Consider the following 144,179-nt stretch of genomic DNA (forward strand, 5'->3'; position numbering starts at 1 on the left):
GCAGTTATTCAATCCCGTAGATTAAAAATCGAATAATATAGAACTTATTAGATTGAAGTCTAATTCATTGGATTGAATATTTGTAACATATTAGAATTTAATCTAATTCGATAGAAGTGTTTCTTTTTTATATGTCCCTGATTGCAATCGATTAGAACTATATAGAATAATTGTTCAATCTGATGACATTATGGTAAGGCATTAGAGAACATGCTCACCGTTCTCAATTTTGGCACAAATTATACATAATGGGAAAAACCATTGTGAATCTAGGGGAGAGAATATTTCGAGGGGCAACGGTTTTTTGTATAATAATAATGTATATTTCATATTATGTTTGATAATGTACCAATTCTTGGTTCATTATTTTCAAAAGAGCATTGTCGGAGAAAGTCTATATTTTTATAGACCTTTTGAAATTGAAGTTTTTTTAAAGTTTTAGTGTAGTCACCAGAGGGGGTTCCCATACGCCCAGTTCTTTTTTTTCTACCTTACATTTTTGTAATCCTGAAGGTGTCTAGTATTTTGATGTTCCCCAAATTAAATATTGTTCCATGGGGTTTATTTGGCGGCCATCTTGGATTCCGACAAAATTCAATTAAATTGACATAACTTTTGAACTAGACATCATAGGAAGACAAATGACCCCATTTTTCGGGATAATGTGAACATGAGCAATCAATTAAAAGGGTTATTTTTATGATTTTAACATGTTGGATACATTAAAATGCAAACTATTACTAAAAATAATATCTTCATGGCATGCTCGCCTGTAATAGGAGCTCTTTTTTTTTGGTACATTGAGAAGGATATTTTTTGTTATTGATTTATTTACTATTTTCTCTTCTAGGTGCATGACTTACCTTAGTATTAGCTAGAAGTGGTGTTGGTTACTAAAAATCGTAGCATAGTTATAATCAATCAGTCAATCAACAGGAAGATGATGTTTTCTGTTTTGCGGCACTATGGTATCCCAGAGAGCATCGTAAAGGCAATACGTGTACTGTATACAAATTCGCAAAGTGCCGTATTGGTAGATGGCAACATCTCGGATCCCTTCCTAGTGACTACTGGAGTATTGCAGGGGATGTTCTAGCCCCATTCCTATTCATTGTTCTCATCGACTATTTGATGACGATGGCTACCGAGGGGACTGACAGTGGTGTTGAAACACACCCGCGTCGCTCCAGGCGTTATCCTGCCAAGGTTTTGAACGACTTGGATTTCGCTGACGATATTGCCCTACTTGAATCTTCCATCCCGCGGAACAGCGGCGGCAGCAGAAAGCCTGGGTCTCGTCATCAGTGTTCCCAAAACTGAGTACATGACCATCAACTGCAATCCTCAGCCACCACTCCAAGTATACGGAGAACCCATCAAGTATGTCACTGATTTCAAATATCTTGGTTCCATGATGGGCTCTAGCACCAGTGACCTCTCCCGACGGAAGGCGCTTGCTTGGTATGCATTGTGGAAACTGGAGCACCTGTGGAGAAGTCCAACAATCACTGTTGCAACAAAAGTCAAGCTGTTTCACACCACGTGTGTTACAGTATTGCTCTATGGCTGCGAGTCCTGGGTGATATCTACTGACATGGAAAATAAGATCAACGCTTTTGGTACATCATGTTACAGGATAATGCTGAACATCAAGCGCACTGACCATGTTAGTAATGAAAGGGTCTATACCATCACCAACACAGTGCCTCTTATCAACTCTGTCAGATCACGACAACTACAATTCCTGGGACATATCCTGAGGATGCAGGAAGATGAACCATGCAGAAGATATGCTCTCTACACCCCATTACATGGTAAAAGAAGACATGGAAGGCAAAGAACATCCTACTTGTCTTATGTGCAAAAACTGTTGGGGGATTTTGACAACTTTCTACTGCCAGATGCCATTGCCACTTTGGCTTCAGATTGTAGTACATGGAGAAACTTTGTAGTCGCCTGCTTCGCAGCCGAAATGAAATGAGTTATAGTGAAGTGGTGGATAATCATGCCAAAAACGCAAGGGTGATAAAGGTACTGAGTCAGACTCACTGCAGAAACGTCCTCCTGTAAATTGTATTGGTAAATTGGTATTGAGCCAGTAGCGTAGCCAGCGGGGGCAGGGGGGGCAGAGTGCCCCCTGACAAAAAAGGAAAGAAAAAGGGCCCCTCTGACAAAAAATAAAAGAGAAAATCAGGAGGGCAAAGGAAAAGAGAAGGGGCAAGGGGCCCTTTTCTACCGAAATTCAGCCCAAAAATACAAAAATTTTGCCCGCTACGCGCGCATATTGTAAAGATAAAGCCCGTTCCATCCTGATAATGGGAGAAAATAGTGTAAAATACCACATTTTTGCGCGCTATGCGCGCACATCGTCCCAATAAAGCCTTTTGTCTCTACGTATTGTATGATGTAACTGTAATTTTTTCGTCTGTGCCCCAAAATTTTTATTTTGCCCACCCCCCCTGACCAAAATAGCTGGCTACGCCACTGTATTGAGCATCTAGATTTTACGGCGCTCAGTAAAGTAAACTGGCTCAGCTACATGACATTCGCGACAAAAGACACGTTGAACCTCATGATTCACCCTATCGCATGGATGGTGTCTGTAATCACATTCCGGAGAGTCTTGCTTGCTGATTTAGAAACAATTGGATATAATCGAGGCTGCTACCAAAACTTTACTAAAAATCAATATCGCTGTAGTACAGCAACTAATGAAGCTTCAATATCACAATCCTCTCGTAACCGTAAATCACAATTATCAACTGTCATGCGACTGTTCCCTTCAGAATGTATCTTTTGTGAAAGACTGGAAATGAAGTGTCTGGAAAGACTGAGAGATGCATCAAATTCCCAGTATTCAAGGACAAAGACGGAGCATTTAAAGAGCCTACTTGGAAACAGATTGAGCCTCGGGCACAAGAACTATGACTACATCGTCTACATAGCATGGTGCAAGGTGAGGACCTGTTTGCAAGAGACGCAAATTTCCACTATTCCTGTCGCAATTCATTCAACACGAAGTACACAACTTACCTGCGTGATGAAGTCAAAGCGACAAGCCGTGCCATTGAAACATCTGCAGACATTCACTGCTGTCCTTGATTTCATTCAAGACCGAGTTGTTGGGCAGAAGGAGGTTGTTTTACTTATATCGCACATAAAAAATCACATACTGCTCTGCACTAGCATCCAGCACCACTACAGAAGCAAACAACTCATGGTGGCATCCTCTGACCGCTTTAGAAGCTCCTTGATAGTCGAGTATTCAGGGAAGGGGTGATGGATAGGGGTAAAATAGTCGATAGTTGACTTTCTTTGGAGTTTCACAACGGTAGCTGAGCTGAAGCCACCAAACCCTGGGACAGGTTGCTTATCCCAACTGCTTCCACAGATGTGAACAGGATCAGGAGCCATGATCTCGGGTGTATATACCTTTAGGGAGCACACCTTGCTCCGTGCGTAAAGAGGGAGAATCCGATCCTGGTTAGTAGTGGTATCAAATCCGGGTTTCACGTCTTGTATCATTAGAGACCTTGCGAAATGAAGTTACTTTAACTTTAACTTTAACGTCTAGAGGATTATAGAGGATTATGTATTCAAAACCACCTTAGTAAATTCATTTCGCAAGGTCTCTATTATCTCAAAGGTGCTGTTCACCACGTTTGAGCCATGGATATTCGTCATTGTTTTGTTTAGATTGTCCCATTCGAGATAAAACACGTCGTTTCCCTCGATGGTAATGATCTGCGGAGTAAGGGATGTGGAAAGCTCATCAAGAGTCTTGGCCAGCACTGTCTCTAGTTCCAAGGCGAAGTTACATGTCTCCCGAGGCTCAATCTATTTCCAATTTGGCTCCTTAAATGCTCCGTCTTTGTCCTTGAATACTGGGAATTTGATGCATCTCTCAGTCTTTCCAGACAATTTCATTTCCAGTCTTTCACAAAGATACATTCTGGAGGGAACAGTCGCATGGCAGTTGTGATTTACGGTTACGAGAAGATTGTGATGTTGAAGCTTCATTAGTTGCTGCACTACACCTCAAACGATCTTGATTTTTAGTAAAGTTTTGGTAGCAGCCTCGATGATAAATCTACACCAGCAAAACTCTCCGGAATGTGATTACAGACATCATCCATGCGACAGGGTGAATCATGAGATTCAATGAGTCTTTTGTCAAGTATGTCAAGTAGCTGAGTCAGCTTGTCTTACTTTACTGAGCGGTGTAGATGCTCAATACCACTCACATGTAAAATACAATTTACAGGAGGACGTTTCTGCAGTGAGTCTGACTCAGTACCTTTATCACCCTTGCGTTTGGCATGATTATCCACCACTTCACTATAACTATTCTACGATTTTTTGTTCACGATCACCAGTTCTAGCTAATACTAAGGTAAGTAATGCACCTAGAAGAGAAACTAGTAAATAAATCAATAACATAAAAATGTCCTTCTCAGTGTACCAAAAAGAGCTCCTATTACACGCGAGTATGCCATGAAGATATTATTTTTAGTAATAGTTTGCATTTTAATGTATCCAACATGTTTAAATCATGAAAATAACCCTTTTGATTGATTGCTCATGTCCACATTATCCCGAAAATTGGGGTAATTTGTTTTCCTATGATGTCTAGTTCAAAAGTTATTTCAATTTAATTGAATTTTGTCGGAATCCAAGATGGCCGCCAAATGAACCCCATGGGACAATATTTAATTTTGGGAACATCAAAATTCATTTACCAGACACCTTCAGGATTACAAAAATGTAAGTTAGAAAAAAAGCACTGGGTGTATGGGAACCCCCTCTGGTGACTAGAGTATTTGTTATGGATGACCCCCCCCCGGGTCATTAACGCAAACGCAACTATTACGTCTGAACACAAAATGTGCGTGAAAGGCATGGTCAAGCGTTGGGTGTGGCTTGTGCAAGATATTGATATTTATATTGCGAAGATCACACGAAGACCAAATCAAATGTGCCACAGACGACAAACATCTGATTTTTTCTTTCTTTTACTGTCACATTGTGAAGTGCCAAATAGTGGAAGTGTTACCTCAATACAAAATATTTCTACGTGATGACGGATGTTTATTTTCGTTAAATACGTTGTATATATTTTCACTCAAAAGGGTACGTGATTCCGCTTGATTTATTGGGCACCAATTGGACCGCTTATATCTTACTGTATAAATACTGCGGTTTTCCGATCTTTTCCGATCTTGATTGGAAAAGGTCTATAGACTTTGTTTGTTATCTTTTATATTTTGACGTAATTGCAATTTATCCTATCGTTGATAATTTACGGGGTCTGAGCCTAGGCTTAAGCCGTGATGACAATGCCCCCAATATGATGGTCTTGATAGACATTAAAAATTGCACGTGCATCAGAAGGAAGTGTAAAGTGTTGATCAAAAATCTGCCGCCGGAATTAGTTGTCTAATTATCGAATTTCCGTCTGTCAATCAAAAACAAGAGTTAATATCGGTTATCGCCCTTGACTAATGTGAAGCCCTTAAAGCGTCTGTTTGATAGAATGTTGCGCTAATACGATACTCCTGGTGAATATAGATCAATCCCAACGGATCACCCTATAATCGGGGAGATAAAGATCAAGAATGATCACTAGGCAAGTGATTAATCATGTTAGCGGCTATATCTTAAATCTGAATTTGGATACATGGTGTATATCGAATACGGTATTACTTTATAATAGGCTATTTCGAACTTTTTAGCCGAGATCTTCAAATAAGGGGCTAAATAAGAGAATTCATACATAAACAAAATTATTTTGTAAGTACCCCAATATTGTTTAAACGTTGCTCTTAATTATTTTGCTGTCTTGCACGGGTTCTTTATAGCTTCTTATACAAAAACAACGTAACTAATTCCAAAGGTTCATTTCTCAAAGTCTGTTTGAAATAATTGTTGTTGCGTATATTTAGAGAAGCGGAGGGAAATTAAAGCAGGGAGGAAGAAAGAACGAAGACGACGTCTACGGTTGCTTGCCATGGTTCGGTTGAGAACCACCGACCGTTCGGTTACCACTTGCAAGACCGGGAGTAGCACGCTATGCAATTTACCTGACCCGGCCAGTGGCTTCCGTTGGATAATTTTATTTATCATGTTTATTATGTACGCACGGATGATTGCGCAATAGACTGATAGAATCACGTGGGACGCTTGCGCATTGCTGTCGTTTTGGAGTTTGTATTTGTATATCTAAACATACAAGGTAAACCTTTGAAATTGGGTACCATTACAGGGTGACCAAAAAAAAAAAATACCAGGAGAATAAATCTGAGCACAAGTCGAGAAATAGGTATTGGAATCCAAAAATGAGTAGCTCATTTTATTTGATTCGAATGAATGGCTACGAAGAGATGAGCGATTCCATAATACTCGCACCAGTACAATTCATTCCAAGTTTGAACAACAGGCGGTTTTTTTATTATTATTTTATTTTATTTCATATTCGCTATCTAAATTATTTTATAATCCGTGTTGTGTTATTCATGCTTTCGCTGAAGGTGGGCAACCTGAATATAACCTTTTGCCATATGGAAAGGTTTCTATACAAAAACGAGTCTCTTATAAACATCTACGCACAGTTTCCACCTCGATCATACACCTGAGCACACATTTTCGTCCAAGAGCTCTCAAGCAAGCAGTTAATTGTCTCCACACAGTCTTCGATTACACTACACGATTGAGTGCACAGTATCGTAAGAGCTGTGGAGCTTCTAGCTGGAAAATGGGCCTCTGGGATTGGTTTTAGTCGAAACCTCAAGTGTTCCCTACATCCAATCAGATTTTTTTTAATATCAAACGAAAGCTAACACTTCCCCCTAAAACACTTTTCGTCAATATGTCAACAGATAACGCAATTCAATGTTATTGCAAGGCGAATGTGGTAAATATGTTGAAAACTACCTTTTTGACCAAAATGTAGGTTTTAAAAGTCAAAACCTCAAGTGTTTTGTAAAATATTTTTAAAATTATATGTCATTAAATGAAAAAGCACACTTATATATATTGTTCATATACTAGCGTCATTAGAATAAGCAATAGCCATAATCAGAGCATTCCAATCGAATCGAAAACTACAGTGCTGGCCAAAAGTGTAAGGACGGTTTGGGTTATGTAAATAAGCCCCCACTCACCCGGTCAACTTGATGTTGATCCACTTTTTTGGTCACGCGGACCTAGCGGCACCCAACATTGATTGGTGGGAAATAGGAGAGGATGCTACATTTCATCACGTTACAAGTTTCGATAATATGGCCTTAATAAAGTGTACGTTTTCCATAAGTGTCCCAACACATTTTGGCCAGCATTGTATATAGGTTCCAAAGGACCCCAAATGGTTTCCAGTAGACATTATGCACATTATACATTTACCGGAACTCATTTTTGCGTATTGATATAGTGTAACGTTTAATCTGAATGAATCTGAAAGATTTTTAAAAGCACACTAGCCAAGATCAAGGTTTTTGCTGCAATATAAACGGCAACCTTTCTCATTTGTTTGAAAATGTCTTCGTCGTGACGTCATATATTTAAGTCAGTCAAGAAGGACAAGTGCGTTAAGGGCAGGTGCAAAATTGGGCTGTTCCATTGTAAATCCATACACCCTTTATGGCAGACCTGTCCTTAATCTTCCACACGGGGAGTGTGAATGTCAAATAGGATTACTTGAACGCGTGAAACAAGTGTCAGGTTGTTTGTTACATACCCTTTCATGTCAGAAAAAATCACAGCACACCTGTCCTCCTCTTAAGCTACTTACATATCCTTAAGACAAAATCGTCGCGACATATAAATCCATTCCCGTAGTCACTGAGTGGTTGCAGGGGTGGTTGTATGTGTGTCTATTATTAAACATTAAAAATTAATCATGTAATTTTATAATTATGCATGATTATTCCGCTAATAATTTAATCTATCTTAAGTGTGTCAAAACCAACACCTCTAGATTTTAGTATTACTTGTAAATCCAGGATATTTCTGTTTAACAAGTTTATCGTCGTCCTTTCGTTGATTGTACACACATTTGGTTGTCAAAATACTATACAGATATAGGTATCACTCCATATTTTTTTTGCAGTTTACACATTATTATGTTTTGATGAATGCAAGTGTGTGAGAATATTGGATCCAAAACATAATAATGATAAAATTGGATTCTTTACGCCCAATGCTTATTGGTCTCGCTATGAGTTTTAAAATATTGGACTCGACTACGTCTCGTCCAATATTTTAAAAGTCCAATATTTTAAAACTCATAGCTCGATTTTAATTTAATAACATCAAAATAAGTAATAAACCCCTCTGGACAATATCGTAATCTGTATTATTTATATCATCGCCGTTGTCATCATCATCCTCAGTTTTAAGGTGTTTTGCAAAAGGATGTCATTAAAAATAAAACAAGATAAATGATGGCATTTATACAGCGCCATTTACATGTTCAACCACAGCACGTGTATCAAAGCGCTTTACGTTTATTCCACTGTCGTTAGAATATGTCAGCTGCCATACAATGCCTAAGGCATGCTAATACTGTTTGGTGGCTCTCATGGACAATATTCATAACAGCTCCCCATTTCGCCCCTGGGTAGAGAGAGGCAAGTAAAGTAAAGCGCCATGCCCAAGTGCACAACACGATGGCACCGACGCGACGGGGCTCGAACCCGCAATCTACCGATTGCGAGGCAGAGCCCGTACCGCTGCGCCACCGTGGTGATAATCCTCTTTGATTCTGTCATATTTCGGGCATACACAAGAAACAGAACAAAAACGAAACGGATTTGGCACGTTAATTAATGAACTTAACACATTAACGCCATTACTATACGGAGTTGACAACTAATAAGTTTTTCTCACATGTCGTAAAGCGCAAAAAGTGTGAAAAGAGCATTATGCAACTCTTTCGGCCCTAATTTGGTAAAACGACCTAACTCGATATAGACTTTTATGCCTAATTAGGACTGTACTGGAAAAAGTTTTAAAGCCTTCATGCTATTTCTTTTTTCCAAGTGTCCAGCTTATTATTGTGTTCCTAAAGTTCAATGTTTTCGCAAAAGCAGGTCTAAATATTTTTCAGCAGAGCCTTAATTAGGTAAAACTTCTATCTTCGAGTTAGGTTGTTTTACCAAATTAGGGCCGCTTTTGTTTTTAACGCACTCTTTAAGAGCATACTATTGCAATAGATCGGACGTGAATCAAATCATTTGTTATGTAGCCTTATGATAGAATGTGTCAACAATTCTAAACAAAAATACATCTACAAGGTGTCCAATACCATGAATGTATACATTGCGAGACATTATCATGCGGCATACTGATAAAACGGTGTTTAAAAGTTTAAACAACCCTGTTTAACGGGTGCACGTTTAAGTTAAAACAATCATTCGCTTTAACATGTTTAAAATAGTTTTTTTAAGAATAACAAACAAACTTTTTATTTAATTACTTCTAAACAGTTGCTGTTTAGTTCAACTGTTAATCAGAACCGTTAGGTTGTATATATTGTAGTCATACTATACAAACAATTATTATTTAAATGCCCGATGATACAAACGTACCAATTTGAATGATTTTCAAGTTGAAAGAATAATGTATCTTCTTCCACCCATTAGAAAGATACAACACTGTATATGGGTCCAATTAACCATCCTAATCTTTGTGTCAGCAAGTTGTGTAGTTATATAGTTTTAGGCCCCAAATCACGTTCAGCCAAAATGTTATTAATTATGGGTCAAAAACAATTTTAAAAAATGGCCAATCTCTAATGCTCTGCGTGCTAGCCATGCGCTTCAATGGAAAAAGTTTAAGTTTTGACATATTTTCTCAAAATATCAAGAACTATCTTAAGAACTACTGGATCAATACTAGGCTTGTTTGTACTCATTTTAATGCATTTTTCATGCTGATTCCAAATATGGTCATGAAAATTTACATTTCTGAAATTTTTGAATTTTTGAATTTGTTTTCTTAACCCCGTTAAGAGAGTTAAGCTTCTCTAGATGTTAGTGGTAATCCAGGTGGTAATAGGATAAGAACAAAGATGATAGATGTCATTAACGACACTAGGATCAACAAATTGCTCATTTATCAGGGGCACAGTTCTTTAACCCCAATACATTTGTACATTGATTGAATGACCTTTGAAAATTTGGGTATTAAAACTCATACTCTGCAACTTGAGGTCAAATTTTGCACTATGATTGTTAAATTGAGGTTATTGAACTACGCCATTTGGGATGAGAGCATTGTGGTCCATAGTGAGATGGTAAATGCCAGCAGATGATGCTGGTTGAATGATTATTGCGATAAATGAGATGTTTGACTTGTTTGGTGCGAGTGGCTTGTTGACCAGGTCACTTGTAGGTAGCAAAATATGCAGGTGAACAACAATATTATTCTTAAACACTTGAGAATGTTCCTGCAATCTTATTGGTTCTTACTCAGCTTTACCCGTGTGATATGACACGATATGCGTGTGCGTCGACGCGATACGCGTACTCGCTATTAGGACCAATCGGAGTTGGCGTAAAACAACTCGGCTTCGCCTCGTTGTTTTACTTAAAATAATGATGTCGCCCGTGTTATATGAGACGATAGATGCACTCCAGCGGCTAAAAACAATACCTTTATTCTCTAAGTATAAACTGCTACACAGCAAAAAAGAACGGTACTTTTTTCAGGTGTATATTTACTGGGGTAAGAAATTGTGCACGTTTTTACCCCAAATTTAGTAAACTGTAAAATATTGCGCTTACACGTCATGTGGTAAAACCGTTGGCTAAATATTACCCCTGCAACAGGTACTATTTTCATCGGCTTTGGCGATAATACGCGGAAATTGGGCAAATAATACGCGGGAATCGGATAAACCTACGCCAATGAGTGAACAGTACAGTAGCACGATGGCCGATCCTGAGGTTCTTGCGTTTCTGGTCTTGTGAAAGTTTCCACATCTTATCCCAGTTTGACAACCCTGGATAACACAAGAAAGTCTTTTATGGCGTATTTCTGCCATTTATAACACCAGGACGAGTTGATACAGGGGTTAACATTAACCTACTCTTCGCGAACATTGTCCCACTGCGTGATACATGTCCATGTGCACATGGAATAACTCTAAAGGCAGAAAGATTGTATATATAATTTAGAAACTGAAATGTGACTTTGCCAGAGGTTTAGCGTGTATAAAGGCCAACATAATTAAAGAAATGTGAGTAATCATTGATCAGTTCCAGTCTTCAACATTTATGTAGCCTACCTATCAAATAAAAATAATTTTATTGAGTTTAGTCGTACTTTTATTGTGGTCTATAAAGACAATTACTTTTGTATCTGACTCAAATGATATCAGATGATATATTACATACTTGGTAATTATTGCTATAGTAAATCAAGATAAATGTAAGATGTCAGACTGTGACATCTGACAAACCTCCATTCATTATTTACATCTACAAAATTACATCGTCTCAAAGAAAAAATCCCAGTAAACTAATATTCTGCCGATTAAAAAAAAACTTTGAGTAACTTTAAGGGTAGACTAGGTATTGTTGGTCGAAGCAGCCAAAAATCGATTTTCTTTATCTAAATCAATATATTTTTTGAAAAATAACACTTTGATCTTTTGCAAAAATCCATTTTACAAATCATATAGTTTGAAAACTTGCTTGCTTTATTGTTATTGATGAGTTATATACGTTTACAAAAGTGTTGTTGTTTCAGTCCTCTTTACAACATATCTCAAGAACCACATGTCCTATAAAAGTATGTCTGCGATATTTGAATTCTTCTACACATTTGCGATGAAATGATCAATGCAATTTTTGCCAAAGCTCACCACCATTTGCAAGATGCTGTGAACTACAAAATCGCAACAGTTTAAAATAGTTGCTTAAAGGCACATTCAGTGATCCCAACGAAACTGATTGAGATTATATTGTAAGAGTGCCCGATGCAAAATATTCCCTGAAATTTATTCATAGAATATGATAATGAGTTTTATGTGAGTGTTTGTTTTAATGATATAATACAAGTGGTTTCTTTTCTTTCAGAAACATTTAGGTATACATTATGAATGTACTATAAACAGGTGTAGGTCTATACCTACATTTCATCACAATGATCACATGACAAATCCATGTTACTTAGCAAGCAAGCCGATGTTCAAATCCAGGAAATCAACGGATTGGACTTGTCATCATAGGACAAGACAATAATCAAAGACATTCGCGACTTTACTATAAGCTACAAAATCTTAAAAGCCAAACTTTAATATACAGGTGACCTAATTCGTGTTCGGCTGTTATGCTGTGATTCCCTTGGCTTTTAGGTCGTGTGTAAGGACAATTTACTGAGGATTTTGTCTTTCAAACTGGGACTGGTTTAAAGTAAAACCTTCTTTTCCTGTTTGTTTTAAGGATGTTATTGTTATTGTTGTTGTTATTATTATTGTTGTTATTGTTATAATGTGTTTTTATACAAAACGTTATACGTTCTTACCAAAACCAAAACCAAAACCCGAAATATAATCCGTTTAACAATTAAAACCTTTTAAAATCGTTTTGTGTTTGCTGGATACCCCGTTTAGCATTGACTGAAAAACATGACAAAATGAGGTCCAAATGTTGACAATTTTTGGTGGTCACAAATTGTAAGTTGACACATTTTGTTGTCATAGTTTTGACGCCATTTTTTAGTTTTTAGTTGGTGCTTATTTAATCCCATCGTTGTTAGAGTGTATTTATATATATTATTGATAGCTGTATTAATACATGCAGTATACAGGGTGTTCCAATTAAATAAAAACTGAACTATAATTGCCCCCTGTTTTGACATCGTTTAAAGACCGTAATCAACTCTTTATTTTTATCTATGCAGGGTGTTTCTGACATATTGGTTCCGTAGTGATTAGGCCAAATAAAAAAATAAACATATTTCCCGTCCCCTCCCGCTTCCTTTTTTGAGGTTTCTTCAATGTTATTTTTATTTTTTGAAAATCAGTTATAACTTATCAAAAAATATGTTTAGGAATTAGAGATGCTTTCTATAGCCTTGCTAATAATACAAGAAACACTTTTATAAGGTTTTGTGATAGTTAGAGGGGGCCTATCTCTCAGAACAAGAAATAAAACAGCTTGATAAAAAGAGGCCTCCTCCTTTTTACAGGCATTATTGTATACGCTAAAACAGCTCTAATTATGGGTATTCACACCGGATTTGCGATAAAAAATTAAAAATAAAAAGCCCCCTCTTCCTCCTTTTTTTCAAAAACCCGGACGTGAAACATGTTTTTTTTATTTTACTTGGCCTTACCATAATTACTTACTTGGAGGGATTGAAAGGAAACCAAGAAACACAAATTATCGAGTTTTAAAAATAGTATCCTTTTTAAATAATTGAATTTACTAAGTTTCTAGTACAGCGATTTCCACAAATTCCTGATACTTATTTGTGTACATGCAGATGATTTGTGACAGGGAAAACTGTCTCACGACCATGACGTTGTTGTTAGTTAATTTAAGGTTAGCAACTATCTTAAACTGTTGCGATTTGGTAGTTCACAGCATCCTGCGAATGGTAGTGAGCTTTGGCAAAATTTACACATTTGATCATTTCATAGCGACTGTGTAGAAGAATTCAAATATCATTATCTTTTGTAGGCCCTGTGATTCTTGAGTTGTAAAGAGGGCTGGAACAACAACACTTTTGTAAAACATACATAACGCATTAACAATAATAAATCAAGCCAGTGTTCAAAGTATATGATTTGTAGAATGAACTTTTGCAAAACATCAAAGTGTTATTTTTCAATAATATATTGATTTTGATGAAGAAAATCGACGCTGGTGATATAGAATGGTTGGAGCATACATGGGAAGTAAATATATGCCTTTGATATAACATTTACATGTCCATGTCCAACTGATGATATCAGTGATGCCTACCGAACATGGAAGCAATGGAAGCGTATGGTAAATAAATGTTGGTATTTATACAGCGCCTTTCACATGTGAACATGTATACCAAAGCGCTTTACATTAATTCCGCCGTCGTTAGAATATGTCAGCTGCCATACAATGCCCAAGGCATGCTCATACCTTTGGGCGGCGCTCAATGGACAGTATTCATACCAGCTCCCATTTCACACCTGGGTGGAGAGGAGTAATCGAGATAAAGTGCCTTACTCAAGGGCACAACACGATGGCGTCGCCGGGGCTCGAACCCGCAACCTTCCGATTATAAGTCGTAGCCCGTTCCGCTCGGTCACTAAACTATACCTTAACATGATTAGGACCTACTAAAAATCAAACATCAGTTTCCGAGAACACAATTTGAGAATGGTGGCATTCTTTAATGACATTTCTTTAAAAAGTTTATAATGATTAAAATAAGTCACAAAACAATGCAATCTATTCAGATATTATTCATTCATCCTTGTAATATTGTCTGATAAGTTTCAACCCGGTATCCTTAAAGCAACAATAACGTATGACCACAAGCACACCTTTCCTTTCTAGAGTTGTTCACGTGACATTATTATTTTTTATTTGTCTCCTATATTTTGTTCATGTTATAGAGAGTACATAATATTATGTCGTGAAAAGTGAATTAGCACTAACATAGATTTTTTTTTTAAATCTACATGTAACCCCTTGGTGGGGGGGGGGGACACTCCGTAGTATCGGATCATGCGGGCTTATCCTATGTGCTCGTTGCTTTATATATTCAACACTTTTTAGTATTATTTTAATATTTGGCTGAGGAGTAGCAGACATGATTCCTCCTTTTAAATAAAACCCCCCAATCAGGAGTCTGTCTGATAATCTAATGAAGCCTTTGAGATACTTTGAAAGGCAGGTTATTAGACAAGACATTGGTACATCCTAATAAAATTACTTAAGAACCCACAGCTGATTTTATGGGTATTATACCTGAGTACATAGTTATGTCGCATGCCAGTAGGCGACGATATTAACCCAATGAATTGTGGGTATACTTCAGCACTGGATGAAACAAAACACCTAATTAATTTAGTGTTAAGTCACTCGTTGCAGGCGACAGGATTGAAGATGGAACTTTGAGAATCTAAACACGATCCTATGATCATGATTAAATGGGCAGGAGAAGTAGTTAAAGTATTTAGAGCAAAGGTCAATAAAATTTAATTCAACATTTAAAGTACATTTTCAAAGAAATAATAAAGTCAACAGTTATTCTGAGATAATGAAAAGAGACAGTTAATTAACTTTTCATATGATGTTTTCTATCTTAGATTGAGGCCTAACATTAAAATAACGTGTTTCCAAATTTTAAGTTGTTATACTCCAGCGATTTTATGAGAAGGGCAACAATGCCACATGGTTACATGCCACTAATAGGCCAGGCCTGGGCGATACATGGAAATACGAGTAAACTATTTGTTTGCATGGCATCTGAAAAGACTGCATTAAAATCGCTGAAATTGATCAAGTTATATAGCCAACAAAGTACTTTTTATGGTTTGATGCTTCAAAATGGTATATTCTCTCTCATTATATGACATTTTTGTTGTAATAGTACCAAAATTCATACGCACGGCTCCGGTTTTTATTCGCCCTACCATATTGTAACTTTCAGCTTCGAGGGCGCACTGCCATTTTAAGGTGTTTACGGTTCAGTGCGTTAAAACAAGAAAAGTCTCAGGTCAACCTATGTTGAGCTTTGATCATTTGGCATCTAAACCATCATATAGTTTCACCTGATATTAGTGGCATTTAACTGTGAGAGTTCTGAATATGAGAAAATTCCACCCGAAATTAGCCATTTTCCCATTGAAACCCGTGTAATACATAATTAGTGGTATTTAACCACATATGTAAATACACTTCCGGTGTGGTTACCACAAAATAACTACGTTTTTGTGCACAACGTTTTAAATAATGAAAAATATCTCGAGTGTTAAATTTCACTGGGGTAATGACAAAAATATTCTTCTGAAACCAAAATCTTAGTTTTTAATAAGAAAAATGGGGGACGAGGCTGTCGATTGGATCAAGGACCTTTAACGTCTTCGAAAATAAGTTCATTTTATACTTTTTTAGCAAGTCAGTTCTCAAGTGAAAAGAATAATTACATTTTTATAATAAATTTAGAAGCGTTATAACAAAAATTAAATTAAACTTGTCAACGCAGATCAGCGACTTGTCTGACATATTTAGTTTGACAAAACTATAATTGAATAGCTGTGTATTTGAACTCTGGGTAATCATGTTAATTGATATATGAGGAAGTCCCTAACGTTTAATTAATAATAAGCGTAATTAATGGTAATCATACTAGTGCGCTAGATTCTCCTATTAAAGTAAACAACGTTTGCTTTAATAAAGCTTGTTGGGCCTAGAGCGATTGTTTTTGTGTTTCATTCAGCTACAGTAAGAGGATGTAGAAATTATTCGGTCATGTGCCAAATCCTAGTAAGGCCCAATGAATGCATGTATTTAGTCTATCCGCATTTTATGAGAACAGCGCCATGACTCATTGCACGGGTCTAGCAACTCACTGCAGAATTTTGCGCGCACCTATCATCATCATTATTCAAGTTGAAGCCACAAGAAGAGCTTCGTTTCTTCGTCACACCTAGGTGGAACTATTGTTATGTTATCAAACTTGGAACAATTGGTATTTGACAGCTAAACTATTCGAATCAAAGGTATTATTCTTGATCTCTGCAACAATGAAGATGAAACATCCATTGTCGCCAATTGTTGTCGTGCTTGGACTCTGGATTTACGTAGCTGTGGTTCAAGCAGTTGAATTTGCTGAGCATCCTTCTTCTGCTTCTGGTATTGAAGGAGCTACGATTACACTTCATTGTGGAGTCAATACCGAATTTCGACCAGGAGTACACCGGATTTATTGGGCATTCTACGCCACACCAGGTGCTCACACATTCCTCAGCGTAGATCGGAGTATATATTCGTCTATATCCGCAAGTAAACGGACTAGGTATTCAATTGGAGGTGGAATTGGTCCAACACAAATAGATTTCGATTTGATAATTTCTAACGCCCAACAGGAAGATAATGGTATGTACGAATGTATTTTATACGACCCGTTTACAGGACAACGTGTGAGCACTCCAGAATCGGCTAAAGTCGTTGTTATACCTCCGAAAGCACCAAATAGAGGTCCAATATGCTCCATATTACCTCTGACTCCAAGACCAGGAGTGTTAGCAACATTTACATGCTACACACACGGAGGATTACCTCGTCCAAAGCTTACATGGAGAAAAGAAAATGCCATCATGACATCTGTTCTCAATTCAACGGAAGACGCAGGACTTGAAATTATACAACTGAAGCGGTATATCACTAATTGGGATAACAATGTTACCTATACATGTACTGCAGAACACCCTGCAATGTCTGAGAACAGAAACTGCACAATTAAGCCTTTTGAGGTGCCTGTCAGAGTGAAAGTTACGCCATTGCAATTTGTAAACGTGGGACAAAAGGCGGAGTTCCATTGCAGCGCTACCGCTATACCAGCAATTAATCGTTATAAATGGCTTATAGGGCGTGGAGACAAAATTGATCGAATTACTAAATCAGAAGGAAGGTATTACTTATCAAGTTCTGGGAATTTTCTTAGAATTAACGATGTCACTGAACAAGATGACGACTTACCGGTTCGATGTGTAGCAAGAAATGCGCTAGATTTAAAAGGAATAGGTGAAGGTGTGCTGAAAGTTATTACGCCAAGACCAACCGCAAATGTTGGTTTGAATCCAACTGCTGACACGATAACGACGCTGGGTCCTAAACCAGGTACTGAAGGTCGAAATGGTGTTAATTTTATTCCAGGTAATGGAAAACCAGACATCGGAAGAGGTGGAGGTCCAGCAGTTAGGGAAGATGGCGTGATATTTGAACGCTTACCAGAACGACCTTTTCGTCCAAAACCTTCAACTTCGTTTGGAATTTTTACCGATAACCCTAATGGACGACCTACTATGAAACAAAGAGCATATGATAAACCTCAGGTGACCAACCAAATGCACAATAACGATCTTGAGAGAGCGCTTGCCCCATCTGGACTCAACATGACATTTCTTATTGGAGGAGCCACGGGGTCACTTCTAATAGTACTTATAGTATTTCTTGCTTTAGCCTTGGTTGCACGGAGATCAAATACTTCAAAGTCAGCGGCTGTAAAGTCTGCACGTAAAGCTAGCTTGAGATATTCTACAGGAACTCTGTCAAAGTCAGACATTTTTGTGCTCCCTGTGCCTTCTTCAGAGGATGAAGAAAAAGACGCTACGAAACCTGTCAGCACGGATGGAATCAAAACTGTTAGACTTATCTCATTGGAGAAAGCAGCCACATTGGACAAAGGCAAATCACATTCGTCTTCTCAGGATTTAATGTCACAACTTAAAGGCACCTTACGAAGTAGAAGTGCTTACATGAGCTTCTATGAAAATGAAGCCCTAACTAAGACATGTGGAAGATTAAGCAGTAACTCAAGTGACTTATCTGAAGGCGAAATACCACGTTGTGATTCTGCGTTTTGTGATGATTATAAGCCGGGATTAAGTGGTAGCGAAAATGCATTAGATGATTGCGCAGACGCTAGATTTTTCAAGAATAAGAAAACCGATGTGTCTAAATCTGCTGGCAATTTAGTGTATGTTGAATTGGACTTTAGTAGAGCTAAAGACACGAGCAAGGTGCATTATGGAGACGATAAAACGCATTATGCCGAGATTCGTTTGTCAAGGAATCTGGCGTTATGAGAAGTTACGCTTCATTTGGGAATAAAGCGAGGCGACAACTCTCTATTCCGAAGGTTCCCTAGTCCAAAGACTCCATAGTCCGATGGTTCGCTAGTCCGAACACGTAATTTACCATTCGCTAGTCCGAATTCTTAAAACGGTTCCATTGTCCGAATATAGAATAAGGCTCGCTAACCCTAATCCTAACCCTATCCCTAAACCCTAACCCTGACCCTAACTCTTATTCTATAATACTTAATTTGGTTTTCGGACTACTAGCGACCTTCGGACTAGAGAACCTTCGGACTAGCGACCCTTTGGGCTAGAACAAAAGTCACGCAAAGTGATCTGTATCTAAAATCAGACCGAAATACTTAAAGGTTCATTAGGTTAAGTGTATTTGCAGACCATGACATAATAATATATCATGTATAATAGTCTTGAATCTTTTTCAAAGAATTAATGGACGTAACACGGATAGATGATTAGATCATGTAGCGACGCCTTTTGATATTATATTATGATTACACTTTGTCCATGTTAAAGGAATTCCCTTTTGTCATGGTTAATTAATAAGAACCTTTAGTAAAAAGGAGGTTGGTCATTTTCATTTTTGGATTATCTAACGGGGTCGTCTGTATGAACTTAGATAATCAGTTCAGTTCAATTCTCTCCAAATGCAGAGATTTTATTTACATCACGAAACAGGCCCTTTAACATGTTTACCTTGCAATACATAATTTTAAAGGCTTAAAACCAAAAACACATTATGTCCATTTGTATTCTCAATTACATGTTACTTATTTCGGTAACAAATGGACGGTTAATTCTGCCCTCCATAATAAATGCAAGTGACTTTGGGGTATATGCATGGTCACCTAAACAGTTAGATGCAAGCACAGATCCTGGAACTGTGATGCAAGTGACCATGCATATGCCCCAAAGTCACTTGCATTTATTATGGAGGGCAGAATTAACCGTCCATTTACGGCCGAAATGAGTAACATGAACACAAATGGACACTGTGGTTCGGGGTTTAAACCTATAATTTACTAAATTACTCGTGAACAGCGTGATAAAAGTGATATAGATCTATTTTAGGAGGTTAAAAATTACACGGATAATCAATTAAAAATAATAATTAGGAATTCGGAAACTTCGAAACATAACAGTTCATAACCTGATATTTGGAAAGTCGTTTGCAATTGACAATTTGATATGAAGGCTGATTTTATTTACGTGTTTTAATTCTTTAAAGTATCAAGTATGGTAGCATTAATCAGAATCTGGTATGAGTTAGTCATTTTCTTTAGGTTCAAATTAAAGCATATCCCCAGCACTATAATTTAATTTCAATAGTAAGCTGTTTACGAGCGAACGGATTAAACAATGGACTTTGAAATTAATGAAACCATTTTGTTATAGGTCATAGTTTTTTTTTTTTTTTAATTTTATTATTATTATTTTTTTTTATGTTGTAGAGTCTTAAATTTAAATGATCTGAAGCCGCGACAAAGTGGTCAATCTAAAGATCATTGTGTAACTCCATGAATATCATTATAAAGACTCATATAGTAGACCTAAGACAAAAGGGAAAAACTTCGAAATGTAGATAGGCCAAAACAAAAATATTGTTGTGTTGCCTTCAAGTGGAAAAATGGGAAATTTGGGTAGGACGGTCGGATTATTATATTTTTTATATATTTTTTTTTTAACCTTCAGTTTTTAAAAATCCCCTCAAATATAAAATAATGCTTGTTCAATTAGGGGACATTTGTCAATTTTGACTTCTGGATATCTGTTAGACAACAATTAAAGACTAGTCTTACAATAAAATATTAATTTTAAGTGAAAAACATTGAGTTTTTGAACAAATCTGTAAAAATCATCATTAAAAAAAAATAAGAAAATTGCGACCCTGATTTTTCAGGATTTATGGTAGGACGGTTGAGGGCAACACAACAATATTTTTTTGGCCTTATTATTGGTACCTCACGATAGCTACTTGAGTTGGTATAGGCCCGTTTAATTTGAAAAACTCCAATTTCAAAAACTATATCTAAATCAAACACTTTTAAAATTGGGTTTTGTCTACAAGTCAAACGGAATTGAGCACAAGTGTTGTCCCAGTTCAGGAATAATATTAAATCAAGTATTAGTTGTGCCCTATTGTCGTGGTATGACAGTATTGTTTTTAATATAGTTATAAGCCAGTGCATTAAGATTCGTGGATGATCAGTGATAATATGTATGTACAGAATTTCACAGAAAAAGGGCCCTGACGATGTAATGTTATTTTCAAAAGTGATTTAAACAATCATGTAAGAATGTGAAATCTTTCAGCTAATGTGTTAAAAAATAGAGTTAATTTGATACAACAGTTTTAAAGATAATGATCTCGAATGCAAAATGGTGCGTGCGTGTGCGTGCATCAATTTTTTCTATTTTTAACAGAAATACGTACATAATAATTTGAATCATACATGACATTTTTGATCCATTATTTGTATGTATCATAGTTTCTGAGTTATTTGAGTCAAACATAGAGAACAATAACATATTTTTCTCAAGAACCAAAATGGGACAAATTGAGCCACACACTTTTAAGGCTCTCCGGCAACCATTTTTATATCCGAGATCACATCTAAAAATCTATGTTATCACATGCTCTCCGTTTTTAAGGCAAAATATGTTGCTTTCACATTATATAAACAATAAATAATTGTTGAAAATACACATTTTTCAATTTAGCTTTCAACATAAAAATTCTCACATTTCTCCTTGCATTTGATCATCTTCTACTCTTCCCTAGAAAAAGCATTATAATACCAAATCTACACACCATGGAATTTACCATATCACGTCCAAGCTCACATTGGGCGCCCCATTCCTTAAAATTAAAGGAATTTTTATTCGGGGACACACTGTACATGCTGTAATTCATTAGTCAAGTAGCCAAGTATAATTGTTGTTGACCCTTACGGGCCGTACTGTAATGTTCTTATCATATGCGGCTAAAATTATAATTTAAAACAAGACTTAATTAATCAAGTCCAAAAATAATTAGGCCTATATAAACTTGGGAGTCCAGGTTCAAATTTATTTTGATAGCTTTGTTTTATGTTTCTTCCGTTATGTTATGCAACACTACTTCACATGGTTACTAATTTAATAAAAAGACGGATGTTCTTCACTGTCAAAGGTGCTACTGTATTGTCTATCTATGATCAGCTGTTAGGGATGGGTGTGTTGCCAAAATGATTAATATAATTAAGGTTCAACAACATGTAGCTTACGTTCGGGTCAATGATAATGGAAAATTGTACGGTCATTTTGTCCTAAATCTTTGGTGATTTTAGAAACCAGAAAAGTTGCACTTTCTAAGTTTAAAAATTGAATAATCTATTTTAAGGGTATATACGATGTATTGTTGGTCGAAGCAGAAAAAATTGTAGTTCATAGCATCTTGCGAATGGTAGTGAGCTTTAGCAAAAAATTGCATTGCTCAATTCATAGCGAGCGTGTAGAAGAATTCAAATATCACAGATATACTTTTGTAGGTCCTGTGGTTCTTGAGTTATGTTGTAAAGAGGGCTGAAACAACAACACTTTTATAAAACGTACATAACTCATTAACAACAATAAATTAAGCAAGTTTTCAATGTATATGATTTGTAGAATGAAATTTTACAAAACACCAAAGTCTTATTTTTCAACAATATATTGATTCAGATAATGAAAATCGACCAACAATACCTCGTATACCCGTAAGCATTGTTTTATATCTCGTCATGGCAGTTATTCACTTCATTTGGAGATCAGTATTATTCATCAAGGCATTTCAAGTCTTTTGTTTTTCCAAATGTGCATTGATTAAAAGGTACTACACAGCAAAAAATAAAAGCTCAATATTGAGTAAAATATTACTCATCACGATAGTAAAAAGGGAGCTAGTCGAATTTTGAGTAATTTTTACTCAGCTTCGGTTGATTAATTGTTTACTCAGCACATGTTGATTAAACTTTACTCAATATTGAGTAGCTCCTTTTTACTCAAAGATGAGAGTAAAATTTACTCTTTCACTTGGAGTAATATTTGCTCAACTTTTGTTGAGTAAAATTTACTCAATATTGAGTAGCTCCTTTTTTACTCAAAGATGAGAGTAAATTTTACTCATTGACTATGGAGTAATATTTGCTCAACGTTTGTTGATTAAATTTTACCCAATATTGAGTAGCTCCCTTTTTTGCTCTGAAACAAGGAAACATTTACTCGTTTAACCTTGAGTAAAGGTTTACGCAAGTGTTGATTAAAACGATTACTCATTATTTGAGTAAAACTTAAGTGAAAAGATTTGCAAAATGATGAATAGTAAAGTGTTACTCAACATTTTGAGCAACATGAAACGTATTTTACTCAACAAATATTAAGCAAAAACACTTTCGAGTTGTATTGAGGCTCCATCTGCAGCTGGAACAAAGCAGTATTTTAAACTAAAAGAATGAAAAGAATACAAAATTAAATATAATATTCTGCATTTTTCCTGGTTTTATTTTCAAAATAGGTATCAAATAAATCACAATATAGCATGTCTATTGTCTCATTACCCAATGTGAGCAAACATAGAATAGAAGCCGGTCACCTCTCCCAAAACTTTTGATGTAAAAAGTCATTTGAAAATTAATGTTATAGATGCTGAGTGTTTTAAATGGGACAGAAATTAAGTCTTCACTTCATTATGTTTTAACACTCAAGAATTGTCTAATGTTACCAGGTTCTTTAGTAGCTGATATAGTGTCCAGGAACTGCCAAATAGCAGTGATCAGCCTGTACTGGATATATATGCTAAGTCATTGTATGTGAAGGATTTGGTATATCTTGTCCACAAGTTCTACAACTTTCATCACTGTTGCGCATTGAAAAAGCTTGCCTATCCATTTATATAAAAACACAGTTCTGGATTCAACTTGCTTCACAAGTATATAAATGGCAGCGTGCGTCCAGTAAAGTTGGCGAGGAACCAGTCCAAAGCTGTGCCTTCCTGAAACATGTAAAATAAAAGAAAATGTAATAAAGGACATTAATTTCATGGATTGGGACTATTCAGGTGAAATAAAGCTGCCTTAAAATAGAAAATCCACCACCTTTTCATTGTATCAACCATAAATCAAAATTTGTTTGGTACTCGAAAGTGATGAAGCAGATGGAAGGTTTAAAACACAAATAACTAAATTTATGCATGTCTTATTTTTAAACTGTCTATAATTGGTCAGATGGTATATAACCAAAAATGAAAACTCTTGCTGAAATTCTTGAAATATTAAAGCAAATATGACATATTTACATGTAATTTACATTGTAATCACCCATTGCATTGGCATTTCTACTTTCATGCGATTTTGCAAATATTTAAAATATCTTTATAATTATTATATTATTATTCCTGTGATAGCGGGCAATGCTATTTTCAAGGGGACACAAACTTTAGGAGACAAGAATTTACAGAAATGGTAAACAAGATAATTATAAGATTCGCGGTTGATTATTCAAAGTTCACGATAGCCAACACCTGTCGGTGAGGATAAGGGGTTATATAGGGGTTTTCCCTTGGCATTTGAGGTTTCATGAACTACACATTCAATGAACTACATGTATTCTGAAATGCACAAAGAAATTGGCAAGTTAAATGCAACATTATTGATAGAAATTTACCTGTTGACTGACGTTCGTGCATCTTTCTTCAATACCTTTCCTGGAAAGAGGTAGGGCAGCACAAAAATCCCAAAGTCACATCTGATCTGTAAGTAAAATATAGATCAATATTATAAATGCACTGAAAAAGAAAACTGCCTATGGAAAAAAATTTCAAGTGATATTTTGCAATGGTTTCACTCTCCTACTACATATCGCTGCAAAAAAAGTTATGTGGCACGAGTCAACATCAGGATCAGGGACGTAGCAAGAGCTTTGGGGCATATGGACAAGGAGTAGTGTGAGGCCTTCTAAACATCTCCTTTATCAGCCCTGATCCCTATCCACTTCATTTTCGCTTTTGCTCGGGGCCCATGGACTTTGTCCACCCTATCCGCTTGCTACATGTACGCCCCTGGTCCCCGGGCCTGGTCCACACTATCAGCGTATGTACTTCGAGGTTGCTCAGACTAGTACATTAGTTACGATCGCAAATACACAGCTAGCATGGTGAGCCGATGACAATTTACTGATAAGCTTAACTAACTTAAAAACCTGTCTATATCCGGTTCAAATCATACAATAAGATTTCTAAATTGTGTAACAGGTATATGGACATAAAGTTATGAATAATAGTACCTTCAAACATTGGTTGTACTGCTGACAAACTCCATTCCACCAGCAGACACTGCACCCGCATCCCGGCTCCGCTTTTATACGCCATGATGACATGAATTTTAATACGTCGTCGAATTAAACTTACTCCGCGTGTTGAATTTACTACGCGATTTGAGTAAAATACAATGTGGCGATTAAAATATTTTACTTCTTTCCATTGACCATTTTTTTACTCTGGCAAAGAGTTGTGTCAAATATCGTCTTTTACTCGTTGATGAGTAAATAATTGGTCTATTTTTTAATCAACATACTTTAGTCGGTAGCACTTTACTCCTTATTTTTTGCTGTGTATGACATATTCGATTAGACATCGTTTAAAACATGCAATGGCCTCACATTGTGATTAGAGGCTACTTGAATTAAATTTTAATACAATGGAAAGTACGTGTTACTGTAAATTGCGATAAATTAAATCAAACTGAATTAGACAGTATCAATTTAAACATTCAACACATCAAATCCAATCAAACACATTGAAAGTAAAACATTCACCGAACTAATTCATTTATAATTCATTTTCTATTTGTTTATTAACTCGTATTTGGCATGAATTTTGATTTTGATTTAGTGGTTAATTATAGCCAATACCGTACAGTAAACAAAGATGCACGATTAATATTTTTGTTAAGGGTCAATTTCTAGAAGCTCGATTAGCCAAGACGACGCAGACTATGAAGCATATATTATACTTTCTTTTTCCTTGATAAACATAAAGTATTACATAGGCCTACAAGCGGTATTTGGCATGGATTTTGATTTGGAATTAATGGATTATAGCCAAATACTGTACAGTAAACAAAGATATAAGCACGATTAATATTATTGTTAAGGGTCAATTTCTAGAAGCTCGATTAGCCAAGACTACGCAGACTATGAAGCATATATTATACTTTATTTTTCCTTGATAAACATAAAGTATTACATAGGCCTACAAGCGGTCATGTATTTAATATATTTGCTCATGGTTTTAAGGCCTAAATACTCATGAAAACAAAGAAAAATAACACCATTTGTAGTGTTGGTCTACTGTATTTATTGTACGAAACCTTGTCATTAGCCGAGCTTCAAGAAAGCGGCCCATAATGTCCACTCTGTCACGTGATTGGTAGATTATCTAATTTAAGCCAGCCAGGATGCATAATATTAATTACAATTTCCATATTATCCTTGACATATTATTGGCAATTAGAAACTTATAAACTTATAAACTTAGAAACAATAAAAGTCGCGCCATTTTGTTTTGGCGACAATGATAACATGATAACAGCCAACCTTCTTCTTACATTTGAACAATTTGATTACTGAGAATTTGAAATAGATGTATTTCTATATCTTGAAATGACATTTTTAGAGACTTAGAAATCAACCAATGAGATGAGGCGTAGAAGCATACCGTCCGGCGTGCCGCATGCATCGTGCATAATTTGGCGGCCCAGTTAAATGTCATAATTTTGGCGGCCCAGTTAAAGTTTATTTATTTATATAATATTTATACAAGTTTAATAATATCTGTAAGGTACAATAATATCTTGTTGACTTGTGAATTATTCGCATCGAATACTATATGAATCATGTGAATCATAAATCTGTCCTTGAAGAAAAACAACAAAAAGAAGAAAATATGTGCTACATGTTAACTCGAACTGAACTCTAAGAGGAAACTACGATAGTGGATGTTCCCCTTTTTTCCCCTTTCATCTTGATATTCATACCGTAAATACTCGATAGTAAGCAATATGTGCTAACTATCGAGCGTTTTGAAAACATGCAAACATGACGAGCCCCATCCACAAAAGTGTAAAGGGTTTTGAGCAAATCATCGATTCACATATACGAACCAGTAAACCAGCAAAATATGTGTCTCAACCTCATTAGCTCAGTTAGTATAGCGCCGGACTTTGGTACAACTTCGTGTTTTCAAAAACGCTCGATAGTAAGCACATATGCTAACTATCGAGTTTTTACGGAATATGAGTATGTACATTATTGTAAAGGTAGACTAACAATTTGATATGTATACATTTTGTTGGCACTTATGTCAAATTATTATTAAAACAGTAGGGCCTAATTGTAAAAACTGGATCATTTAAGAAATAATCTGTAATTATACAACCTGTGTAGCAGAAATATGTAACTTTGAGGTTATACGAGGTATTGTTGGTCGAAGCAGCCAAAAAAAATCGATTTTCATTATCTGAATCAATATATTATTGAAAAATAAAACTTTGGTGTTTTGCAAAAGTTCATTCTACAAATCATATACTTTAAAAAACTTGCTTAATTTATTGTTGTTAATGAGTTATGTACGTTTTATAAAAGTGTTGTTTTTTCATCCCTCTTTACAACATAACTCAAGAACCACAGGACCTACAAAAGTATATCTGTGATATCTGTGATATTTGAATTCTTCTACACGCTCGCTATGAATTAAGCAATGCAATTTTTGCTAAAGCTCACTACCATAACTACTTTTTATTTACTGCTTCGACCAACCCTTAATCGTATACCCTTAATTCTGTCAATTCTCGTAACATTTATACAGCAAAGATTGTTTTGGGCGGCGCGGATATATATAATATTGGTTTTTGGAAGCCATGTAAAAAGAGACCCACTTACTACGGTTACATAGAGAATCATCTTCTTGTATTTTGTCCTATAGCATGTATATATTGTAATTAATGACTAGAACCCGAGGGCATTTTGTACAAATCTCAGCCTTAAATCGGATGTTGTTGTCTAGTCCCGCTAGTTTTGTGATCTAAAGTGATATTAAAATGGTGTATATTTTGTTATATAAAACGTCAATATATGTGTGTGAATGTTCTTTATTTTTTTAGTATTATGTGTACCTTCAGGAAGATATATCCCGTGTTAATGTGAAGATAATCAAGAACAAAAGTATAAAATAAATAAATAAAAATCCCTAATCAATATGACAAAAGCAAACACATTTTTACATAAAGTAATATTATAGTCATATTATAATAATTGTTGTTAGAAAATGAAAGATGTTACTGTAAAATACAGCACTGTGCTTTTTTTTTAATCAAAATATTATCCTGTTTAGCCAAATGAAACATAGCTATATAATAATCCTTAATTGGAACTAAAGCAAATTTTAATACATTTCCGGAAAGTAACTGGAATGCGTTTTTATGGTGTTTTTCGTATGCTGTGACAATCAAGGATTTGAACAAAGACTAATTTCCGGTTTTTCATTTCATTTTTGCAAAACACAATTATTAAAACGAACGTTCATTTTAATAATTGTGTTTTGAAAATGAAACTAAAAATGTGTTTGAATGGCTCGACTTGTATACAAGTTCGTGAATTTTGTGATTGGAATTGTAAGAAAATATTCAAAATGCATGTTTTTTTATTGATGATTTGGGCAAAATAGGATCACTTTTTATAATAATAATAATAATAATAATAATAATAATAATAATAATAATAATAATAATAATAATAATAATAATAATAACAATAATAAAAATAACACTAACACTAATAATGATATAATAATAATAAAGAGTGCTGTAATTTTTCTGAAATCGGGAGTATAGTTTCTAATCGCGTTTAATTAGTAAATCCACATTATGCACCTTACAGAAACACGGTTCGTTTTTGATATAACATTATTCATAGGCTTGGTTAATTCCATTCTTTGGCAAAGGTACGATTGATAAAAAAAAAAATGATATAGTTAACTAATTTGACACCTCGTTATTTCAAATGTGACCCCTAGCCTCTATCTGCTTACAAAATGTATGTCAAAGCATATGCCTATATTTTATTAATCCCTGTAGATAGAAGAGTGGAACATGGACCTCGACACCATTGTCCCATTTGCAAAAGTTGATGTTGACCCTTCACGCCCCCCCCTCCCTTCTTCACCCGGTCCACGTTACGCCTGACCCCTGGTCCACGTGGTTATGTTAACGATGGTTACACTAGTTTGTCAAAAAATCCAAAACCACTGGTGAATTTGAACATAGACCCTAGGGTATGTGCTTTGTAGCTTTACCAATATCCAAACTGCGCAAAATACTAGACTTGTTCATTTCTTGCGCGTGTCCAGGCATTCAGATGGGAAGCCATTGATCATTCAATATGATTATAATTATAGCCCAGTTACAGTTCCTAACTAAACAATAATAAATAATTTCCTCTATTGTTAAAAGGCTAAACTGACAAACTTAGTTAGGGGAAGGGTGTATAAGGTTATATTTAACGGTTCAGGGAGTATGTGACATCCGTTGAATGCTAACCAAATAATACACTCTAATTTTGTACTGTTCATTTTTTTTAAATAAAATCCCTACACATTTTTTTTAAATAGAATCCCTACTCATTTTACATGTTTCTTCCCATAACTATTCGTTTTGATGAGATATTAACTGTTCGTTTTGATTAGGTATATTATCATTTTGTTCAGTTCAGTTTAGTTCATTTCAGTTTCAGTTCAGTTCAGTTTCAGTTCAGTTTCAGTTCAGTTCAGTTCAGTTTCAGTTCAGTTCAGTTTGAACCGACAATCTTATAGTTTCCGTTTTATTTTAACAAGTAACTATACCATTCAACTTGACAAGATCTCAAATTCATTATTTGACAAGATTATTCCTTTCATTTTGACAAGATAAACTATTTTAATTTTGAAAAGATACTATTCATTTTTTCTTTTCCATGTTATAAGATTCCCCGTAAGATTCATTTTGAAGAGAAACCTGTTATGTCCCCATAGTTTCCCTTATCAAATTTGACAAGTTTACATTCAACAAATGAGTAGATCGTTTTAAGAGTGTACAGCAAAATATTTGAATGATTTACTTATTATGAATCATTTACAAAACCACATAACATAAAACATTTGGGTATACTTTTGTAAGTTGAGTTTTTACACGTGTTTGAATGATCATTATAACATTTTAATGCCGATGAATGATTGTTAGGGAAACAACAAGTTATATAACATAAGTATGTTTTCTTCCGCGAGAAACTTATAATGGCATGTTTCTTCTATTTTTAGCAATTAGGATACCCTGGGGATGTTAAATGTCACAAGAAAGTATATAAACATTTGAAATTAGTATCATATGACATTGATAAGCTGCAGCATTCATTTTAATTTATTCACTGAACCATAAATTTTTTTTTTGAATGTGTGACACCTAAATCAGGAAAAGTTTACATTTAATTTAATTTAATTATGCTTCTTTTTGATTAAATTACTCATTTAAAGGGGAAAAAGTTGTCAAACACAAATTGAAGCATAAAAAGGCTATGTAGAAAAATGCAACTTTTTTTTGGCTACATTTTTCAATGAATATGATAAAAAGTAGCAACAAAAACCCGCTCACTTGATGCATAACTAATCAGTCTATGTTACTTACTTTAGGGGACTTACTTTTTGGAACCGTTTATAAGCCCATAACTGAATGAAAACTGATATGATAGCGATCCCGATGAAAACACCCTTTATACAAAAACGTCCATGAATATATATAAACTGAGCTCAAAAAGAAACTTATAATTTTTCACATAGTCATATCTTAAAATCATGTTCATCAAAATGAACCAAAATTACACACATGTTTACTTCAATACTCTACTCTAAACACATGTCAGTAATCATGCAGTTATCCAACTGACACAACAGCGAAATGCAATGACATGGAGACATGGAACAGCTTCCTGGACCACATTCACAGCGCAATAATTTGCAGTAGCAGAATGCAGTACCATGTCATCATCTGTGAAAGTGGTCCAGGAAGCTGTTCCGTGTCAGTGCTTTTTGCTGCTGTGTCAGTTGGACAACTGCTTGGTTACTGACATGTGTTTTGAATAAAGTATTGAAGTAATCCTGTGTGTAATTTTGGTTCATTTTGATTGACAGGACTTAAAGATATGACCTTGTGATTCACAAGTTGTGAAAAATCATAAGTTTCTTTTTGAGCTCAGTTTATATATAAAAAAACACGTTTTGGCCTTCATAAAAAAATGGAACATTAAGCTTGCAAACATAGATCTAGAGGTACACTAGTTCACTTTATGTATGTTCACTGATAATTTCACCCTTTTGTCTTTTTTCTTGGCCCGTATTTCCAACAATTGGCCAAATATAAAAGTAGTGGGTCCTACTGGTAAATTTTTACATTACCTCATAATTTGGTAATTAAGTGAAATTTCCCCCGGAAGCAATACATTGCCAAAACTATATAATAGTTACTTAATTATGTAACATTTCAATCAAATTAAATTAAATTCAACATAATTAATTTGGTAATAGTTTCGAGGTAAATTTTACTTAATTATTTATGCCGTTCTATACTTAAATAACATTATGTAAAAGTACACAATTATATGTGTGTAGCTAATATAATGTTTTACAGTGGCGTACCGTGGCTGCTCCTGGTGGCTGAAGAAAATTCAATTTTGCCGCCCCTTGCTTAACAGCCCAAAAAGGTTTGAAAAAGTGAAAAAAAAAAAAAAAAGGATTATAGGCGCTGGCGACCTAAAACCGACAGATTTTTTATACTTTTTCACATTTTTTCTTTACTAATTTTTTTTTTTTTTGCCGCCCCTTCTTCTTCCCGCCGCCCCTTCGTTTTGGCCCCCCCACCCCCCCCCCCCAAAAAAAATACGCGCATGTTTTATTTCGCAAAACAGGATAATATTTTTTTTTATTCCATAATATTAGTGATGTATTACTAAGTATTCTGGAATTGGAATAGTCATTAAAGCCATAATTTAGAAAAGAGTTTGGTAACATTTTTTTCGAACCTGATTGTTTGGCATAGGCCTAAATGCAGCTGAAATGTCATGTCCCAACTTATACCTGCTTAGTCATGTTAGTGTTTTAAAGCAACAGAACAAGTTTGAATTAAAGTCAAAATTATGACTTTAAATCTCAAATAGAACAACGCAGTTAAGCGGTAATTTTACCTCATTGGGTTATTCCATTTAAAATCCACACTCCACCTGTGGAAGATTTAGCTGAAGTTTGCCACAGAGGGAGTATCAATTTTGAATAGAATAGACAATTAGCTAAATACTCTATTGTGGAAGATAATATGTAAAGCATAAATCCAGGGGGAGTATGGCCCGGGGGAGTATGGGTTTCAAAATAACTAACTCTGACCAATTACATTTGAAAAACATACCGTATTCCCTCTGTGGAAGATATATTCAAAATATTGCACAGGGGCATAGTGTGGATTTCAACTGGAATAGCCCATAGTTTTGTTTTAAATGATCAGAAATCTCTCCGGACAGGGATTGTTATTGATATTTTATATAACCAATCAAAATTTGACTGAAATCGGCTTCAACCTCTAAATACAGAACTGGATCTTGATCCTTTGTACAAAATCAGGCAGAACCGTGACTGTTTAGAGCTCAACAATTTACATGTAGGCGTACATTATCATGATTATGAGGCCTAGTTGGTAATTTTCCTATACTTTCGCAGTACCGAGCCCGTGCTTCCATATCCAAATCATACCAGGTCATCATAATAGAGATGTTTTCAACTTCCAGCAGGGTTTGTTTTGCGACATAGCTCGGCTAAGAAGTGTATAATAATTTATGCGGTGTCATAAATAAATCTGTTTATAACCATGGACGTCAATCTGGAATTAACCGCTAAGACCCGTATCAGCCATAACACAATTTAGCCCATCCCGGGAAGGAACTATAGTTACTTCGTCATAGCTATATAGGCTAACATGCGGATACCCGGATGTGACACCGATATGTCCGTCAACTTTTTTGATTCATCCTGAGACTGTGAGACAAGTACCAGTCTCATATTAAATAAATTGAATAACAAATTCAACGTTAATAATATACATGATATAACGGGCATTTTATAGAGTATAAGACTAAAGTGCTTAAAAACAAGAATCAACTGGCTCAGTAAGGATCTTCACTTACGAGGATCAGCCACGAGGATTCTGGATTCTCTCTACCTAAAAATTACGAATTTAATTATTTTTCACAATAAATGAACAACGCACAATTCGTCAAACTTTCCTTTTAAGAGAAAATCGGTAAATGTCTCATTTAAGACAGACCACCACGATTATGCTAATTAGGGTCAGGGGTTATTTACTAACACTAACCCTTACCATAACCATAGCCATAACCCTAACCATAACCATAACTCTAACCTTAACCCCTAACCCTAACCCCAGTAAGATCATAATTAGCATATCGTGCTGGTTTGTCTTAAATGAGACATCTACCGATAAATTGAGAAAATGGGCCCATTGTATGTAATTTGGGCGTATTTTGTTTCAGCCAAACCGATCAATATAAACAGACATGTGACTGGGCACCTAAAAAATATATTCCAGCAAATGCACTCCAAAAATATGGCACGTGCCCGTTTACAATGAAGCAAGGAGAACTTCCCGGTCCCGGACACAAGTGTTCAGTCTGTTACAAGAAATAATCCCCTACCAATATTTCATACAGAGATTACTGTATGTTACAAAATTGAGATCCACGTGACACGTGACAGGTGTAAATTCACCTGTATCGGCTATAACTTCCTTCACATTTAACCTAGCTTTGTGATTTTGGCGTCTGGTCATAGGTTTTGGGGGTCAAAAATACATTTAAACTACAGTAAGCCAAAAGATTAGGGTACCAGTTATGTTTACCCCTGTATATCGTAAACAAAGACAGATATGTCATAATTGGAACCAGCAGCCAATATCTGCATCTTTTAGCACGAATTTAAGACCTCATTTGTTGATATTGTTCAAGGAATAAAGATATGACGATCCAAAAACCCAAGGAAGATGCCAATTTAAAAGTTGCAGTTTGCTTCATTGTGTGCCCTATTGATTTGCACACAATGCGTTCACGAAGAAGAGAACCAGCGCCGTGCTTCCATTGATTAACACGTTAAAACTAACGTGGGTGCTTTCATTGATTAGAACACAAAAGTGCAACTTTTGATTTCGTTTCTTTATTAGGTCTTAGACCACCGTTTCTTTAATTCTCAGCCAATTTCAACAAATGAGGTCTTAAATCAGAGCTTAAGAGTCCAGGTATTAGCTGCTTGTTTTAATTTGACACATGTTTCTTTATTTAGGATATACAAGGGTGTACACAACTGGTACTTTAATTTTTTGGCTTACTGTATTTCGAAGGTCACGCAGGGATCACATTAGGGTCAATCCAAGATATGGCTGCCAATATGGCCGTCATTTCATGGTTATATTTAAAACCATCCCCAAATCCTTATAGTGGTCGTTTTGGTGTGTCATCTTTGGTATCGCATAGTGCAGTTATACTGCACAGCAAACATGATTCGACTTTTGCAGTACTTAAATCTGGTTAACAGGAAACAATTCCAGCAAAATCAATCGATAAAGTCTAGTCTATCCTCCACATTGAATTGTGCACTGCACTTATGCCCAAATACGGCACTTGCCAATCAATAATCACCCACTTGAAATCCACTGGCTCGCTGCACTGACCAAAGTTATGGACTGATATGGGAGCTGTTTTTGCTGTTATCTGTCATTTACATATCAGGGAGGTACGAACATTTGCAGATGCCCCACATACTCAGTTTTTAGCCTACATGTAATGTATACATTATTCTTGATTGACATAAAGTACAAAAAATATCCGTCAAGTGGTTAAGCTTTAATGCCCTTCGGAAGAGAGCGGTCCACAAGTGAGTGATAGTCACTAAAAGTTGCATTCGATTTACACAGGGAATGCCGTGCCCTACTTGTTAAAACACCAAATTGTTGATGAGATATACTGTTCATTTTGATATAGGTATAGCCTATTTATCACTTTGAACAGACAATCTCATAGTTTCCGTTTTATTTTAACAAGTAACTATTCCAATTGACATTGAAGATCTCAAATTCAATATTTGACAAGATTATCCCTTTCATTTTGAGAAGATTATGTTACATTCCCCTCTGACAAGACATACTATTCAAATTTGATTTTTTTGGTCAAGACAAATTATATACTTTAATTTTGATAAGTTGGGTCATTTTTGACGAGATGCTATTCATTTTTTTAATTTTCCATGATATCCGATTCATTTTGAAGAGATATCCGATTCATTTTGAAGTAAAATCTGTTATGTCCCCATAGTTTCCCTTATCAAATTTGACAAGTTTACATTCAACAATGAGTAGATCGTTTTAAGAGTGTACTACGAAATATTTGAATGATTCACTTATTATGAATCATTTACAAAACCACATAACATAAAACATTTGGGTATGCTTTTGTAAGTTGAGTTTTTACACGTGCTTGAATGATCATTATAACAATTTAATGCCGATGAATGATTGTTAGGTAAACTTTGAACTTTCCGGACACAAGTGTTCACTCTGTTACATGGAATAATCCCCTACCAATATTTCAGACAGAGATTACTGTATGTTATGAAATTGAGATCCACGTGACACGTGACAGGTGTTAATTCACCTGTATCGGCTATAACTTCCTTCACATTCAACCTAGCTTTGTGATTTTGTCTAGTCATAGGTTTTGGGGGGTCATGAAGGTATATATTTAGAAGGTCACGTAGGGATCACATTATGGTAAATCCAAGATATGGCTGCCAATATGGCCGTCAATTCATGGTTTTATTTGTAACCATCGTCACATTTTACTTATGGTGGTAATTTTGGTGTGTCATCTTTGGTGTCGAATAGTACAGTTATACTGCACAGCAAACATGATCCGACTTTTGCAGTACTTAAATCTGGTTAACAGGAAACAATTCCAGCAAAATCAATCGATAAAGTCTAGTCTATCCTCCACATTGAATTGTGCACTGCACTTATGCCCAAATATGGCACTTGCCCATCAATAATCACCCACTTGATCACCCTGGCTCGCTGCACTGACCAAAGTTATGGACAGATATGGGAGCTGTTTTTGCTGTTATCTGTCATTTACATATCAGGGAGGTACGAACATTTGCAGATGCCCCACATACTCAGTTTTTAGCCTACAAGTAATGTATACATTATTCTTGATTGACATAAAGTACAAAAAATATCCGTCAAGTGGTTAAGCTTTAATGCCATTCGGAAGAGAGCGGTCTACAAGTGAGTGATAGTCACTAAAAGTTGCATTCGATTTACACAGGGAATTTTGCAGGCCATGCCGTGCCCTACTTTCTGAAACACCAAAGTGCGAATATTTCCAAATATCTAAATTAGCTAAACATTTAGGACATGTTACAAAACTATATTTCCTAGAATTGCAGAGAGTACAAGAAATATTGGCCGGTTATTTTTCACACAGTGACGTTAACTAGGAAATGGTACCACGTTCCATCTGATATAGTTACGTTATTGATACAAAACTATGTCGAGGATATTTAGGCATTGGCGTTACGCTATCTCAAGAGGTGGGCAAAACTGCCAAGATGTGCAAAACCACTCATCCTGTATAGGAAGTGTATGAAGTTGTGAAGTACCACATCATATAATATATATGTGCAGTAGACCATCATCACAATCTGTGCACGATCACAGAAAATAGATGCACACCCCTTATAGAGGAGTTCGGATTTCCGGACTCTTTGTCCAGAATATTTCTTTCATTGAAAAGTTACTCCTCTATATATATATATAGGGGGTGTGCACTTATTTTCTGAAATAGCAAAATCGCGCATAAGTGTTTGAAATCTATCTGGTTAGGTGTCAGGGGTTCAGTTATATCCAGACAATAGTCATTAACTCATTAATATACAGACAATACACATTATATGCACCTGTGTAGTGCATTAAATTAACGTTCAAACTATTAGGCTTCTTAATTAATGCAATAAATAACAGATTCAATTTACTGATCCCAGTTTCCATCCTCGTATAACTAAATAAGACATCGCAGCACCTTATACTCTTTATGTCATATGAATCACTGATTTTTCACTGCTGTTTTATATTATTAAAAATTGATTCTAGAATTAAGTATAAATTAACTCTTATTCGCGTGGAAATCCATTCTTTTCTCCGGGCTCTAATCAAAAATTGATTATACATTTTGTTTTTCAGGGTGACATTTTAGCGGCCAAAGGGTGGATCTCTCATATGACACTTAATTTTGTAAGAGCAACCGCACGATAGCTATGGGTCTCATCCAGTGATACCTGAATAACTACTTTTGACCACGTTAATGCACTTTGGCGTCATGCAGTAAATAGGCACTCCCAAATTTGGGGAGTTCTGCATGGCTATTCATCGGTCACAGATGTCAAAATTGCCTTAGATGATTAGAAAGTCGTTATTTTAATCTAAATATCAAGTTAGACCTCAACATAACGTTTTTGGGTGCTAAAAGTAACACCGGTTGGCATACAAGGGTGTTGTTTTTCACACTTTTAGTGTTATTGATTAATAGACCTCCCAGGTGTCACAAATGACACCAAGAGTGTAAAAATGACACCCAAACGTGTTAAAAATACAATCCCTGGGTGCATGGAGGGTGGGATGAGGGTGTTGGGGTGGAGGCTGGGGTGTGTGTGGGGATGGAGGGGTATAGCCCCCTTTGTACCATACCTCTGTGGTTTTACTGTCTAGTACCACTCTCTAGAGTGGAGTCAAAACCCATGTACCACTCCCATGTTCCACTTCAGACTTAACAAGTCACATGGGAGATCACTTGTCCCACCCTCTAGTATAAACTTTAAAAATAAACAGACCCACCCAAAGAGTGGTCCTACTCCAGACATAACATGTGACATGGGATACTACTTGTACCATCCTCATAACAGGTGTATCCAGAGAGTGGTCTTTTTTTTCAATTAAAATTTCCCAGTACCTTCATGTGGGTGTATACTTTTAGGACATAACCATGACCTCAGTATGTTTGTAAACATAGATTACTTGGCTACAGTTTTGTCCTTGTAAAGTGCTCCTTTTTGCCATGTCTCACTCTGCGCTGGTACAAGTAACTTATTCCACTCGTGGCCTGAAGGCCACTCGTGGAATAACTAATACTAATAAGACGAAGATTAGAAGAATCGTTTTAATTACCAACGCTTATGATCCCGTTTAAGTGGTGTAAGGTATGTATGTAAACCAGGCAATAACCAATAGAAGTAAACTTTATGGACACGCGTTAACCTGACCACAAAATGGTGGGTTTGGGAGGGGGGCGCATGTGCGGTGTTGATGAGTGGTGGGTGTGGTGGTACGGTGTCAATAAATACGTTATTATCAATGGAGTATTTCGTGATTCTAACATCCTATTTTTTATGTCATGTTTCAGTAGATACCCACGAAAAAATTTCAGTTGTTTCCAATTTTACGTTTGCGAGTTATGCGTGATTAGAATGGTGTATTACACGGGCTTATCTGGTCACTATTTTGTGATTTCGTTCTTTGAACTGAACATAAAGTCTTTTTGCACATCGTTATATTTGTTTGTTAAAGAAAATAGCAGGAAGAGTCTGTGGGTCAAGAAATTCCCCTTTAAGGCTTAGTGGCTTTAAAAGTTCAGTAAGCTTTGTTAATCTTTTCGCCTTAAAGTGTGAGAGTGGATTTAAGGGTGTTATAGCAGTGGTGCCAGTAGCACGAATAGAGATATTTACTAACATCATTTACAAATTTACCGACGATTCCCGCTAAGTTAAAAGTTAAATTCATTAATCCATTGGTGATGAAGGTGTTTAAACTGTGATATATTTGTCGCTGAAGATTATGTCAATTATGTAATAATTATTTTTAAATCCCCTGCCCAGCACGGTGTGAGCTATTTTCAGGCTGTTGATGATCACATACGAATTACGATAACATGAAGATATGTGTATCAACTCTGGTCAATAGAGGCCGGTCGACTGCATATCCGTCAGTACACGCTTTTCAATACGGAATAAATGCTAACCTCATCGTGACATCATCCAAGCAGCAAAGTTCATTTCCCATTGAAAAAACGTGTATTGACGGCTATGCAGTTGACCGTTCTGATAAGACGGTTGTAGGAAATTCAATATTAGTGTTTTGGTATAATATCGAAATCATACGGACTAATATGAAACCGCAATCAGATCTATGGTTACCAAAAGTATGGCAGGACACATAATGTGCTATTTATTTGTTTATATAATTACTTGTTTATTTATAAATCAATTGATAAATTTAATTGTTTAATTTATTCATTCGTTCGTTCGTTCATTCATTCATTCATTCATTCATTCATTCATTCATTCATTCACTCATTCATTCATTCATTCATTCATTCGTTCGTTCGTTCATTCATTCATTCGTTTATCCTATCATCTGTTCGTTCCTTCATTTATTTAGCAATTACGATTTTAATGGGGCTAATTAGGTATTCATGCGGCCATATCTCGGGCCCTCATGATCCGATTCCCACCAAATTTGGACTGTGGATGTTTTTCATCATGTTCTACTGAAATATGGTCATTAAAATGCTGAAATGCAAAAAAGAAAATTTTATGACGTCACACTCAGTACTCTATAATATTGAAATCATACGGACTAATATGAAACCGCAATCAGATCTATGGTTACCAAAAGTATGGCAGGACACATAATGTGCTATTTATTTTTTTATATAATTACTTGTTTATTTTTAAATTAATTGATAAATTTAATTATTTGATTTATTCATTCATTCATTCATTCCTTCCTTCGTTCATTCATTCATTCATTCATTCGTTCATTCGTTCGTTCGTTCGTTCGTTCGTTCATTCATTCATTCATTCATTCATTCATTCATTCATTCGTTTATCCTTTCATCTATCCATTCATTCATTTATTTAGTAATTCATTCATTCATTTATTCATTCATTTATTCATTCATTCATTCATTCATTCTTATCATTCATATATTCATTCGTTCATTCATTCATTCATTCATTCATTCATTCATTCATTCATTCATTCATCTATTTATTTATTTTATTCGTTTTTTTAAATAATTTTTTGTCGTTGTTGTTAAACACAAATATGATAAATGATGTTTTGTAAACATTGGTAAAGAGTCATCAATAATTGGTCCTTCCTATAATCGTCTCTGTAACAAAACAGAAAAATTTAGGAGGTTTTATTGAGCTGGTGTTTCAAAAATTGTTAAATCAATTTAGGAATTACAAAACATTCCTTTGCATAACTTGATATTCATTTTATTGATTTAAAAAAAAATAAAAAACCTGTGAATAGGGGAATCTTTTTGCTACCCTACCAAAGTTACCCATGCTCAAAATCCTTTTGTCAAACATAATCACATTGTACAAAAATGATGCTTTAAAAAAACTTGCACCTTTCAACATCCCATACATGTAATGTACAAAATATTCTCGATATCAATGTTATGAATGATTTAATTGTTTTGTTTTGCTTCACCTTTCTGTCTCTGATTCCTTAATCACCCATATGCGACCATTTTGAAGTGTAAAATAATGATTAGTTGAAGCTAATTTTGACATAATTGAGGTTTTCATTGAAGTTTTTTTTTAATCAGCAGTTGTTTCAAAATGATAAAATCAATAGGAAGGGGAAATTACTTTGGGAGGGTAACAAAATGATTCTTCTATTCACAGCTTTTTGAATTTTTCAAATCAACAAAATGAATGTCAAGTTATGCAAAGAAATGTTTTGTAACGCCTAAATTGATTTTACCATTTTTGAAACACTGGCGCAATAAAACCTTCTAGCAAAACCCCGTACATGTCAATGAATCATTGTCTTATACTGCAAGATGATTGCATGGGAATGGGTTATCGTATACATAAAAATTAAGGAAAACAAAAACACCATTAAATCAATCCTCGTATAGGATGTTGATAAGTGCAACTTTTTCTGAAAGCATCATTTGGAAAATGTGAATATTTTAACCAAAAAAAAAAAGTTCTTGGAAATGGGACAACTTTGGAAGGGTAGCAAAATGATTCTTCTAATCACAGCTTTTTGAATTTTTCAAATCAACAATATGTACGTAATTTACGGGGGAGTTATTTCTTTTGAACCCCACATTGCTAAGAAAGAACCTATTTGTAGGATCTTTCTCGAAAGGCCCCAATGTTTGAGGACCTGCCCGTAAAGAGACCACAATTTTGAACACCCCCAGAAATACCCATCGCCCCCCCCCCCCCCCCCCTTCGTTTCCCACAATTCACCCTAATTTAAGTATTAATTTGAGTAAGGTTGGGACTCACTATATATATATATATATATATATAATTCAAAAGAAACTTCCACACGTTTGTTCTTGCCTTGAGTCACTTGAGAAGTCTGTTGCCGAGACAGGGTGTATAATGCCAGTATCATGTTATTTTGAAAGAACGGTGAAATATTGAACACGTGTTTTCTTCTTCTTCTTCTTTTCTTCAACCGAGCAAAGATTACATTAAACTCCAAAAATATTAGTGGTATAAATAACACATACGAGGTTCATAAAAAAAACTTACCTGAAATCCGACCAAGATGTGCTACATTTCATGCCTCATTCATGTTAATGTTATCTTCACCAGACTTTGTCTTCTGAGCCCTATAAACATGATCCAGTAATGAGAATTTCGTAGGTTTTTTTGAACTCATTGTATTGGAAAGATATCAAAGTAAATCGTGTCACGTGAATAAATAAATGGTTCATTAAATATTAATTTGCATACTTAATAATGCATAATGATAACAAGTTTTCAATGTATGCCCAGCAAACACAGAACCTTTTTGACATTATTCGCAAGAGGATAGAAAATAATTGTTAGAAACGTAAATGTAGGGTTCTATAAAGGAAAGGGTATGAAACGTTTTCATAACATTCAAAAGACTTTTTTGAAAGCTTACTGCAAAATATTCAAGGCTCATTAATATGTAGTTGTAGCCAACATGATGCTCAGTGTTGCCTACTTTTGTTTAATTATGTTTGCCTTGAAACCTGGTCATTAGGGCACGGTGGCTCGGTGGTTACGGCCTTGGACTCGTAATCTGAGAGCTTGCTCGACGTGCGTGAGTTCGATACCCCATCCCACCACCGTGTTGCGCCCTTGGGCAAGGCGCTTTGCCTCACTTGCCTCACCCCACCCAGGTGTGATGGGAAGCTGTTAGGGGTAGTCATAGTCGTTGTACTGGTGAACCCTGCGCCACTTGTAGGCTGCAAACGTGGTTCCGACATATTCTAATGACGGCGGAATAAATGTAAAGCGCGTTGAAGCTGTTTACGGCATAAAGCGCTATATAAATATCTACATTTTTTATTTAAAGTGTTTCAAGTGTTTTCTAATGTATTATATTGTCAAGCCGCCCTCTTGAGTGTTAATTTATAGCATAAATACTAATTAATTATGCAAATATGCGTTGATTACACCTAAAATTATCCATAAGAATGCTGTTTTCTTACCCGCGACGATCCTTCTGACACTTCTTGCGGTACTCGATCAGACTTATACTCATTACCATGAGTATAACAGCAGCAAGCGCAACACCACCTCCGATAAGAATTTTCTTTCCGATCACTTCAAAACAAAATGCGATGTCAAATTAACAGCGAGTAACAGTAGATCTTACCAAAACCGTCCATACACTCTAATTTTTCTGATTAAAGTGATGTTTAAACAATGCTAAGCTAAAATAAACTCCTGACTAACATATTTTTAAAAGCTTTGAAATTGGTCACTGTTTAAAGAATAAAGCAATTCATGTACCTTTAGCTCATTATTACAAGCTTAAAACCCCCACTAGTTTAACTCTTTAACAGCACTAGTTAAAAGCTTGTTTATTTAATTTATTTTATTACATTGTTTAAAAATAGTGTGAAGTTTTATTCTAAACTGTTTAATTCCCTCCAAATGCATGAAACAAAAATGATAATCAAATGAGACCTGAACATTTCCTTCAATGGATACTGAACACTTGGAAATAGGATTTTACTGCAACTGTCCGATTTTGGGTTACGTTTACTTAAATGTATGCTGCGGCAGCAATATTGGGACCATTGGCAAAACAAAAAAAGGCGTCATAATGCACGGAAATAGATTCTGCTTCGACTACATATCCCAAATTCGGCATGCAATTAAAGCAATAATGTGTGATTTGCATAAATAATAGTTTCCTATTTAAATGTTTGTTTTCACTGATCACATTATCCCCTTTTAATTTCGAGCCAAGCAAACGAGGTATAACGAAGAAAATTGCGATTTCATTGCCTACAATGCGTGTACTATGTTCGCAGCTCGAAACATGTAATATTGCACGGAGCATCGCGCTCGACGTGTGTACACATAAGCTGACATCCACGGGAGATGTTAGCAAGCAGTCGATCGATGAACTCTGAATAAAACCGGGTCGACCCGGTTTTAATATGAAAAGTTAAAGTTTACTGTTATTAAAGCATTTCAGGCTTAGCCTTTTACGTGGTATTGTAGTACACCACTGGGCATTATAATTATGCGAAAAGTAGAAATCCGAGTAAAATTGAGGGCGTCGCTGTGAAGCAAATCACACATTATGGCTTTAACTGTTTTGGAATAATGGTCATTCATCAAGGGGGGGGGGTCACACTTACCTATGTGTAGGTGTTTACATAAATGCATACTATTGAATGCAGGTTATGACAATTAATTTCTCTAGAAAAGACCAAAATTATATAATAATAAATATTATAAAGAAAACAAAAAAATATTGAGATGGAGATAATATACATATATAAAAAAAAATACAGTGATTTATAGTGCGTTACGCAGAGGCATAACCCCTAGACGTTGATCCACAAGCCTCAGCACACTTTACAGGTTTTTGCTGACCACTACAGCCCCAAATCATTCCATAAACCATTAAACAACAAATCATGGACTTTGCTGCTTCAAGAGCGCACACCCTAGACATTCCACAAATAACCTTCACAACCAGGATCAGCTCCCCGAGTTTCGTACAGGTTACAATGAGACAAATTAGCAGTGAGTTCCTTGTCCAGGGGAATTTCAAGCTAACTCAATTTTTCCACGAGAGCGTACTAGGCACCGCCAGGGTACGAACCCGCAACCTCTCACACCATAGTCGAACGCCTTATCGCTTGAGCTAACTTGACTAATATGAAAGTGACCCGGCACTGTTTGCAGCAGAACATGCATAATTGGTTCATTCAGGTGTGCAAAAGTTTAATCATTCATTTATTCGATTGCCAACACGTATAAACTTTCATGCTGGAATCCATTCATGTGAAATGGAGTCGGTAACACCGTATTTGACTATAAAAAGGCCGGGTAATGAAAATCAGGACATCGACTTCGCATGGCAGAAGAATTTTTGGACCTGATATTTCTGAAGTGTGCAGAAAATGATCCAATTACGTGAATTAAGTAACAAAGTACCAAATTGGAATAACTCAAAACAATAAGTACCAGTAACTTAATTTGAACGAGTTACATCAACTTACATGTTGAGTTACAATAACTCAACTAATTGGTTCTTATTTTTCTAAGTTCCCTGAACTTGAATTCAGAAGTTGGCATTACTTAAAAAGTTGACGCAACGACCTACATCAACTTTTTAAGTAATGCCAACAAAGTTGATTAGTTGACGGAACTTTTTGAGATTTTTCAGCATTTTTTAAGTTCGGATAACTAAAATGAATTTTGTTTTGGCAACTTTTACACTATTTTTGAGTTGTTTAAACTTACTCCTTTTGAATTGCGTCAACAAGGCGAACAAGTCATGCCTATGAGTGTAGAGAAAGTTAGGGTTCCGGCTAGAGTTAGGATAGAGTGGGGCCATACAGGAGTGCTGTAGAGGCCCATAGACAACGTGTACACAAAGACTAGGTTTTATTTTACACGTAGCTTTACGTGCACCTTACAAATGCCTAGCCTAAGCATTATGGGAGGATTTCTAATTGAACTTGACTTTTCATAATAATAACCTAGCCCTAAAAATGATTTCTAACAGATTTCTTTAATCATGCGTTAAACGTATTGAAGGTATGCAGCCTACCAAAACAAGGAACACAATGCACTTATCATTTCACTAGTAATTATTTTCTACATGACTTAACTTAACCCTAAACCGTACCAGGTACTACAAAATACTACTTGATATAAGCGCTGTTCGTGCGTGCATCCCACGTGGTGTGATGACGCAATCGCCCTAAGTGATATAGGCACGGTTTCGCTGCCCGGCGAAGCCCAACACCCGTGGCTAAGTGTCGCCGACCCAGTGCTAGGCATGCGAGGGGTCCCAAATTCGAATCCCACCCAGAGCAAACAACTTCTTTCTTTGATTTCTGTCTTTATCCCTTCCTTCTTTCCCTTCCGTCGCCAAAAAGCCTATAGCAACGTTTGTACAGTATTTTTGTGGGATCTGAGAGGACATCAGACATATCGAATACGCGGAATGTCCTTATGATATCAAATAATTTTTTATCGTTTGATTCGCGATATAATACTAATCACCTTCTATTAATATAACCATACACATACTATATAGAAATAAGGATATTAAAATTTAACTTTTCTTAAACTCAATTACAAATGTCAAAAACAATTTATGATAATTTCCAATTTTAAATCATCGTATCTTTACTTTGTAATATTTTCTTCTTAAACATTGTGCTTGTTGAAATATGAGGTTATCCGTTTAATTGAGTTGTATCATGCATCAACTAAATCGTATTTATGCTGACACTTACATGTCTTGGAGTTATATATAAACATCTCAAAAAAGTAACTAACCCCCCTTAAATAATGACCATTATTCAAAAACGGGCGATTGTATTACAAATCTGGAAGCAAGATTTGAAAGTTGCAGTAAATTGTATTGATTTTGTATTCAGCATAATGGAAGGAAATCTGCAACTTTCAAATCTGGACCTCACTACATTAAATTAACCGGTGTTTTATTGTTTTCTGGGCTATCGTATCAAATGAGGTGTCAAAATGTGCAGAACTTAATTATGCTTCCAACGCATTTTACAGATTTGTAATACAATCGCCCGTTTTTTAATAATGGCCATTATTTAAGGGGGGTTAGTTACTTTTTTGAGATGTTTATTATATTCATAATTGATCTGCCTTCTAAACCCTTTAAAATGTTGAAAACGCTTTGCTTTGTCTCGTTTCAAGACACCGATTTCTATTAGGTGTCTTTTCATATTGTGAGTCTTTTCAATATAATGCAATTAGGAAGCACACGTAAATACCCGACAGGTAGATGGTGTGAACAAGATGTTAATCTCAACAGAACTTTCGTGACAACTTATTATGACAATTATTGACCATTAAGGGGGTACTACACCCCTGCCCAATTTTGTGCCTATTTTCGCATTTTTCTCAGAAATTATAGCGCATTGGTGACAAGTAAGATATGTATATTATAGGGGCAAGGACTACAACTACTGTACTGAAAATTCAGCCACTCAAAGCAAGTAGTTATTGATTTATTGATCAAATATTGGTTTTCCCTCATTTTTGACTGTAACTCCACAACTGTTGTCAGTGCTGAAATAAAATTTACAGTGCAGTAGTTGTAGTCCTTGCCCCTATAATATACATATCTTACTCGTCCCCAATGCGCTGTAATTTTTGAGAAAAATGCAAAAATAGGCACAAAATTAGGCATGGGTGTAGTACCCCCTTAAGGTGTTAAACCTATCCGATTAAAGTGTCACTGCATTGCTTAAACAGTTCCATAACTTACACGACGCTTACTAATTCTTATACTATTTTAAGGTACTACTGCAAATCTCGATAAGCACCTTCGATTATGGGACTAAATTATTGCGCAGTTAATGTTTGATCGTGATAATTATATCTTTCACACGATCTAATTCACCCTCGATCATGAGCTTCCGAGTTCAAGTTACGGTCGCGTTGTTTCTAATGACACGAATGTTGTTTACCTTTACAGTCGTGTTGGCTTTTTCTTGGACATTGGGCCGTTTACCTTAAAGACACCCTCCTGATATTTCCCTGGCCTGATGGCAAGGCGCCTGTCTCAAGGCTCGCTGTTTCGATAATAAGGTTTCGCAGTAGTGTGTCTCATCTGAAGTTGAGAATAATGCAATGTTAAATTTCGCAGTGGCAGATTATAATCAGTGCGTTTACATGGTTGCGTCGCCAGCGTATGGATAAATCGCCCTTCTACGCGGGATTAGGTTAGCGCACGCAAATTGAATCTGGCTCTCTGAAATCCAACGTGGCGTTACTTTAAACTTTAGTCGAAACAGACTATAATTAAAGACAGAGATAAAAAGAATTTATTGCGTCTGATGTCACTGTCAATTACTATCCTTGATTGGCTAACACAGGTTAATAGCGCGTAAAAGGAAGCCCGATTTATCTGGTGCTGATCGGAGAAAAGGAATAGCAGCAAATGGCGACAAATTACGTACTTTTACAAGGCAAAACGCAGCTTTTCTAGGCATTGTTGACATGGTGCCTTCGCCTTTGCCTTTGCCTTCCTACTATAAAGACCTAACTTTTGAAATGGTTTGCATGTTTGAAGGCGCAAAATTAAAAATAATACGCTCGGTTATACCGCCGCGTTCAGCAAGTCATCATCACGACACTTGTAAACAAACCAAATTCGAGTTGACAGATGACGTCAGACGCGGTAAATTCTATTTATCTCTGTCTTTAATTATATATTTGGAAACTGATGTCTTATATATTTTTGATTAGAGTTTTCAGGTACAAGAGCAATGAGTCAACGATGATGTGCAGTTATCAACAGAATTAAGGTAGCAGTTGTGCTCAATCCTGTATATCCCAAATAAAGACAAATGTGTCAAAATTACGGGCAAAATTAAAAGAAGCAGCCGATGTCTTTAGCTCTAATTTAAGACGTTTTGTTGAAATTGGTTGAGAATTAAAGAAACGGTGATCCAAAACTTAAACGGTGATCCAAAACTTAATGAAGATACGAAATAAAAAGATGCACTTTTGTGTTCTAATCAATGAAAGCACGATGCTAGATTGAACGTGCTCATCAATGAAAGCATGGCTAGTTATCTTGTTAGCGAACGTTTTGTGTACAAATCAATAGTGCAATGTGGCAAACTGCAACTTTCTAATTTGCATCTTCCTTGGGTTTTTAGATCGTCGTGTCTTTATTTCTTGAACAATCAACGAATGAGGTCTTAAGTTCGAGCTAAAAGATGCAGCTATTGGCTGTTGGTTCCAATTATGACATGTCTGCCTTTGTTTAGGATATATACATGGGTGAACGTAACTGGTACCTTAATTACTTGGCTTACTATGTATATACGCACTTTAGTGCGTGGATAGAAAACTGGCATGTACAATCTGAGGCGAGTGAAGAATACCTTCGAACACAAGTCTTGATATTAAAGGGGCATTTCGTGATCCACAGCCTCATCCCCCACTTTTCCCAAAAAAGTTGAGATTTTTACACCACTGGATACCTCTGGCTACATAATGTTTATGTACCAAATATTCTTGCAGATTAATTCGTTTAGCAAAAATATCGCCAAATTTGAATTTCGTTCTGGTGCACCGGAACGAAATTACAACACATTGTCTATGGAGCAGTGTAATACACATAATCATGCGTAACTCGCAAACGCAAAATCGGAATCCACTGAAATTTTGGAAATAAGCTTTTTTCGTGGATATCTACAGAAAAATGTCATAAAAAGAGGATGCTAGGATTACGAAATCCTCCTTTAAAACGCTGTTTTAATGGGTTTTTTTGGGTTTTTTTTTTGTTCTTTGGGTTTCTTTATGTATTTTGTTTCATACTATTATTATAATTAGGCAGTGTGAAAAAACCGTATGTTTGATTTAATTAATAAATCAATTAGGTTATATTGCACTGGCAGCATCCTTTTTCTGTTCATGAGGTAAAGTATCGTCATTCTAAATTAAGTCTTTATATAGCAATACGCGTAATCACTCCTCTGCCAAAACAGTGTTTACAAAGTGAAGGCAGGAATGTGTTTAGAAACGTTATGTTTAGAATATGATGTTTAGCTTCTAAACATGTGTTTAGAAAAGTGTTTAATTTCTAAACATTGTTTTTGTGCAGTGTACTCATGTTACGCAGGCTTCTCTAAAGTGCTAAAGTAGCAGCGTCATTTCTCTGCTTCAAATGAACTTTGACCGGTAGGATTAGCCCTGTGTAATGACGTCACTTTACACAGGTACGTTTGCGATGTCACCACTTTCTTGTATACGAGGTAAACTTCTGTGTTCCTTACTTATTACAATTTACAATATAAAACGTTCGGTAACCACGGTAACAAAACTATATTTTTCCGTAGGGCAGACAATTAGTACCACCTGAAAGCGGCCCCTTGTCATGCTAAGCTACCTGTCACTCATTAAGGGTGTTTTGAACGGAACTTATCTCGGTAAAAAATAACACCTGGAAGTGGCACCTTATTTTGCCAGGATTAACTCTATGTCTTAACTAACCTTTAGTGACCGACGTAATTAAAGTCTATTCGATAATTAGGTATAATGATTTTGGTATACAGTAAGCCAAATAATTAAGGTACCAGTTATGTTCACCCCTTGTATATCCTAAACAAAGACAGATATGTCATAATTTGAACCAGCAGCCAATAGCTACATCTTTTAGCTCGAATTTAAGACCTCATTTGTTGAAATTGTTCAAGAAATAAACACACGACGATCCAAAACCTCAAGGCAGATGCCAATTTAAAAGTTGCAGTTTGCCCCATATGCAGATGCCCTTTTGATTTGTACACAACGCACGTTCGTGAAAAAGCGAAGCGCGCCGTGCTTCCATTGATTAGCACGTTAAAACTAGCGTCGTGCTTTCATTGATTAGAACACAAAAGTGCAACTTTTGATTTCGTTTCTTCATTAGGTTTTAGATCACTGTATCTCTAATTCTCAACCAATTTCAACAAATAAGGTCTTAAATCAGAGCTAAAGAGTACAGGTATTGGCTGCTTGTTTTAATCTTACATATTTGTCTTTATTTAGGATATACAGGGGTGAACACAACTGGTACCTTAATTTGTTGGCTTACTGTAGTTCAAGATATCGATGGACGACCTCAATAATACCTAATTTACCAATTCACTGTCACTCATCTAACATTGTCTAATTATGAAAAATACATTAACACATCAAATACAGTAACGAAACCATTTCATTACAAGTTTTAACTTTTAAGTTATATACATCAATATTGACACTGATAGCAACAAAAAACCAAAATTCGTTTTGCACATGTTGATGCCTTATTAGTCGTCAAAAAAAAAATGCAGATTCAAAAGTTGCCCCTAAAACCATTTAAAAAAGGTTGATTTTGTTGCAAGAGTCCCTGGTCATTACTGGACACCCCGGGTTATTCCTGACCTTGACCTGTAATGGTAGTGACTTTTAGTGCACCTTTTGCGTCTGCATCCTTTATTTTATTTATTTTATTTTTTTGTTTTGTTGTTATTATTTTCTGCATGGAAACAAATTTGGAGCTATCCAGACAGAACAGGTATAATTGTATATGTACGTATCAAAATCAAATTTGCAGTATCGTAAAACCTATATATAACAACCGAAATTGTCGACAGTTTCCTTTTAGTAAGGCCCTTTTTGAAGTGTAAGATATTTGCCTGTCAATAGGCCTCCCTTTTGAAGTCGAATATGATAAATATACCCGATGACCTACCCGATGACCCAATTACTTGTAGTATTTGCTTCGGCTACCCAATGTTCCCTCTGTTTTACAATTTTATACACATAATTTATGCAGAAACTTTCCAATTCTTTAGGTTTCACCAACTTTGTATCGTAATTTTGAGCAAAGCTAGAAAAAAAAACTTAATTTTTTTTTAATTTCTTTCCTATGACTGGGTTTTAAATGTTGCACAAGAACTGTTTTATTAATATTTTTTGCAAATGTCATGAATGATGGTGATATTCAATACCTGTCATAAAATGATGTATTGGAAATACATTTTAAATAATCACAACATTCCATGGGCGCGGCTTTTTCTTGGACACCCAATTTGTACATTCGTATCAGAAACTTATTCTGTCGCCAATAGGTGCTGCGTCCACTATACTTTAAGATTTTTTTCACCCCCTCCACATGTCAAAAAGAAATCTACGCCACTGACATAGACACCGTGACACCTTTTTAAGGAATCGTGGAGACGAAGGTATTTATTTTCTATTGAATTAAATCACATTATAATACTATAAACTTTAGGTATGGGCATGGGTATTAATTAATAAAACTCGATTTCCACACTTGAATATAAGAGAATCTATTAAGTTTAAACTGATTTAGTTAAAGTTGAATCCATTGAGCTACCTAGATGTCACACCGGCTTCTATATAAAAAAAAGGATACACTTAATTACCTTTTTGCATAATGGCTTTATGTTATTATTCCTAAATTAGCAATACTTAAGATTTTATTGCTATTAAAGACGAGATTGAATTGGCTATTCCAGTTTAAACCCCAAACCCCCTTATGGGAGACATTACCTTGATCTCTCACAATGATTGTGAATGTCAAATGAGATTACCTGAAATGGGTGACTCCATTTGAAACCTACATACCCTTTGTAGGATATGTGGGTTTATGGATTTCAACTGGAATAGCCCATTTTGTCTTCGCACAGGTCTTGTGACAGTGTTATGGATGAAACGTGTTGTCTATCAGTCAATGAATCTCCTGATGTTTCATTTAAGCTGCATTTATACTCCATCGCTGAGCGACGAGCGATTAGGTTTTGACCAATGAGGTAGCACGCTCTTCTCAGCGCAACAGTATTAAAGCGTGCTACCACGCTGATTAAAAAACATTGTCGCTCAGCGACTGATTGTAAAAGCTTTAATGTCGTTCTTAGGAATTCCCAGGTAAAGTTTCCTAGAATTTTGAAAATAGATTTTACATGGAGTAACTAATATTAATGGATACCATTACAGCACACCGTAATATAATTCTGCATGCAGGAGGCGCCGCACAAGCACAAGGACGATATTTTCATTCATCGAAATGTACGCTTATGATTAGCTCGTATAGGCGAATATTATTAGGTTTTTGTTCATGCCCGTCCGTAGTAAATTCACAATAGCTCACGTTAGTCAAGCAATACGCAACTCGCGGTCCGCGTAGATGGCGTTTGTATGCAGTTCTATATCAATCCACGCCGATTAAAGACCCATTCAGTGATCCCAGCGCAAGTGTAAAAAAAAAAATTGCTTATAAATTGCCTAAAAGTGAAGGATAAGTCATTCAAATTGTCATTTGGTATTTTTAAAATGACAAATTTGGCAAAAAACGAAAAAAAAAAAAAAAAAAAAAACACGAAGAAAACAGCAGTACAGTTGAAGCGGCTTTCGGCTGAATCACTCGCAGGCTATGTTAGCACATCTATGACAATGACAAAGGTAGGCTGAATTTTGATGATTTTTACGATTGTCCCGATGAGTAAATCACTGAATGGGATCAGAGTATAGCTGACGGGGATTGAATATTAAAAGACCTCCAAACTGTGGAAACCCTTCCACACAATCAACCTACAATCCAGAAAAAAATTGTTAGACTAAACAATGGAAATGCGTGCCCTATTAAAATGGGAGAGGCGAGTGAAACATGCATGCAATATATGTGAAGTACAGACTCCCCCATATATCTCACCCTACCCCACTCCCCATCTTTCAATGTTGGAGGGTCTGACGGACCTGTTGACAACATGGCTTGGTCCAACATTGAATTGGGGGAGCAGGGGGAAGAGATATACCATAAGACAGGCAAAGTGTGCCAACCTTTTTTTCCTGGATTGTAGGTGTTAACACTCTTATTCAACAAGTAACACTATTTATAATATTAGCCGTTAAATATTAACAAGTAATATTATAGTACATTTGCGGCACAGTGTTATCACATTGTCATTTATTTATAATGGGATTATCATATTAAGTCATTTTGTGTACAAAACGGTGATAAAAAATTATATATAGGCCATTTTGATCATTATTATTAGGCCTGCTTGAAATTGATTTCATAAAACTATGCAAATCGCCCTGTATACCTTCATTTAAAACTTCATTTAATGACAGATTCCGATTTTATCAAAGGGTTCTTGCTTTTGTCTCTGTCACGTGTCTACTTCATTAATAGTAGGCTGCATCTAAAGTCTGCACAAAAATTAACGCAGCTGTTATAAATCCACCTATATTTTCTGAACTAATAATTGTTTTCACAATATTTCAACATAAAGGGATACCCAATTTGTCCAATTTTGTTCAATATTAACAACACAGAAGTGTTATGAAAGCAAAATATCCGAATCAAAATGTTGCAGCAATTTGTATTGATTAAGGTCAACGCGAAGATAATGGTGGTTTGTACGTGCCACTATGCTTGTGTAATAACATTAATCGTTGTAAACTGCAACTTTGAAATTTACTTTTAAAGCACTCGATAGGAACGACATTTAAGCAAATGGGTTATCAAAATGCGCGTAAATAAACCATCCTTCTTTCTATGTTAAAATATTGTGAAAACAATTATTAGTGCTGACGCTTTTTTGTTTCTTGAAATTATTCATCAGGGCTGTTCATGGTAAACTGATATTTGTAATTTCATACAACTAGTCCAAATATTTCCACTTACTTGCAGACGTCATCAATTGGGAGGAGGCTAGAATCGTAGGCAAAGAGACTAGATATAAGAGATGGATCAATGAGGCGATCACCATCAGAAAGCGGGGGGGAAACCATGAACAGAGACGAGGGGCAATACAACTTGAGTCACGTCTTTGACGATGTGATAACTGAAGAAAAACCAACTGGCAACTTGGTTGCTAAGCAGCAAAAATAATCTGCTGTACACTGATCGTCACTGCCACAATAGCATCGATAAAGGAAACTGAGTTTCCGAAACGTCTGCAAGTGGAAATATTTGGACTAGTTGTATGAAATTACAAATATCAGTGCTGAAGCTATATGCGTGTTTCTAACAGCTGCGTTACTTTTTGTGCAGACTTTATATGCTTGTACCAAAAATCTGAATTTTAATAATAGTAATTGTAAGCCACTCTTTCAGCAACTGGCAACCAAACTGATTCTCTAAGCCAAGGTGCTGATGGACACACTGTATTGCATACGAATATAGCTAAAAAAACACTATTGGAGGTGGGCAGTGATTGAAACAAAGAGAGAAACTATTTTCTTGCATGGCATCTGAGAAATGTGCTTAAAAGTCACAGAAAAATACCAAGCTGTATAGCCAAAAATGTGACCTGTACATTGATTTTCTCACCAAGCCGATGTGCTCCTATCTAGTCCCAAAAAAAGGAGGGCGCACTGTAAAATTGTGGTCGTTACACTTCAGTGATTTAAAACAAAGAAGGCTCAAGTCATCGTATGTTTAACCTTTGGTAATTTCGGAGACTCGGCATTTTACTCTTAATTGATAATAATGTCTTTTAACTCTGTGAGGTCCATGTATGAAATGACCTTTTTTTATTGAAAACTATCTTTAGAATTTTAGCGGCATTGGTATTGTACCTTTAATTCGAAACATCTCGCCCTTTAACCCAGTATTAAGATGACATGATTTTAATTACTCGGGCGATCATTATACATTATTACCATCATTAACATTAATTTATCGTCAATGAGGTATTGGCTTTGCAATGCTGAGATCCATTGTATTTGTGAAACAGATCTGTTACCTGCTTAAGGGCTGGGGTATGAACGTTTGGACAGTATTTATTTTGGGACATTAGAGCACATCAGACATATCGAATTGCATTCTGAATACGAAGAATGTCATTCTGATATCAAATAATTTTGAATTTTGAAATTCGCAATTTAATACACATTTTATGGCAAATCATTAAAATTGATATTTTTGATATTTAACAGTACTTGAAGTAAACTTTATAAATCTGATGATTTATACTTAAAGTGTATGTAGGTGGGTTGAAAAGCCGACGATCAATTGAAAATGTTGACCTTTCGTATTGAAGATATGGATTTTTTTCCCAAAACACCAAAAAAATTAGGTCTTTTTGGGAAAAAATCCATATCTTCAATATGAAAGGTCAAAATTTTCAATTGACCGTCGGCTTTTCCTCCCTGCTACATATACTTTAAGAATATATCATTAGATTTATATAATTTACTTCGAGGACTGTTATATATCAAAAATTCGAAAAATATCCAATTTTTATAATTTGTCATAAAATTTGTATTATATTGTGATTTTCAAAAAATGAAAATTATTTGATATCAGAAAGACATGCTTCGTATTCAGAATACAATTCGATAGGTCTGAGGTGCTCTCATGTGCCACAAAAAATACTATCGAAACGCAATAAACGCTCATTTTAGATCCCTTAAAGAACCTACATTGAGGGGGTTAAACCGCTAAGTGATACGGTGTAAATAGGCATAAATTATTATGCTCAATGGCACATAGGCCTATAGTGTACCTGACATTACCTGACCTAGATCTCTACAGGAATAGTTGAATAACCGTTACACTAAAAGTACGGAAGTAGTTAAGGAAGTAATACTAATTAATGGCAGGTCCATACTTACTAATCACCCTGGCATAATTTAGTATTTTTTGTCAAAGCAGCTAGGCCCTACTTATGGAAGGCCATAAATAATTGTTAATTTGATAATATTTTAACTGTATTCATTATTAGGGGCGAATACCGTAATATTTCTTTGAAATAAGTCACAGAAGACATACACCAATTTTATATAGTTGATAGTTTCCAGCACAACAAAATCAACTAAACTTTTATTTTCGATGTGTGTTGCATTTTATTGTTTTTATTTCCCGTTTTCAAAGTCGCACAACTTTACCTTACAGGTCCATTCAGTGTTTCCAGTGTAAGTGTAGCAAAATTAAACTTGTTTATAAATTGCCTAAATCAAATTGTCATTAGGTATTTTGGAAATGACAAATTTGGCAAAAAAACAAGAAAATTGCAGCATTGATAAAGTTGAAGCCAATTCAAAAACATGTAGTTAATTTCTTTACAACTTAAAAGTAGAGAAATCTTATAAAGTGTCTACTATTGTCTTAAAATACACGGCATTCGGCTTAACCAATAGCAGGCTACGACAGCACATCAATGACAGTAATAAATATACCAAAACCTGAATATTGATGCTTTTTACTATCATCCCGATGAGCAAATCACTGAACGGACTTTTAATATCAGCTTATTCAACAGGCCCGACCCAATCACCAACGTCAACAGCAGAAGACGAAGGAGCATTTAGGCGTATGGTCTAGTTTTTCGTTTTTACAATAATGATTAATATAATACTACAATTATAATAATATCGAGATATTTTCTATAGTGTCGCTAGCGAATAAAAAGCGAATTTTGACCCACTGACCTATTGTTTACTAAAAAAAAAAAAAAGGAATACGCATGTAATGTGCTCAAAAACAAATAAACTAAATTCATAATTATTTAAATAATATAATAAATATATAATACTTGGCGTAGTCTGGTACCTTTACACAGAAAAAATAAATCTTAATTACTTAACATACTTGATTGGTTTAGTATATGCTATCAATTTTAAATACTACAAATTAAACATATCTGCTAATTTGCCTGACCATCATACGGTTGAGCACAATTACTCTATTAACTTAAACGCTTGGAGAATATGGGTAGCTGCAGTTTGATATCACATTAGTTAAACGACTCGCGATAATAATGGCAATAATCTCCCTTAAAATGGGAGAGGTGGGTGGGAAATAAATTGTTCATCGCGATTGCTGGTCAACAAATGCACTGACAAAATCCGCGATCTGAGTGACCTAGCGCCGCAGAAAGGACCGTTCTCATTAGCCGAAAACGATGCCAATCCTCCTGCCTTGGAAACTCCCGGGAGATAACGAAATGACAAAGCACGACCCGGGAGTCTCCACATGGGGTCAAAAGTGTTGTCTAACTGTTTTACGTCAGAAAATGTTATTAGAATGATCGAGGAATTCTTGTTTGAATTGGATTTGGTACGATTTGAAGCGCTAGGAAGCTTCAAACGGGTAACACGTTCCACTCACCGGAATTGAATGGCGGTCAGCGTGTGTCATTGATAGGTATGAGCCATCTCTGACCGCGGTTAATTCAATTTGATCAACCTTATGCGTGGCTGATGCACAGTATACTGTATATGATGCAGCAACTTGGGCGATGAAAGAAACCTTGTTCTACGGACCTTTCAACCAGGGTCGATGCTTTTTTTTAAATCTGTTTATAAATTCCAATTTTTAAGCTGGCCGGCGTTGTAATATTTTGCCTCAAACAGCTTATTTAAAAAAAAACAATTCTAAAACAGAAAACGAAAAATCTGAGTTGCTCGGGCCCGGAGACATTTTTTATTGTCTTTTTTTATATTTTTTTTTATCATACCACAACTAACACCATTTCCAAATACTCCACAGTCCACATGTTCACATCATTGTTTTTGCTTTAAGTTAATTGTGCTTAATATCATGGCCACAGAAATTACCGGGGAATTTCTTTTATTGATGTATTTACTACAACTACTTCATTGTGCTACTACTAACACTGTAATACAATTTATTTTCCATTTGTAATATAGTGGTTTAGGTAAAATGATAAATATACTTTATTTCTATTTGAAAATGTTGACATCACCGCACAATTTAATTAAGATTCTATTGGAATATTAGGGGTGATGCAATACTCTGTGTACTCCGAGATGATTTTTTTGGCAGCTCAAAGGGGAGACGGAGAAGGTTTTGTCACAGAGTTACATTGGGCACCTTTTCGATCTGACATCTTAAAAAGGCATTAAACAGTCAGAAAATGTTCAGACAAACAAATGTCTTGCTCTTTGAACTCGCATCATGCGGCAGGACAATATTATTTAAGATAATAATTATTAATTCAAATTTGAGATGGCGTACTCTTGTGAAGACCACAGCAGCGCTATAGAGCGCCACCTAACACGAAGAGAGAATTATACATTTGGATTTAAAAAAATTGTATATGTGGATATTTTTGGCACGTCGAAAGGGGCATACCATTTCGAGAATTCACCACTATGCAGGTACACACTATTACACAGAGTTTGAAATATACATTTGTTATTATTTATTATTAATGTAACCAAGCAAAGTAAATTTAAACTCATTAAACACAAACATAATTGAGATATTTACCTCAATATTTCGACATGTGCAACACACGTCCTCATCAGGAGAGTAAGGTATTCAACTCCATCAGTTCATCATTGGAGTCCTCCTCATGAGGATGTGTGTTGTACACATCGAAATATTGAGGTAAATATCTCAATATATATTTGTGTTGAATGAGAGTTTCAATTTACTTTGCTTGTTTATCTACAAACACGTATGAGCATACACAGTGACATAATTATTATTTTAACTATCTGAGTGCCAGTTTTAATTATCACTGTTAAGTAATTAAGTAACTATCTCTTAGCTTTTAATTGTCACTTTTTATGAAGCTCGGTTTAATTTTTAATTTTCGATTTGCTGAAGGAGAAGTTGTTTATGCAACAGGAGCACTTCATGCTCAAGTTTAATTTTTTTCATCTCTTCTTTCGCCTTTTCTATTTCTAGCAGCAGTAGTTTGCGCTGAAGGGTATCTGTGCTGGCTTGAGTCAGGTTGGCGTTGACTGCTGGGCAGTGGGTTTGGCAAAATTCTTCAAGATCATCCACTGTTGATGGTAGTAATGAATTGGACATCCAGGTCTGTTCGCTAACAACCGCGTCATCGGCTTGCTTTCCTGCTGTTAATACACAATTTAAATTAGTATCATTAACATCAATAGCAACAACAAGAATAAAAAACAAGGGAAAAAACACAAGGTCATATGCACCGCCCGTAATCATGGTAATACAAAGTAATATTTAATAGGTAATAGGTCATGCAATGCATAAGGAAGTTAAAGCAATAATGTGTGATTTGCATAAAGAATAGATTCTTATTTAAATGTTTGTTTTCACTGATCACATTATCCCCTTTTAATTTCGAGCCAAACAAATGAGGTCTAACGAAGAAATTGCGATTTCATTCCAACGCCTACAATGCGTGTACTACGCTCGCCGATATCGTATTACATGTAACTGCACGGAGAATCACGCTCGACGTGTGTACATACAAGCTGACATCCACGGTACATGTTAGCAAGCACTCGATCGTTGAACTCTGAATAAAACCGGGTAGTTAAAGTTAAATTTTACTATTATTAAAGTACTTCAGGCTTAGTCTTTTACGTGGTATTTTAGTACACCACTGGGCATTATAATTATGCAAAAAGTAGAAAATTCAGGGCGTCGATGTGAAGCAAATCACACATTATGGCTTTAAATTGGTAAGCTTACGTAATTTGTCAATTACACCATCATTCCCTACTTGGATAACTTCCTGGTTGGCAGGTTTGTCTTGTACCACTGACGAAGTATTGGTTGGAAGATTGGCTGGAGCAGAGGCAGGTGCAGGGTGTACAGTGACACTGATGTAATCGGTACCATTTGAATTATCTCCCCGCACCACAACTTGAAAGTTGTATTCACCAGCTGTTAACTGTATTTTATAGATGTAAACGATGTATTAATCATTTACCTAACCAACATTTGTGCTTAATTAACCCCATGAGAACTACCTGCCGATTGGCCAAAATGAAGTTTTCATTATCAATTGGCCCAATCAGCAACATTGTTAGAATAATTTCACCACGCTTCTCCTCGGCAACCGCTGGAGGCGCATCGTATTGTGAAATGTGATTCGACCGAATTGTGCTTGCTTCCCTGTTTGTGTGGTATCTCTGTAAACTCACTTTTTACTGTTCTTTCAACTACTGATTGTTTATGTGCGTTGGGGTGTTCGGGTGTGTGTTTGAATTAACTTTGTGCATCTTCTTCTTCTTCTTCTCCTTCTTCTTTTATGTTATGGACAAAATAGACAACTTGCCTTAGACAACTGTAATCTCTGCTCATGTCTTCCAGATATCACGGGAGGTGAGTTTTCGTCATAATTATCAAACGTAGAAGTGGGTAAGAGGACCCATTCAAATGAATAGGGTTCTCCTCCAGTTTGGGTGGCTGGTATAACATCTGCAAACAGGCTCACGCTATCCTCTTCTGGTAAGAATAGGTCTTTGTTTTCTCCTGTATTAACGTTGACTGTTGACATAATGCAGGCAGAACAAATTTAACGCTCGAGTTTATTGGTATTTCAAAAAAAAAAAAAAAAAAAAAAACATTCAGAGCTTTGTCAAGAATCACTGAACCGATACTAGGCTTGTTTGGTAAGTCTTGATATTGGCTTGCAAAAATGTTGTTACTTCAGTTGGTGAATAACTACCCAGAAGTACAACAACGTAGGTTCCAGTACTTTTTTTTTAAAGGTTGATTTATTTTATTTTTATACAATACATCCTGGCAAACCATAAGACGAACCTTTAAACTTACGAGGTCTATCAAGTACATTATCCTCAATCACCACTTCTTCCGTCTCCTCTATCGCCACTTCTTCCGTCTCCTCTATCGCCACTTCTTCCGTCTCATCTATCGCCACTTCTTCCGTCTCCTCTAACGCCACTTCTTCTGCCTCAGGTTCTTGGTATACATCTGGCTGTGCATTAATCCGAGATGGAGCAGGGTGCACAGTGACATTGATGTAAGCGGTACCAACTGAGTGGTCTCCACGTACCTCGATTTTTAAATTGTATTCACCTGCTGTTAACTGTAAATAGATAATTAAAACACTGATATTTAATCGATACAAGCACTGACTCTTATAGTACTACTGAAAAATAATATGTACTGAATTTATAACGTATATCACTAGTAAAAATTTACAATGAGAATTCGTTCAAAAGCGATGTGAATTGGACACAATTATGAGAATTGAAAACCCTGTGGGACTGACCGGAGCATGCTATACTGAGGCCAGAAAAATATTGTGTGCTCGCCCTCCACCGACCGACCCAAAATTGGCCAACATCAGGGTCACCTGTTTTCATTTTTTGTTTTGTTTTTAGATTTTTCAATGCTAAATTTGGTCAACAACATTTTGTTAAGAGCTGGGGTATGGGCGAACTTAAAGTACGGGTAACTGAAGAGGAAAAGCCACGGAAAACCCCAAATCACAGTAGCAGGTAGCAACTGGGCCGCCGAGTTTATTTTAAATTTTGGGACGTGTTTTTGTAAATTTAATATTTCTGCTGATATTTCAAAAAATGACTTGCCACAGACAAATCTTTGGGCACATACTTTATATATGTTTGAATGCAGTTTGGCGTGTACAATACGTTTTAAGCTTACCGTGAAATTAACGCTGATATATGGACATGTTCTTTTTAAAATTTATGTCTAATCATCGGCTTTTGCAGGCTACAGAATGCAGAATGGCTCATAATAGATGTCGTATTCGTCTATGTGGATCTCTTGACGATATAATTACTTTGAAATCATTGTGACAAAATTGAAATTTTCGTCTAGAAACAGGGTTCATAGCTGACTTCGAACAGCTGTAGTCTTCGTTGCCGTATCAATATCTCATAAAAAGAGCAAGACTATAGCGAGTGTGTTTATATTTCCCGCATGAAAGCTTGCAACTACGTCTATATTATACTGCTTTTGGATACGTTTGTTGAACATTATTTTGATTTATATTAAGGATATACCAAACTGTTATCAAACCAGTGTTCTGATTGGCACTTACATGAGGTATCTCTTTGTATAATGCCCCGCTATTCAGCAAGCCGACCAATGCCCGGTTGATTGGGTACTGTGATCTGTTGTGAAGCATACAGTTTACGACTGAGTTGTTTAGGGCGTGGTCAATACATTATCCTACAGGGAACACAGTAATGTGACAATGGAGTGAAAAACCCATTTTTGATTAGGCGCTGATATTAAAAGCACAACCCCTTTGCGTGCATAGCAGAAAAATTTTGTAACTAAAATACTAACTGCATTCGGCATTATACATTTATTTATTTATGTCTATTTATTTATTTACTGACTTATTTATTTATTTGGTAGATTAGTAGAATTCTAGCTCATTATAAATGTCCAAGTGTAACAACATTATGTGCTGCGATCAAGCATTAATCAATCGAAACTCGGATATATCAAATTTTCAGTTTCTTATAGAATAAGTAAAAAGCATTTGCAAAGCTGCATTTTGCAGAAAATCCCATTGAAATTGAACAACCAGTTCCAAAGAGTTTCCAAAACACCAGGCCTCAGGAAACGAAAGGAAATATTGCGTTTGTTTGGATATATCTCATAATCAATATTTCCGAGTTCTGACTGATTTTGCTTGATCGCATCACATATAAATTATACCTTAGACATCTGTAACATTATCCCATGGTTTCCAACCATCTGAGGGTGTGTTGCGTTAACCATAAACCTGCTGCTTGGTAATATTTCCCAATTATACATATAGGCTTTACCTCCAGGTTGAATGGGTGGTTTGACAACTGCTAACAGGTTCACACTATTCTCATCGGGAAGCTGCATTTCTTTGTTGTCTCCTAAAGTAACACTGACTGCTTGAATAAGTTAAAATGGAGTATTATAATAAAATCAGAATATGCCATCTATTAGTTAGACCTGTTTCTAGTGAACAATTGTGCAAGCTACCGGGTGTCCCAAAAAAGGTTACATGTAGATTTTTTTAAATAAAAAGTTTTATCCTTTTCATGACATAATATATGTACACTCTACTATTTTGGTACCCCTGAGAATGTCAAATTCACAACCTACGTACTTAGCCCGCATTCCCAGGCATTCCTGACCATGCTCTTTACGTGGCATAATGCAACACGAGGTTCATTATATCACCGTCACCACCACCGTGCATTTGACGGGGCACTTGAATAGGCACAGCCATAACATGGCAGATGCAGTATTTTGTTTACACTTAAAACTTGTTCAGTTTTATTTCAAGAGTTCATTTCACTATGTTGATGACAGCTAGGAGATACAGCGTGCAGAACTGCTTTTACCAATAAGACTGTACTGTTAAATATCAGAAACATAAATTTTTAATCATTTGCCATAAAATGTGTATTACATTGCGAATTTCAAAAAATCAAAATTATTTGATATCAGAAGGAAATTGTCTTCGTATTCAGAATGCAATTCGATATGTCTGATGTGCTCTAATGTCCCACAATAAATACTGTCCAAATGTTCATACCCCATCCCTTAAGTTAAATGCAAAATAAGAATTTATGTTATATTATATAATAAATAGAACATGTCAACTTACGTGGTTCATAGAGTTCACTATTTTCCGTTGGTGCAACAGCATCCTGGTTTTGGGGTTCCTCCGCCTGTACTTCTGATGCTGTATTGGTATAAGGCGGAGCAGTGTCCACAGGTGTAGTCGGTACCATAATAATGACAATGGAATCAGTATTACTAATATTTATTAGTATGTCATGTTTCTAGTTAGCTCTTAATCAGAGCACTCATGATACGATATAAGTGACATGATCAAGGGGAATGAGTCACATGTCAGCAATTCCGATTAGAAGTATTTTACATCATTTTCTGGCCGTTAATGAATGCTGCATTTTGTTGAAGACCCCATCAAAATCGGACATCTGGTTACCGAATTATGAGCAATTTATCAATGGCTGAAAACAATATAATATACTGTTTTTTGCCAATATCTCAAAAACAATATCAGCGACATCCGACTCATTCCTCTTTATCATGTCACTTAAGTCTAATGACTTGGGAACAAACCCTCTGATCACCTCACCTCCTCTCACCTAGGCTGTTTCAGCCTCTGTAGTATGAAGCCCTCTTCAACAATCAAGAATCCTCTGATCACTGAATATCAATGAAGTCCTGAGAATTCGCCTTCACTAGGCTGAGCGAAAGTCCAGAAAAAGCTGGTTTTAGTCCAGGTAGCTCCAGGCTAGTCCATATTAGTCCAGGTTAGTCCAGAGAGGATTGATTTACAACCCAGGTTAGTCCAGACTCTTGAAAATGAGTACAGACTGATCCATAAAAGTCCAGGTTAACCCAGGAAAGTCCAGGTTAGTCCAGAGAAGACAAGATTTGGCAGACACAAGCTGCTCATCATGTCTGGGCCCAGCTACTCCCTTTGTTATGCAAGTCATAAAATGTTGACCCATGAGATAATACTATTGATTGGTATTGATTGGCTATGTGATCATCATGGCTAGATTCTTTTCTCAAACTGTTACTTTCATATCATGTGTATGTGTTTGTTTTATGTTTGTTTGTCCTTTCTAAAGTAATAAACATAAAACGTTGTAGACTTCATTCGCAAAAGGTTAGAAAATGTTTCTAAAAAACGTTTAAATGTCAGGTTACATAAAGGGCATATAAAGGGTACAAAATTAAGTATTAACAAAATAGTTGGCAAAATGTTTGCAAAAAAATATTTTACAATAACATTTCTAAAACATTTTAAAAATATTGTTGTAGTGTGTTTTCATAAAAAATGTCTTAAAACGTTTTCTTGACCTTTATATAACCCGACATTTAATGTTATTAAAATGTTTTAATCTTAACCAAAACCAAAAATATAACCTGTTTAAGGGCTGGGGTATGAACGTTTGGGCAGTATTTATTTTGGGACATCAGAGCACATCAGACATATTGAATTGCATTCTGAATACGAAGAATGTCATTCTGATATCAAATAATTTTGATTTTTGAAATTCGCAATTTAATACACATTTTATGGCAAATCATTAAAATTGATATTTTGATATTTAACAGTACTTGAAGTAAACTTTATAAATCTGATGATTTATACTTAAAGTGTATGTAGGTGGGATGAAAAGCCGACGATCAATTGAAAATTTTGACCTTTCGTATTGAAGATATGGATTTTTTTCCCAAAACACCAAAAAAATTAGGTCTTTTGGGAAAAAATCCATATCTTCAATATGAAAGGTCAAAATTTTCAATTGACCGTCGGCTTTTCCTCCCTGCTACATACACTTTAAGAATATATCATTAGATTTATATAATTTACTTCGAGGACTGTTATATATCAAAATTTTAAAAATATCAAATTTTTATAATTTGTCATAAAATTTGTATTATATTGTGATTTTCAAAAATGAAAATTATTTGATATCAGAAAGACATGCTTCGTATTCAGAATGCAATTCGATAGGTCCGAGGTGCTCTCATGTCCCACAAAAATACTGTCGAAACGCAATAAACGCTCATTTTAGATCCCTTAAAACGTTTTAAAAACGTTTTTGTGCTTGCTGGGTCCCTACTTTGGTATTGGTTTGGAAGATTTCTTGCTCATTATAAATGTGTGTATAGGCCTACAATTATGGGATGAGTAAAAGTTGGAATAAATCATGAGAATCTATTTTTTTTATAAAACATTGATATAGATATGTACAGAACTAGGTAACAATATTGTTTACCTCATCTTAAACAACTTCTGTCATAGGCATAAATATTTATCTGTTCAAGAGCTTAACTTAATTATGGTTTTGAAGTTTAAGCAGTTCAAGCAAATAATCAATACAAAACTGCTCTTAAAACACCTTAAGAATAGCTAACAATGCACTGGTGAGAGCAGAGGTACTCAGAATGATGATTTGTATTGATTGGATCCATCATGTAGTAATAATATCATTGATTGAATCAGAGTGGCTGATTGATATAGAAAATGAAATCTTTACTACCGATTGCAGAAAAATAATACTATGTTCTTTTTCTATAGATCTATGGGCATTATGGTCTATGTAAGGAATTGTAATTTTTAAAATGTAAATTTAGAAGCAAGAAGTTAAAAATTGAGAAATAGTGGAAAACTACATAAACAAAAATTGGCCACTTTTACATTAGTTTTAAAAACTTTGTGTGTCCTACACTGTAGGCAGAAAACAAATTTAACACTGATGTGATATTTGTGGTAAAGTCTGAGTTTCATATCCTCTTATACCAGTAAAATTCAATTATATACCAAGTTTTACATGAGCTTTCATTTTATTGTTTTGTTGTTACCTAGTTCTGTACTTCTCTATATCAATAAAATAATGTTTTATAGAAAACATTGATTCCAGTGATTTATTCTAACTTTTACTCATCCCATAATTATAGGACTTTACACACATTTAAATTATAATGAGCAAGATATCTCTCAAAACCAATACCAAAGTAGGGATGTACTTCTACACATAATTGCTTATCTAAACCATAGAGTTCTAAACACACCCATATTAATCGTGGCGGTATAACTTATAAAACATTACTACAGTGAGGACAGACAAACACATGCACATGATATGAAAATAACAGTTGGAGAAAAGCATCTAGCCATGCATGATCACATAGCCAATCAATAGTATGATCTCATGGGTCAACATTTTATGACTTGCACAACAAAGGGAGTAGCTGGGCCCAGACATGATGAGCAGCTTGTGTCTGCCAAATCTTGTCTTCTCTGGACTAACCTGGACTTTCCTGGGTTAACCTGGACTTTTATGGATCAGTCTGTACTCATTTTCAAGAGTCTGGACTAACCTGGGTTGTAAATCAATCCTCTCTGGACTAACCTGGACTAATATGGACTAGCCTGGAGCAACCTGGACTAAAACCAGCTTTTCCTGGACTTTTGCTCAGCCTAGTGCTTCCATCTCGAAATATTTAATTTAACTAATTCAGCCACTTGCACTGGTCTATCTAGTTCATATCAGAGAGCAAGAGCAAGAGCTGAGCAAACTCTAGTAGCAGTAACTTTTTACCGGCTTAATTGATAATGGCTTTCCAAATAAATATCGTCCCGTTTCTTTGAAGGCGCTTTACCACGCCGCCATTCAATGAAAATATACCATTGCCATAACGTTCCATCCAGTGTACTTGGGCAAATAAGTTCGATGTCAAGTGAATAGGTAGAATATGTAAACTTACGTTTTTCCGTTGGTGCGATAACTTCCTGGTTGTTAGGTTCCTGCTGTATTTCTGTTGGTGTATTGGGGTGAGATGGTGCAGGGTGCACAGTAACATTGATTTTATCGGTAACTTTTGAATCATACCCATAAACTGTAACTTGCCAGTTGTATTCCCCGGCTGGTAACTGTATAATTATACCAAATTTGAGATAATTCCATTTAAAAAATACATTCAAATAGCTCGATTAGTATAGTATAACGTAGAGGCGCACCATTAGACTCTAGTGTATCTGGACAGTTTAGGTTGAGTTGTTTTATTTTGTTTGTTCGTTTTTTCGGAGGTAATGTTTTCTTCTTCTTACTACTACTTTGGAGATATTTTTCTCCAAGTTCAAAGGGGATATTTTAGTATCATGTTTGTTTTTCAAATATTTTTCATCGAGCTCAAGGGGAACGTATGCGACCTTTGGAAATGATTTCCCCTACAGTATAGGCGTTTTTTTTATTTTGCATGTGAAGTGGCTGATTATTTTTGTCTCATCTCAAGTAAGCAAAACCAAAATAAGCAGTGCATCATGGGAAAATGTCGATATCCAATGCCCGCGTAATACGAATACAATACAGGAACATACATCATTGTGGGTTTTATTTTCATTATAATGATGTTACATGCAAATGCACACTAAAACAACCATTAACAATTATAGTAGATCCATTTTCTATCTATTGATCACAGAGAATCCTTCGTGGAGCTGTTTTCAACATATTTATCACACTCGCGTAAAAATTCCATAGCAGGTAGAACGGCGATGTCGACTCTGGAGTCAAACATTTGACTGCCAAGAGCAACCGCTGGCGGTGCATCGTATTGTGAAACGCGAGAATTATTTCGCGAAGCTCAATAAATGTAATGCATACCTTAGACAACTGCAATTTATTTGAATGGCTTCCACGCATCTGAGGTTGCGACGTTGAATGAACACCATATTTACTGCTTGGTAGAATAGTCCATTCAAATTTATAGGGTTCTCCTGAAGGTTGGGTGGCTGGTACGACAATTGCAAACAGGTCCACACTATCCTCCTTCGGTAAGAACAATTCTCTATTAGCCCCAGTAATGACAGTAACTGTTTGAATAAGTTAGTGATGGAATAAACGAGATGATTTGAGTATTAATGAACTGATTTGCATAATTATCAAATTAATTATGCAAATAAGGGTGGCTAGCTTATTAAAGCGTAAATTATCAGGAAGTCATTAGGAACACTTTGACCAAGCTTGAAACCAATATTCTGTTTAATGAAAATGTTATGAACATTTTTGCATTACTTTTAGAAAAATATTGGCAAAAATGACATAATAATGAGCTCATTCAAGTCATATTTGCTCATTTACTGTATTGATTATTATTTGATAAAATCAATACAATACAAATCGTGTATTATAAAAACCGTATGTCCAATTAGCTTTAAACAAAAAAGCTTACTTATCTGTTTTCTTTGAACTAAACCTGCATAGAGCACTTCAAGAATGCCTCAAAGATCACCTTAATAGACAACTAGGGCATTGCAACAACACACCCCTTTGTAGTTTGGTTTTAAAATTTCACTTCTGTAGGCGAAGGTTAAGTCACATTTATGATATGTATGCCTTAAGGGGTACTACACCCCTGTAGTAAATTTGTGACTATTTTGGCATTTTTATCAAAAAATAATATTACACTGGTAACAAAAGTTATGTATATTATTGGGGCAAGGAATCCAATTACTACACTGAAATTTCAGTGACTCAAGACAAGCGGTTCAGTATATATGATAGGAAACGAGGTACATTCTAGCGGTACCTCTTTTCTTATCATAAATAATGAACCGCTTGTCTTGGGTCACTGAAATTCCAGTGTAGTAATTGGATTCCTTGCCCCAATAATATACATAACTTTTGTTACCACTGTGTTAATAGTTTTGATAAAAATGCAAAAATAGTCACGAATTTATCGAGGGGTGTAGTACCCCCTTAACGCTGAGTAAAAGCAACACTTATATCTAGGCCCTTTATTTTGTAAATTAAGTCTAATACTGGAAATAAAATTTGCAACTCACTTTGCTACGTTGCGTCCAAAAACTTCGGACCTCGCCAGGCATCTGATTGATGACGTTGTAATGACGTCAGGTGTTGTGACGTCAGACGTCGAGGAATGTCTCGTAACGCCGCGCCGGGACCCATGCGTGTAACAACTGAAAGCGGAGTCCCCCTTCCTTGTTGATGGCGGGCTCCTCCACTCTCTCCCAAATTGATTCTCTGACTCATCTTTTGAACCACCTCTCCTCTCTATCAAGGATGGCTGCTTCTTCAGGATTAAAGAAGTATTCAGTGTTCATATGGCAATGGTTGTATACAGCGGAGTTTTGAGCTTCGTTGGAACTCGGGCGTCTGTGTGGGTTTAAACGCCATCGTAGGGATGGTTTAGTTCCGAAGTCCTAAGTTTTCGGACGCAACGTAGCAAAGTGAGTTGCAAATTTTAGTTCCAGAATTAGATTTAATTTACAAAATAATGTTTTTGAACTACTGGATGAATAATCTACACCAAGATATCTAGTTTTAAGAGGGTGATACAGGTGGGTTGATTTTGGGTACTAGTTACTAAATATTCTTGAAGGATCCTAACCCTTTTGTAATCAATCACCAATGCTCAGATATTGTACCAGGTCGTTATTGGTATGAATGCTACATATTAGCCGATTAAAGTGCGTGACTTCCATGGTAAGGCGCAAGCCGGGGGGGGGGGGCATATCATCAATAATGGTTGGTATGCTATCCCGGAATTCAGAGATGACGTGTCTTCAGGAGCTGACGGCGTACCGGTAAAAGGTGTACATCAAATGTCTTCCTTTGCTTTAGTCGAACATCGCCTGGCAACATCCATAGAGGTGAGGAATGAGCTAGCAATTTATGGGTCTTTCGGAGCTCCGATTGTTAAAAGCAGGGGTCTTTCAGCGCTCTATTTTGCCAAAATCTTTCGAAGTCCAAACACGGGGGTCTTTCCGGGGTGTATACCAGTATGGTCACTTGCGTTAATGGGTGGGGTGGGTGTGTGGGGGAGTGAGGTGACTTTGTAGACTTACTTGCTCCGTCTTGTTTATTACCCTTGATTGGTTTAATTTCCTGGATGCCAAGTTGTTCATGTTCTTGGTCTGCTGCTAATATCGTAATGATGTGAGGTGGTGCATAGTGTTTGGTGACAAGGGGTAGTCGGTACCACATGGTTGTTTGTTACAAGTACATGTACAGAAATAGAACAACAGTTACTTGTTAAAGTTATCAACTATTTTAAACTGTTGCAATTTGGTAGTTCACATCTTGCGAATGGTAGTGAGCTTTGGCAACAATTGCATTGATATAGCGAGTGTGTAGAAGGATTCAAATATCACAGATATACTTTTATATGTTGCAAAGAGAGCTGAAACCACATCCCTTGCTTTTGCAAAACGTACATAACTCAATGAAGTTTTCAAAATTATTATAATATATAAGTATACCCTTAATGGGATCATTAGTATTAAAGCATATATAATAAAGCTAATAAAGATGGTGATACGCGTGGACAATAAAATGGATTTTGGTGAACTGCAAATATTTTTGAAGGATCTATACCCTTTTGAAATACAATCAATCACCAATATTAAGCTCAGATATTGTTCCAGATCGTTTAATTGGTTTGGGATATATCTGAAAATTTAATATGACCATGTGAAGACGTAATGTAAACATTAAGACTTAGTACCATGCTTACGTGATCCATCTATTTCACTATCCTCACTCAGTGGCGTATCCAGTGGAGAGAGCGGGAACGGCCTGGCTGCGGCACTGTCCTTTCTTGGTATTATAATTCCCGGGCTGTCAAGTTCTTTGTCTGTACCTAATAGGTATTGACGTGAAGTGGTACGTCAGCCTGTTTCACTGGCCTATCTAGTGCACCTCAGAGAGGGTATGTCATGGTTTTTACATTTGGTTTTTAAGATAACAACTTGATTGAGGACCCGACATTAAGTCCCCGAAGCTGAGCAAGACTCTCTAATATTACAATAACTTTTTACCGGCTTAATTGATATTGGTTTGCCAAATAAACATAGTTACATTTCTTTGAGGGCGCTTTACCACCCCGCCATTGAATTTAGCCTAGGTTCGAGGCTTCTGGGCTCTGGAATGGTGATTTTTTTTTTCTTTTTCAAGTTTTTTTTTTTTTTTTTTTTGCTTCTCGATTTTTTGCTCCTGTCCACCCACCTCTGATCTGTACATGATAATATCAGATTGCTACCTCTTTTCGTTGTCATGGTTCTGAGAAAATAACCAGAGAAATTGCTGATTCCAACCAGTTTGTATGTCTTACTCACAACACTGTAAAGTTCTCAGTCTATTGTAGGCTCCTTCTAATTATTTACGCGGCAAGAAAAAAAAACACCATCCCAGAGCCCAGAAGACTCGAACCGAGGCTACATTGAATTCAGACCTGATTGAATTGAAAATATGCCATTGCCATTACTTCATTCCAGTGTACTTAATCTTTTTAAGTTCGATGCAAAGGGAAAATTTATGTCATATTATGAAATAGGTAGAATATGTTAACTTGCGTTTTTCCGTTAGTGCGATAACTTCCTGGTTGTTAGATTCCTGGTGTATTTCTGTTGGTTTATTGTTGTGATATGATGCAGGGTGCACAGTAACATTGATTTTATCGGTAACTTTTGAATCGTACCCATATACCGTAACTTGCCAGTGGTATTCCCCTGCTGGTAACTGTATAATTATATATATCAAAATTAATATATTTCCATTTAAAAATACATTCAAATAGCTCGATTGGTCGAATATAACGTAGAGGCGCACCATTAGACTCTAGGGACTATGGACAGTTTAGGTTGTGTTTTTTTTTTTTTTTTTTTTTTTTGGCTGTTGTTTTTTTTCGGCGGTAACGTTTCCTTTCTTTTTTTCTTCTACTTTGATGATATTTTTCTCCAAGTTCAAAGCGGATATTCTAAGTATCATGTTTGTTTTTCAAATATTTTTCATCGAGCTCAAGGAGAATGTATGCGACTTTTGGAAATTATTTCCCCTATCAGATAATGAGATAACAGTTTTTGGTGTGGTTTTTTTTTCAAAGTCAAGTGGTTGAATTTTTTTTTTTTTGAAAAAAACTGCCACTGTAAAGCTAATGGTACGTCCCTTTTTCAATTATCGCGTTTCCTAATACGATGCGCCTCCAGCGGTAGCTGGTCGAGGCCAAAATACGCAGTGCATCATGGGAAAATGTCGACATCCAAAGCCCGCATAATACGAATACAATACAGGAACATACATGGGTTTAAATGTCATCATAATTATGTTACATGCAAATGCACACTAAAACAACAATTTACAAATATAGTAGATCCATTTTCTATCTATTAATCACAGAGAATCCTTCGTGGAGCTGTTTTGAACATATTTATCACACTAGCGTAAAAAATCAATGGCAGCTGGAACGGTGATGTCGACTCTGGAGTCAAAAATTTGACTGCCAAGAGCAACCGCTGGCGGCGCATCGTATTGTGAAACGCGAGAATTATTTCGCGAAATTCAATATTGTAATGCATACCGTAGACAACTGCAATTTGTTTGTATGGCTTCCAAGCATCTGGGGTTGTGACGCTGAATGAACATCATATTTACTGTCTGCTAAATAAGTCCATTCAAATTTATAGGGTTCACCTGAAGGTTGGGTGGCTGGTATGACAACTGCAAACAGGTCCACACTATCCCCCTTCGGTAAGAACAGTTCTCTGTTACCTCCAGTAATGACTTTAACTATTTGAATAAGATAAAAATGGAACAGAAATAAACAAGAATTGAAAAGTCATAAAATACACTATGGACCACAATAGCATCATCCTAATGGCATAGTCCAATAACCTCAATTACATCACCATAGTGCAAAATGTGACCTCAAGTTGAGTATGAGTTTTTGTACCCAAATTTTCAAAGGTCATTCAATGTATGTGCAAATGTATTGGGGTTAAAGAACTGTGCCGTGATAGATGAGCATGCTGTGGATCGTAGTGATAGATACATTTGTAGAATTCTAGAAATGAAACTTGATTAGATTTTTTTGATTATCAAACCCAAACTACTCACTAGTTTTAGACTTTTGCCATCTTGGCTGATGGCTTCTTCAGAATGACCATTGTGATCCACTTTTCCCGCGGGATAGGCGACCGCTTCCGGCGATTTTCGCATCCCTCGGTGGATCGTATACATGGTCTAGAGAGTAACTACCGATGTCCCTGTTGACTGTTTTACCCCCCCCCATCCCGCCTTCTAATCCAAATTGCTTCTCTGATCAGTCTTGTTTGTTGGTTTCCGTCTTTCTCGAGTAATAGGCTCCTCCCAATTGATAACATGGCACTTGATTGCAACGTGGTAAGTTATGGCGGATTTGTTTAGTTCTGAAGTTGACATTGTTCTAGTTTTCTGGTGTATATTTTCTGTTTGCGACTTTTCCGCATCTTTCTGGTGTCATTTTAGACGTACTCCAATGAACCCGGGCCAATGGACGGCCTGTCTCGCCAATGTACGACTTTATCGCACCCTTTGCAACCAATCTCTGTCCCAGTTGTCTTCCAGACTGTCTGATGCATAATTTTGTTCAGTAGGTGCAGTTGATCTGGTTTAGGCAGCCACATCGTTTTTCAATTGGGACTCAGGGTCCTTCGGTAAAACAAGGATTTTGCGAAGAGTCGCGTAGGGTTTGAAGCTGATGGCTACTCCGTAGGTTTTGAATATACGCTAAGGTTTTTGCGAGATGCCGCCCAGAAAGGGTAGCTCTACGAACGGTGGAACTACTAAAGGGTTTTCATTCGGCATACTAAATCGCTCGTATTTACACGCATTATGAGTTCAGCGAATCGTAAATGCACCCTTTGCGTTCATGTTTAATTTGTAGTAACGATTTGAATGAGATCGAGGCAAATTTCGAATTGCGTTTTTCATAAGGTCATTGTCAAATATCAGCATAGCTACACTAAGCCAAAAAAGAAACTTATAATATTTCACAAGGTCATATCTTAAAATCCTGTCCATCAAAATTAACCAAAATTACACACAGGATTGCCTCAATACTCTACTCTAAACACGTGTTAGTAACCAATCAGTTGGCCAACTGACACAACCGCAAAATGCACTGATATGGAACAACTTCCTAGACCACATTCGCAGCCCTATTGGCATCCAGCAAAAGAAATCTGTGAGAATGGCATCTTGAATCACAGGTCACAGCCAACAATTTTAACACCATTAAGTTAAAAACATTAAAGAGAGTCAAAACAAACTTACCAGGATCATCATGTCACATGTCCAAACAAATAATGAAGTCCTTTAGTAACGGGAAGTATGGGGCAATCTTCCCCAGGATATCATCAGGAACTTGGTTGAAAGCATGAGAAGCAGGTGCACAGCATGCGTGCAAGCGCACGGTGGACACGGTGGACCGTTACTAAAGGACTTCATTATTTGTTTGGACATGTGACATAATGATCCTGGTAAGTTTGTGATCTGTTTGTATCGGTTGGTTGCCATTCTCACAGATTTCGTTTGCTAGGTGTCAATAGGGCTGTGAATGTGGTCCAGGAAGCTGTTCCATATCAGTGCATTTTGCTATTGTGTCAGTTGGACAACTGCTTGGTTACTGACATGTGTTTAGAGTAGAGTATTGAGGCAATCCTGTGTGTAATTTTCGTTAATTTTGATCGACAGGATTTTAAGATACGACCTTGTGAAAAAGTATAAGTTTCTTTTTTGGCTTAGTGTATATATTGATTGGTACCAATTGCCGTTCAATATAGACAGCTATATGGCGTGCAACAACCCACCCCTTTGTAGTTCGTGTTAAAAAAACTCTTTTCTAGGGCGAGGCTTAAAGCCACAATGCGTGGTTTGCATAAAGAATAGATTCCTATTTAAATGTTAGTTTTCACTGACCACACTGTCCCCTTTTAATTACGAGCCAAACAAATGAGGTAAAACGATGAAAAGTGTTTTTTCATTCCATTAGTTCGCCGACCGTATTACTATCATGGACATTGGCGTAGCTTTACACAGCTAAGACGAACAAACAATACGTAAAACGAATAGCGATATTCACACAGTTTATACGTCAAGACGTAAGACGAATAGCGGTATGCACACAGTTTATAAGTCACTGCTTAACTGATAATAACAGATATGCACGTGATGTGTTTGGCCACCACTCGATCGGTGAACTTAACATTTACTGTAATTAAAGTATTTCAAATGGTATTTTAGTACACCATTGGGCATTACAATCATGCAAAAAGTAGAAATTCAACAAAAATTATGGGCGTCGCTGTGGAGCAAATCACACATTATGGCTTTGTGTAATGAGATGAGGTCGTGCAGTTGTTTAGTGGCATTGAGTTAATCGATACCACATGATACAAAAATAGACCAGCAGTTATTTGTTAATGGGATAATTAGTATGAAAGTATAAAATAACGATAATAAAGACGGTGATACTGATACGTATAGAATATAAAATGGATTTTGGCGACCTGCAAATATTTTGAAGGATCTATACCCTTTTGCAAATGCATTCAATCCCCAATGTTAAGACTCATATATGGTTCCAGATCGTTTACTTGGTTTGGGTTTGAAAATCCCATGGCTGTCAAGTTCTTTGTCTGTTGCCAATAGTGTATTAATGTTAGGTGGTACAGAGTGTTTAGTGACATTGAAGTAATCAATGTTTGATATAAAAATATACAGAACAACACTTATTATAATCAATAATCCCAATCGCCATTCTAACTTCCGGTTTTTGAGAGCAGTTTTGGGACACTTTGACCTCTGACATATCGGGAAAATTGACGTAATTATTATTAATTTTCTTATTATTGTCTTAGTGTTGATCATTAAAAAAACTAATTAATTAATTTATAGAATACTAATATTTTTTATAATAATTATAAAAAAATGACATGATCAAGGGGAATGAGTCGCATGTCGACTCTGGTCGAAATTGAGTTTTACATAAGTTTCTAAAAGGGACATTTAGAGCTTTCAGAAACTGAAAACCCCAAGTTGATACGACTTTTCTTTGCGAAGTTATGTCACTTTATCAATCGCTGAAAACACTAGAAAACAAAAGAATTTTAACACTTTCTTTGCCAATATCTCAAAATCAATGTTAGCGACATCCGACTCATTCCTCTTGATCGTGTCATAATTTTGTTTTGATTATTTTAAAACATTTTAGATTATATTTTGTACGTACAAAAATCCAATATTTCTGAATTTTCTGAAAGGTCAAAGGATAAAGTGTCCTAAAACTGCAAAAACTGTCCTACAATGCATTGCAAACTTCCAATGCCGATTTGGCTTATATTAAAGCATATTCGTCATTTGTCAGTTACAATTTTCCCTTGCTGTGTTTCAAATCATGAAGCAAGCCAATCAGTGTGAAATATGCTAAATTGGTGGCTTTTGTAAACATTGTTTCACTATAATTTATCTTGCATCTTTGTTTGCGCATCGGGTGGCCACATTCTAGTCCTGTTTTGTTACTTTTATTTTACAAATGTTTCCTCACTTGCCTTCACCATTTCTTCCTTTCTGTTCCATTTTAAAACAACAGTTACATAGATAATAAATAAAAGTATGTTTATTGAAACACTTCATGCACAAACTATGAGAATCTGCAAAACTTACATGGTCCAGTAGATTCACTATCCTTGTTAGGTAGGTCAGCTGGCGGGTTGTTTTTGACTGCTACTGTTGGTTAATTGAGATCATATAATTATTATGAAAAAAACAAACAAAAAAACAAACACCAAGAACAAACAATAATACACAAAAACCCTATTCTAATTTGTTTGTATCAAATACATTTGGAATTTTGTTTATTGTCGCTGCACCTATTTTGATATTCGCGAGGGCGCTCTAAAATATTATGACGTCATAAATAACTGCCCGCTATATAGAATGTCAAGTTGTAAATCATTATTTAACGACTCACTATAGACGAGTCCTATGTCACGTATTCCTACACCTCAATGACAGCCATACCTGGGTCCCCATAGGTCTATCCCACCTTAAATGTGAAATGCTGTGGCATTGGCGGGGATATTAAATGCATTACATCACCCGTGTGACACGCAGACAAACGAATGATGACTGTTTACAACACAATACAATTCAACATTGGTTCTTAAGCTGATTTAATCCACCTAGTTGGGCAGTAACAATACCAGTTTGGTGCAGATGGGACCCAGTAATGGCCGACTAAATTCTAACCATCACTTGGCTCGTTAGATTCGTCTATACCATTTTTCACCCTGATGTGGCAGTGATATCAACTTTGGCGTTGAGTCAGCTGTTTAGCGGCGTCTTTAAGCGCGTGCGTATGCCAGCGCTTTGAGCAAAAACACTAGCTATTTGAAGTTGCGCCAATGCGATCACATCAGAGTGAAAAAATTGGTTTACCCAGCGGAGCATAATGTGTAAATACCAAGTGGTAAGCGGTACATTTCATAGACTACTCCGTAGTCCACTTGCCCATTGTCATGATTGTGCATACTCTGGATATTGCATTTAAGCTTAAAACTCCGTTTTAATTAATTTGTGCACAATTGATAGATTTTCACAACTGATCATCTTTTCAGTCACCGTACTCCCTCTGTATGTTAGCTTCCCAAGTGGACTACTGACTTTGGATTGAATGATTAAATGAATCTGGTGATTGTCGTTATTGTTTAAATCCCCCCAACATGTACCATTACCATTAACTATACATGGTACACATCTATCTTTGGAATGCGGCGCTTTTGTGCTGGCGCGAAAGTTGGTGGATGAACGTACGTATCTAGCACGTATTGTACAACCATGCATAGTCTTGTGGTTAGATTTCATGCGCGTATTTGGGGGGGCTTTTTTTTTCTCTTCACTTTTCAAACGACTGAAAAAAAAAAATTGGGTCAACCTTTTCGGGCTGTCGAGGAAGGGGCGGCAAAATTGAATTTCCTTCAGCCCCCCGGGTCGGAGCGGCCACGGTACGCTAGTGGATTTGATTGATAAACAAGTATGATTGACAGTGTGTTTTAGAGAACGAAGTCCCTGGGTAAAGTTCTGCTTAAAAGTGAAAGTCCATAGTCGATTTTAACTCGTAATAAACTGGCAGATTCTAAAATTAGAATTGTTCAGTATTGAAGTGCCATTATAGTTATGCCATTATGATATGTTGCATTAAATAATATAAGCCTACGTATACTTTACTTTTACTGTCACAAATATAATTATATAAACTTTTTCATAACCATTTTATACTAGTATTTTAATGTAATAAATATCAGTATAATTTCGAGTTCAACTGAATGCGTTCATCATGATTAATATACGTATTTTTATTTATCAAAAATCGACTATGGCATAGTCTATACATTTCTTAGAGTCTGTTTACTTACATGATTTTGTTATGTACGCCGTATTACTTCTGGCCATCTTGTCAACATCTGCCATGTCTGCCCAGGCTACACATTGACACCAAATGCGACCAGAATCGAAGTCGACGTCTTTGTTGGGTAAAGCTGAAAGACACAATTCAATTCAATTTAGAAAAAGAAAATAATCGATAAACAAGGAGTAAAAAGGTGATATAAATCATGAAGGAATAAGGGTAAATATTGAAACAGTGGCAGAGACAGAAGCTGGCCGTCAACATCAAAACACGCATGAGAAAGCAAATCATAGAGAGGTAGAGATTATAAAGAGTAAGCAGTGGCGTAGTCAGGAGGAATGGGGAATGGCCTTTTCTGTACTTTTTACCCAATATTTGACGCTTTTTTGGGCCCAGCCCTTGAAAGTTATCTTGCCAACCTTGCCCCCCCCCTCCCTTTGAAAGATTGGGAGAAAGAAAATGATTTTTACAGTCAATCAATACGACGTTCGACTATGGTGCGAGAGGTTGTGTGTTCGAACCCTGGTGTTGCCTATAGTATGCTCTCGTGGAAAAATTGAAATCCATCTAGACATCCCAGCAAACACAAAAGCGGTTTAAAAACGTTTTAAAAAAAAGTTATATTTTGGCTTTTGGTCTACTAGGTAAAAACGTTAAAATGTCGGGTTATATAAGGTCGTGATAACATTTTAAAACATTTTGTATGAAAACACACTACAACAATATTTTTTCAAAACTTTTTATTATAAACTATTTTTGCAAACATTTTTGCCAAATATTGTGTCAATACTTAAATAACCATGATAACATTATGTTAAAATATTTGAACCCAGCAAACACAGAAATGTTCTTAAAATGTTTTTTGTTTTGTTTTTTTCAAAACCTTTTTATAACATTTAAATGTCGGGTTATATAAAGGTCATGGAAACGTTTTTAAAACGTTATTAAAAATATTTTGGGCAAAATTTTCTCAAAATATTTGTTCAACCCCAAAATAAAATTCTGTTTAGAATGTTTTGTTTTCAAGAAAGTTTTTGGAATGTTATTAAAACATTTTTATACCCTTTATATAACCCGACATTTAAACGTTTTCTGTAAAACATTTTTGTTTGCTGGACAGTAGATTATCAAAAATGTTTTTTAAGGTTATGAAAACGTTTTATACTCTTAATATACCCTTTATATAACCCGACATTTAAACATTTTCTGACAACGTCGACAATGTCGAAAACGTTTTGTGTTTGCTGGGATGCTAGACAAGAAACTTACTGTTAGTTTGTCTTGTAAACCCGTACGATACTCGGGGAGCTGATCCTGGTTGCGAAGGTTATTTGTGGAATTTTAGGGTGTGCGCTCTTGAAGCAGCAAAGTCCCTGAATTGTTGTTTAATGATTTATGGAATGACGTGGGCCGTCAGCAACAACATGTAAAGTGTGCTGAGGCTTGTGGATCAACGTCTAGGCATTGTGCGTAGCGCACTATAAATCACTGCTTTTTAGTAGACATGGTAGAGATTGAAACAAACAGAGAGGCAGAATCTGTATACCGAAAACTGAAAGATCTAGCACAAAATAGCGAATTTGACCGTTTTTCCGTAAGATAATATTGAAATACGACTGAGCCTAGACGATACTACTTACTTAGCTTAACATGCATCACGTGATCTTTTTCAAACTCAGAATCTTCGTCACTGTCCACCCATTGTTCATTACACTTAAAGAATAACCCCATGGCTGGTCGAGCTTTGCAGGATAGCGTGACCTTTCCATTGTTTACCACGGACGCATTCTGCGGATGTTCAAGGAATGTTGGGATGGTTGTTGGGTCATCGTCTTTCGCCAAGTCTGTAAATAGGTATAACACAAGAGTTGTTGTTTTCTGATTCAGAGAAATCTAGAAACAAGATGGGATATCTTTTTCACGGAATCTGCTAATAACATATGAGTATATATCGGATTTTACAAATTTGAATTTGATAATTATGATATTGTGGTATCTTCATCTGTGATATAGTCAGTTTAGGGGAGGGGACGGAGGTGTGTACAAGCTAATGAGTCCAAACCAAAGTGCAAAAACGTTGCAAACTGTTTATAACTGGTGTAAAGATTGGAAATGTTGTTTTCAAGTAATAAAAATATCTGAAGAAGATTTCAAATTCAAAAGGCGATATGCCATTTTATAGGTTTTTTATTTCTTTATATTTTTTTAGTTAAGGCCACCAACATTTATCCTATTATGCTAGATATGTTATTGGACGCTGCTTTTAAAATGTACAATGTATATGTTTGAATTTGAAACTATGATATTATATTATCACGTGTTATAATTACCTCAACCCAAGAAAAATATATATATCACTCTTCATAATATTATGTTCGTCAATTAATACGTTTTTTAAATGTTTATTATCATATCAGATTTTACGAAATCTCGATTTCTAGTATCTAGAATTAGTATACAATGATTACTGCCAACAAGCTCATAATTTAAATAAATAAATAAATAAATAAATAAATAAATAAATAAATAAATAAATAAATAAATAAATAAATAAATAAATAAATAAATAAATGGTAAATCATGTACATGATTTTATGCCATTATACGATTCGGTCAAGTGTTAATAGCAACAATATAATAATGTCCTACAAACACAACAAATTGGCTGATTTTAATTAAGTGTAAGTTGGGACATGTGTAAACATTACAAATCAGGTTTGAAAAAAAAATCCATTTTAAAAGATCGGACATTATGACTTTTAGCATACCTTGTGCAGACGTGTTTGACGAAACACACATCCATACCACGACGAAAACGAAGGCTCGAGCTGACCAAAATATCATCTTGGTTTATCCTCTACATAGGTTTCTTCTTCACATTGGTGTCTTCTATTGGAGCCGATACATAAGCACTGCTTCAGTAACAGACCAGTGAAAACAAGTAAAATTAATGGTAATGCGTCACACATACCTATTAAAGTGTAGACGTGGTATGCATGATTACCCGAAATTCTTTGCGCGACCATTAAAGGGGGTTTTCAATATTTTAGCACAATTCCCTACTTATGTTATTAAACTCAGTGATTATGAAACTTCTCAACAAAAACTTGCCCGTGATGGTTACACTCATCTCATAGGTAGTCATGATGTACATGTACCCGGGCCTTCCCCAACAATCGATCGATGTAATACAGACTTGACATAAGTATGGAATATTTTTTCTCAAAAAATTCCAAGATTGGTCTGCACGGATAAACCGCACGGGCTAAATTTTAATTGGAGTATGTCGGGAGATGGTGTAAAATATTTGTTTGATAGAAAATGTGCTTTGTAGTGAATTAGCTTAAAATGGCGGATTTAACAAGATTACATTTGAGTTTTGTGTGGGTAAAATTTCCGAATTTTTGCAAGATTATTGTGATATTATCAAATGTGTTGAGGATTGAGGTGATATTTACTGAATCCTGATACCAATAAATGTTCGTCAGAACTGAAATGTACTTGTAATCTACCAGTTTTGAATGCGGAAGGAGGTTTAAAAATGTGTCTCTTAAAGGTGATACGCACTCAGTTTGAAAAGCTCAATTTCAGCCTCTCTAAATCCGCCATTTTAGGTAAATTCACTACATCGTGAACAACATAATGTAAACTCGTGAAAAGCATTTGCCTATCAAACAATTATTTTACACAATCTCCAGACACACCACAATTAGTATTTAGCCCGTGCGATTTATGCAGACCCCTTCCGGACCAGTCGTGATATTTTGGGAAAAAATATTCCATACTAAATGTCAAGTCTGTAAATAAACTACCGGAGTATGCTAATAAAGGGCCATAATTATACAAGCCTCGAAATCAGCAATGAAAAAATACAGCAGCTGCCGTTAAAACCTAGTACCGTTGTATATTTCCTTTAAATGCAATAATATAATCATATCATGTATTATTTTGCAATTATAGTAAATGCTCTCCCATTTTGTTATTTAGATACAAAGGTTGGGTAATTGTGTTATATAAATATTAACTGTCTAAGAGTATTAGGCTGAAAAAATGTTATGTCTCAAGCCACGCGCGCGTTCGTTTTTGTTACACGTCCGTGTCAGCTGAAACGGTAAAATCTTTTTTATTTTCCTTTTTTTTTAGTATTTTTGCCGTAAAATCATGAAATTCTGCGACAAATTTGGAAGAAAAGTTACTTGATTCGATACTCTCATTGTTTATGTATGAAACGATAAATCAACCAAAATGTTATGCTGTATAGTTTTGAACACTCGGAAATGATATCTGAATTAAAAATTTAGTTATAAAAAATCTAAAAAAAAAAAAAAAAAAATCATTCCGCATTCGTTTTTGAAACTGCCATGGGCTTTGAGACATAACGATTATTTAAGCCTTATGATCGACATAATCACGAGGTACAAGATGCATTGATCCCTCCCATGAGCATGTTCCAGAATCTGGGAATTTACCTTTACTTTGAACAGAAATAATTGAACATCGGTATATATATTTGGTTCTCTTTTTCGTCCAATAATGTCATATTTTAGGGTATATTTTTTAGAATTACATTCGTATATCCCTACCAATACAAAATTAAAGACACACGCCATAGCATTTACATCGGTAATCACCTGATTATAAACAACGAAACATATGTCAAAAATGATATCATGTGATTATAAAAAATAAAGAGTTTGTTTCCAAAGGCGCTAAATCCGATAGCTGCCTTGTGTCACATTTTACTGGTAATGCTCTTATTTTCATCCCGTTAGTCACTTTGTTTATTTAACATTTGTTTTATTACTTTTTTCAAACATTGAGCTAGACAAATACAATGAGAAAGTAACTCACTACTTTAGCTTTCGCCATCAGGGCTGACTGACGGCTTGATCACAAGTGACTTGGTCCACTGCATTTCCCGCGAAACGGCTTGACATTTCCCGGAAGTGATGATGTTTTTGTTTTGAGCAGTGGATCGTATACGTGATCTTGAGAGCGAATTTGGATTGTTTCTCTTATTCTCCTGGTGAACGCGTTTAATCAGCATTAACTGAATGCGGATACCCAAAATGGTCTTTGGACAGAGTAAAACAGCAAATGACAGATAAACAACGAAAAGCAAGACAGAAACAGAAGGACGAAGCTCCATCCAAAGGAATGGTGGTCATTCCCTACGTAGAAGGCTTGGCGGAGAGACTCCAAAGAATATTTAGGAAGCACAACATCGCCACAGCAATGCGACCTACCAACACACTTAAAAGCCTGCTTGTCCACCCTAAGGACAAGAAGGGCATAGAGCAGACAAGTGATGTCGTTTATAATATCCCGTGCTAAGGGTGTGATAAGTCCTACGTAGGGGAGAAATGAAGACAATTTGGCACAAGGCTCAAAGAACATAAGAAAGACTCTGAAACAATAGTAGAAAGAAAATTCACCAGAGCAAACAGAAAAGAATCCACTTCTGAACAACACAAATCAGCCATTACTGACCATGTCGCACAAGAAAATCATACCATCGAATGGGAAGGACCAAAACTACTTGACGCGTTCACCAGGAGAATAACAGAAGCAATCCAAAAAAGGGACCAAAGCAATCAACCATGACGAAGGTATCGTCTCTCTAGATCACGTATACGATCCACTGCTCAAAACAAAAACATCATCACTTCCGGCAAATGTCAACAAGCCGTTTTGCGGGAAAAGCAGTGGACCAAGTCACTTGTGATCAAGCCGTCAGGCCTGATGGCGAAAGCTAAAGTAATGAGTTTCTTTCTCATTGGATTTGTCTAGCTCAATGTTTGAAATATGTAATCTACAATCCTACAAATGCATCTATTTACTGATTTGTTTTATTACTCATTCTTATCAGACTTTGTTTACATGCCATATCTGTGATGCTGTACAAAATAATAAGCATTTTATACATATATTATGATGCGTCAGGTGCAATTAATTACGCACGTCACTAATTTAGTTCATCATTTTTAAATGGCAGGTGAGTTTAATATCACATACTAGCACATTACTAATGGGATGTACGACCACTGCTGCATTACTTCCCAACATGTCCCTTGATCATCTGATAAATATTGATACATTATATATGATAATACTTATAATTATCATAATTTTGGTGAATAATTATTTAAACCTCCTCAAGCGAATCGCATACGTTTCGAAATGGAAACATAAGCTTATTTTAGACGCGTTTAGCAGCCTTAAGGAAAAGCTGGCAACGAGTAATTCAAATTTAACTCTGTCCACTGGGAGACATGACCTTAATCGCTAATCTACCAATAGATGGCAGAGGGCGGATAAGCGACTGCAAATGTTACTTATAGAGATCTGGTGATGTGATGGTTTATTTAGATCACCCGGTATTTTTGAGTCTACCAAATGCCCTAGCTGCAAACTGTTTGCGACGTTTAATAATTAGGTTCCTCCTCTGAGGGCAGTAGACAATTGCCAAAGAAGACAGAGTTATTTACGTTGTCTATAGGCTCGGTTAGTAATAGCTCTAGAATCATCAAACATGATTTTCTATTTGTCGAGTAAATTGTCATTTCCCAGTTGCTTCATGCTTTTTCCAATTTATTGCCGGAGAGTTGCAGGCTCTATAGATGTAGTATCATATGCATAATGTATGTTGTTTATAAGCAGATATCACATATCTGCACACCAGAGCCTAGATTTTTGATGTGCTTCATAACGAACTGCCGATATATTGAAAAGACATGGCGAGAGACAAAAACCCTTTGTCACACCAACTAAGATCTCAACGCATTCGCGATCTATCATTTAACACGACTAAGCATTTGGTGTGCTCATTCATTCTTACAATGCGACTTACCAGTTGTTTGTCCACTCCAATTGATCGCAGAAATTTCCAAAGGACCTTCAACTTCAACTCTACCGGCAACTTCAGAAACTATCGATTGGATTTCTTGCTCAAATTTACTTCAAAGCGAACGTCTGATTGGTTACTTCAGCCCATGTGTATCAATGGGCGATCAAAAGTGAGCGCTTGTAAGTGACATCATCAAAATGTCTCCTTTTTGTTTGGTCAAGTGGGTTATTAGGCACAGTTCAAGACAAAACACACTATCTTGGGGGCTTTGTTTGAATAAACTACTCACAAAGGATTATGTCTGGGCCCAGCGCTAATCTCCTTATTATATTATTTTGAAACTAGCTGTACTCAAGGCTCAATTATTTAAGCTTCGTCATTTTTTATTTCCATTTTATAACGCAAATCGTAATGAAACACCAATTCTTTATTTCTATCCCCTCCTTCTCAATCTCTCTCCCCTTCCCCATCCTGTTTCTCATATTCCCCCCTCCCTCCCCTCCATCTATCCTCGCTCTTTAGTGGCGTTTCCAGGGTTTTTCTTTTAGAAAGGCATGGGGTAACGTCTTTCATGGGAAAACATTAAAATATCACGGCGGTCAGCATCCAACAGGGGGGAGGGTCAAAAATGACCTCAGGACAAACTATCCCATGAGGAGCTATCCCTCCCCCTTGGCTACCGCCACTGCATCACCCTGTCCACTTTCAATGCCTTCCCTCTCCTCCTCCCTACCCCTCTCCTACCAGGCGCAACCTATGACATGCTATATTTAAAAATATATGCACCTGATATAGACGAATCCAAATACACGCATTCATACACCTGACTAGCAGCCTTTAGTTGGGTCCCCGTCGGCTACAATGCATCCAAAATGTGAAATGATTCGGCCTTGGCGGACATTTTAAACTGCATTCCATCACCCGTTTTACACCTTCCGCGAAAACACAGGTAGACAAAAGAAGTTTACAACACAATACAGTTCCAACAGTTGTGCAAATAAAAGCCGTTTTACACCTAGAGAAGGTCGAGGAGGTTAAATGGAATAATACAATAGAGATAATTCCGCAGGTAATCCCGTCGCATCTATTCATAGATGTACAAATGGATGAACAAAAGGACTATGTATGAATATATGCGACAGGATTACCTCTATTGTATATTATTATTCTATTAACTCTCCTCGTCTTTGCATCTTCTCTAGGTGTTAGGCGGCTTTTATTTGCACAATCGGGTGCTCAAAACCCCAGGTTGGTGCTAGCGGGAAACCAAAGATGGCCGACCAAATCCTGACCATGACTGGCTCGTTGGATTCGTCTATACTCTGCCAGAATTATATGGTACACTGCTCGCTCCAGTAAAAATTAGCAAAGATATTAACCCCCTTGCCGTTGAAGTTTTCACAGACCCCGATTTCTACGTCATGATCACACACAAAAGTATATACCAAGCTTCACGTTTGGAACAAAAAAGTATTTTAACCTAATTCAATCACTAATGTCAACAACATGTGGTGTGTCTTTTACCCAAACAAAATTATTCAACGGAGTAGTATGGCAAACTTATGAATATTCATATATAGGTCGCAGCGAATACTTATGAATATATCGATGCTCCATTGGTGCTCCGATGACGTTTTATCGACACTCAAGGCTCAAAACGTTAGCAACTGAGCATGGACATGGGTCAATGAGCAGTGAAATGAGCAGATGAGCAGGGAAATGCATTTCACTCTCACGTACCTGTGAGGAGTATTGAATGTGATGGTGTATTTTCTTTATTTGTATTCTTTTTATCAAAAGGAATTGTCAAATGTCAATGCGTCAAAACACGTCGACTGCGTAATGAAATGCGTCAGAAACGCGTAAATTGCGCAACGAAATGCATAATGCAAACGGGGGGCTTCAGAGGTTTAAAGTTTGGAAAATTTGAAATCAGTCAAGAACTATATAAATTAGCTGAGACTTGGTACATAATGTAGTACCATAAAATAGAAGTATATTACGTTTAACATTTTGCTAATTTTAATTTGCATAATTAACACCCAAATAAATACACACACAAATAAGCAAACACACTAACCAACAAACACGTTATCATTATTGCATCATTGCACGAGCAGGAACTAAAAGTTATCTTTCTAAAAGTTATTTTTGCTTTGAAAGATGAAATTCGTATCTTACCCTTTGAACGCAGGTGTGACACAAAACAACACATTGTGAATTAAAATTTTCGATAATTGTCGCTTGTTTATTGTTATGTAATGGAAGGAAATCTGTATAATGATATCTGAGTGTTTTTGTATTGTAAAAATGTGTATGTAAGTCCAACTTTCAAATCTGGACCTCACTACATTAAATTGACAGGTGTTTTATTGTTTTCTGGTCTATCGTATCAAATGAGATGTCAAAATGCGCAGAAATAAATTCTGCTTCCAACGCATTTTACAGATTTGTAATATATTGTATTATATCGCGAATTTCAAAAAAGCAAAATTATTTGATATCATCAGGACATTTTCTCGTAATCAGAATTCAATTCGATATATCTGATGTGCTCTCATGTCCCACAAAAAATACTGTCGAAACATTCATACTATATATATATATATATATATATATTTGAGCCCTTAATGAGTCAGGTGTGTTTATTTGTGTTACGAAGTAAATTTGAAATGTAAAATAAGCCAACTCCCTCAAAATTGTCGTTATTTCAAATTTACTCAAATTGGCGCATTTTTTGCAAATGGTAAGATTTTCATATTTTCTTAAAAATTTTGTGTTTATGAATTTATTTAATGAAAAAGAAGCTCTTTTTCTCGAAACAGCAATTTTCATTTTAACAAATCAGGGCCATATTCTTTTGGAATTCACAATGCGCTGTTTTATGATACAATATTACCAAATTTCTATTTATAAATGTAGCAATTATGGCAAAAACTGCTTTGCCGTATAAAACCGAGTATTATATCTGCATGTTTGCAGTAACTTTATAATATATGGTCAATCAGTGACTTTTAATATAACCCGACTATTTATGATATTTATGGTCAATCATTGACCTTATAACCTTATACCATGTAATATACAGTTTAGTACTGGCTCTTGAGCTACAGGGACAGAAACAAAGTTGCGTCCTTAGTAGTAGTATGATACTTGATATTTAGACATCTGCCATTTCAAGTGTATCCTATAGAGTCCAAACCCCAGCTCTATTGGATACCTGTGTTAAAAAAAAATAACATGCTTATGACTGAAATGCTATCGAGATCGACGAGTAACGGATTTCACCAACAAAACCGACGGAGAACAAACATTTAGATGCTGCCTCTTCACTGGCGTAGTGCACGTTATTTAGAATTATCAGTCAGCCACCTGGACAACCGATTCTTTAGAAATGCTTAGTCGCGCTAAAAGTCGATCGATACATGTTAAAATCAGCACAATTCAGAGATATACCTTTTGCTATGAAATTAATTTTCTCGGTCAAATATAAAGCAATATTTTTTTTTTTTCTTCAGTAATGTCAGTTAAAAACTTGGTGCTTGGATATACATTTTTTTAAATCCTGGTGTTAAAATTAAGCATCAAATTGTGTCTTTTAGTGTGATATTTTTGATTTTTATAGGCCTTGAGTTCGCCCGCGAGCTTTTTACGGAATTCATTTTTTAGCGTCTCAAACTAATATAGTTTGCTAAAGAAAGATATTTCCCACCTCTGTAAAGCACATCGTGTGGGTCTAGGCCTATATATTATAGTTTTGTCAGAATTTCCGTTTTTATTTTACCCTTTTTCCCTTCATGCTCCGAAAATGTCAAACTCAGTACTTTTATCTCGTGAGGAACCAGCAGAAATAGTCGATATTTTCATTGTTGTCATCCAGGGCAATTTTCCATTGAAAAGCAAATATTGCCTGACCAGCGATTTAGTAGCCCAAATCAGGGTCGGATCCAGGAATTTTTGATAAAGGGGGCGCCTTTTGGTCGACGACGAAAAAATGTGTTAAAGGGGGTTACCCCCTCGAAAACTCAACGGTTTTGGCCCATTGTTTGCTGTTCATGGCCGAATTGGTTCCTTTTTTTTAATTTCTTACAATTTTTGTATTTTTAAGTTACCGGCGCCCTTTGCTAGTCAAAAATAGAGGGGGCGCGCGCCGGCTGCGCCCCCCCCCCCCCTAAATCCGCCCCTGCAAATCCCCAATTGGGTTTACTGGTAAATGAGGTGAATTTTAAAAATTTGCTCCCGTGATAGCCTGCAATTTCAATTTATATGGATTCCATGATTATGAAAACCATTTTGTCTGTCTGTTTATTTGTTTACCTAGGTTAGTCCGTATTAAGAGACGCACGCTTGAGGTCCATGGGAAAATCGACGGTCCAAACCTAGAAAAATTAGCGTGTTATTATACGGGATTTTAATCTTCTGTCCCTCCTATCTCCAGGTATTTTGTATGACCTACCCCCCCCCCCCCGCCCCCCATCGCGGGTTGCCATTTTCATTACACCCTTCAGACTTGTGTTCGGGTTTGTTTTTAATTTGACATGTAGGCGTATACCTAAATGTATAGCTATGCTATATATTATTATGTAATATCATGTACATGTATAGGCCTGTAGGGTGAGGTGGGTGCAGAGGTGTGTGAGGTGGGTAGTGGGGGTGTATGTAGGGAAACTTTGGGGTGGTACTCAACACACTTTAACCATGACTTCCAATGCAATTTCACGTGATGAAAGATCCTCATCGTGCTATAAACATGATCAGTCAGTGGCGTAGCTGCTGGGGGCAGGGGGGGCAATTTCCCCTGGCAAAATTTGCCTATTTGGGCCCCCGCCCCTAGTGCAAAGAAAAAGAGGAAAAGGAGGAAGAAAGAAGAAAAAAGAGAGGAGAGAGTGAGGGAGAAGAGGGGCAGAGATATGGAGAATCCATACGATATGCAATACCATACGATTATATTCAATAAGCCTGCATGGCAAAAATTGTCTATTTGGGGCCCACCCCCCAAGTGCAGAAAAAAGAGAAAGGTTTGGTGGATTTGGGCCCCCGCCCCATACAGGCTTGCCCCCTTGGAAAAAACCCAGCTACGCCGCTGTGATCAGTAGGAGCGCTATTAGGCCTGGGAATTTCGTTGCTATATTGAAGTTCTGGCAAAACTGTAGCCATGCCGGTATTCCTATTAAACCCAGGGATATCGATCCACAATGCTAGTATTAGCCTTAGATTTCACGCGTTGATTTTGAAAATTTTTCAGGCGGGAGTAAAAATGGTGAAATCAAAACGGAAATTCTGACAAAACTATGATATATCGCTCACGGTGATGTGCGTTAGAAAGTTGGGAAAAATCCTTCATTAGCGAACTATATTACTTTGAAAAGCTAAAAGGTTGATCCAAAAAAGGCTCGCGGGCAGAGTTTAAGCCTATCAAAATCGAAAATCTTACACGAAATGACTGAATTTCACGCCTAAGTTTAACACTAGGATTTAAAAAAAAATGAAAATGAAAATGAAAATGAAAATGAAAATGATTGCTTATTATTTGGCCGAGAAAATTAATTTTACATTGAAAAGGTGTAACTCAAAATTTAGCTCATTTCAACACCAAATTCGATCGTTTGTATTGCCTCATTAAATGACTGAGTGAGTCTTGCATAACAAAAGAATCGGTTGTCCAGGTTGCTAACTGATATGACCGTTGCTAGGTTAACTGGCTCACGCTTTCATTGATACGAACCACTGAGATGAACACAACAAAAAGCATCTAGCATATCATAATATCATAATTGATGAACAGGTGCATGAGCCCAGGCTTGAACCAGTAACCAATGTTTATTAACGTGCACTACGTCAGCGAATACCATACGTGTTATCAAATTCCAAGCCATTGTTGCAAACCAGTTTCCGTCGGTAAAGTATAGTTGAATAAAATATAATCCAACTTATATCGTTTGATCAATTTTTGCAAGTCGTCAATAGGTATCTGGTGATAAAATGACATTAGCTTACGAAGTTCCGAACTTTGTGTACTATTCCCTGCAAAACCTTCGGACTCAGGAAAATTTACAATGTCATCTACCTTAGTCAATTTCAATATATATTTAGCGTCTTCTAAAAGCGTTTCATACTTTCCTATGACGGTATAGGGAAAATCGCATGGATGACAAAATTTGTAGTTTTCAATCCAGTGATTATCCGTGCGAGACCTGTTGTGATTCTGATCAATAAGAAATCTGACAAAATCATGAATTGTCAAATCATACGTTTTGGGATCTGGATTCTTCAGAGAGGATACCCATGGTCGATATTCTTTTATGATTTCATATCCTAATCGCCAAAATGATTTTCTATTCCGATAATCAGTCGCATTTGGGGACATTTTGTTGTTAAATGCCGATAATGTCCTCGACAAGGGATGGCGAGTAAACATTACAAATGTATATTCTTGCAACATTCGTGTTAACTCTTCCGGTTCAACCTGTCTGACTCGCTTAATTTTGCGAGCTTTTATCACAGCCTTCCAACTTGCATCCTCTAACGTCGAATTTGACAGTCCTGCCAAAACATTGAGTACCCGCTTCCAACTTTTCCCAGCAATTTTAGCAGTAATACACATAGCGATTTTATGTTTTTCATTAACCAGTATATCTTTTGTTGATTTAGCGACTTCGATTGGATTTGGAGCAGCTGTGTGGTATTTTTTACACATATTATGGAGATGCTGTATTCTTGCAGCTTGAATAGCCTCTTGTATTCTCATAAAGTCATCATCTGGAAGCTGAAGCAAAACAAAACAAAAACAGAGTATTCATGGTATTCCGTCCAATTAAATGGGAATTCCGTAATTCTAGCATCCTCATTTTAAATATCCATGACAAATAGCTTTTTTTTCTAAAGTAAGGTGATTCGGACATTGAATTTGTGTTATAATTTACTCTCTTTCGATATACAGAACATACAATGCAATATCTATGTCATTCCACTGTATTGCAAGAATAAGAGACTATGAACATACACTTTATGTAGCCCGAGTATTGTAGTGGAATAAAAAATCTTGTATGAGCAAGATGAAGAATTGCAGAATTGTGGGTTATAAAGTTAAGCAAGTATACAGGATTGTCAGAGCACTTATATCCGGTTTCTGTTTTTGATATCCATGCAGCATAAATGTTTATTAAAGCCATATTATAACATTTCTGTAAAAATAGATTAGTATTTATTTTCCATAAAATGTTAGCTTTTACTGTCAGATATGTCCCCTTTTAATTTTGAGCCGAACAAGAACAAGTGAGGTAAAGCATAGAAAATTGGAATTTACTACTAGCGCCCATGCATGTTACTCCCGCGGTTGTAATACGGTACGATCCTCGGGGTGTGTGTGTATGTGTATCCCGCACGCCGTGTACGTACTGTGCATACGTGTTCGACTAATATTTCCATCGTAATAATAAAACGCCGGTTCCATCGTTTTATTCAAAATCTCAGATTTTGACAAAACTACAGCACCTAAAGTCTTGATTTTTGCAGAGTATCTTTATTGACTAAAGTGCATTACAATCGTGTAAAAAACAGAATTTAAAATTTTTGAAGGCGTTCTCCTCAGCAAATGTTATAATATGGCTTTAACACTAAGCCTTACCTGTTCAATTATTGGTACAATGTCATGTACAGTATCCAAAACAGTTTGATTTCCCGTCTCCATCTTCTTCGTTAGATCTATCAAAATAATGTTCCGCTTATCGTAAATGCCCAGCTGATGCCCGTGGCTGTTTATGTGTGCATGCATGGTTACTTGTTCGTTCCCGCGTTTCGGGAAATGCTGTATTTGGTGGGACGACACCTTGAGTAAAAGAAAATCGCGTACAAACGGCACTAACCCCCAAGTTTCACTTAAGTGAACTTAAGAGTTTAAGCTTAAGAGTGTTAGCCGACCACTGAGCCGGCCATATTGTATTTTAGTGGTCTAACACTTCGAATTTACTCGGGGGGGGGGGGGTATTCACGCGGTCAGAATCTGTCCGAACCCCCAAATTACCACTCGGATTTACAGACAACTCAACTTGTTGGCCTCCGTCTGGTCACGACTAAAATATAATGAAACGCCGGGTACAAACAGTAAACCATCCAACTACACAATCATAAACCATCATATGGCCATCAGCTGTGCATGTAGATTTTAACAAGACGTATACTAGTTCCTACTATAGGCTCGTACCATTTACTCATCAGAAAAGTGAGGCGAATTTTAGTTTCTCGTCTCACTAGTCGCCATTTTTTTAAGACATCCGCCCTGGAAATCTAATGGTGCACCCCTTAGTTGAACATTGTAGCTGTACAAAGAATTAAATAAATGAATTTTTAGCAAGTGTTTGATTGTCTGGGCTAAAAAAGATCATCATATTAATTAAAGTAAGTGTGTTCCATAATTATGACGCGGTCTTCATTCTACGGGCTGAGAGAGATTGCGAAATTTACGTGAAACGTGATACAGGAACGGCAACCGCATGCTACACAATTAGTATGCCCTCTAGAGGGTGAAATCCATTGTGAATGGGTAAATCGTAGAATTCCCATAAGGTGGTCACGTTGTGGTTGGTAACAAATAATGACGTTTCAAAATGACATAAAAAGGCATTACAAAATGCAGAAAAATGTTATGTTTGTCATGTCATGAAGCAATTCAAAGTATCCGAATTGAACAAGTAAAGTCCGATATGTAATAAAAACCATTTTGGGGGTTACAATTGTGATGTGCCCTGAGTAATTTAATTTGATTATCTTTGTTTACAATTAAAATCTATTTCATGAGACATATTAGGGATTCCCCTCTCAGCAAATTGAATGGATAGCTGGGACGTTCCAGTGTATTGCACAATTGGAAAGTCCCCTGAGATTGTAAAGTGAAAATGATGTCATGGAATTTCCCTAAGGAAGTGATGTAATGAGAAAGGTTAATGTTATAATTAAGGCTTGGGAATTCCCAAGATCACATTTGGCTAGTAATATTTGGGATTTTCCAGTGCTTGATATAAAAGAGAATGTAAACATAATTCTTCACAGTTTATAGTGTTGATCTGGGCTAGCTAGCTAATATGCTTACAGTCCAATTCCTTCAAAGAAAGGAAATTGCAAACCAGAATTATTTTATGTAGTCAATGCACTACTGTCTGCCAGTGTTGTCGGAGAAGATCTAGAATACGTCAAAGAACGCACTTCTTCCAAGAAAGGAATATATATTCTTCTGCCGATTTGCTGAAGTCTGGTTAATAGCCCAACACAACTGTCAAAATAAGTGGGGACAACTGCATCGCAGTCCTGCTTCCTGAAGATATTGTGTGAAAGGTGGAAATAGCGCCACGTTTGGAGAAAGCAGCGCAAGGAGTTAAGTTTGGAGAAAGCAGCGCAAGGAGATAACGGTTTGGAGAAAGCAACGCCATTTTTTTGTGAGGATTTCATACACAAGGATATTTATAAACGCAAGTGTACACTGGACTTCGCTGATTTTCGCAGGACAAGTGAATAAGGATATATTACATCAGTCATCCTGAACATTGCAAGAACTTTATGATCACCAATAAGAAGAAGAATGCTGGCTAAGTACTAAATAGTTAAAGAGTGATTATATTGGATTATTATGTATGTGCATGTGTTGTCATATATTGTACCAATCATAACTGGCTTTCAATCAAACAGCGTATTGTGTTGTGCACTCGTGTGAGTTCGGGTAAAAGGTGATTTTGGCCTTGAGTCAAATACGACTCGTAATACAATCTAGTATAAATGAGATAAGAAGAAGATTTCCTATTCATTGGTGTGTGGAGAATGCCGTTTGAAAACATCTTGCGAAAAGAAGACTTAGGCACGATCGTGTCGTCATACGACATAATGCGGTATGATTTTGGACGGGCAAGAGCCGTTCATGCGACGTCATTTATCACCATTGCTATTTAATTGCGTTAAACAGCTTTCCGAGTGTTTTTCTTATGGATACCCAGCGAACACCAAAATGTTTTTCAAACATGATAATGCATGTGTTTTTGGTTTTAGTTAAAACATTTTGATAACGTATCAATGTCGGTTGATATAAAAAATAATGAAAACTTTTTTAAAACGTGTTCTACTGAAAAAAAATAATACAACAACATTTCAAACCAATTTTTATACCCTTGACCCTCACATTCCCTTTAACCCGACATTTAACATTTTCTGTAATATATTTGTGTTTGCCGGGTAGTAATCGAACTAGGCATATTAAGTTATCTATTTTCATTTTGCCTTAAAAATGAACAGGGTATTATTTATATGATAATGTGGTTTATTTCTTGTTGTTCGAATATTAACACCCAACTCTGTTTTGTTTATTTAGACAAATGCACGTGTGAACAATAGGCCTACTCATTTTCCAATAGCCTGCAAAACTCAAATGTCGCTAATCTGGACTGAATGCTTAGAGCAACATAGATATAATGAAAGACAAAGATAAAGACAATTTATCGCGTCTGACGTCATCTGTCAATCAAACTCTAGCACGGTTTGTTTACAAGTGTCGTGATGATGACTTGCTGAACGCGGATTTATAACCGGGCGCCGTATTGTTAATTTTGCACCTTTGAAACATGCAAACCATCTCAAAAGTTAGGTCTTTATAGTAGGAAACTTTCTTAACCGAAGGCACCATGTCCACAATGCCTAGAAAAGCTGCTTTTTGCCTTGTAAAAGTACGTGATTTTTCGCCATTTGCTGCTATTCCTTTTCTCCGATCAGCACCAGATAGGTCGGTCTTCCTTTTACGCGCTGATTAACCTGTGTAAACCAATCAAGGATCGTAATTGACAGTGACATCAGACACGATAAATTGTTTTTATCTCTGTCTTTAATTATAGAGCCAGTCGTATTTGCATATCAATACCGAGGAAAGTGGGTTCGATGAGAAGATGAGAATATAATTTATTCTCATCTTCTCTGGTTCGATGCACCCAAGGTGAATCAATGGGTGCTTTCTATATCTTTAGATATATTTGTCTCAGCATAGCGCCACCATGAGCTTATTGCAATTGCGTTTAGATGTAGTCTCGGGCCAGACTGTATGCGGCTATCACGAACATACTAGGAACGACGAGCGTTAGGACGACAAAAACTTGTTGTGTATCTCTACTATCTGTACCTAAACTGGATTTTTTTATTTTTTTATTTATTAAGGTATAAAACAATCCAGAAAGCAGGTCACAGACCTGATACGCCTGGGTAACAATTAAAAATATGTATAAAAACAACAGACAAAGCAACAACAAAATGCATACAATAGCATAACATTCAAAAGGCAAAAAAGAAATCACAGATTATTAAGACGCTGAACAACTTGAGGACTGGTAGATTGCATGTACCTGGTTCGCTTACAGCGAGGAGGATCAATCTGCTGGGCATACCTAAGATTCCTACCGTGCCGATCACCTTTGGATTTAGGCAGCATTTGAGAATGTTTAGCAGACGCTTGCAAACCTTGGCCAAATCGCACCAAAAGCTGATCTCTCCTCTCACATAAGGAAACCAAACCTAGTTTCTCCAAAGCAGCCCGATAAGATGTGTAGCTCTGGCCCAGAATGATACGACACGCCTGCTTCTGGGCGAGCTCCATCTGCTCAGACTGTGCCCTGGAGATACTAGTATGCCATAAAGGGCTGGCATATTCCATGATAGGCCGAATGTTGAAGCGTCTCAAAACATAAAGCATGTACATTCGTCTAGAGGCGCGAGATATCATTGAATTGACTTGAGTAGTCCAACTAAGATCTCTTTCTAAGATGATACCAAGAAGTTTCATATTCTGAGTGACATCTAAAACAGAACCATTGAGAGTCAAAGGATTGAAGGAATGCTCCCTTTTCAAAAAACTGATGTGCATAATATGACATTTGGAAGGTTTTGGTAGCATGTCATTTTTGTTGCACCACTCACCTAAACCATCAAGATCTTTTTGCAGTTGTGAACAACCACCTGTCATTTACAACTTCACCAAACGTCAGGTCATCAACATATTTCCATCTCAGGGGGGCTTCACTCTGAACATTAGGCGTTATTCAGTGTTAAAGGCACTTACGTGGGCATTAAATTAAGTGCCTTTTATTAAATAGCCTAGGATGACTGCATACCTAGTATGTTCTAAAACGTCAAAACTGGCACTTAATTTAATGCACACGTGACCCATGGTCGCCGCCATAACAAGACCGCCAAGTTACGACGGGTTTGTGATTTACGATACGTCGTAACGCATTGTGCAATCATCCCCTCAATGTTGCTTACCTTTTGCACCTTCATTATATATGATCACGCGGACAGGTTTTGTTGAATATGGCATATATATCCAATATACTCCGAAAGCAGCAATCACCATCAATAAAATAAAAATGAATAACATTGATACCAAGAAGTTTCATATTCTGAGTGACATCTAAAACAGATCCATTGAGAGTCAAAGGATTGAAGGAATGCTCCCTTTTCAAAAAACTGATGTGCATAATATGACATTTGGAAGGTTTTGGTAGCATGTCATTTTTGTTGCACCACTCACCTAAACCATCAAGATCTTTTTGCAGTTGTGAACAACCACCTGTCTTAACATTTATAACTTCACCAAACGTCAGGTCATCAACATATTTCCATCTCAAGGGGGCTTCACTCTGAACATATTGATTGGCACAAAGTCATCGGTGGCAAATCAATTAATGATGCCTGGTGCGCTTTTCGGGATAGATTTATGGTATGTATCCACAAGTATGTGCCGTCCCGGAAAGCTAAAAAGAAGCCCAAGAAGCCTTGGATTACAGTTGAGACTATAAATCTTGCTAGGAGGAAGCGCCGACTGTATAGAGCTAGCCGTAAAGCTCCTGATAACTATAATAAATGGAACCAATATAAGAAGTGTCGTAATAAACTCAAGTCTCAGGTTAGAAAGGATTATTACAATTATCTCAAAGATATTTCTGCTGACAACTCGAATTATGGCGCAAAATTTTGGTCCTTTGTACGTGCATCCAAGGCCAAACAATGCGCCACATCTTTTAAAGATGGAGATATTTTTATTACTGACCCTACAATTATTGCTACTAACTTTAACACCTTTTTAAGTTCAAATTTTACAGATGTAGACTCCGATGTTGATACCACCTGTGATGGACACGTTGGCTCACCTCTAGTGGCCATCGGTACTGACGCTAATGAGATATTTCAGCTTATCAATCGTTTAAAGTCAGGTAAGGCCCCGGGCCTGATGGTATTACATCTACCATGTTAAAAATTGCTGCTGGTCAAGTTGCGATGCCACTTACCCTGCTTTTCAATTTATCTCTTAGCGAAGGTAGAATTCCTGATGACTGGAGGAGAGCCAACGTAGTGCCAATTCACAAAGCTGGTGATATTTCAAGTATTAAAAATTATAGGCCTATCTCATTGTGTTCTGTGGTTGGCAAACTGCTGGAGAGGGTGGTTACTGGCCGTATGGTCAAGTACATGCGTAATGTTGGCCTGATTTCTCATCAGCAACATGGTTTTGTTTCTGGTCGGTCATGTACCACTCTTCTCAGTTCTGTTTGCTATCATTGGGCTCAGATTCTTGATGAAAGATCACCTCCTGATGTAGATGTCATTTTTCTTGATTGGAGCAAAGCTTTTGATAAAGTGAGTCATCAAATTATTTTTAAAAAGCTGCACCATTATGGCATTTGTGGCCCTTTGTGGCATTGGATTTCATCCTTTCTTATGAATCGTTCTCAGTGTGTCCAATTCAGGGGGCTTCATCCGGATGGATCCCTGTTCAATCAGGGGTCCCCCAAGGCTCGGTCTTGGGTCCTCTTTTATTTAATTTGTTTGTTTTGGATTTACCAAACTATGTGCAATCTTCTCTTCCGCAATATGCGGATGACACACTTCTTTACAGGCCTATCCGTTCTGAAAATGACATCAACATCATACAAGGTGATCTTAATAATATTACTTATTGGTGTCAAATCAATAAAATGTCTTTAAATCCTGATAAATGCAAAGTTATGCGTCTAAGTAGGAGAGTTGGTGTTGCGCATCGCAGTCCCTCTTATAATATTCTCAACTCACCTCTGGGTGTTGTGCAAAGCTACAAATATTTGGGTATTATCATTTCTTCTAATCTGAAATGGGGGGATCACATTAAGCATATTACTTCCAGGGCTTCAAGGCTCCTTGGTTTCATCAGACGTCTTGTTCGCTGTAATGATGCTGATATCCTTGTTAGGCTTTACAATACATTGTGCCGCCCCATTCTTGAATACGGGGCCCCAGCTTGATTCCACATCAGTCTGGTCATCTTAAAAACTTGAAAATATTCAGAAGCGGTTAGCACGCTCTTGTATCCCTGCACCTAGGGGCGAGTTGTCTTATAATGAGCGCCTCCAAAGACTTAGTCTCACCTCACTGGAGAACAGATATACATATCTTGCCATTGCCTATGTAACCAAGTGTCTCTGTGGTGTGTACGATGTTGATCCCTTCAAATATATCAAGATTAATTTGCGTCATGCAGACACTCTCAAGTTTCATCATTCATATGCCAGAACTGACAGTTTTAAATTCACAGTTTTAATAGATTTCCTGTTTATTTTGACAATTTACCCTCTTATGTCAAGGACCAACTCTTGATGAGTCTTCCTAGTTTTTTACAAGGTACAAAAAACATTTAAATGAAATCAGCTGGCAGGTCCAGAACTAATCCTGATTTCTTTTTTACCTTTTTGGGTGCAATAACTGTAATTTTCCTTTCTGTACTTTTGTATTTTTGTTATTTTTATAACTTTACATAATATTTCATTGACATTTTAGATGTTCATATGAGCTGCTTGGCCTGGTGGGAGTTTTGCTCTTCATCCGGGGGTCTCTCAGCCCTTTTTGTTGTTTTGTGTTTGTAGAGAGCCATACGGTTAGCCACTTTGAAAGTTGACTTTTTGTCACTGTTTGGCTTTCCCTGCCAGGGTTCTCTTGTTTTCCGTCCTGTTTTGTTAATTTGTTGCTCCGACCCACCCTCCCGGGGGTTGGTGCTATCTGCCCAGCAGCCCATGTTGCTCAATTCCCATATGTGTACATCCATATCGGGGCGGTGCGCTTGTCGGTTGCTGCATGTGTCTCGTTTCGCATGATAGCTGGGGGTGGGTGCCGGGCTTGTCTCGGGTGGGGGTCGCTTCGGGTCGTCCACGGGTCGCATGGTTTGGGAATACGTTTCTGTATTCCTGAAGGTGACTTCGGTATGGCTTGGGGCGGCTTAGGCTTGGGACGGGTCTGGTATTCGTCCCTGGCTGTTTATGTGGAATGGAGCGTGTGTGGCGGCCGACGGGTGCATCGTTTTTGATGTGGATGTACACATATGTAGTGCTTATATACATGTAGTACTATTGGTGAAGTTTGTTTTGGGGGTTCGGTAGTTTGCTCGCGTTTTGGACGTCTCATCTTCCGGTCGGGGGACGTCATTGGTGATGCTGGGCTGGCGGCAGTCCTACTCTCGTTCCGGAGTGTGCGGACTTTGCGGTGGTTGGTCATATGTAGGATTTGGTGAGTGTGTCCCTTCATCACCGTTATTGGCGTTAGCATCCATTCGATGCTTTGGTTTTGATGTGACGCGTGATCTGTCATGGCGGACTTGTTTATGAGGGGACATGACCACTAAGTCATGTGTGTGGCTGGCTGCTGTGGGGAGCTGTGCGCTCAGGAGATGGGGGTGTTGCTGGTTCGTCGTGTTGCTGAGGGGGTCCTCCGATCGGGGGGTGGGACGTCTGGAGAGTGAGTGAATTGTTGTACTTGTGAAGCGGTTTACCATGGGTATGTCGTCTAACAGTCCTGATGAACTTATTCAAGGGGCTCATATTTAATCGTTTTTAAATATCTAATTGTTTTTGATGTAGTACTTATAAATGTGCAATATATGTATTTTATAATGTTTTTCTGGCGAATAAAATGAAATGAAATGAAATGAAATGAAATGAACATTAGGCGTTATTCAGTGTTAAAGGCACTTACGTGGGCATTAAATTAAGTGCCTTTTATTAAATAGCCTAGGATGACTGCATACCTAGTATGGTCTAAAACGTCAAAACTGGCACTTAATTTAATGCACACGTGACCCATGGTCGCCGCCATAACAAGACCGCCAAGTTACGACGGGTTTGTGATTTACGATACGTCGTAACGCATTGTGCAATCATCCCCTCAATGTTGCTTACCTTTTGCACCTTCATTATATATGATCACGCGGACAAGTTTTGTTGAATATGGCATATATATCCAATATACTCCGAAAGCAGCAATCACCATCAATAAAATAAAAATGAATAACATATTTCTCTTCTCTAAACACATTTTGAATTCATCAAATGTCACTGAAAAATGAAAAAAGAAGGAGTACCAAAAGGTTATTTACACAAAACTTCACAAGGCGATCTAGATTTCAAAAGAAACAAAAACGGATCTCACCAGATTTTTCGAGTCACAAGAAATCAAGTCATATCTATTGCACGTTTTAAAGAGCATTATGTATTGCTCGGACAACGTCATATATATCATTGGCAAGCTAATATTATGAGGACATTGAAAATGACTCCTTTTTTGAGAAAATAAATCATACCAGGAGACAAATTATGTGGGTTTAAATGAATTGGCATTACTCACAAATTTAAAGATAGATAAATCACCATTATGTCAGTGAATGTTCTTCAGTCAAAATGAAATTATTACCGTTGTACAGATTTTTACGTGATCTCTCTTCATATGTAAAACGACAAGAGTTCCACGGACGTCAGTAAGCTCTAGAGGCAGTCCCTTATCAAAAAATGAGACCTTTGCAGATAACTTCCCGATAGTCACCGGGTAGACACCGGCAAATTTCACATGCAAATTAGATAGGTAGCGGGTGACTACCCGATAAATTTTTGGGAAACCATAGTGGATACCTTTCAGGTAATAGGTACCGGATGACTACCCGATGACGTTTTTGGGAAACTAGCGGATAACTATACCCGATGACTTTTTGGTTGAACTAGAGGATAACTACCCGATAACTTTTCGGGGACGTAGCGGATAACTTTTGGTGACGATATACTTATGCTTCTGCTCTCATTCAAAAATCACATTTACGCTATACCAAATGGGGGCCATCTTGGATTTCTTGGCAAAAATTATGTTATAACGTCAAATTAATGTCAGATTCGGATTTCTTGGGGTCGACTTACCGGAAAAAGTGTCTTTGTACACGATTTTAGGTACTCTGGTTCAAAACTTATTTTTTCAAGATGGCGCCGGCGGCCACCATCTTGGATTTCTGGGTTAAAATGAGGTCGTAATGTCAAAGTAGTGTCAAATTTGAAATCCTTATGGTCGACTTATCCAAAAATGTGTCTTTGTACACGATTTTAGGTACTCTGGTTCAAAACTAAATTTTTCAAGATGAAGATGGTGCCGGCCACCATCTTGGATTTCTGGGTGTAAATGATGCCGTAATGTCAAACTAATGTCAAAATGGGAATCATTGTACTCGACATATCCGAAATAGTGTCTTTGTGCATGATTATAGGTGCTCTGGTTCAAAACTTAAATTTTCAAAATGGTGGCGGCGGCCATTTTGGATTATGGCCTCTAGCGAAATATGCCGGGTTTTTCGCGAGGGACATGGGGGCTATTTTTTTTTTTCTAAATGGTCCATAGAAGTCGAATCAATCGTCAAACCTTACTAGCCAGAGAGTGGTCACCAAATTGAAGTTTTTGACCTAACTATTAGTAAAGCTAACAATTTAAGGTTTTCATCATACCAAAAAATATTTCATCAACTTTTCAGAAATAGGAGAAAAAGAGGGCACAATGAGGGTTCTGTTTTTATTCGGACACCCTGTACCTGTTCAATTAATTGAACAATACTTTATTGAGTTATGATATTGCTAACGGGAAACAAATCATTGAATATTATTATTAACTTACTTTTACTAAAATCCGTTCCGAGAAAGGCCAGTGCAATCCTCCAGATTTGAGTCACTTTCGGGATAAACTTGCTATTCCTCTTGAGCTGCTTTGAAGTTCGTGCAAAGTCACAGAAAACCGATTTTTACACGTTTCCGCCTAATGGAAATACCGCGACTATAACTATAATCAGCTATATTGTGCAGTGAACTGTGTGTTAAGTAAGTGTTGTGTTATGTGATTGTGGTAGCAATATAGTTGCCTTAGCATGTTTGTATCATTCAGTACATTCAGTAAATATGCACATGTACGTATTACTGTTTATTCAGGCACAACCGATGACATATAATCGTTCAATAAAGCATGATACCTTTCAACTCGATGTAGCAGTAATGATGTAACAGGCTTGATTAACATAGCAATGGGTTTACATTATTTGAATATATTGCCCTGCACTAGACGTTACGTCATTCCTCTTCAATGTACATAGATGACCAAATAATGGGGATAAATACATGGATCGGAAATCTATAGAACTGTCACATCATGCTGATCACTCGCACCTGTAAGATTTAGAGTCTTTGAAAAGAGCGGTATCCAGTCGTCTTCGGGCATTTAAATAAACGCACTTAATTTAATGCCCACGTGACCACATGGGCGCAGACATTACAAATATTATTGTAAGACCAATCTATTGTATTGGTATGTTTACGCTTGTTTCGTATTAATTAAACTTTCATCAAAAACACAATATATGCTTGTAGACGAAGTTTTACGGTATTTAAATAAAGGTACTTAATTTAATGCACACGTGACCAGATGGGCGCTGACATTACAGCGTCTAGACAGGATGTCTGGAAAGGTGACCTTTGGCACAGCGGGGGTCTTCCTGTGTATTTCATTTGGAAACGCGGGATGCATGTCCAAATTTTCTAGCAAATTTGTAATTTTTTGGCAACTTTGTAGTATTCTTGTAAGAGTTTCCGTCGATAACTTTTTTTTCGTCGACCAAAACTTTCAAAATTTAGTTCTTGAAAACATACTAAAAAAAACCAGAAACTCCCAATTGTTGGTAATTATTTTTAGAATTTGTGTCGCTTAAGTTTCAAGTTGCAATACGTGCATAATTTAAGTCAATAAGCCAACATACCAAAATGGCGGCCATTTTGAAATTCACTCTTTCTGCCAATTAGGTTCGTATGTCTATCTCTATATAAATGTTAATGGAATATGGGTAAAATGGATATTGGCTATTTTAGAAAATCCAATGCTTTAATTAAGTTTCGCTTTACAATTACGTGCATGATTTACATTCATAAGCCAAAATACCAAAATGGCGGCCATTTTGAAAATCATTATGGCTGTCAAATTGATCCATCTAAATAACACAATATAAAGATTCATTACTACATCTAGTAATATGTACTTCTGAACAAGGTTCTCACCAGTGGACAATAACGAGTGAAAATGGATGAAATCAGTAGATCAATGGGTATTTTTTCCAATTTTGCGGCCATTTTGATTACGTCACAGTTGGACCCTTCGCCCAAGTTCAATTTTTCTAAACTTTTGGTATGTTATTTGTTAGACCGTATACTGCAAGAAAATACCAAAAATCATTCTGTTGCAATTTTTGGGGGGACATGTGGTAACTTTACTCTACTAATAGATGGCGCTATAACGATATAAAGCAAAAATAAAGAAATGCATAAGGGGCAAAAAAGTAAGAAAACATGACCTATTTTGTCAAGCATGATACAAGGAATATGAACAAATGTTTGTTTGTTGTTGTTTTTTTTTCTATTTTTTCCTTTTTTTCCGGGATGCCTGACCAGAATGCAATTCACGGGTACCAACGTATTAGCTTGTTAATTTTGCTAATTATTCACATTACGCTGAAATTGATCCAGTTTTCTCACAAAGATACATAAAGGGGACGATATTTGACATTGTATGTAAGTTTGAAGAGGATCCATATCTTAAACCAATAGGGTTACCCCCCCCCTTTAACTCTAAACATTATTTAAACTTAAACATTGTATTTCAGGAAGCGTTTAATAATAGTGTTTATAACCGTTTCTTTGGTGTGTTTAAGTATAAACTTTAGAGTGTGGTCATTTGAAAAGGGAATGAAAGAGTTAGGTTTTATTTTGTATTTGTAATAATAGGTATAGAAGTAGGTTCCTGACAATACCAGTAATTCCTAGAAAATGTGGATAATAACTACTTGTTAATAAACACCTCCGTGTGTTTAAAAAGTGTAACAGGAACCTAAACATTTTTATTTGCAGTGGGGGTGTGTGTGGGGTGGGTTGAGGTGGGGTGGGGGGGGGGTGAAGGGTGAGACGGATGAGACCCATCCTAATTATCTATAGTTAATACATCGTAGCTGGATTGTAATTATTTTATATTTTAATAAAGGCTCGGAGAGTCAGCCATGCAGTTAAGCGGCCCGATACTACTATACCCCCACCCCCCCACCCCACCCCACCCCCAACAAATTCGACAAAAATAGTCGAATTGTTCAATGAAGTGACCCCTCATTATAATTAATAATACCAATTAATTATATTGTAGAGTAGGCGAACCCGATATATATAAAGTATGACATGCAAAAACATTGTTTAGAAAGTGAATGGAATAATGTGTTTAGATTAAACGTTGTGTTTAGAATATGGATATCAGATATTTAGAAATTGAACATCATCACTAACCGATGTTCAGAAATTTGACACGTGATGTTTAGCTTCTAAACGTGTTTACAAAGTGAACGCAAAATTGTGTTTATAAAAGTGTTTATTTTCTAAACACTGTTTTTACAGTGTATTTTATATATTTACTTGTGATAAACATCTGTATAATTTCAGATTTAACTGAATGTGTTCATCATGATTAAGAACATATTTTTGTTTGTCAAAAAAATGACTATGGCATAGTGCCTACTTAACGGACCGGACCCGTATAGGCCTACACTCGCAAATTAACTCATACAATGTCATAGGCCTATCTATAGTCCACACCGGTCTAGTAGGGCCTATGTCTTTTATCAATATACACACAACATACCGTAGCTATAGGCCTACTGTACAGGTAAGAAAAACAAACCAACCTAGTTCTAATAATAGAATTAATTGCCCGGCTCTTAAGAATATTGTTTCATGTAGTAACATAATCGCAATAATAATACACTTATTACGTGTATGACAAAATCGCGGCCGTCGCCTAGTTTGTTCTTATAACCACTGTACTAGCGCCCTCTTCATATAATTATGGTATTTGGGCAAATCAAAAAAAAAAAATTGAAAAAGGTCAACGAAAGGACTTTAGTCTAATAGAACCGTTACACTGTAAATACCTAGCTGTTATGCATTTAGCTAAATTATTATTATTATCTACATGTACCTTTTCAGAAAATCAGGCTTCATATTTAGATGACTTCAGTCGGAAGTCGGATCGATTTTCATATAGGCCTATAGCCAAACAAAGACAATAATTTTATTCTGTTGCATATAGTTTTGGAAACACATTGACTAGACTTTCCTTGGAACTAAATATTCAATTTCAATGGGGTTTTCTGCAAAATGTAACTTTGCAGACTCTTTTTACAATCATGTAAAAAACTGAAAATTGAATACCCGACTTCAGACTGATTTTGCTTTACTAGAACTAGTCATATTTTGTAACATCGTCTACGAAGCGGGGGGGCACTCCCTAATTTTCAATTATGAGCGTCACATATACCTTTATATTTTTAATGTATATAGCCATAGCTATGGGTCTCTATGATAACATAACATAACATAACATAACATAACATAACATAACATAACATAACATAACATAACATAACATACATAACATAACATATAACAGAAAACTTTTGGTGCGCCGCGCTGTTCCTTATGCATTTATATACAAAGAAAAACATCTTAAGGTACACAAAGAAAAAAGCCTTAAATAAATTATGTTATCCAGGATATAATACCAAAATAAGTACACAAATTCCCCTTATAATGTCGCCATAACGTCATAATGTGTGAGCACCCTTGCAAAATTGGGAAATTCTGGTTATAAATAAAAAAAAGTATAGGCAGAATTGAGTTTTGGCTACAAATTCTATGAACATTCGATTTTCACCAAATGTTCCCCTCAATATGAAATGCCTATTTTAAACTAACTAACTAATAAGTAAATATCTCTAGGAATACATTATATTTTATACGAGCGAAAATAGTTTTCATCAACACTAAACTTTTACAGTGACTCGTATGTGTCTGTCACCCACCCCTCCCTTTCTAAAGTCGAATATACCAAATGATACCTTTTTGAAGTTGTTACCCGATGACCCTCTTTCTTAGGTTCGGCTACCTTGCCCCTTTTTTTCTAGAATTTTGCCTTCAACATGTAATAAAATAATACAGAAACTTTCAATTCTCTTATTGTGTTTCTTGTTGAAAAATTCTACCCATGTCCCCTTTTTTCGGAATTTTATATCAAATGAGCCCTTTTTTTCATTTGTTTATCCACAACGACCAGTTTTGAAACAACATACGAGCAGCTTAATATACTCTTACTTTTCTACTTCTAAAGTTGAATCCCCAAGTTAAATCCCCATTTTAAACTGTTGCGATTTGGTAGTTCAAAGCATCTTGCGAATGGTAGTGGGCTTTGGCAAAATTTGCATTGATCTTTTCATAGAGAATGTGTAGAAGAATTCAAATATCACAGATATACTTTTGTAGGCCTGTGGTTCTTGAGTTATGTTGTAAAGAGGACTGAAACAACAACACTTTAGTAAAACGTACATAACTCATTAACAACAATAAATTAAGCACGTTTTCAAAGTATATGATTTGTAGAATCAACTTTTGCAAAACATTAAAGTGTTAATTTTCATTAATATATTGATTTTGATAATGAAAATCGATTTATAGGCTGTTTCGACCATTAATACATCGTGTACCCTTAAGCTAAACATTTTCAAAAATCCGTGTTTTACCTAATTTGTAACAACTTGCCCTATAGGTTCTATAGATTGCCTTTTGCCGGGCCGTTTGCTTTTGGTCGGTTAATACCAAACTATTTTTACAGAAGAAATCTGCTTGATATTCTAGTTTTAGTACCCAATATATCATAATTTAAAAGTCCTCTGGCTTAATATTTAGCTTATTCTCGAAGTCTTTTGTCTTCAGACCCCATCCGGTCTGTCTGATGATAGTATTTTATCGGGGCAAAGCAACATCGAACTTGTTGAAATAAATGTTTCGGTCAGTGGAAAAGTTACGCGACTGAAGCTTTGATGATAGTTTCTCGATGGCCTATGGGTGGAGATGGGTGGAGATGGTCGGGAACGGGTTGGGTGGGGTTTTCAAGCAGTCACAGATCATGACTTGCCCAGATTCGTTGAACATGTTGAAACTGTTAGCCGACAAATGTGTATTGACACGTATCTTTAGATGAAAAATAAACCCCTTCCTCCTTTTTGTTTTGTTTTGAAAAACCCGTAAGAGAAACATGGTTTTTGTTGTTCAGTGAGTATAAAATAATAGACCTAAGCATGTTGCTGGCCGGGGTTGCTGATAAAAAAAACTAATAACACAACACACCTTTAATATCAGTCGTTCCCCGCGCCCGGTCCCCACGCTTTTCATGTGTTCTCTATCTTCAGATAATAAAGCTACTAGTATGCAGCGGAAATTGAGAAACTAATTTGTGGCGAGTGCTAGTAAATTGTTTATTCCGATGTTATCCAGATTTAGCCAAAACAGACTGAAACATTTGCCGAATTTAATCCATCAACCAACTTTTTTTTATGCAGAAAAAAATTAAAGTCTCGCGCCTGCGGAGGATTTTATGTAAATCAGCTCAATGTACCTTTTGATAAATCGCAGATAACGTTTATTAAACCAAACCACAACGTAAAGTGATTAGTAAATGCATTATTTAGATTTGACAGATGTACATGTATAATCATAGACTCTGGGTATAATAAGCCAGATTTTCTGATAAAAACAAAGGCCTGCTCTGTTTTCAGCCAAGGCCGTGCACTATATTCTTGCTTTACCCTCTGGCGGAAGTGACGTCATGGATGTGTCATCGGCATTAAAAAATACGACCGCAGGCAATTTGCCTGTACTGAGATTCTCTGTATACACTGCGCTGGTCATATCGCACACAGTGTACACGGAGTGTACACAAAATAGTAACATTATGGCGATACATCTGAATAGTGTAATATTTTTCGCCATTACAATTCTGCAGGGTTTAAATACCATTAGTGCTATATCTGCAAGAGTGCATCCTGAAGACTTAAATGTTGTTGTTGGTAGTACGGTAACATTAAATTGCGCCGCTGATGATATTGGAACGCACAGTATTTACTGGTATCGGCACTCAACACAATCATATCTGACTAAAAACAGTAAAGTGTTTCACCAGGCAGGGCGATTACGGAATTTCTACCGACGTATCTCCGTTGTGGGTGATGCAAGTCAAGGCGAATACAATCTGAAGATCACTAATGTGTCATTCGATGATGCGGATCGTTATAGCTGTGTGTTCTTCCAAGGGAGTCGATATGTCACAGAATCAAAAGCAGGAGAACTTAAAGTATACGAAGCTCCTGCAGTTGGTTTCCCAAAATGTGACATCAATCCCAATGGTGGTATCGGACCAGGTACCAGAGTGACTATCAAGTGTGTATCCAAACGAGGTACAGGAGCACCGAATTCGCGTCTAGATTGGCACCGATGGTTTGAGATGTTACCTGGTAGTTTTGTACAAGGGAATGATCCAAGAGCTAGCTATGCAACGGAGTTATCTGAACAAGATAACGGAGCAGTGTTTACGTGTATTGAATCAAGTCCTGTTTTAACCATCCCACGTACATGTAATGTGAGGCCATTTCTAATTCCTACCAATGTCACTGTTGTTGCTATCCAGGGTGGTAAGGCATCTAAGAAGAAGACAAAGCAAGAGCAAAACTCTTCTATTGTTGTTGGACAGGAAGCGTTGTTAAGTTGTGAGGTGGAAGCCATCCCACCAGCAACCAATTACACATGGTTTGTTGGTGGTGAACTTGTGGTAGAATCTCCAAAGTTTATCATTGAAAACAATGGAGCGCATTTGAGAATAAGTGATGTGCAACTCTCTGACAATGGAACAGTTATAAAATGCAAAGCATGGAATAGTGTTTTAATTGAAGGATCCGGAGAGACGTTATTAGAAGTTGAGAGATTTATTCGTAGTGCACACACTGCTGGTTCGCATTCCTTTGCACCTTCCAACGTTGCCTATATTATTGGACCTACAGTCGCTCTTATTCTCCTTATATCAATCGTGATATTCTTTGTTGTTAGATTAAGAAACAAGAAATTAGCCCACAGAAGAGGAAGTGATTCTAAAGAAGTGCACCGGGATCATATACGGCCTTCTATGCAAGTAACGCCTTTTATCTCCGAACCTCAGGTTGTTGAAGATTCCAGCCCGGAATCTGATGAAACGGAACCTTTAAATGGAGTTACTATATGTTCAACACCACACGCTGCTATTGTTGAGCATCTAAGAGAGCAACATACTCCAGAAGACACTGAAGTTGAAGTTAATAAAGCTCCTGCAGAAGACACTGCTACAAGAGTGTTAATGGTAGGACGGTTATCGTCAACAACTTCCGAGTGTTCAGTTAACAGAGACCATGATAAGGAAAAAGATGTTGTTAGCAACCAATTATATACAAAGCCTTTAAAACGAGGCAGTAAATCTAAAGTTAGAAGAGGACTGTTGAAGTCAGACATTAGTTTTCCCATCTCGGTTTCCTCGGAGACAGATTCGATTTATATGAACTGTCCAAACACAAATTCTGTTCAACTTGTATAAAGAGTTGTGGCAACTGTTTGAGATTTAAAGTGTCTTTCATTCAATTTGATTTGATTTTCCTCGCTACACTCTAAATAAACATTACTCAATGTTGAGTAGAGCAACAAAATGAACTCAATAAAATTGTAATCAAAATGAGTACAAAATGATCAATATTGAGTTCCATTTGAATGATTTTGTGTATAATCTGTAATCTCTGTTACCTTTTTACTCAACATCTTGAGTCATTTTTACCGTATTTTATTTAGAGTGTATGAAGCTTAAATGAAGGGACCGTGAACAAATGATTGTTGATGAAAAAATGCCCTGACACATTATAAAGTGATGATAGCTTCAATTTGCCTTCAACTTCTGTTTATGCATTTGCATGTTATGAATATTTCAAATTCATAGTTACTTGTACTGTATCAATATGTTTGTTATTTGACCATGTTTTCATTGTTTAAAAAAATATGTATGTCGTTTCCAGAAATTGGAGAAGCGTCCATGTACGGACCTCGACCTCTTTCTAGGGTGTGTAAGGGGCGCACCATTAGATTCTCAGGGGGGTAGGAAGTTGGGGTCCGGAAAAAAACAAGTTTTTTTTTTTAAATTAATTTCATGCATTTATATACAGTTAGGTGGGGAACGGTTTTTTGGGTTTTTTTAGTGTTGGTGGGGAAGGTTTTTTTTTGCTCATGTAGTGGGTGAAGGTCCCCCCCCCCCACCTGAGAGTCTAATGGTGCGTCCCTAATGTGTATCAAAGTGTGACAAACCACAGATCCCACGGAACAGATCCTGGACAAAGCTAGTGACATTTTAAATTAAAATGGTACATCTAAGAAAGCAAACTTTTATCTCTTGGATCATAAGTAGGCTTACAGTTTTTGTTTCTTGTTGGAGATTAAACAGTCTATTTTAAAACAGCAAATTGCAAGCATGTGATATACTAGTAGTTTGATGGTTTACGTAAGCCAGCCACTTCCTAATCTCGTGACCGGTGATGTTTATGAAGTACATGTAGGCCCCGATTGTAATAATTAGGCTGCTGCCTTTCTAAAATTTTCATTTCAGAATTCCGTTCAATGGCGTCCATGCTACATAGTCGGTGCTACAGACCCTGTACCTATCACTATGGACCACAATGGCCTCATCCCAAAGGCATGGTTTAATAACCTCAATTAAATAACAATCGTGTAAAATTTGACCTCAAGTTGCAGTAGTTATATGAGTTTTTGTACCCACATTTTCAAAGGTCATTCAATGAATGTGCAAATGTATTGGGGTTAAAGAACTGTGCCCCAATAGATGAGCATGTTGTGGATCGTAGTGTATATTAATATCCATTGGGAGATAAACTACTGGGAACCACACACTCTGGGAAACCATCTCGGTGCGCTCGCTACTCGCTATTCGTGGGGCTTCGCGGTTTGTGACTCGTGGCTCGTGTCCCCCTATAAAATCGCGAGTAGTCTTTGACAAAGACTAGTAATGCTACATAACAGCCTACATTGCTGCTTACCGAACTTCTACGCTAAATTATTTACTGTGTCATTCCAAAAATACTTGTGACCTGGCTGACAAATACTTACTGCATTTACCCCAGCAGCACTTCCGAAAACAAATGATAAGTTTGTTTTAGTAGGGAGGGCTTGTACTGAGTGAAAACATAAAAGTTCAACTTCAAAGATGATGTATACGTCATCCATAGCACTTTAGGCGCTGCAAGTATACGACCCATTTAGAATCAGGTATTCTGTATAAGTTAGGTCATTCTTCTGATATTTTTAAATTATTATTTGTATTTAAATTTGAAAGGTTGGTGATCTGTTTGTCACCTCTTCATTATTCAAAAGCAGATTGTTTTAATCAAATTAATTTATATATTTGAATGCACTCTTTAGTCTTATATGATTTCTTAATGTCTCGTCAATTCCACACCAGAATATTAAAGAATAATGGACGAGGCTCTATTAGATCCACAACATGCTCATCTATCAGAAAAAAAGGGCACATTTCTTTAACCCCAATACAGTTGCACATTCATTGAATGACCTTTGAAAATTTGGGTACACAAACTCATACTCCGCAACTTGAGGTCAAATCTTGCTATATGATTGTTCAATTGAGGTTATTGAACTATGTCAATGGGATGAGGCCATTGTGGTCCATATTAGGGTGCATCAAACGCCCCTCATGTCAATGTTATTTTTTGCTCATATGATTAAAGTGTGCCACTTGTCAAGTTAAATAAGTGGTCCAAATTTAAATTCAAACGGAGGTCGGGAAATGGGTCCACCGCGAGCTCAAAGTTTGCCGTGAGGCATCTAGTAGGAAACGTTATAAACTAATAAGGCAGCTATTGATTTATACATAATGTTGTACAGTATACAACAATGGCTGCCTTCAATTGAACTTCCTATGGTACTTAAAATGAACTGTATAATCAACATAACACAATCATTTATAACACTAGCATAAAGGCAGCTATTTAAAGACCTTTAATTGGCAGTTGAAATAATAGCTGCCATGTGCATTTTTTGTTATTTATCACTATTATAGCCAAATTTACTTGATTATAAGCTGGAATTTCCAAGTATGTTGCTTTTTAACATGGGAAAATCCCAGTTTCCTTGAAATTTATTTGGTTTCTAATTTTAGAAGCTGGAATTCCCCAGGGTGCAGCTTGTGTTTCAATACAACAGAGACTTCAGAAACCTCTTCTGTGGTCAGGGTGCAGACACCACATCGGAGAGGTGATTCTCACCCAAGTCTTCAATGATCTCCAGATAGAAACGTCCAGGTCACCTGATATCACTGTCTTTTCAAGATTCCGCACAAACTATAACTTGCTGCCACATGATAGTGATGCTGAGGCTCTAGCACCATTGGATCTAGCAGACTTCAGTGAAGCAAACCAAGTGTTGACTGAGCAGTGGAAAGCAGATACTGAAAGTATCCTCAGATCTAAAGTGGACCTAACTCGAGATGACTATCGTGAGTTTGCTGAATTGTGTTTGTTCTTGCTCGGTTGTAAGCAATCCATCACTTTCAAACAGCCAGGTGCTTTACACAAAGCAAGATGGCTGTCCAAGCTGTTGTACAGCATCAAGATCTCCTTGGTGCAAGATCACATTCAACTTCTCCCACAAGGCACTGTAACAACAAAACATCAGCTGCCCAAGTTACGCGAGTTTGTCATCTTCGCAACTGTAATCTACAGCTCCTGGTGGATGACATGCAGCGTTGCAGTTGATGCTCCCTGGAACGATCTCTGCTTATACAAGAGTCTGCTTAAGTATTCTGATGTCAATGCTGATGTTGCTGCTAGTGCCCTAAAAGCCATGAAACGACATCTGTGGTACATCTCCCAAGAAATGATCCCACTGGCTCTCTTCAGTGATAACGTGCCACCACAGGAGAAACAAGCTCTTGCTAGTAGGCTTCTCGCAGTTAAACCCGATGAAGTGATGTCACACCAACTAATCGGTATGGTTCAGGCTTTGGTAAGCCTAAGTTCTCTGATGAGAACATCACACAAACAACAGCTTTAGCTGACTTTGCCGGCAGAGACTCTTGGTTTACTATGAACATCTTGCAGATTAACGAGGCGTTCTTAACAGATGACGTAGACACATGGCCAGAATCCCCAGCGTATCTATCCTCCTTAAAGTAAACAATGTTAAAGCCATCAATGTGGTTAATGACGCAGCGGAACGTGGTGTGAAACTGAGTGCCGATTTCCTGGCTACAGCCCACAGTGAGAAACATTATCAGAATGTTCTGCAGGTGGTGGAGCAAGATCGGAAGAAGACACCAAATTTGCGGAAGCGTAAACTGTATAGCGATAGCCGTGATTAAGACTAAACTAGTAACTTTCACTTCATGAGCAATGGTAATATAAATAATATAATGGCTTTTTAATTGTTCACTGCTCAAGCAGAAGCATCATTGTATTTAACTGGTTATCTATTGACTCCTTTCTGATGGCAACCGTAAAGTGAATTAACACCAAATAAGACTATAAGAGATGTATGCTTTATTATGTTTTTGAATACATGGGGCAGCTATTCATTTTGAAGGCATATCTATAACCTGTGACATCATCCTAGCATGATTATTATGATTTGTAAGTATGAGATCATTGAGATGATACATTTTGGCTACTTAGTGCACAAATCAATGAGGCAGCCTTTATTGTGCATGTCATAAAGTACCGAAAACTAAATAGCTGCCTCATGTGTAATTATATGTTATACATGCAAATAACGTTCAAACTTTGAGCTCGCGGTGGACCCATTTCCCGACCTCCGTTTGAATTTAAATTTGGACCACTTATTTAACTTGACAAGTGGCACACTTTAATCATATGAGCAAAAAATAACATTGACATGAGGGGCGTTTGATGCACCCTAGTCCATATAGTGAGGGGACATCGACATTAAATGACCTAAAAAGTAACGTGTATTTTATCGGAGGGATGTGGGTATGTGGTTACTCGTTACTGAATCAAAAATAGATAATTTTTAATTGTGCATGTTCCGTTTATATATTTTGCTACAGAATCTTATGCCGACCATCCTCTAAACAAACTAGACAATAAAGCACATTCAACGGAAACAGATGGTTTAGACTTAACATAAAACAGAAATAGAATAATAGACTTCCCGTATGGTTTCATTATTTGAATTGATGTCCTATTTAATATGCCCTTCCTCTCTCCATGGAATGGCTAGGATGTCAATCATGCTCATCTCAGTCATCTGTCAGGGACACAGTTCTTTAACCCCAATGTCTTTACATTCATTATGACCTTTGAATGTGTCGGGTACAAAAACTCATACGCCTCAACTTGGGGTCAAATTTTGATGCTTGCTAATAAAAATGAAGTCGATGAACTGTGCCACTGTGGACGAGGTCATAAATCTCGATGTTTTATAAAATAGGACTATGTCATTAGAGTTGTCAGTAACATAAAATATAACATGGCGTCGTTCAAATGTATACTAAAATGTTTAATGTTACCCATGGGTTTTCTATGTCTTAAAATATCTGAATCATTGAAATATTGGTCATGGGATTTTGTTTGTTACATTATTCATTTTTTTTTTCTTTGTTATGTCAACTATCCAGGGTTATGTTCACCTTTGTGCAAAGTACACTCGGTAGTTTAATGCTCTAGCACGCAGAGGATTGCATTAAACTAAACTGCCGAGTGTACTAGTAGTTAGTACTAGTAGGCATACTTTGCATAAACGTGATAAAGGTAGACATAAGGCATAATTATATAGCCTTCAACATAAAAAGTTCTCAAGTTTTGAGGTATTTTCTCAAAATATCAAGCTTGTTTGTACTCATTTTAATGCATTTTTCATACTGATTCCAAATATGGTCATAAAATGTCCAATTCTTTCATTTTTGAATAAATGAAAACTGTTGTCTGCACCCGCGTGGAGAGAGTTAAAAACCACAAGTTAATAAACACAATATTGCTGCAAGTTGGAAAATGGCGTTTGGAAATAAATGATTCAATAATCATTGCATGTATCATGATGGTGATATATCGCTACTATATATATGCCGGGATCATGTTAATAATTAATATAAAGTTGTATGATGGCCGGGATGATGGCGCAGAAAGGTTTGGACATTAAACATGACAAATGCAATTTATTATGGAGGGTTAATTTCACATTGAAATTGCTTAAAGTATCGCCGAATATGTTTTTGTCTGGCATTGTTTTCTTTGTAACCTAATTAGTATTCGTGACAACCATTTACGATTGTTCATTGTATCAATCGTGGAAATTATATTTTGTGCGTATGTAAAAAGAATGGTTTATATTTTACTTCGATATGTTTCCACCTACAAAGACGAGGGGTGTTGTCTAGATACCGACAGGTTCGTTTTGCATATATTCTAGAGTTTCTTAGTGGCGAGTTATACTCGGTATATGAGTGCGGTTGATTTGTTGTTGTTTGAACTTAAATTAAACGAAAGTACACATACCGCGACACACACCCATGGATCCACCCTTCTCCATGTACTCCACCACCACCACAAAGTTCACGTCAACATCACCGAAGCTTGGACTCCAAATAAAGTAGCTTATACTCGCCAATAAGAAACTCTAGAAATGCAGTATGCAGGATTATGCAAAACGAATCTGCCAGTAGGCCTATACATGGTATACGTACATGCCTACAACTAGTTTACAATCCCGGGCATTTATTTTATTCTGCAAGGTATTTTTTTAGTATCAAAAACAAAATGGAAACATCCATTTCCACCCGGCCGTGGTCTATAAAAAGCGCGCCAATGAGGATGCTTGATCAATTTTAACGAGCCTACAGATGACTGATTGCATCTATACAAGCACGTGATCATTCCAAAGGGCAGACGTTTTTGACAGTACCTGAACACGGGCCTGAACACCGTCAGGAGAAAGGCATTAATTTATTTTTCACAAAAATAGAATCTACTTTGTTGCGTGATTTAGTAAAGTGTTTGTGTGGTCTTTTCTGGCGGCGACACAAAAAAGGCAGCTGATTTTTATCCAATGTCATCTTAATTACCCATGCGATTCATTAGAGTCAAGCGGTAGCATGACCAGCAAGTTTTAAAAAAAAACGACTGATAAAGAAGAATAAACAGATGCACCGCGGACTATATTTACACGAAACAAAACGCTATTGTTCTGTGATATTTTTCACTGGGTACAAAATATATCTAAAAAACCATGCTAAATCTTATTTACTGTCCAAAGTGTAATATTTTAATAACTCATTAATTCAAAAAGTTACACCAATCTTACAGTCAATCCGATTGTTTGATAATAAACAAACATTCTTGTATTATTTCACGCGGTATTTCATAGCCAAAATTAGTGTAAAATCATAGCTAATCATACTGATATCCAGAATCTTTCGTCACTGCTACAGCCATACATGGCTGTCACTGTCGCACTACTTTTTGAGATTCACTTTCATAATATACCCTAGCAGTTTCCTGGATACCATACATACAAATTCTGGATCCCATTCGCCAAAAAATCAAGTTTTTCACAATTCTTTTATTCTTTCCGGACCACAGCATACATTCATATTAATAAATACTCCACTTTCACACGTCATTATATCGGGACGTCCCCGTGGCGAAGTGGTTAAGGCCATGGACTTCTAATCCACTTATGACAGCGTTCAAGCTTTGACTTGCGTTTGGCGGACAGAATGGTGGAAACTTAAAGTGAAAGATATCCTACTTAAAGGAACAGTTTCTAGGGTGAAATTTTGTGTAGAAACTGAATCTGACATAAAAAATGCATAATTATCAACTTGAAAATTTTCCCCATAGCACTGTACAGGCATATTTCTGCCCGAAGTCCCCAAATTGGAGCAAAAATTGGAGCAAAAAAATAAGTCCTTCAAAATGGGGATACTCAGGGCTAAACAAAAACATGTTGCTCTAGAGGGAGGCATTGGTAAGGGCAACATGTCTTTTGTTTAGCCTCAAACCTCCCAATTTTGAAGGACTTATTTTTTTTGCAAAATCTGTGACTTTTTTTCACGCCCTCAAAATCCTTAGGGGTGGGGGTAGCATTTTGCAAGTTATTTTATTTTCTGTAGATCTAGCTTACTTGCTTGTTATATCACCATTTAGCTAATGAAATACTGAGCAAATAAACACTTAAAGCATCCCTATAGCTCATACCATTGTGGAGATATGGCGTTTTCAAATTGAAAATGATGCGAATATTGTATATTTTTCTAAATCAATTGTCACCCGAACCCTCAAGTTTCTACCCCTGCTACAAAAATAAAGAAATATATGGATCCCATTCAATGCTTTTAATATCACAATTGTACCCTTGTTACACAATTAGAATAGAAAATTAGGCACTATTTGATAGTTTTCATGTTCATATACTCACAGGAAATCTGCAAGTCAAAATGTTTGTCACCCCAAAATGGCCATTTTCGGCCAAAATCGGACCAAAACATGATTTTTTCTCAAAATCTATAACAGATAGAGAGTTTTAAGTGCCAAAATCTGAAACTAGATGACATTTTACCCTTGGAAACATATAAACATTCAAGAATTTTGGTTCTTTTCACCCCTAAATACTTTTTTCACACGCGTGTCCGCCAAACGCAAGTCAAATCTTGAACGCTGTCTTATGAAGTTTTGCCCAAGTTCGAAACTTCCCACCACCTTTTTTTAAAATGTTTTATTAACCAATTTATTGTCATAAATCAAGAATAACACCATTTCGAACATCCATTGCTATTGTGATATTATATTTTTTTTCATCAAACAAACATGTTTGATTTTTTATTCACATTTAGGCCTAGGCCTACGGCCTACTTTCACCATCCAGATGCTTTCACCATGCCTGACTATCATGATATCTTCGTCCTTCAAAACACATTTATCAGTGGCTTTGTTCACAGCTCAGACTGAAATTATATTTGGAATAAATATTATAAATTGTCACAAATTAAAATCACAAACAGCGAAAGATCGCCAACAACTGCCGCTGAATATTGTTATCCAACTAGATTTCCCCACAGGGCTATAAATAACCACAAACCGCGAAATTTGGATATATACTAGATTGCCCTGCAGGGCTATAAAGAATCACACACCACGAAATATGGATATCCAACAAGCTTAAACTATAAATTAGCTCCCGATAGAGGGCAGGGCTTGATAAGGGAAATTAAAATTACAAACCTCGAAAGATCGCCGACAACCGCCGCTTAATAGGGATATCCAACTAGATTGCCCCGCAGGGCTACAAAGAACCACAAACTGCGCAATTTGGATATCCAACCAGATTTCCCACAGGCCTATCGATTATAAAGAACCACAATCCGCGAAATATGGATATCCAACAAATTAAGACCACAAACCGCGAAAGATCAACAACAACTGCCGCTCAATATTGATATCCAACTAGATTGCCCGCAGGGCTATAAAGAACCACAAACCGCGGAATTTCGAAGTGCAACTATTGCCCCACAGGGCTTCAAAGAACCACAAGCCACGAAATATGGATATCCAACGAGCCAGATTATAAAGAACCACAAACCGCGAAATATGGATATCCAACAAATTAAGACCACAAACCGCGAAAGATCAATAACAACTGCAGCTCAATATTGACATGCAACTAGATTGCCCCGCAGGGCTATAAAGAACCAAAAACAGCGAAATTTGGATATGCAACTAGATTGCCCCACATGGCTACAAAGAACCAGAAACCACGAAATATGGATATCCAACAAGCTTAAACTATAAATTAGCTCCCGATAGAGGGCAGGGCTTGATGAGAACCACAAACCACGAAAGATCGCCGACAACCGCCGCTTAATAGGAATATCGAACTAGGTTGCCCCGCAGGGCTACAAAGAACCACAAAAACACGATTATATTGCCTACTCGGGGCATTTAGACGCTTCCGTAGTATAGGCTTAAATATAATGCGCATTTACCAGTTCCGACTTGAAGTAGGCCTAAATCGGACTTACTCTCTGTGTCTCTCTGGCATTGTCAACATTGGGTGTGTGTTGTTCATATTTACATTTTCTTTACATATTTACGTTGCCTTGAATAATTAAAATATATTAAAATGTATATTGATCATTGTGTACGCCTCTTAACATTACAGTCATGTGTGACAAGCAAGTTTTAAAAATAAACGACTGATAAAGTTTTGTTTAATTATTTATTGTCATGAATCCAGAATTGCAACTTCAAACATCTATTTTTCGTTTTATTTGTTTTATGGAGCACATCCTAACCTGATGACTTTCCAAGCTTGGAGCTGCTTGGCTACATTCATAAAAAGAAGAGAAATCTACCAAAAAAACGTTGACAACGTAAAGAAATCAGCATGTTTAAAAAAAACCACCTCGGCTCACTTTTTGAAACTTGGTCCCATTTTAAACACCAACAGCAAATCAGTGTTTTTATTTTATTTCAACAGAACACAGCGTTTCCAACACGATTACAAGCCTACGTGTTATTTGTTTAATTCAATCATTAATCATGATTATTATAAAACAAAACACAATAGGATATTGGCTTACAGTGCAAGAACAAGATAATAACCTTTCAGGTCGTTCCAGAAAGCTTACAAATTAATATCGCATCTGCACATTAAAGATACATAACACTTCTGGAAATGTTTTAAATTTATATAAATATGATAAAGTTTAAATCAGTACCTTTTACAAATGGGACCAAGTTTCAAAAAGTGAGCCGAGGTGGTTTTTTTTAAACTTGCTGATTTCTTTACGTTGTCAACGTTTTTTTGGTAGATTTCAATTTACTTGTATATTAGTCTGCGATTAGTCATAGAAGAGTTGTTAATACTTGTATAAATGTTTAAATACCACATATGGTATATCGTATTGCTGCATATTGTGTCGCCCTATACACTGAGATCCACAACATGCTCATCTATCAGGGCACAGTTCTTTAACCCCAATACAGTTGCACATTCAGTGAATGACCTTTGAAAATTAGGGTACAAAATCTCATACTCTGCAACTTGAGGTCAAATTTTGCACTATGAGTGTTTAATTGAGGTTATTGAACTATGCCATTGGGATGAGGCTATTGTGGTCCATATAGTGATATTAATCCTCTGTGTGCTAACCATAGCCTTCAGGCCAAGTTTTTGAGTTATTTTCTCAACATATCTCAAGAACCCCTGAACTAATACTAGCCTTGTTTATACTTATGTTAATGCATTTTTATGCTGATTCCAAATATGGGTATGAAAATGAAAACTTCTGAAATTTACGATTTATTTACAGAAAAATTGAGACTTGTCGTCAAAACTCGCGTGGGCCGATACATGAATCTTCCTTTGTGTTCAAACAATCATTCATTGTAGAAAAAAAATAATGTGTTTTTCTTTGAAATCGTTTTGCCATGCAACATGTGGCGCTTCATTATTTATTTTTGGTATGTTTTATTAGAAATTGAATCATATTGCTGAGACGGGAATGTTGTTTGCCTACATGCATATAGGTTCACAATTTTAGAGAAGCTTTCTTTGGATAAGAAAAACTTTTGACTACCATGAGGATGGGGGGGTATGGCAAATTGAAAGGATGCTTACACAATTTATTTCAGAAAGCAATCTACCTATAGGCCTACAGAAAAGTTCAAGTACATGGAAAATAGTGCTCTCATTATTACGTTTTCAAAATGGGAACCAATAAATTTGCACGTGCAAGGGGTGGGGGGGGGGGGGTATTCCGCAATTACTTGGCAGGCCAGGTGGGGGGGGGGAACGATTTTGGCACGCCGTTTGGTAATATACCCACCGTTGTCCATTTACAATTATTGCACAGCCCTAAAGTATAATATTGGTGCTATCTTTATATAAATCCAGGTATCTTACCATGCTTACGAAACTTTGCATTTTTGGTATTATTGTTTTTAATGATTTGTTCCAGATATTTTCTCATTCTACAAACAAACATGTACAAACTTCTTTCATTATAAATATGATGTAATGTATACACATGAATAAATTATTTTATTAATTAAACTTGATCTGTTTGAATGCTTTACTATATTGTTTACGAATCGGTCTGAAATATAAACCATCTATTCATTCACTTCGAATAAACGTTATTTGAACTTTAATTTCCTTGCATCATTGGTAAAAAGTAATATGAATATTTCTACAATATTTACGGAGCTCACTCCTCCTTCCAGAGGATGGTTTAAGTACTTCCCATCATGCACTCTAAAAGTGTTATCACCAGAGTTTCTGCCACTTTACTTTTCAAATCCCATTGAAATCTGTGTAAAAGATGCTGTTTTAAAATTGTGTGTGTGTATCATTATTATACTTGGTAGGAGTGATGTGTGCATAAAGGATAATTCATACCTTCTATAACATAACATCTGAAATCGACCAGCATATTGACAGTGTTTTTATTGTTGAAATAAGTGTCCAAATTCAAATTTAAACATGCACTTCTGTGCCATGTTTCCTCACACTGTTATGCTATATAGGTGCATGGTCAACCAGTGGGGAGTTGTGTAGGACTAGTACATAGGCCTACATAAATCATCCTCACCCGTATACTCTTCCTCCTATAATAAGGGACGCACCATTAGATTCTCAGGGTGGGGGTAGGAAGTTTTCCAAAAAAAAAACTTCACCCACTATATGAGCAAAAAAAACTTTCCCCACCAACACTAAAAAAAAAAAAAGACTCCCCAACAAACAGAAAATAAATACCTGAAATTAAAAAAAAAACACTTCCGCCTTCGGCGGTGAAAAAAACAAACTTCAGCGCCTTCGGCGGCGAAAAAAAATTTTCTTCCCCCGACCCTAACTTCCTACCCCCCCCCCCTGGCCGGGCAGCAATAACCCGAGCAGCTACCGGTCCGCGATCGTTCGCTTGGCATGCGAGGGGTCAAAGGTTCGAATCCCGGGGGGTGCCAAGTCAAAAATTCTTCTTCTTCTTGAAAAATTCGGATCTTCTCTGACTTCCGATACCAAAAAGCATGGGTCAGTGTTAGGGTTAAAAAGATGTATTTTTCCAGATTAGAGTGTCCATTACATGAAATGTGTATCAAAAAGAATCCATTCGATCTTCACAAATTGTTTCGTTGTTTAGATAGCACATCACCATGATCACCAAGATAGATTTGAAACAAAGCAGTCTTTATATTTTCCAGAACCTCTTAACACGGTTAATTAGTTTAGGACGTTTCTCGTCGGAAGTTCAGTAATTAAGCCAAGGATGTTTGGTGTTAAGAGATAGGACTTGACTTCATTAATACTTTATACCTTGGAAATAATATAATATTACCCTGACTCGAGTCATGGGCTGTGTTTTGGACCCGGTTTTGGATGACACAAAAACACCAAGTCGACCTTTGTAAAACGCCTCAAAATGTTTTTTTTTCATCGTGTGAACTGCATGCAGCGGACAAGAGGACGGTAAAGTTACATTTTAATGTGAGATACGAGTGGCACTTCCCTGGTTCTATGATATAAAACTCTATAGATCATCCGGGATGGAAGACAGTAGATATAGAGAAGTATAGCCTACTCAGATGGTTGTTTTTGAGCATCGAATTCGTTTGGACCCAACACCGCCAGCTCCAGTGACATATGAATAATAAATATTGTAGGATATTGAGGTCCCTTTACTCATCAAACTCTTGATGGTAAACACATTTATACGAGACTTCAACAGACGGTGAAGATCTTCCATGGCTAGATAGATCGTCAGGGTGATCAAAGCCAATTTATTTATTATCTGAGCCATCAACATAGGCCTTTATTATATATAGGCCTATTTCTTTACAGCATCGTATCAATTTGCCCTAATTGTGGCTGCCCCAATTCTAGATTGGTATCCAATATTTTCGACCTTCCTACGACCCCCGGGGGGTGGGGGGCACTTCAATATGAAATGGATATAAGGGCTGGCACTTTTGCACTAAGGGGCATCTCGGGGAAGCACTTCAATTTGAAATGGATATAGGTGTAGGGCTGGCGCTTTCGCACTAAGGGGCATTCGGTGAGAGCAACATGTAAAAAATATGGGGTCATACGCGTCACCTCCAAAGTTGGAGTGCCCCCCCCCCCCGGGCCTACGACTCTGCATGTCATGTCTGAACATTTTCACACAAAATACACGAGTCCTCGATCGTGGTATGTATATTAGGATTGATGGGAGCGTCCCTTGATTGTCTATGCATAAAAGATTAAACCTGTCATTACGAGGAACGTCGTAACGAGACGTCAACTCCATCTGGAATTCAAAATGGCGTCCAACTGGCTCATAATACCGTCATTTCCGAGGTAGCCTATATTTCATGTATTTGGTCTCAAATTTAAAACTGAAATGAAAGGTTAATCATGCCTTTTGATTGACACTTTTATTTTTGCGTCATTTAAAACATCCCTGGGGAACAAGCATCATCAGCGTACCTGAGATGTACATTTTTTTTTTCTTACTGTTGTGAAAAGAATAGGCCTATTAGTACGTGTAAGTCAATGTTTGTCGGGAGTGTGTCAACGGTCCGCGCCTTTTTGTTGGTGGTGGGGTGTGTGGGGTGTGTGTATGTGGATGCGGAGTGGGGTGTGGGGTGCGTGTTTGGTGCGAGCTGAGGGCATTACTTCAATGATGATATCACACAAAACTTCACACATCAGTGGTTTCGTGTAACAAAGATTACTCTAAATTATAGCCAAATGATGAACTTTGTCGCTGCTCATCCCTTCTTTAAGGGATTTGTGTTATTATTTTATCTCATGGTTTGACTTTCATGACTTTTGTGCGCCACAAGCTCAAAACGTCGCCATATATGTCAGTATGATTAATCGTGTCTTTAGTAATTAATTAAAGCCCATCGTGTCATCAAGTCACCGTGCATGTGCACATGTTGGCCTATAGCCCTATATCTGTCTTCTGTCCCAGAGTTAGCCGTGAACTTGTAGAGTATAAAGCCATTATGCTTTGTTATATATGGAATAAAATGGATGACATCATCGTTGATGGATGTAAATTACAGCTTTTACAATTCAATGATGATTCATCCGTTTTACTGTCTTAACAAAATATAGATTGATTTTCATTTTAATGCTTTTGGTTATTAAATATGTCATATACTGAAACCTGGGAAATCTTCCAATATCATCATAATAAAGTATTTTGTTTTCAAGAATAAAATCGGGGACATTATAATATTCTGGTCCTGGTACACAAGCCTGCATAATTCTGCTTCGAAAAATTTGTTTGTATTGTTATATTTTGTTTTGCTTGTTTTATTTTCACCAACTTTCTTCCCTATTACTGTTAAAAATGTGCATAAGTTTTAATTATTGGAACACAATCCTATTTCTCAATTGTCTACCCAGGGGCATCTACATAGGCTATAATTGTATATTCCAGAAAATGATGATACTCCCCCACCCCCCTACATATGGAGTAAATTTTCAATAAAAGAAATGTCTGGAATGGATTCCCAGGCGTTTCCCAATGTAACCCGAAATGAAAAAAAACTAATGTAATAACAAATCATGAACAACATGATGAATGAGTCCTCAAATTTAGGATTTTCGAATGTGAACTATTTTTGCTGTATTTGGACATTTTTTTCGTGTAGGCTACATCCCGAGAATCCTTTTTAGAAGCGAAAATTTTCGTTAACCATTTTACTTTCAATTTTTTTGCTGTCAGTACCTCACAAAACAACAACTAAATGTATATTAAACACCTGCATTTTTGTGCGTTGTTGAAATTAGTATAACCAGCACACAAATAATTTGTTCTGAAAACGTTATTGAGCTTCAGGTATTTGATGAATCAATTAGGGAAAACCAAAACAACTTGACAGTATAACAATAATAAATCCATGTACTCAAGATAAACCACATCCCGTTACAAACCCGATATCCCAAATTTATACATCTGATTATCGTCCACTTTATTTACCATTTAAATGGGTCAAAATAATTGGGCTTAAATAAAAGTTTGTAATGTTTGTCATTTCTTAAAAAGAAGTCGATCGGTCGATTTTTAGGCATGTCAAATAAATATTACCTGTAGGTGTTTTTTTTCTAGATTGTGAAATAATATTAATATAGATGTGCACTTCTTAAAATTAAAACTGCTCACCAAAAAGAAAAAAAAGATGATTTCTGGATTTTTTGGCGTTAATTTATTTTTATTTTTATTTTTTTAATCCAGTTATATTGAAGAAAGATGTCTAGGAAGCTGAGATGCTTCTTTTATCCTTGCTGATATACATGTACTAGAAACACTTATGGATGGTAACAAAAAGAAAAGAAAAACGCCTCCTCCCTTTTTTCAGGCATTTTAAATACGCTAAATGCAGGGCCCGATATTGGTATTCAAATACTTTTTTTTTGTAAATTAAAAATAAGGAGCCCGTTCCCTTTTTTTTTAACCTGGACGAGAAACATGTTTTTACTCGGCCTTTGTTAATATTTGCTATACTTTTCTGATTGCACAGTGTCAAAGTATAAAATCCTTGACTTTTCAACGTTTTTGAGCTGCCAATCATCACTGATACTGTGATAAGTACCTCCACAGGGAGGAACACCTATACAGGCACAATATCCAAAGTGACAAAAGTTTACTGAGACAACAAAGTAATACCTTGTAGTTAAATGTCCTGTGTGGTACTCAATCACTCGTGTACTCGCTTTACCGCCTGACTTGAATAACAAATACACACTTGTTGTGAATGGAAGCAAAAAAGAAAGTTAGCTTTGTCCAAATTTGGAGCGTAATTTACCGCAGGGTTAATGGCCCGTGTAGAATAATCATGGAAATGAAATAGTAGTGTAGTTTTTCCAGGTTTGTGTTGGTGTTGAGTCCCGTGTTGAGTACCTACCTTTAATAACTCTTTGTGTGAATAATTCCAAACCCGGCGGAATATTATGGAGTCTAAATTTATGTCAGGCACTTCCCTGATTAAAGCCCTGCCATATTATAACATTTGCTGAGGAGGACGCCCTCACTGAATTTTTCAAATTCTTTTTTCACACGATTATATTGTAGGCCTACTTTATTAAACCAATATACCTTGCAAAAATCAAGACTCTGGGTGGTGTAGTTTTGTCAAAATCCGAGATTTTGAATAAAACGCCGGAATCAGCGTTTTATTATGCGATGGAATTATTACTCGAACGCATACACGATGTTCATAACACACAGTACGTACACGGCGTGCCGGACGGTGATATACACAACAAAGGGTCGTACCATAACATGACCGAAGGAGTGGTACGTATTGGCGACATGTGCGCTGGTAGTAAATTCCAATTTTCTTTGCTTTACCGTAGTTGTTCGGCTCAAAAATAAAAGTGGATATATCTGACAGTAAAAGCTAACATTTTATGGCAAAGAAATGCTAATCTATTTTGTTTGAAAATGTTATAATATGGCTTTAAGTGAACAACAGTTTGCCAATAAAAGAGCCTTGATAGGTTACCATGGTTACATGGCTTAATCAAAATAAAACTATTTTAAGCTCTGATTCCTCAAGACCATTCACTGCTGGTTTTATATAAACGATGGACATTTTATACGACCCTCCCCCCATCAAACGGTGCGTCCCTAAACACGGGCATTTCAATAAAACTTAAGTATACTGAAAGTGAAGTACTACGTATAATGTTTCCAGTGCGGTTTGCTGTGTATCAGACCTAACTGTTTAGTGTTACAATTTCTGCAATTCCGATATCAATATTGGGAATTGTACCCGGGAATTGTATAAAAATGCATGATAACCATCTCCATGCATATTAAATTTTAAACAAAAATCCTTTAAAAGGGAATGCAGTGCAGCGTACTTTCAGCAGCTGCTTAATCTATACAATCAAAGTGGAAAGCGTTGTTTATTGAAACTGTTTTTTTTTTCATTAATCCGTTCATGAGTCATGAGTCATGTTTTTGTCCAACGTTGATTCAAATTGAACATCATAAGTTTAAGTTATTATTTTAAAACAATGGGTAAGCCTAAAGTTTACCCAACATGGTAATCAATTTATTTATTTATTTATTTATTTATTTATTTATTTGTTTATTGATTTATATATTTATTTATTTATTTATTTATTCATTTATTTATTTATTTATTTATTTATTTATTTATTCTTTCTTTCTTTCTTTCTTTCTTTCTTTCTTTCTTTCTTTCTTATTAATATTTATTTATTGATTTGATTTGATTGATTGATTGATTGATTGATTGATTGATTGATTGATTGATTGATTGATTGATTGATTGATTGATTATCAGTATATGATTAAATAATCCCGTAATGCTATGACAACATATTTGTGGCTTATTGTCAATTGGTCAATATCCTACATACGTCAACTCCAATTTACCCCCAGCCTAGATTATGTTCTCAATCATCAACTTTAACCATGATGTATTTAGAATCACCTTCATGCATCGATGTGTTGTGGCTACTGGTTTAGCTTTCTTTAGAATTAATATTTGAACCAGACTTTTCCTTTTACAGGAAACGTTTGTATGGTAGCATATCCTTTTTTCGGTCTCAAAGGCCAAGAAACTGAAAAGTTTCAATTCAATATCACGGTTTGTATACTTACTTTATAATACACTTAAACAGTGTATTATTATAATACTTCCGCAAATCATTTCTGTAAGTTCATTTTCTTCGTTTTCTTGTTATTTAAATATCTAACAACCACACAGATTCCAATCGAGTTGTGTGCAACTACACTGGCTACAACTTATCTTTATTATGTTTTTATATCATTTATTATGATAATAATTATTTTAAATTGGTATATGCCTACTACGAAAATCTAAAGTGAAAACAATATAGCCCAGTTTCACTTTACATTTATATGTTATGTAGCTTCAACACCAAAATACAGTCACACTCGTATAGGTCGTATAGGTTCACCATCTCCAGCTAAGTTGGTAAGTATCCTAAAACCACACTCTTTGACTTCTGACTTCAAACCTGGAAAACACAAATTAAGTGAACTTGTGACTGGCAGACATTTTGATTTCCTCTGCAGGCCTACTGAATTTTTTGTGGTTATGTTTTCATGATCGACCCTATAGACGAATTCATACAGACATGCAGGTAAATCCGTGAAAGAAAGAAAACGGAACCCAGCTTCTTTTTAGAATGATTGATTAGTTGATTGATTGATTCATTCATTCGTGCATTCGTTTGTTCATTCCTTTAATTCAATTCAATTCAATACAATTCACTTCACTTCACTTCACTTCACTTCACTTCACTTCACTTCACTTCACTTCACTTCACTTCATTCATTCATTCATTCATTCATTCATTCATTCATTCATTCATTCTTTCTTTCTTTCTTTCTTTCTTTCTTTCTTTCTTTCTTTCTTTCTTTCTTTCTTTCTTTCTTTCTTTCTTTCTTTCTTTTCTTTCTTTCTTTCTTTCATCTAATTATTCATTCATTCATACATTCATTACAGACAGTCAGTCTGGTGCATGTGTACATTTCGTTTATTAATCAAATTAAGTTTATTCATTCTCATATTACGTCAAAAGTATACAAGTCAAGTTAGCTCAATCGATAGTGTGTGCGACGATGGTTAGTGTAAACATTCTAGTACGCTCTCTTGTAAAATAAGGCTGAGAGTCACCGGTCTCGGCCAAGGCTGCCGGCCCTAGCCCTGCGGCCTTGATGTTTCAGTATCAACTATTGAAAAAAACATCAAAGGCCACTAACGACTAAACACTCCTAGTGAGTTCTAATATAGAAGGGCCCCGCAGGGCAAGAAAGCAAGGATGGCGGATTGTCTCTAAGAGTAGGTAATTTGACACCACGGAATATATAAACGTTAAGACGAACGGATATTTCGCCTTAGAATGCATTTGCCCTTTGAGAAGCCTTTTTATAGCACAAAAATAACATGTAAACAATTGGGATTTTTGCTAGCGAACCGCTGGACAAAATCCAGGATTGTTGTGATCTAAAACCCTGATTTATGAACATCCGTACATGTACGGGAACGCATGCAGTAGAAACCTAGAACAAACAGCAGCCTCAACTTGTCACTGTTAAGTATTTTATTGTTCGTTGTAACTCAAATTTATTTTTATTATCAGATGTTCTAAATTTACCTGATAGCTTGCAGATGGTATACAAATTAGTCACAATGTAACTGACGGATAAAACCTTATTAAACCCAGCTTGCTGTAGTTTGATACACAGCAAATGTAACATCACTCAATGTTGAGTAAAAGGTGACAGAGCAATAACACGGGGGGCATGGGGGAGGAGCAAATGCCCCTGTCCATCCAGAAAAAAAAATGTTGATTTTGCGCCCCCCCTGAAATTCACTTTGCACCCCGGGTGTGTGTTTTTCAGTAAGAATGCCCCCATTCCGTGAGACTGGGAAAAATCTTACCAAAAGAGGGTCTTTCCGTGAGAATGTGAAATATTTTCGGTCAAAATATACAAAATTCGAAAAGTCATCAAAATTATTCTTTTCATTGCAATTTAATTTCTTTGAGCTTCTATTGCCATTTCTCCCATACATGGTGCAGAAAAATGGCCATAGACATGCATGTTTATCTAGACCTGGTCCATATTAACTGTGGATGCTTTTAAAATGACAATTTCAACGCGGCCTATATCATTCCAAACCACCCATCCGATCCACGGAAATGATCTAGAATTAATGAGACGATGGATAGTTGAGATGCATATGGATTACTGCCTCTTCAAAGCTAAATATACTGCTGAAAGGTCACGATAGAAAACTGTCATATCATTTTAGTTTCTGTCATACGTATCTTCAATCCTCCCGAGACTAATTAGAGTCATGCATTGGGCCATGCATGGAAGTCAAACGGTCGTTTTAAGGTTATTAATTATTTTTAACTGTTCTGATTTGGTAGTTCACAGCATCTTACGAATGGTAGTGAGATTTGGCAAAAACTGCGTTGCTCAATTCATAGCGAGCGTGTAGAAGAATTAAAATATCACAGATATACTTTTATAGGTGCTGCGGTTCTTGAGTTACGTTGTAAAGAGGTCTGAAACAACAACACTTTTGTAAAACGTACATAACTCATTAACAACAATAAATTAAGCAAGTTTGCAAAGTATACGATTTGTAGAATGAACTTTTGCAAAGTATCAAGGTGTTAATTTTCAATAATATATTGATCTAGATAATAAAAATCGATTTTTAGGTTGCTTCGACCAACAATACCTCGTCTACCCTTAATGTGGATTGATTTGGTTTATTGCCCGCGAATAACCATCTTGGAGCTTCTTAACAAAATGAGTGTATTTGTTTAAAAATAAAATATGCAAAAAATGAAACTAGACTATAGTGTACATCATAGCAGCTGCCAGAACAGAGCTCTAAAGCCAAAATACCCCATTATTTTACACGTTTTTGTCGCTACTTGGCTGAGGCGAGTATCATCAGTTGACATGAGGTTGGAAGTTCTTATTTCGAGCCCGGCTTATAAACTTCTATGCGTAATGGTTAATATCAATTGAATGGTTAATATCAATTGAATCCGCCTAATTGTATCTCCACCTGCAACCCGCCTGGCTTCAAAGTTTTTGTTGTCGAGAGGATTCATTAATTTGTTCACGTTCCTGTGGCAGTCTGAATGAAATAAAAGTGCAAATCGGGTCGTCTTGTTGGACTTCTTGAGCCGTGGCTCATATGCGTGAATTTACGGTATGATGGCACGACGTTTCTGGACATACATATTTTCTTGATAGGCCTACTCATGCATGCAAAATCAAGGTTTAAAGGGGTTGGGAAAGGAGGGTCATGATGATCGGCATCGAAAAACAACTTGTTCTACAAATGTGTAGGCCTACTACTTTATTTATTTATTTTTTAGTATCTTTGCTGTAACGCGAATCGCAGTTTCTTCACTTGGGGTCGATCCCGCCCTGTCTATGAACATATGAACCAAAGTGCATTCTAATTCTATATGTAGTAGGTATATAAACTTGGTTGTTTACATCTCATAGCGTTATTCTGTTTTCCAATGAAAGGAAACAATTCAATCAATTGGTTTCCTCCCTTGTTTGTATATCCTGATTCTAGACATCCTATATGCTGTTCGGTGGATCTTAGCGACGGTGATATAAAGCAACAACATATTTATAATAGTCGATTTTAATTATTGAAAATATAACAAAGTTTACCCATGTTTCATTAAGGAAACACTTACGTATCCCAATAATGATGCTGAACCGAGACAAACATAATCCTAGGAATGGGAAATTCACGCTATTAAAGCAGTTTACAATAATTGTATCGGGTAGTAAGTTATGCATTCAATGCTCGTATGCATGGTTAGCATGTTTATAGACATCTGTCATTTGGGTAAATCATGATATTATAGGTCCTACACCATATCCGATAAGTTGATGATTTTCAACATGTAATGAATAATTTAATATGAAATTTACTGTGGATATGGACAATTATAGCGTCCACAATATAGGTCTAGACTAATATTGAGCAATTGAATAATTTACAGTGATATTAGGAAATAGTCATGGGAATGACTATCCGATCGTGCTCACTATTCACATGAACTTTAGGCCTACAATTCCGATTGGAAAGTTCCAACGGGAGTACACCCAAGACTAGGCCTATTTATACTATTATGGATATAATGAGCAAAAACAATACAGAAAATGACCATATGGCAAGCTCAGTGGTAGAGATAGAGAGATGGAACAAGTTACCATTTTTGTGACATTTTCACTCCATGTGTTAAAAACATTTAGCAGATATAGCGAGCGTCTCATGACCAGATGACTAGTGCAGTTTATTGTTGTCATAAGTAGAAAAGATAAATAAATCCAACAACCTGTCTCTTGCATTATGAAATGTTCAGATAAATACGTGCAGAGTCAGTGTTTTTAGGCCTTTTAGACACCCCTCACCCAGGGGGCCACTCTTGTATAGTGTATGCATGCGTGACCAAATTTTCATTAAACACCCCCAAAGCGAGTTTTACCCTACCAGCAAATTTAGGCCCTTAAGAAGGTAATTTAATATAAAAGTTAACCCCTAATGAGTTTTTTGGCTAGAATTTTTTTTTAAATGTACCCTTTTTGGACTCGTAATTAACCAAAAATTTGAAAATGTACCCTAAACAAGTTGTTCAGTTTCAGAAAACTACCTTTAGGCCTATTCTTGAAAAGCAGACCCATTTTGAGCGTATTCGCGTAACGTGCATTACCTAATAAAACACCCACTTTTCTTTGTTTTTTTTTGACACACATGCGTACAGACCGTTTAGGGGTGGTGCAATAATTATGTGTACTTCGGGGGTGAATTATAGGGGGGCAAAGATTTTTGGCAGGCCAAAAGGGGGGGCAAGCATTTTTGGCAGGTCGAAAGGGGGGTCAAGCGATTTTGGCAGGTCGAAAGGGGGGGGGCAAGCCATTTTTGGCACAGATATTTTGGGCACTGTTTCTATATTACGCCCTAAAAAGGCGTAGGAAAACATTACAAACACGTTCAAATATGCAAAATTTCCTGCTCGCTGCGCTCGCATTATATGTTAAGACAATATAAGGTTTTAAATTCGGGTTCCCCAAAATCTTGCATGTGTAAGGGGGGGGGCAAAGATTTTTTGGCACGTCAAAAGGGGGGCAAAGGTTTTTGGCACGTCGAAAGGGGGGCAAAGGTTTTTGGCACGGCCAAAGGGGGGGCAAGCGATTTTTGGCAGACCATTTTGAGAATTCACCCCGGGGGTACACATAATTATTGCACCACCCCTTATGTGCCGTGTCCCCCCACCCCGGACCCCTCTCCGGCATGCTGGACATGGCATTGGCCAGACACATTGGCTATAAAAGGCACTATGGGGAGCGAAAGATAGACATGATCAATCCCGTGTCCTGAATCAGCAGAAAATTTTAAATCAAAGTCAAACATTTAAACGTGCCGGGTCATTCGTAATATCTCAGTCGAGTGAGTGACGACTCATCAATGATGACTTTTTGATTGACCCGGTGTTTCCGTTATAGGATCCACAACATGCTAATCTATCAGGAAATAGTTCTTAAACCCCAATACATTTGTACATTCATTGAATGACCTTTGAAGATTTGGGTACAAAAACTCATATTCTGCAACTTGAGGTCAAATTTTGCACTATGATTATGTAATTGAGGTTATTGGACTATGCCAATGGGATGAAGCTCTTGTGGTCCATAGTGATAGCGCGTCTGTAAATGCAATCCGAGGATGTTTCGCAGGGCACGAGTTCTGAAGCTCTCTTGACAAAATACAAAATAATGGTTGATATAGGAAAAACCAGTCGACTTCCAACTTTAAGGGTGAAAACCCTAGGAAGGAACAAAATAGTTGCATTTTAACAAAGTTATAAACAATGGAAACCAATAGGGCATCTATTGGAACAATTTGCAACTTGTGAATTTGAATCTTCCTTGGGATTTTGGATCACGTGTCAAGTTTATAACTCGAGCTAAAAGATGCAGCTATATATTTGGCTGCTGCATGGCCCTAATTAGTATGTCTTTGTTTAGGATATAGGCATGAAAATAACTAGTACCTTAATTATTTTGCTGTCTGTATACTGAAGAATAATTGCATTTGCGTGAGTACAAAATGTGTTCACCCACTGCTCATTTAAGTTTAAAAAAAATAATATTAACAATAATAAAAATTCCTTTAAAAAAGGAATGTGGCGCCCAATCTGAACTTGGACGTGATATGGTGAATTCCATGGTGTGTACATTTGGTATTATAATGATTTTTCTAGGGAAGAGTAGAAGATGATCAAATGCAAGAGAAATGTGTCTGATTGGGGAAGGTGTTCTGACAATCCAAATATAAACTTAGTCCACCTCAAATGACCTGTAACAATTTGTGATTGATCACTTTCACCTCGGATGACTTTGATCTGACATTCAACATTTTCGCCCTTACACCAATCATATCCATAACAATTTAACTCTTAAGCTCTTACAACTTCCTGTCAACTCTCTAATTTAAAACTCTAAATTTCTGTCTGTTTGCCTTTTCTGTCTTATTTAGTACACTACAGTTTGTTACAATTATTAAGATAAGCAAACATTGCTGGGTAGATAACAGGATTTAGTTATTTACTTAATCCAATCATGGAGGTAGTAGCTACAACCTTGGCGAAAAATGTTGCCACACCTGAGCGTTAATTGGTTAACATCCTTCCCCGCTCCCCTATTGCAATGTTGATTTGGACAAAATCGTCATCATTTCTACATTACAGTCTCCCAACATTGGAAAATGGGGGTGGGGAAGGGCAAGTGTAATCTGAATGCATTTGCAACTATTATACAAAATAATATACGGAACTATCACATATTTAGCTTCGATTGCGTGCTTTTAACACCAGAACGTGCTGGTGTGGCCCTGTGTGGCAAACGAATTTCCGCCAGAGTTGTAGTACTACCTCCATGATCCAATCATGGCAATAACGTCAATTTTGGTCTTCAGTGTTTTAAAATACAACAATGTAGAACATGTATAATTAATATGCTGTGTTGTTTGCATACAGTTTGCCGCCCAATTGTGCCACCATATTGCAACTTTGGCAACAACCGCTATATAGATTCTATGGTAATTAGCAAACAAAAGCCATCAGTTTAAGAAGCCTCGTTTATTGATCTTATCACTATGGACCACAAGAGTCTCATCCCAATAGCATAGTCCAATAACCTCAATTACATAATCATAGTGCAAAATTTGACCTCAAGTTGCAGAGTATAAGTTTGTGTACCCAAAAGGATGAAAGTACACATGTATTAGGGCTTAAGAACTGTTCCCATGATAGATATATGAGGATGTTGTGGATCCTAGTGTATGGTCAAATCAGCCCTCGAATTAACCCACGGCACCCATGGCATTTTGCCATGGGTGCCCATCCCCACTGCCGTAATGCCCTCAAAATATGTCCTTTACCCAAGGCAGTCACTTGCCGTGCCCTAATGAAGTTGCTGTCGGTGCCCCAGCCCTGCCTCTTCATTTATAAAATCATCTATCTATGTTTGTGTGTGTTTTCTTCACTTTTGAGAAATTGCCTTGGTGCCCTTCTCAAATTTTCAACAGTTGCCATGATGCCCTCTTGAAATATTACAAACTGCCGTGCTGCCTTGCCTTTTCAGTGAAAATCCAAGGCAATTTCCAACTTGCCCTAAAAAAGTTGCCGTGCCCCTTCAGATCCTTAATTCGAGGGCTGGGTCAAATGTCACCGTCTATCGGGTTCTAAGGCACACGGTAAACTGGTTGAACCCATACAAAGGTCAGGATTTATTTGGTGTTTTTATAAATCCTAATTTTGTATTTTAAACAAAGAATATACGCTCACCATTTTATCATGTGCATATCAGAAAACAATAATAAAATAAAATCCAAGCAAATTGTGGTTTTATTTCTGAGCTGGGCATAATTTTAGCAAAACAATTGCGAAGTTAATCTAGCAAGAGTGAAATTAGAAGCTTTTCACAAAGTCATGTTTATATTTTGGCGCCTCCGTAGAGGGCGCCAAAAAGGCTAACAAACAAAATACACATTCAGCCCAAAATATTTCAAAAAGTCGATCCGAAAAAGTTTCATGAAGAATGGTGCCGAGGCAATATTCTTTCAAGTAAAAATCACTTTGAAATTACACACACAAAAAACAAACAAAAAAACCAAAAAAACAAGCAAACAAAAACAAAACAACAACAACAAAAACAAACCAAACAAACCAAACAAACCAAACAAACAAACAAACAAACAAAACAAAAACAAAATTATGCGCTAATCCATTTACAAATTGGAAACAGTACCGTATCATTTTGGTGCATGCACGTGTCGAGTAAAATCAAACCCTTTTCCTATATATAGAATGGTGGTGTTTCCGAAATTCAAAGGATGCAGGAGGTATCACATTTGGTGCCAAATGTTTGTAATTGATGTTCGTCTTATTTCAAGTGACAACGTAAAGAACATGATGTGGAATCCAAATGACGCAAAAATCCGGCAACTAAGTCACCAGAAGTCAGAATTTGGTAACTAGAAAATGACCGATTTTTAAGGGAGCCTATCCTATAATGGTGGCCCTGAAAAGGGCTGTCCATGTAATAAAAGCCTTTTTTTTCGGATCAATCAGAGGAACTTTTCGATTGTAATTTGTGACTTATAGAAAAAAGTTAGATAACATGATTAAGTGCCAATATCCGGAAGTTAAAGATCGTTGGGGCATCATTGGTTTGAATTGTACTTGGTTAAATTTAGACAATGATTCAAATATTTATCATTTAAAGACATGATTTATACAGCCTTTACCTGTCAAAAATAAAATAAATAATAACAATAAAAGCGATGTCCCGATGATGACAAGTACTGTCCGAGGACGATGACATACAGTTATAAATTTTGAGGCCAATGAAAAATTATGATTCAGGTGGCGATTGGGTCACTTGCAACAATGACGGCCCCCGGGGACGGCCCTCACTGGGATCCACACCATACTCACCCATCAGGGCATAGTTCTGTAACCCCAATACATTTGTACATTCATTGAATGACCTTTGAAAATGTTGGTACAAAAACTCATCCTCTGTAACTTTAGGTCAAATTTTGCACTATGGTTGTTCAATTGAGGTTATTGAATAATGCCATTGGGATGAGGCCATGTTGTCCATAGTGCCCTGCAAATGGTGCGAATCCAGGGACCTATTGGTCATGTACAGGAGGGACGTAAACTGTTGTGAAATTACAAAGACAGGAAAAGAAAAAGCATTAAACCGTAGCGAAGTTTAACCTGAAGTCAGGATGTTAAGGTGGTGGTACCGATTGTGCCGCGTTTAATATATTGCTGTCAGATCAGAAGCTTCAGTTGCAAGGGACGACCCAGCAAACACAAAACGTTTTCGACATCATTCGCAAAAGGTTATAAAAGGTTGTCAGAAACCGTTTAAATGTCGGGTTAGGCCAAGTAAAAAATAAAACATGTTTCACGTCCGGGTTTTCGAAAAAAAGGAGGAGGAGGGGGCTTTTTATTTTCTACTTTTTATCGCAAAATTGGTGTAAATACCCATACTTAGAGCTGTTTTAGCGTACATACAATAATGCCTGGAAAAAGAAGGAGGCCCTTTTTTTATTTGTTGTTCTGAGGTTACACCCCCTCCAATGATCACAAAACCTTCCTAAAATGTTTCTTGTATCTTAACAAGGCTATAGAAAGCATTCCAACTTCCTAGACATATTTTTTGAAAAGTTATAACTGAATTTCAAAAATAAAAATATATTTGAGGAAACCTCAAAAAGGAAGCGGGAGGGACGTGAAACATGTTTATTTTTTTTATTTTGCCTTATATAAAGGGTATATTAAGAGTATAAAACGTTTTCATAACCTTAAAAAACATTTTTTGATAATCTACTGCTCAGCAAACAAAAATGTTTCACAGAAAACGTTTAAATGTCGGGTTATATAAAGGGTAGAAAAACGTTTTAATAACATTCCAAAAACATTCTTAAAAACTTGATACAAAACATTCTAAACAGAATGTTATTTTGGGGTTGAAAAATATTTTGTGAAAATGTTTGCCCAAAATATTTTCAATAACGTTTTAAAAACGTTTTCATGACCTTTATATAACCCGACATTTAAATGTTATTAAAAGGTTTTGAAAAAACATTTTAAGAACATTTCTGTGTTTGCTGGGTTCAAACATTTTAACATAATGTTATTTAAGTATTGACACAATATTTGGCAAAAATGTTTGCAAAAATAGTTTACAATAACATTTTTGAAAACATTTAAAAAATATTGTTGTAGTGTGTTTTCATACAAAACGTTTTAAAACGTTATCATGACCTTTGTATAACCCGACATTTTAATGTTATTAAAACGTCTTTACCTAAACCAAAAGCCAAAATATAACTTATTTAAAACGTTTTTAAAACGTTTTTGTGTTTGCTGGGGACCTACTTCCTCAGAAATCAGGTAAACGAGCCGTGATCAGGACCGAGTTAAAAAATGAAAATGTCTAAATCAGTCCATTCTGGATGCTTTTCCTCTACAAAATGGGGTCTAGAAACTAGCGGAAGAAAAATATTTTTATAAAAATTTAAAATTTGTTACTTTTGTCCTAAAATGATATACCAATTTGTAAGCGCTCTTTATTTGTAATAGCACAGTCATAGTTCATTGAATTTATAACCGTAACATGCCATATCACAAGATTTGCAATAAGAGAATTGGCCGTTGCTCATTCTAATGTAGCTATTGTCTGTCCAAATAACTTAGACACGCGGTTTTTAGGATATATTTCTTAAAATTTTTACTTTGGCAAAAAGTCATGAAAGAAAAGTTGCTAAACACGGTCAGACCTAACAAAAATTATTAGTAAAGCGATGAAAAATATTCTTCCTTATCTACTTTTATTCAATTTTGACCGATTTACAGCAAGATATCTGGGTCCAGCCGAATATTCCTAATGACTTGAAACTTTTGATGGGATAATCTATTTACAGTAAGGGTGTTTGAACATTGTAATCATGCATATTGATCAGTGATGCCACCCTTTTTTCTTTGATCCTTTTACTAATTCACAACAATGGCGGTCTACTCAAATGCATTCAACAAAAGCATGTTTGCAATCTACCGCGAGAGGTCGTCTCACACACATTACAAATACACTACGATCAAATAGGTTGATGACAATATTTGATTGAATGGACTGCACTGTGCCATGATTTCGGTGAAGGACACCGGTTCAAATCCTTTGTTTGGAGCCAATCAATAATTTCAGTTGGTGCATTATAACAAATGATAGGGCAAGTTACTATGCGTCTGGAGTGTATTGTGAATTATACTCCTCACCAATAACATCAGAACATTCATAGGGCATACCAGGCGGCACAGGACGTCCCATCGTATTGACAAAATAACACTAAATTTAGGCAAAGTAGATTTTGGGCCCTGTACAAACCTATGCAATATATCCGCTAAAAGTCCGTTTTTAGCCATAACTTGTGTCGATCAATTTCTTTTAAACCAGATATCCATGGGAGATAAAAAATTACACAGAGAAAGTAAAATATATTTTAAGGGAATCTACCCGGCGCACAAGATGTGCACCGAGTAGATTTTGAGTAAAAAACCGTTAAATTTTGACTTTCGCGCGTTTTTTAAAAATCCCTTAATTTGCTCTCTGTTACTAACTATGAAAAGCATCTGCCATAACGAGAGTATTACGTATCGTTATTTCTATGCTGTGTAAGAGTTGGATATTTGCGATTCGTCATCTTGGATTGCAGCAACCCCGATCTTGCCCTAGTCCCCGATATTTTTTACACGTGATTATATACAGACTCGATCACAAATTTTAGGGAAGTGGTGTGTTTACGGCGAGATCCATGTTTTTGCTGCTGCACAATAACAAATTCGGAACGAAGCACGGATTGATAGGTCAGCACTTCTGTTTACAAACAAACAAAGACAGCTGTGTTTACAAACGTGATGACAACTTGAGCATAATTTTACATTTGAGGTGAGTGTACGGAGTAATTAGTATAGTAAATTCACTGAGTCGTTTTCTCGAGCTCACTGTTTTCGTAGGGTCATATCATGGATGGTGTCGGTGTACACATAAACATGCACTGCCATTGCCACTGCACTGCACTGATGCAGAAATGAGAAAGTATTAATAATAAGACAACAGTGAGCACATCCAATGCAATGCATGCTTATGCTATGACACTGATCAGTGCACAATGTCTATAAAATAATCAGTCTACAACTAACGTCACTCACAGTGTCTTTCAGTGTATATTATTAAACCCTGACCATGCTGCACGACCCGGCCCGCGCCGGGACCCCGCCATTTATAAGGGGCTGTGCAATAATTATGAGCCCCGGTAAAATTTCCAAATGGCTTGCCCCCCTCTCGGCCCGTGAAAAATCGCTTGCCCCCCCTCTCTGCCTGCCAAAAATCTTTGCCGCCCCCCCCCCCTTTGAACATGCCAAACTTGAACTTGCCCCCCTCCCTCTCGGCTTGCCAAAAATTGCTTGCCTGTGGAGGGTAAAATTTGGGGGGGCAAAAAATTGTCGGCGAGCCAAAAGGGGGGGGCAAGCAATTTTTGGCAAGCCGAGAGGGGGGAGTGATTTTTGGCACACACTCATGCGGCGCCTTTTTAATGAAACGCTATAAAAAGGCTTAGGAAAACAGTACAGAAACGCTTAAATATGCAAATATGCCATTTTCAAGGGGGGGCAAGCGACTTTTGGCGAGCCGTTTGGACATTTTACACCCCGGGGGACTTCATAATTATTGCACAGCCCCTTAAAATTGTAGTACGGGGAGCTGGATCAATAACCGTAATCCCCTACTAGCTAGTGATCTGGACATGTATATTGTATATGCTTGTCAGGGACTCAAATTCTCCCACCATTGCCCATTGACTTCCCAGAGAGAGAGAGAGATTTGCACTTTTGTTTTTTGTAGTAGGCTTTACAGCTTTTAAATGCTTGTAAAAACACAGCAGTAATTTAATTGAGCCAACTCATCTGATTAAAAAAATATTAGCCTACTGGAGTTTGCACCGATGTCACTCTCTTGAGAAATTTAAATGGACTATTATGCCTCGCCAACTTATGTAGAACAGGGCAGGGCATTTTTGAATGGGGACTCCCGCCCCATACCTCAGGGAATTTTCCCAAGTGGCTGTCCGATGTGTCCGTCGACTTCCAAGCAGGATGAGGAATCTTTGTCTTTGAATAGCGAGCCCCGACCAAAATATAAAATCCTGGCCCCATGGAGAATTTTCCTGTCCTGTCAATGTCCCCCAAAAGACCAAATTGATCTTGATCATAAATTATCTTGAGCCACAATTATCTTGAGCTTCTCAATTATCCTGAGATAATAAATTATCCTGAGATAATCAATTATCCTGAGATAATTATCTCTGTCTCAAGATAATTTATGATCAAGATGATTTACTATCAAGATAATTTATGATATCCAGATAAAAAACATCTTGAGATAATGTATTTTCTTGAGATTATTATTTTTCAACAAGATAATTTATTATCTCGAGATATTTATCTCAGGATAACTGATCATCTTAAGATAAAAATTGATTACCTCAAGATGATTATCTCAAGATAATTTATGATCAAGACAATTTACTATCAAGATCATTTATGATCTCCAGATAAAAAAACATCTTGAGATAATGTATTTTCTCAAGATAATTTGTTACCTTGACAAGATAATTTATTATCTTGAGATATTTATCTCTGGACAAAAAGATAATGGGGATATTTATCTTGAAATAATTTATTATTTTCATATAATTTATCTCAGGATAATTGTCTCAGGATAATGGATTACCTCAGAATAATTGATTAACTCAGAGTAATTGATTATCTTGATTATCTTGAGATAATCAATTATCTTCAGATGATCAATTATTCTGAGTTATTCCATTATTCTGAGACAATTATCTCAAGATAAATATCAAGATAAAAACATCTTTTTTTCCAGAGATAAATATCTCAAGATAATAAATCATCTTGAGATAATTGATAACAAATTATCTTGAGATAAATCACTTAAGAAATACAAAATAAATCTTTTTTATCTGGAGATAAATATGTTAAGATAATCTTGAGATAAATTATCTTGAAATAATAAGATAACTTATCTCAAAATTTAATTGATTATTTCAAGATATTTTTTATCTTTTATCTGGTTATAAATGTCTCAAGAAATTATCTTTAAGATAAGTTTAATTGATAAATCTCAAGATAACAAATTGTCTCAAAAAAATACATCATCTCAAAACCTTTTTCTGAAAATAATAAATTATGATATTAAATCAGCTCAAGATATTAAATGGCGATGATAAATTATCTTATTAAAATTATATGGAGATGATAATGTATTGCAGTATCTCAAGTTAATTGATCATCCAGAGGCTAATTAAATCAATTAAAAATGTTTTCTTTTTAATTTTTATGTTATGTAAAATTATTGTTTTTATTGTTTTTTTTTTTTTTGTTTTTTTTTTTTTTCCAGGAAGCATGCATGATGGTTTGGAAAATGGACCTTGTGATGGCTGTACCATGGACATAGGAAACAATAATCTTGTTGGTTATTCAATGGAGCTCAATAGAATATTCAACCTACGGATTTGTCACAAAGTTCTCACATAGCACTATAACGTGATTAGTCCTTTGGATTTTAGTTCCAGCATGGCATTATGTCAAAGTCTGGCTAACTTTGTGACTAATTTATGAGTACCTCTCCTGGGGGTGAATGAAAACACCAAATGCTTCAATTTTGATGAAACTGGTCTCACAACTTGATTTCAAATAATTGTTTATTATTAAAAGAAAATGTTGCATCACCTGGAATGACTCTTTAACTATGTAACAAAGGAAGTAGGTAGTGGCCCATTCAGTGAGTTGCTCATCCGGACAATCGTAAAAATCATCAA

General features: G+C 36.5%; 4 protein-coding genes and 1 long non-coding RNA gene across 13 annotated transcripts; 2 read left to right on the forward strand and 3 right to left on the reverse strand.

The window, feature by feature from the left end:
• The first annotated feature begins 16,549 nt into the window (after nucleotides 1-16,549).
• Nucleotides 16,550-20,242, forward strand: LOC140141450 (uncharacterized). Its single transcript, XM_072163305.1, has one exon. It carries the CDS (start codon nucleotides 16,739-16,741, stop codon nucleotides 18,800-18,802), a length of 2,064 nt encoding a protein of 687 aa, XP_072019406.1. The 5' UTR covers nucleotides 16,550-16,738; the 3' UTR covers nucleotides 18,803-20,242.
• A 3,057-nt stretch (nucleotides 20,243-23,299) lies between these two features.
• Nucleotides 23,300-25,431, reverse strand: LOC140141451 (uncharacterized). The gene is made up of 3 exons (XR_011857413.1): nucleotides 25,112-25,431; nucleotides 24,494-24,579; nucleotides 23,300-23,822 (listed from the first exon to the last, which is right to left on the reverse strand). It is a non-coding gene; the product is annotated as an uncharacterized lncRNA (long non-coding RNA).
• Nucleotides 25,432-55,818: 30,387 nt separating this feature from the next.
• LOC140141452 (uncharacterized) lies at nucleotides 55,819-81,469 on the reverse strand. Of its 9 annotated transcripts, none has more exons than XM_072163311.1 (16): nucleotides 81,270-81,469; nucleotides 80,142-80,345; nucleotides 78,509-78,631; nucleotides 76,758-76,820; nucleotides 72,634-72,842; nucleotides 71,630-71,795; nucleotides 70,783-70,917; nucleotides 70,124-70,198; nucleotides 67,920-68,128; nucleotides 67,021-67,186; nucleotides 63,371-63,448; nucleotides 62,440-62,648; nucleotides 60,556-60,829; nucleotides 60,056-60,267; nucleotides 59,467-59,668; nucleotides 55,819-58,868 (listed from the first exon to the last, which is right to left on the reverse strand). In XM_072163311.1, exons 1-16 carry the CDS (start codon nucleotides 81,343-81,345, stop codon nucleotides 58,600-58,602), a joined length of 2,670 nt encoding a protein of 889 aa, XP_072019412.1. In that variant the 5' UTR covers nucleotides 81,346-81,469; the 3' UTR covers nucleotides 55,819-58,599. The 9 variants fall into 9 exon arrangements, with proteins under 9 accessions (XP_072019412.1, XP_072019411.1, XP_072019414.1 ...); XM_072163310.1 differs by having other exon boundaries at nucleotides 55,819-58,871; nucleotides 76,758-76,817; nucleotides 81,270-81,468; XM_072163313.1 differs by having other exon boundaries at nucleotides 55,819-58,871; nucleotides 70,124-70,195; nucleotides 70,792-70,917; nucleotides 81,270-81,468.
• Nucleotides 81,470-90,888: 9,419 nt separating this feature from the next.
• LOC140140764 (carbohydrate sulfotransferase 11-like) lies at nucleotides 90,889-92,118 on the reverse strand. The gene has a single exon (XM_072162507.1). It carries the CDS (start codon nucleotides 92,094-92,096, stop codon nucleotides 91,209-91,211), a length of 888 nt encoding a protein of 295 aa, XP_072018608.1. The 5' UTR covers nucleotides 92,097-92,118; the 3' UTR covers nucleotides 90,889-91,208.
• Nucleotides 92,119-109,451: 17,333 nt separating this feature from the next.
• LOC140141453 (hemicentin-1-like) lies at nucleotides 109,452-111,328 on the forward strand. The gene has a single exon (XM_072163316.1). It carries the CDS (start codon nucleotides 109,511-109,513, stop codon nucleotides 111,173-111,175), a length of 1,665 nt encoding a protein of 554 aa, XP_072019417.1. The 5' UTR covers nucleotides 109,452-109,510; the 3' UTR covers nucleotides 111,176-111,328.
• The last annotated feature ends 32,851 nt before the right edge of the window (nucleotides 111,329-144,179 follow it).

The sequence above is a fragment of the Amphiura filiformis genome, chromosome 19 (genome assembly GCF_039555335.1).
Source record: "Amphiura filiformis chromosome 19, Afil_fr2py, whole genome shotgun sequence".
Taxonomy (NCBI): Eukaryota; Metazoa; Echinodermata; class Ophiuroidea; order Amphilepidida; family Amphiuridae; genus Amphiura; species Amphiura filiformis.

Excerpts from the sequence above, each read along its gene's own strand:
- LOC140140764 (XM_072162507.1), bottom strand. The coding sequence starts at position 92,096 with ATGAGAATACAAGAGGCTATTCAAGCTGCAAGAATACAGCATCTCCAT.
- LOC140141452 (XM_072163306.1), bottom strand. The coding sequence starts at position 81,345 with ATGATATTTTGGTCAGCTCGAGCCTTCGTTTTCGTCGTGGTATGGATG. Across the intron at positions 68,129-70,123 it reads TAATAAACAAGACGGAGCAA|TTACTGTCATTACTGGGGCT; the intron begins GTAAGTCTACAA and ends TTATTCAAACAG. Across the intron at positions 59,669-60,055 it reads AGAGATTACAGTTGTCTAAG|TTAACAGCTGGTGAATACAA; the intron begins GCAAGTTGTCTA and ends TATAAAATACAG.
- LOC140141450 (XM_072163305.1), top strand. The coding sequence starts at position 16,739 with ATGAAGATGAAACATCCATTGTCGCCAATTGTTGTCGTGCTTGGACTC.
- LOC140141453 (XM_072163316.1), top strand. The coding sequence starts at position 109,511 with ATGGCGATACATCTGAATAGTGTAATATTTTTCGCCATTACAATTCTG.